Raw genomic sequence first — 143719 nt, 5'->3', positions numbered from 1 at the left:
AGGAAGACTGTTTTTTTGTGAGTAAGGCACTAGACTTACACTCAGGTCAACATTTTCAAAAATAGCTCCTGATTTTTGATGTCTAAGATGCTTATACCATGGGATGGCCTTTCTGGGGTGCTGAGCCCTTGTTATGGGTGCTGAGCCCCCCTGAATATCAGGCCCCACAGCCCCGATCCTGGGTGTTAGACCCCTCAATACCATTGAGGCGAAGGTGTCCTGGGTTGGGCACCCAGAATCAGAGGCCACTTTTGGAAACAGTGGCCAGAATGTTTGAGACGCAGTTTCCCTGTTTGTACTGTGGGGCTCACCCTACTCCCACACCTCACCGGGGGGCCCCCAAGGCTTAACTCATTAATGTCTGTGATCGTGAAACGAAATATGCTGCGTTAAACATACTACAAGCTGTGTTTAGCCTTACCCAGAAACTGCCCCCGCTGCACCTTCCCTGCCCTCTGCTGAAGAGTTGCCCCTCAGAAGGGATTCTTAATGGGTCCCATTGTGTATCTGCATCGGTGCCATAGTCCGAACGAAACTAGATCAATGTAATGGTCTGTGTGCTGCTAACTTTGGACAGGGTCAGCTAGAGCATCCAGGAAAGGATGGGCCATTTCTAGTCCCAATGGGGACTAACCCCAGCAAACCTTTTCTCCAAATTAACAGCAAGAAGCTGAGAGCAACCCAGACAAGCGGAGGGGAACTAAGACAGACAGAGGGAGGCAGAAACGGAACCCGCTGCCCTTTAATTATAATTCAAGGCAGTTATTTTTCCTCTGCTGCATTGGGGACTAATTCCTTCCCAAAGTCTCCCAGTAAATATTTTCCCAGTGCTATCAAATTTGCTACACAAAGGAGAGCCAGGGCTGCGGCTTATCTCAGTGAGTATTATTCCCCTATCTTCCACTGTGTAAACCTACTCGCCTGCCGATAAGAGGCGTCGCACAAAAGATCAAAGAAAGCAAGACTCTTATGGGGGGGGGGGAGATCTTTTTTTTTTTTTTTTTTTTGTGTTAATATAAATTTGCAGTCACAGAAAGAGCCGCTTTTCATCCCAATCACCCAGATTAAAATAATTACCCTAGGCCAGTTTCATTAGCAAAATCTCTATCAGCTGGCATGCTGGGGAACCCCAAGTTACAGGTATGGCTTAGAGGGACCCTGCTTCACAGCACCTTAATTGTCCCAGCCATCTTTGTCCTCCCTTGATGGGGAGGGATGTCTCAAGACCTGAAAGGGAAGGGCTTAGCAGGCTAAGTAAGAGCGGGGCAGTACACAGTTTCTCTTGTACTCCTGGTTCAAATTCCAGTGTAACCTGCACGAAGGATGGATTCAGGAAGATATTTAATCATGGGAGATTTTCTATTGCAGTCAATGGGAGTTAGGTGCCTGAATACCCTTTGAGGATCTATGCCCATGTGCTTAAAAACTAGGTGGGTGGTTAAATGACTTAGGATCCAAGACAGTATGGGTCTATGTCCCCCTCTAGTGGCTGATCCAGATACTAGTCTACTATTGTTACCTGTGAGAGGAGTTATTCTTTTAGCTCAGGTAGTGGAGGCTCATGCTGAGGATCCTAGGTTCAAAGCCTCCAGCCACCCAGGGATGGGCATTGATGGGGAAATATGGCCCCGCTCTGCCCCAGGAGTTGTCTCTTAGATGCATGCTCCGCTGGCATGAGAGGCTATGAATGGAGATACCCTGCAGATAGTTCCATGCAGGAAAACAAACAGCTCCCTGGCGCCACGTAATGCTGCAGGATTTGTCTGTGTGCCCAGGTAAGGGCAAGGAGAGGGATGGAGCAATAACACATCCACCAAGCTGCTGGCATTGATTTTCCTCCCTCTCTTCCTGCTGGGTCCACTCACCAAATGCTGGTGCCAAGACTGGAGTCACGAGACACAGGGAGAGGGAGCGATACAGGGGAAGGAACTTCGTGCAGGAAAGGACGAGGGAATTGATCTTCGTCTCTCTTGCTCTAGTGCTAGGGGGCCTCCTTCCAGATTCCAAGGGACATAGTCTGCTGGCTCGCACGCCGCTTTTCTCCTGGCAAACCTCCCCTGACTTCAGTGCAGATGCTTTTGATTTACACAAGGAGAATCATGCACCAGGTGTAACACTGTGGCATCCACACATATGCCAGACCCTCAGCTGGTGTAAATCAGTGTAGCTGACCTGGCTGGGGGTGTGGGTTAAAGCTCATGTACCAGCTGGACTTGGGCTGGTAACCTGCCCGCTATCCAGTGTGGGTGCAGGCTCAGTCACTTGAGTGCTGACAGTCCTCCAGTGTCTTCCCAGTTCCCCCAGTTCACCCCAGAAGGACAGAGAGGGTCACTCACAAAGAATCCTAGAAAAGCTCAACTTATTGCAACACACAGAACCAGGGGATGTGCCCCCAGAAGTCCTAGCGATACACATGGGAGAGACAGCACCGGTGCGGACGCAGTTACTCCAGAGGGGCTTTGCAGTGTGGCTGCTCACACCCAGGCTAAGCGAACCCAGGGACCGATCACCCAAGTTAACTCAAGCACTGAAGACGGACCCTCAGTAAGTTCTTCACCCCCCACTCCTGCTCCTATATGCTGTGGCAAATTGCCGGCACTACCTTGATGGGTCTCGCACTTTCTCTTCTTGAGGAGGGTTCAGGGCACCATTTCTTGCCCTTGAACAGGGGTATTAACTGCCCCACTAGTGTCCTAGAAGAGGGGAGTGGAGAGGGAGGGACCCAGGCCCGTCCTCTACTCCGGGTCCCAGCCCAGGGCCCTAAGGATAGCGGTAAACCGTTTGAACTAGTGGTTCCTTCTGCTGGGCTACTTCCCTCTCCTGCCCTTCAGCTTGTGGGGCTTCCTGCTCTCCCTCTGCACAAACCAGATGTCCCTTTACCTAGGGTCTTGGTCATCTTAGTGCCCCACAGCACTTCTCCAGACTCTCCTCTGCTTCCCTCCAAACTGCTCTCTGCTCCAGCACCAATCCACTCTGCTTCAACTCCTTCCCTTGTCTGATTGAAGCAGGAGGGTTTTTTCAGGTGCTTTAATTAATCTACAGCAAACTTTCTTCCCTCTACAGGGAATAAGGCTCCCTTCGAACCCTCTCCTGCTGTCCTCTGGCCATGCTGTATCACAACACACAATTCACCTACTCATGCATATAAAACGAATCACACACAGACAAACTAGCAAACAAAACTCCTACCGCCCGATTCTCATCCACACTCAGTCCCTTTGACGCCAGTACAGATGGGACTTAAAGTGAGCGTAGTTGACATCCAGCTTAAGGCCTTTTTTTTTTTTTAAACACTTCATTTTTTTAAATGAGAATCAGGCCTCTCAAAACTAATCACATGCTTTCTCTTCTCCGTGCTGTGAAAAAAGATAGATTGTCATTGTTCTTTCTAGTTAGAAATTGTGGGCTCAGATCTGACGCTGGTGCCGTGCCCAGACAGGGACATACATAGAAAGATAGTTCTGAATTCACACCCTAGTTACGAATTCACATCCTCATACCGTGGGAAGTAATGCTAGAATTCATATTCCCAGTGTCCGAGTGCACTTGCAGCGCTCCCCTCTCCTCCCGGCACAGGTTCCTATGCTAAAATCCCCTCACCCCCTCACACCTACAAACAGGCCAGACCCCCACTCCTTCTACCTCTAGCTCCCCCATCCTCCCCCAGCAATGTCGGCCAGAATCTCCATTGGTACAAACAGTTCCACAGAGAGATGCTGATTTGCAGCCAGATCTCAAGAAGATCTTTCCATCCTAGCCATGGCCTGTCTGCACAGATGGCAAAACCTAAATGTTATGATAAGGTATTTCTCCCAAATTTCCATCTTAATAGAATTTTGTGCCTGTAATTACCCTACAAGCTTGAAAAAGTGCCGGAATCCCAATTAGGAATCTGACAACATAATTAGCCCTAATTGGAAAGATTTGTCAAATGTGAACAATTTTTCTCAGCTCCTTTCCCCCCACCCCCAGTGAAAAATCTGAATTATTTTCTTTCTCCTCCCCACTTCTTTCTTCAGAAACAGGGAGCTGCATTCCCCCAGCTGCACCATATACCAGAGCTACATTCTTTCAGGTCCTCATGAAAGCCAAACCCCACAGCAGGTGTTAAGCCATTTTTATATTTCCTGGGAAACTGTGCTTAAAAAAGAGACAGCGAGAAAGAGACTTTCAAAACCGCTGCCTTGGGGTTTTGACTTTGCTTAGGTATCAAGGACAGGAGCTGCAGAACCAGCGGCGGGTTGAGGAAATGGAATCCACTTACGCAAAGGTTATTGGAGCAGGGGTTTTAAGCAGTCAGACGTGGAAGAGGCAAAAATGAGTCTGAAACTGGTCTGCTCCATACTGGGGAGATTGGCATGTATTCTACCAGCCAGGATCCATTTGGGGCACTAAGGGGTAACCGATCAGCTAGAAAAATACCATTGCTATGACATGTTAGGCACATATCTGGGGATCAGCAGCAGGGTGGCTGTAAATTCAGCGAGTGATGCAGCTTTTCTGTATCACATAACATTTACACAGTAGCGGGCATCCAGTCTGAAAAAATCATAAAATCCCAAAAAGGGCCATAACTCATAGAAACATCGTTTAATTTTGACCAAAATTGGCAGAAAGTTTCTAAACACAATTGATAATGCACCTATGTACTCAAAATAGTGCTGGTTTGGAAACTTTGGGAACTATTTTGCCCCAGGTGATATTTTAAGCGTTTTCCTGTATTTTTTGCAATTGGTTAAAGCAAAAGTCTGTCGTCACACGACATCTTGCCATTATCTATAGTATGAACTGCTTTGAGAGAAGTTTTTCTCTCTGCTATTTTTAGAAAGTTATGCAGATAAAAAGACCCTTACCCACCTAATTATAAAACATTTTTGATGTTTTCCACTTGATGAGAGATTTAAGTCTAAAGCACCCATGGTACAACTGTAATTATCTTCTTACTACCTCTGAATACAATGACAACACATGTAAACTACTTCTATAACAGCAGTGATTCTTAGTAGAATGTCTTGTATGAATATATCATGTGAATAACAAAATATAACTATGTACTTTTATGTAACCCCTACCTATAATTATGAGCTACTGAATGTCTAATGCAACACCACTTTGAGCTCTATTTACTCACAAAAATAGTCAGTAATTTGCAGATCATTGAAACATTTCCAGTCCCCCTCAGAATCTGTTTGACGTATTCAACATGCTACACTCGTCACTGTCACAGTTGCGTGCATGGAAGCCCTTCCTTGCGTATTTATATCTCCTTCTTGCACAGGTGCTCTCACTGCTACACTGCAGAAACGGGAGGATGGCTGCAGGAGGAACAAGATGTCCTGTGCTAGCTATCACGCATCCCTAGTTGACGGAGGACACTTGAAGAAACTGAACTGTTGCATGATTCCATCTGTATGACTGATAATTTGCACCTTTCAGGTGCTGCCTGACGGAGGCTATTCTTGGTGGCAGTTTCTCACTCATTTTGTTCTTAGCAAACAACTCGTAGTGCACGTTATCCAGAGATGCTTGCTGTTTAGGTACTAGTGATCCATAGGCTGCTGACTCTGAAAAAGCTGCGGTGGGCTTGGACGGCAGTTACCTACCTTCAAATTTTGCTAGTGATATTGAGCAAGGATTACTTGCTTCAGCTGTTGCTTGTTAATTCTCCAGTTTGGGCAGTTCTGTCCATTCCATGAATTCAAAGTAATGGTCCTAATTTATAAAGCTATCAATGGGCAGAGACACAGCTACCTCCTAGCCTGTCAGATCATCTCTGAAGGGTGACCATGCCTGAGAGTTTCGGCTCTTTGCCCTCAAAGCTGTTCAGACTGTATGTAATGGGAGCAGGCTTATAAATGACAATATGCAGTTAGGTTATTGACACAGCACAGCTGATATGTTGTGCTTTTTCTTGGCACGGGATGAAATCACTTTTCTTTTGCACAAAGCTAGAGCAGAGTTCACCTAGTATGTATCCAACTCGCCTTCCCCTGAGCTGACCAACACACAGCTCCAAAACCCAGTAAGTCCAGCATTAGTTGACTTTTACTTTGGGTCTGCAACGTGGTGCTGCTCTGAGCAAGACCTGGAATGCAAACTGGTGTCAGAGAAGCACAAAGCCTGGACTTGGGTATCATTGGTGGTGCAATTTGGGGTCATGGACAGAGGACTCCTGAGATATAGCTCCCTTCTCCTCCCAGCAAATGACCTGTGCTTAATTTTAAAGTGCTCTAAAATGCGAATGCAGAACCAGATTGGCTTGAGAATTGGTATCCTAGATGCAGACCCAGAATACTGTCCGAGTATGGTTTTAGGGTCAATTGGTGAACAGAGCCTCCCCTTCCCCTTGACCGTGAGAGCTCCAGCAGCATTTTAGTTAGAGATACAGAGAGCACTGAGGCAGCAGGCATGCAGTACTGAGCGGGGAAGTTAACTGAGTGAGTGAGCTCAGTTCATGCCACAGACACACAACCCAGCATTCAAGGCAGCTAAGAGTGGACACACACAGTCTACAATATAGGCACACAAAGGGTGGGTGGAGCCTAAGTACCAGGTTTCGGCACCGCTGTGATCCACAAAACTCCTGCTCGGCTGCCGCCTGACCCTGGCTGCACCTCAATTCACTTGGTGCTTGGTTTTTGCTCTAAAAGTTCCCTCCGTGTGTATGTGTCTGCCTCTGAGCACATACCCTGCTGCCATACTCTGGGCACCAGCTGCCCATATCATGCCTGAGCTCCAGCCCAATTCTCAAACCAGGGGCCAACAGACATCGCCCTGCCTGTCGTCCCTGCAGGACTGGAGCTGGGAGGCATGCTCAGCATCCGCCGAACTCCACACAAGCGGGGAGACAGCCTCCCTTGTAGCAGTTAGGTTGAGGTGCGCACCCAGGATAGGGGAGAACCTGAGGCAGTTTCCTCCCTCTACCCAATGCAGAGAGGGGATTGGGAACAGGGATCTGCCGCCTCCCAGATGAGTGTGGAACGAGCTTTCCCTCATAACCTTTAGCCCCAGTGGTTAGGGGCCTCACGTGGGCTGTAGTAGATGATGGTTTAATCCCTACACACACAAACATCCTATAAGAAGGGAGATGAATAGGGATCTGCCCTCTCTCAAGTGAGTGCCCTGAGCTAAGGATATTTTGATGTGGGGCTGCTCGTCACCTCTTGTTGAAACAGTTCCACTTTAATTATCATAGAATCATAGAATATCAGGGTTGGAAGGGACCTCAGGAGGTCATCTAGTCCAACCCCCTGCTCAAAAGCAGGACCAATCCCCAATTAAATCATCTCAGCCAGGGCTTTGTCAAGCCTGACCTTAAAAACTTCTAAGGAAGGAGATTCCACCACCTCCCTAGGCAACGCATTCCAGTGTTTCACCACCCTCCTAGTGAAAAAGCTTTTCCTAATATCCAACCTAAACCTCCCCCGCTGCAACTTGACTCTTAACTGGGCCACAGACGGCCTGAGAATAACGCTATCGTCCAGTGGTTTGGGTACTCTGGGGGAGCGTCTGATTCAAAGCCCCTGCTGCTTGATGAAAAGGAATTTGTACAGCAGCCACCTACCTCTCAAGTGGCAGTCCCAATGGCTGGGCTATAAGGTATTTTGACATGGGCCTCCCCCTTGGTCTTTCCTCTTGAAGCTGTTCCACTTTAATTAACCATTAACTGAGCCAAAGCTAGGTGCAGCTACCAGAAGCCCTCTAGCTCAAGGGATGGGGGTTTCCCTAGGATGTTGAAGACCCTGGTTCAACTCTTCCCTCTGCCTAGGCTGGGACAGGCCTTTGAAGCGGGAGCTCCTTTCCTCTTGTAGCTGTTCCACTTTAATTAACTATGAATTGGGCCAAACCAAGGCCTGACACCAAGCAGCTCGCTGTAGCACAGAGGTTAGCGTTGGTTCCTGGGATGCCGATGTTCCTGGTTCAGTTCCTCCCTCTGCCTGGGGAGGGACAGGCCTTTGAGGTGGGAGTGCCCTCAACCTTTCTGCTTGAAGCTGCTTCCACTTTAATGAACTATGAATTTCTCCAAAGCAAGTTCCTCTAAAGAGATGCCTTCTCTGGTGTAGAGGTTTGGGCACTCCCCCAGGATGCTGAGGGCCCTGGTTCAATCCCTGCCACGGGGAAGGGGTTTACAACATATATCAGCTGCCTCTGGGGCCTTTTACTTAAATATTTGTTGTGGGGCACGGCCTTAAAAAAGCAAGTCACTCTTTTGTCCCCCGTGGCTAGGCTACCAGCCCAGGCTGTGGGAGACCCCAGGCCCAACCCCTCCTCTGCAAGGGGTTGTGCCAAGGCTCTACCCACCTCCCAGGAGACCACCCGCCTCCCGCCTCCCGCTTACACCTCCCAGCCCCACCCCCCACCTGGCCCCCCAGCCACCGCCCCTCCCACCTCCCACCCCCCACCACACTTGTGAAATGAGTGATCTCTGTTCAAACCCCCTTCTGTTTCCAGAAAGACAAGGGCCTTCCGCAAGCGAAAGGGGACCTAAACAGGAACCTCCCACTTCTCTCCTGGGAGGTGGAACAGCCTTCTCCAAATCCTTTTAAATAGTCAGAGGAAGGATTTGAACCAGAATCTTCCACCTCCTAAGCAAGCAACTTAACCACTGGACTATAGAGTGACCCTAGACCCTGGCCCAGCCCAGTTCATAGTTGATTAAAATGGAGACAGCTCCAAGAAGAAAGATGGTCACAGCTCAAACCCCTTCTCTGCAGGAAGCAGGATCAGGATTTGAACCAGGGTCCCTAACACCACAGTGGGCGCCCAAACCACCAGGCTATAGCAGGCTTCTTACAAGGCACCTTTCACTTGGATCATTTAAAATTAATTAAAGTGGAACAGCTTCAAGAGGGGAGGCGGTTGCTGCTCAAACCCCTTCCCAATCCAAGGGAGGGGTCTGAGCCAGCACCCACAGCACGTACCCTAACCACCAGGCTACACAAGGGCTGCTGCGCTCGAGCCTTGCTTTGACCCAAGTAGTAGTTCATGCAAGTGGAACAGCAGCAAGAGTTAAAATAGACCACTTCAAACAGCAGGGGGGGAGCTTAGAACCAGCATCTCCAGCACCAGAGGCAAGGGCCCGGGCCACCAGGCTGTACAGGGCTGCTTACAACTTGCCTTTCATTTGGACCATTTCATAGTTCGTTAAAGTGGAACTGCGCCAAGAAGAAAGGCACTTGCTGCTCCTAGCCCGGAGGCAAGGGGAGTCAAACCAGCATCACCAGCACCCCACACGAGGCTTTTAACCACCAGCCTACAAAGGACTTTGTCTGGGCTGCTCTTCTTGTGGACCAATTAATAGCTGATTAAAGTGGAACAGCATCAGGCAGAAAGAAAAGCACAAATCCTCTCTTTTGACCCTGCCGAGGGTCCTAACCACCAGGCTACGGCAGGGCTACGGACAGAGCCGCTCTGCTTTGGCCCAATTAATAGCTTTTTAAAGTGGAACGGCAGCAAGAGGAAAGAGCCCTCTTTAAATGCCTGCTCCTCTACAGGCAGAGAAAAGAATTGAACCAGGTTCTCCACCAGCCCAGACCAAACCCTAACCTGGGAGCTACGCAGGGCTTCCTACTTTTGCTTGCTGCTCTGCCCCAATGAATAGTTCATTAAAGTGGAACAGCTTCAAGAGAAAAGACTAATGGTACCCCACAGCAGAATAACTTAGACACCAGCAGTCAGGACACTCACTCTGGGGATAGGAGCTCACTGCTCAAATCCCTTTTCATTAAGCGGAAGCGGGGAGTGAGCCAGACTCCCCAGCAGCCCCCTCAGAACAATGGGCTACACTGGGAATCTTGCAACCTCTCTGGCCCAATTAGTGGCCCTAACTCAGGCTTAGGAGGGTCCTGTTGTTGTCCCAATGCTATAGCAACACTGATCTCACCACACCTTGGTCCTTTTGTCAATCTAGGCCACAGGGGAACTGAAACTGGGACTACGTGGTCCCTATAACAGCAAACAGCACCGTGATTGTAAGGAAGCTGAGAATGGGCATGACTCAGGCATATAGTCCTGAGACCAAAGCAGAGGGGTTGCTCAATTCATACCACCGGCGCAGTGCTAAAATCTGGAGAGCATGCATACTTTGTGAATGCCACAAGCATTTAGCTCAGGGTGAGCAAAGCAGAACAGACACCATCAGGGCAGGCCCCTCACCTCACCCCCAAGACTAGGCTGGGGAGTTGAGAATCAGTCTCAATGCATGCCCTAGCCACAGAGCCCCAAGACTGGGGGCGTGAGTGCCAAATAGGCATGTGAGAGACATTCTGGAGCTCCCCTTCCACCACACCCCTGCTGCTGGGAGAGGGGGTGGGGGGAGATGAATGCTCAACCCCTTCGCTGCCCACTTTTCAGCTTACCATCGGCTTATAGAGCAATTCTGAGCCTTTTCCTGGCCCAGCTGGTAATTAATTAAAGTGGAACACCGTCAGGAAGCTGAGCACTCCCTGCTCAGTCGCATGTAGGGTGACCAGATAATAAGTGTAAAATATCAGGACAGGGCGGGGGGGGGGGGGTGGAAGAGTGGGGGGGAGTAAGAGGCGCCTATATAAGAAAAAGCCCCCAAAATCGGGACATCTGGTCATACAGGGGGGAAAAGAGGTAGCTGAAAAGTGGGCAGCGAAGTGGGGGGTGGGCCTGGGAGGCAGGAGGGGCGGAAGAGCAGCCCACATCAGAATACCCCTTACCTCAGGGATTAGGGCGCTCACTTGGCAGATAACCGGTGCCTATTGAAATCCATCCCACTAATTCTCGAGGGACACTAACCACCTCACTCAGGCTTTGGGGGTCTCACTCTTGTTCCAATGATTTTCTAGGCGTCTAAAAGTTAGGGTTGGCAATGCTGTGTATTGTGTCTGGGCCACAAGGCAGAGACAGAAAGGAGCTGAGACCAGGTAGACTTGGCCCATATGACAGGCAAACAGCACTGTGACTGTAAGGGTGCTGAGAATGGGCCCACTGTGGACATATGAACTCAGACCAGAGAAGAGGGATTTCTGGAAGTGGGCATGTTCAGTTCATACCACAGCCACCTCACTGAGACCCAGACAGCTGAGAAGGGACATGCTTTGTGAATGCCAGAAGCACTCAGATCAGGACGGAGAGTGTAGAATAGACGCCATCAGTGCAGGCTCCTGCCTCACACCCAAGACCAGAGTGGGGAATTGAGAACAAGCAGACTCAGTGCATGCCATAGCCCCTGAGCCTGGGGTGTTGGGGTGCCCAAATGGGTATGTGAGAGGCATTCTGGCACGCCCCTTCCCCCACACTCCTGCTGCTAGGGATGGGCAGACATTGGAAAAAGAGCTCTCAATTCTTTCTCCACGCACTTCTCTGGGTGCTCAGCTGCTATCTTCAGACATCTCTTTTTCCAGTGTCACTGAACCCTGAAGTAGAGCCACACACACTGAGAGCACGTTTGGCAGCCTCAGACACACGTCCATTCCCAGCTCCATAGCCACTCTGCGCATGGGGACGAATTTCTTCTTAGGGCCAACACCAGTTTTGAAACGGAATTCACGCACCCCACGAATAGAGCAATATCTTAGCCACACAGATGCCATATCTGAGTCAAAGCACCCTGCTTACTCTGGGTATTTGCTTTGCAGTGCACGAGGAACTTGCAAAATCATGGGTGAATCTGCTTCCTTGTGAACTGCCTCGAGTTCCGGTATTGCAGAATGGTGGCCAGGCACTACTTACACTGCACATTCGCTGCGGTGAAACCCACCGCCAAGGTGCACTTCACGACCCGGTGACGCTGTCTGCTCACACTTCACAATCCAGACATTGAGGAGAAAGTTTGCAATGTTAAATTTAGCCTTTGAAGTTGATACCATCTTCATGTGTTGCTTTGGCAATGGTGTTCACACCGTGGGGTTCCAAACTTCCTGCATTTGGACATTGCGCCTGCGGGCTCTCTCACCGGATTTGAATGATGCCTCATTTGGGTGATTGTGACCAAGAGCCGCCCTGTAGTCAAGTTTTAGTCCAACAACAATGTTCAGCAGCTGACCAGACAGCTCCCCAAAAATTTTTCACATGGCAGTACCAGTGGACACCACCTCCAGAAGCATCATGAGGTCAATAACAGCTAATGTTGACCATAAGAATGGCCATACTGGGTCAGACCTAGGATCCACCTAGAACACACTGCTTCTGACAGTGGCTAATTCAGATGTTTCAGAGAGAATGAACAGAACAAGGGAATTATCAAATGATCACTCCATCCCCTGTCATCCAGTTCCAACTTCCAGCAGTCAGAGGCGAGGGACAGCCACAGCATGAGGCTGCATCCCTGACCATCCTGGCAAATAGCCATTGTTGGACCTATCCTCCATGAACTTATCTAGTTCTCTTTTGAACCCAGTTATAGTTTTGGCCTTCTATTGGGTTATGTATAAGACCTCAACAGCTGAGCAGCTGGATGAAGCAGGATCACCTCTCAATGGCTGCGAAGGCAGATGAAGGCTTCAACAGAGGAGAAACCTTTAGTTGTCTCGGACCTCCTTGCCACCAGACTGCAGGTGCCTCCTCCACCAAGATTTGTGTGGCTGCTGGTGCGCAGTGACTCTCCCCACATTAAACTACTCATGCACAGGCTTCTTTCTCAGGAAGAACTTTCTCTCCAACCCCGCCCATAAAAGTCCTGCGGCGATGGGCGAGTGGCGATGGGGACAGTGATCACAAGGAGTCCCTAGTCACAGACCCATACACAGGCAGTGACTCCAAGAGGGTCATCATTTGCCCCTGAACTGGGATAGGGGGGCATTTTTAGCAGCAGCGGTCACAACTGAGCAGGGCTTTTTAGGAACCCCTCTGCTCACCCCATACAGGGAAGGGGATAACCTTGTCCAGAGGGTCACTCCCAATGCGGTCGAAAAACAAAAATGTTTCTTGCAACTTGGAATGTCAGTACCCTGCTAGATGACTCAAGAAGTGAAAGACCCAAATGCTGAACAGCAGTTGCCACCTGAGAACTCTCAAGGTACAACATTGACATCGCTGCTCTCAGCGAAACAAGACGTGCAGATGAAGGCCACTTGAGGGAAGAGGGTGGTGGCTACACTTTCTTCTGGAAAGGAAAACCAGCAAGCGACAGGCAAATCCACAGTGTTAGCTTTGCACTCAAGACCCTTCTAGTCAACAACCTGACTGAGCGCCCCATCAGCATCAACAAGCACCTTATGATCCTCCTCATACAATTGGTCAATAAGTAATTTGCCACCATCATCAGTGCATATGCACCAACACTTGATGCTGAAGAAGAACAGAAAGAATCCTTCTATACGGACCTTGATAAAATTGTGTCATCCATTCTAAAAACAGATAAAATAATCGTCTTAGGGGACTTTAACGCAAGAGTTGGCAGAGATTCTAATGTATGGAGTAGCACCATTGGGAAGGAAAGAGTGGGCAAAACCAATTCCAATGGCATCCTTCTACTCAGCAAATGTACAGAGCACGACTTTGTGATCACAAACCCAATCTTCAGACAAAGCAACAAGTACAAAACAACTTGGCAGCACCCCCCATTCAAAACAGTGGTACCTCCTAGACTATGTCATTGTAAGAACACAGGATCGAAGAGATGTCCAACTCACCCATGTCATGAGAGGAGCCAACAATTGCTGGACCTTCGCCTGGTGAGGTCAGTCATGTTCATCAGAATTGCATCAAAACATAGAAAGCAATCCAAATCACACAGACGGCAATACAACATGCAAAGACTTCAATCCTCAGTGCACCAAGAGAACTTTCAAGCACTCCTCAGTGAAAAGCTAGCCATATGCACACCTGGAAACAACAGCACAAGTGTCAAAGAAGACTGGGAAGCCCTAAAACAGACTATCCATGAGGCTTGTGAGGAATCCATCAGCCTTGCTACTCGCTGCCATCAGGACTGGTTTAACGACAACAACATTGAGATCAGAGGAGAAAATCTTTCTGTGACTGGCAGAACCATCCATCACCCAGTCAGAAGCAGAGCTCTTTCCATCAGCTCAAAGCTGAGCTTCAAAGGAGGATCTGAGAAATCAAAAACAAATGATGGAAGGACAAAGTAAAAGAAATCCAAATGTTCGCTGACAGACATGATATGCAGAGCTTTTTTTGTGAGGAGAAAAAGACCCTGTACGGACCAAGCTCATGTGGCCTCACACTGCTGAGATCCGAAGATGGTAGTGCCTTTCTTAAAGGTAACGAATCCATCAAAGAGCGCTGGAAGGAACACGACCAAAAGCTTCTAAATCGAGAACCGACTGTGACTGACGACACCATCGACTCCATCCCTCAGCACCCAATCTGGGAAACTCTTGCCAACCCACCAACACCTGAGGAGGTCTGCAAAGCAATTAAGCACATGAAGAACAATAAAGCTCCAGGTCCTGATGGCGAACCAGCTGAAGTACTGAAAGTGGGGGGAGAAACGCTGACTAACAAGCTTCATTTGCTGCTTCTAAAAATCTGGCGCATCGAAGAAATCCTGGCTGACTTACATAACGCTAACACCGTCGCCATTTTCAAAAAGGGAGATGGGGACAACTGTGGCAACTATCGAGGCATTGTCCTCCTCTCCATTGCTAGAATCTTACTGAATCGCCTGCTCCCTCTTGCAGAGGAAGTACTTCCAGAGTCCCAGTGTGGTTTCACACCATCACGAGGCACAACTGACATGATTTCTGCAGCCAGGCAGATCCAGGAAAAATGTCAAGAACAACATCAGGAGCTGAATATGGCCTTTATCGATCTGACCAAAGCCTTCGACTCTGTCAACCATGAGGCTCTGTGGAAAATCATGTCAAAGTTTGGCTGCCCAAGCAAATTTATCACCATTGTAAGACTCCTCCACGACCAGATGACTGCCTCCACCCTGTGCCGTGGCTCTGCCTCTGAGCCCTTTGTCATCTGAACAGGTGTAAAACAAGGCTGTGTACCGGCACCCACCCTTTTGTCCATTTTCTTAGCAGCTATGGAAACGCTAATGTGAGACTGTCTGCCCCAGGGCATCGGCATCCAATATCAGACTGACAGCAATCTCTTCAACCTTTCTCGTCTCTGTGCCAGAACTAAAGTAATATCGGAAACAATAACCAAACTCTAGTACACGGATGATTGTGTTGTAGTTGCACACTTAAAGGTGAATCTACAAACAGCCTTTGGCTGCTACTCTGAAGCTTACAAAAGCCTAGGACTAACTCTGAACATCGGCAAAACAAAAGATCTCCACTAGCCAGCTCCTGGTCAGTCATCAGACCCAGCAAGGAAGATCTACATTGACAGAGAAGAACTGGAAAATGTAGAATACTCTGCCTATCTTGGCAATCGTCTCTCACAGAGGGCAGACACAGACGTCGAGATTCAGCACAGAATTCGTTGTGCCAGCCTTGCCTTTGGCAGACTGTCTCGCCAAGTCTTCAACAATCACAACATCAGAACACACACTAGACTTTTAGTTTAGTTGATAAGGTGGTGGTAACCCCAACTCTTCTCTTTGGACGTGAGACTTGGGTGAGCTATAAAACCAGGAATGCCATAACCAGCACTTTCTTTGGAAGATCCTCAACATAAAGTGGGAGGATCACCGCACTAACGTCAGTGTCCTCACGAGGCCAACATCTTCAGTGTTGAGGGCCTGATTATCCAGCACCAGCTGAAGTGGAGCGGGCACTGTGTGTGCATGCCTGATGTACGTCCACCAAGACAACTGCTGTATGCCCAACTCACCAAAGGAGAAAGGAAAGGGGAAGCCAAAAGACACCCTCAAGATAAACGTCAAGAGATGTGGCATCAACACCACACGCTGGGAGACAGCAGGCCAGGATAGGGGTAACTGGCGAAGACTTGTCAGAGAGGAAACGTCCACCTTTGAGGAAAATCGCCTTGCCCTGGTCGCAGAAAAACACCAGAAAAGAAAGGACAGATAACTGTCACGCAGCAATCATGGCCCAACCCTGTCTTCCAACACCACCTGTAATGTCTGCCAACGAGCCTGTGGCTCAAGGATCGGACTCCTCAGTCACCAAAGGACCCATGAAAAATAAAACCTGTGATAGAGATCATCCTCGACCAATCGCCGACAACTTTTGGCCATCACAACATCCCCTGGCAAGCAGTTCCACTGGTTGACTGCATTGTGTGAAGAAAATACTTCCTTTTGCTTGTTTTAAACCTGCGCCTATTAATTTCATTGGGTGACTCCTGGTTCTTGTATTATGTGAAGAGGTAAATAGTCCTTATTTCACTTTTTTGACTACTGCTGCAGATGGAGCAGCTGTTTTCAGGAAAACTATACACAGTGATTCCAAGATCTCCTTCTTGAGTGGCAACAGGTAATTTACACCCCATCATTTTGTATGGATCATTGGAATTATGTTTTCCAATGTGCATTACTTTGCATTTATCAACATTGAATTTCATCTACCATTTTGTTGCCCAGTCCCCCTCTTTTGTGAGATCCCTTTGTAACATTTCACAGTCAGCTTTGGACTTAACTATCTTGAGTACTTTTGTATCGTCTGCAAACTTTGCCACCTCACTGCTTACCCCTTTTTCCAGATCATTTATGAATATGTTGAATAGCACTGATCCCAGTGCAAATCCTTGGGGGAAACCCCTATTTACCTCTTTCCACTGTGAAAAGTGACCATTGATTCCTATCTATGAGAGGACCTTCCCTCTTATCCCATGACTACTTACTTTGCCTAAGAGCCTGTGGTGAGGGACCTTGTCAAAGGCTTTCTGAAAGTCCAAGTAAATTATATCCACTGAATCACTGTTGTCCATATGTTTGCAACCCCCTCAAAGAATTCTAATACACTGGTGAGGCATGATTTTCCTTTACAAAACCCATGTTGGCTCTTCCCCAACGTACTGAATTCATCTACGTGTCTGATAATTCTGTTCTTTACTAGAGTTGCAACCAGTTTGCCTGGTACTGAAGTTGGGCTTCCTGGCCTTTAATTGCCAGGATCAGCTCTGGAGCCTTTTTTCAAAATCAGCATTACATTAGCTATCTGCCAGTCATCTGGTACAGAGGCTGATTTAAGCAGTAGGTTACATACTACAGTTAGTCGTGTTGCAATTTCATATTTGAATTCCTTCAGAACTCTTCGGTGAATGCCATCTGATCCTGGGCACTTCTTACTCTTTAATTTATCATTTTGTTCCAAAACCTCTTCTACTGACACTTCAACCTGGGACAGTTCCTCAGATTTGACCTAAAAAGAATGGCTCAGGGGTGGGAGTCTCCCTCACATCCTCGGCAGTGAAAACCGATGCAAAGAATTCATTTAGTTTCTCCGCTACTGTTTTTTCTTCCTTGAGTGCTCCTTTAGCACCTCGATCGTCCACTGGCCCCACTGATTGTTTGGCAGGCTTCCTGCTTCTGATGCACTTAAAAAAAAATTCCCATTTGTTTCTGTCTTTTGCTAGTTGCTCTTCAAATTCTTTTTCAGCCTGCCTAATTATACTTCACACTTGACTTGCCAGAGTCTGTGTTCCTTTCTATTTTCCTCAGTAGGATTTGACTTCCAATCTTTACAAAGTGTCTTTTTGTCTCTGACTGTGTCTTTTGGCTCCTGGGGCTCTTGTAGCTCAACCATTGACAGATTTTTCTCCAGCCAAGACAGTGTGTTGCTCTTTTGGGTCTTTCTTAGAGATCCATCTAAGTTGAAGAGGGAAAATGGGACAGGTGCCAGCACATACTTCATCAGTCCCTGGATATCAACAAGTCTGGTCAATAACTGTCAGCTTGCTGGATATCTGGTGGACAGTAGTTATTGCTTGTGTTGTCTGTGTCTTCTTTTGTTCGACTGGTTTGTTGAGATTACCAAATGATTTCAGATTGTGCCTTTTTATGGGGTAAAAGAGGTCTAGCTCCCCCCTTTGTAACCTACTGGTTACAAACGGCTTTATTTCTTGTGTGCCAATCTCTCCGATCATGCACAAACTTTCTGCAGTTTCAGGTGGGGGCATAGTAGATGTTGCTGTTGGTTGTATGGGTTTGTTCCAGGGTCAGTGCTCAAAGGATTTGTCATTCTTACAGTCACGGCTTTTATTATATCTTGGACAGCAGTTTCAGCGGCAGCCATGCGATTTACGTTAGCTTCTTGGTGGAGCTGAAGGCTGCATTCCACACATTTGTTTGTCATAGCAGCTACCGCTGCTGTAAAATGTGCAGTCAGATAATACTGGGTCAGAGCCTTATCCTTTGGGCAAAGATCCTGATGCATCCCACAGTCCTTGCTGAGAGATTGCTTGATGGCCACATGGTGCCATACACCAGAGAGCTTCTCCCGCCGGTGTAACTTACATTGCTCATGGGGGTGGCTTTTCCACCAGAGTGAGCGCTAGTGTGTACAAGCCCTAAAACACCAGCACAATTCAGCATAGGCACGTGTCAATACATGTGCACAATCTAACACACCAGCACAGGGCCACAAGCTAACCTAGCGGCATATGGACACAATTCAGCATAAGCACTTAGGCACACATCAGTACACAAACACACAGGCATCGGGACACATCAAAACAAGGTAACAGCTGTTTAGCACAGACACACACCTCCACAATCCACAAACATACCAACACAGGGGTAAACCCCAACGTATGGGCCTATACACCCACAAAAAACCAACGTGTGCGTATCATGCCAACACATGCAAAATCCACCCCATATATGTACACACCAACACATGGGCAAAATACCACCACTGAGAAACACAGGCGCAAAACCAACAAAAGGGAAAAAAAAAACCCACAATGCACGGACATATGCACACAGTGGCACACAATGCTCTACCCCAGAGGTTTTCAACCTCTTTTCATTTGCAGACCCGAAACAATTTCGAATGCAAGTGCAGACCCCTGTGGAAATCTTAGACATAGTCTGCAGGGAGTCCACGGACCACAGGTTGACAACCAAACTGTTCTAGGGTAACAACAACCCTGAGCGGACCCCTTAGACATAGTCTGCGGACCCCAGGTGGAAAACCACTGCTCTATCAAACAGCACATGCAGAGATGTACAGATCAACTTATGGTGTCATGCGTACTGATGAAAATATTAAGAGCCAGATCCTCAGCTGGGGTAAATTGGCATAGCTTTGTGGACTTCGATGGAGCTCTGCTGATTTCTGCCAGCTGAGAACCTGGCACCAGCCGTGCAGCGTATGCTGGTATAAATGCACCCAGGCAACACCAGTCGCATGCTTCAGGTGTAACATTCCTATGCAGCAACAAACTCAGAGGATCACTTAATACTGTCTGTGTACTTACGCAGGGCTCTCCTACCTTGCATTAGCTCTAACACCGTACAGGCCAGTGTACACAGGATGATTAAAAGGCACACCCATGTGAATGCCACATGCAACTACACACATTGTGCGAAAGAGTGCAGCTAGCACACGCATATCTTGATGTGAGCACCCCTTCCCCATGCAGACACACACCCCAGTGTGTACATCTGGCTGTAAGCACGCTCCTGCTCTTGCAATGCTGAGAAGCAAACACGCAAACTACAATGTCCCATGTGGCTTAGACCTCAGAGACTTACCATTTAAGAAAACACATTAATGCACCGGCAGCAGAAAGAGGATTCAAGGTCAACAGTTTGGCTGAAAGAGGGAGAGAGGGCAGCTGGGTGAGAGGGAGCAAGAAAGAAGGGGATGAGGAAGAGAGGGAAATCAGCACTGAAATAAAGGGAAGAAGCAGAATGAAAAGAGAGGCTGGAAGGAAGAGAAAGGCGTATTTAAAACGGAAGGAGTGGACAAGTCAGAAATAGAAGGAGAAACAGTGTAAAGAGAGAGGGAGAGAATTATGCTCTGACTATAGCGGAGGTGGGGTTGCACTGGTGTAAATATAACCAGTGCAAACCCACCGGTGTTGCTGGAATCCCCATCAATGGAGGATTTTAAGAACACGGACAAACATCTGTCAGGGATGGCCTAGGTTTACTTAATCCTGCCTTGGCATGGGAAGCTGGACTAGATGATGCCTTGAGGTCCCTTCCAGCCTACATTGCTAGGATTCTCTGACAATCCTGGTGTATGACAGGACTTTCCACGCTGGCCCAAGCTTCATTTGCCACTGCTACAGTGTGTCTACATTAGGGGTTTGCATTACTGTAGCGACATCAGTGCAAGTTCCCCTTCTCTGGACAAGCCCCAGAACACAATGCGCACCGGAAAAAAGGGTTCAACCAACCTGAATCACGGCTGAAAAACTGCAACTCCTGTGTTTTTTCACACCTGGAAACTCGGCGGGATGCCCACTCTGGGCTAACGCCTCCAAACGAGACTGAATGCAGATGTGCAACATGAGCCAGCTGGGAGTCTGCAATGGAACGGGAATAAAAAACGAATCAGAAAAACGAGGCAGGGTGAGGCAGCCCGTGTCACTCGAAAATGACTTGGCTGAGTTGCATCGAACTTTTTTAGAAAAACTCCCCTCCCATGACTAAGCACTAGACAGTTGAAAGCAAAAGGGTATTTTTCGAGGGGAAGGTCAGAAGCAGAATCAATAGCAGGGCCTGGTACACTGTAAATACAGGGCTTGTGCATTTGCGACTCCCTGCTAGCAGAGTTGCAATGAGCTGCACAAAAGGTGCTGCTTTTACTCCACGAGATCATGAGCCCAGTTCCTCAGCTGGTGGAGCTACAGCAGATTACAAACCACTGCCCCAGCTACAGACCTGGCCTGGCAATTTAAAGGGAGTAATCATCGAACCGGGTAAACATCTCCTGGGGTGTGCGGGGAAAGCTGAATATTCCAGCCTGGCACAGAGGGGGTTAAGGCAGGAGTGATAGGGCGCATCACTGGCTTTTTGCGGGAGTATTAAATTGCCTGCCATGGGGCACAGCTATGCAGCCCAGCACGGAAAGGGTTAGCACTCAGGGAAGGTCTGTATGGCTATGGCACAGTGCCATTTAACAGCTCGTCATGGGGAGTGAAAACTGCCCAGCATTAGATGGGCAAGAACAGTCAACAGCCTGGGATGCATGGGGTTAATCAGCCATGTCCTGGTAGAGCTTGAGAGCAGAGACTGGCACAGACGGGGTTGAGCCGCTGGGCACAAGAAGGGTTGAATGATCTGGTGCCCACTAGTTCATTCGTAAGCTTTCCAGACCGGGGATTCCTTTGCTTTGCTGAATACGAATAATTAATCATCATGAACGAACACTTTGCGCTTAGATCCAGAATACCTTTCACCCTAGGGTCTCATTAAACATCACCCATTCCTGCCCCTGCCTATCTTTTGATGGGGGGTTACCCTTTGCGACCCCCTCCCAAAAGCCTCCACACCTGGAGCCCACACATCCACAGCCCCTGTGTGCAGAATGAGCAGCCACTCTCTCCTGGGGCAGCAGGCCCTTCTGAAGGGGGATTTACCAGCTCTGTTGTTCCCATCTCCTCTCTATTCAAGAGGCTCTTTAGTTAAAAGAGACAAGGGGAGGCAGGGGGGCTGGTTTTCCTAATTAACAATTAGCGCAGAGTGTGCTGCTAATTATGTGGTTCCATGTAATTAAGAAGCTAATTAGTGCAGTGTCAATTAAGATTTAATTAGTACCCTTGTCAAAAAAAACTTGAAAGAGCAGTTTCTATGCAAGTACTTCAATATTTCAGTGGTCATGATCTCTCCGGCAATCTGCTTGCCAGCCCCAGTCTGAGCACGCAAAGAGCTCTTTGCAGATTATTGATATTGTCCTTTAAAACACTGCTGCTTATGTCTCTGTAATAGACACTTTCACTGATTCCGTGGGAAGTTCTTTTGGAGGTGGCTGATCTCTGGGGGCTTCCCTTGACGGCGGTTTTTCCCCACGGCAGGTGGAATTAGCAGGCTGATTTTGACGCTCGTCATCAGCCCAGTAAGATCTCGGCTTGTTGAATGTAGATCCAGGGGAGGTGAGGGTGACTAGACACTGCCTGGCCAAGATGACACGTTGGCTACTCGCCAAGGGCAGTACTTAATTGGCATAACCCAGAGCACAGCTGCCCAGGGATGCTAGCACCCAGCCAAAGGACGTCATGGGCAATTTAGTAACACGGAAAGGAGGGAAAGAGGGTTGTCCAAACTTTACCCATGGCAACTTGCCAGGAGAACAAGTGGGTTCCACATAAATCAGCATAAAGTAGATCATAGCTGCCCGGAGGTGTTAGCACCCAAGAGAAGAAAGTCATAGGTCCGGCACGTGCAAGAGAGGATTTCCATGCATCGATGGAGCTTCCTTGGTCTTAGAAGTGCCAGGTGATGGTCCAACTTGAGCTGAGCAGTACCCAGGGTCTATCGTGAACTGTTCTGTCTTGGTCTAATTGCAGCCCTCAGTCCTGGAGCACTGCAAGCTACAACTCTGCACGCCTTTGCAGAATCGCACGGGGGAGGTCTGTGAGCCACGGTCAGGCTATCAGTCAATCTCAGGTACTTGTCTGACCCTCATCAGCACAGTATCTGAGCATCTCACTCTTTTCATTGTATTTAACCTCACAGCCCCTGTGTGGTAGGGCAGTGCTACTATCCCCGTTGTACAGATGGGAAACTGAGGCAAAGAGATGTGAAATCAATGGGAGTGAGGCACCTAAAAGCCTTTGAGGAACTGGGCCTAAAGGAGTTGCCCGAGACAGTCTGTGGTGTATCTGGTAATTAAACCCAGGCCTCTTCAATCTTAACCTAGTGCCCGTCACTGGACCACTCAGTCTGCTATGGGGGGTGTTAGTGGTTTTCCCTACAGGCACTCTTGAATGATTTTCTGAACTATTGCACACTGGACGCCACATTTCAGCACTGGGTGGGGCATAAAACCATGGTACTCTCTCGTAAAACGGGGAACGCTGGCTTCCGTCTCCAAAGCGCAGGGATGTACAGGGAAGAGAGCGTAACAGGTGCCTAAAGGGAACACTGCAACAAAGAGACATGTCCTTGGGAAAAAGAGGCGAAGGTCTGAGCAAAATTTCTGTGTCACAGGATTCCCTTGCCCCCAGATGCACAAAATTCATGGTACAATAGCATAAGACACAGAGCCAAGGAAAACTGCCCCAGGCCACTCTGAGCTGGGCCTTTGCAGAAGGCACTGCATTAGGCCTGGTCTGGTCTATGCTGCGATCATCAAGGAGCGCACCCAAAGAAGGTGCAGGAGTCAGTGAATAGGACTTCCTTCCATCTTTAACCTCAGAGCCAGTCCTGGGGATGGTCTCACGGTGAAGGCCCTAGACTGGGACTTGGGAGATCTGAATCCTGGCTCTGTCACACCTTCCTGGTGTAACCCCTGGGTTACCATGTGTCATCTCTCCCCCTCTGTGACTGATCCACGGAGGATGGGAGCCACTTATAGCTCCCAGCTCCAGGGCCTGGCTTGGCAGCACAGGCTGGGAAGACTCACATTTGCCAGTCTCTGGCACGTTGGCCCCGATGGCAGCTGTCACACACAGGCATGCGATCGCTCTGTGACTCCGTTTCCCATTTGTAAAACGGGGATAATCGTACTTCCCATCTCTCCCCCTTTATGGGCTTGTTTGGTTTGTAAGCTCTTCAGGGCAGGGGCTGTCTCGCACTCTGTGTTTGTGCCGGGCCCAGCACAATGGGGCCCTCAAGCTCTTACCTGCAGCATCTAAATAATAAGGAAGTTGAAAGCCACCACAAAATCCACTAAGAGATGCAGGGAGAGAAAGATAAGGGCACCCAAACATGGCAGGATGAGCGAACGTTAACTTGAGGGGTAAAGACGAATAATAAGGCCTCTTACAAACTTATCCGGGCGGGCGTCACACTGGAGAGAATGTAGGTCCATTCATTAACAATAAGAAGAAAATTAATGGGCCCAATTCTGCTCTGTTTTGCACCCTGTAGAGTCATGTGCAAGTGGGTGTAAAACACAACAGACCAAATCTTCAAAGGCTAGAGCAAAGACTAGCCCCAACTCCATTTGTTAGTCTTTTACAGAGGTGCTGGAACTAGGGGTGCTGCTGCACCCCCTGGCTTGAAGTGGTTTCCATCACATGCAGGGTTTACAGTTTGTTTCAATGGCTCTCAGCCCCCCCACTATAAAACCTGTTCTTGCACCCGTTTGAATACCTGATTTTTTATTGCATTTGTGGCCCATTTCTCAACTTTGATGCACAATTTGCATGCATGATTTATCCCTGTCGCATAAGATGGTAAATTTGCACACTAGGATCTGTAAATTTGTGTTTTTATCTCACTGATGGACTGGTGATGCCCCACCCCTTATCCACCCACGAGGGCTTAACTAACAACTTTCTAGGAGCTTTGAGGAAAATGTAGTTCTCAGAAAGTCTGGAAGGGTCCACGAGATTCCAAAAAGGTCCTGAACATTCGAGGAGGTTCATGAAAAATGACCCCACATACCTGAAACATGTCACTTCAAATGTTCTCTTTTCCCTTTTGTAGCTAACAGAAAAAAAAAAACAGCCCACCGAGCCCAGCGCCCCCCCCCCCCCAAGCCTGGCACCCCAAGCGATCACCTGGGTGGCCTACCCCTAAATCTGGCCCTTCTCAAAGGTATTTAGGTTCCTAAAGAGCAGGCTACACAGCCATGACTCAGCATTGCCCTGCAGGCCCAAATCACAATGCCTCTGCTCAGCCCACCATGTGAGGTGGATTTACGCAGACTGTGGACTTTTTACATTCCTCTCATAAGAGGCACTCCAGGGGAAACCTCTGAGCCAAGTGGGAATGGTCTATTGAGGTTACTGTCAGCTGGGGCTTCCCTAACCTGCACTGGCTCCTGATGCCTTCATTCTGTACCTGCTCTGGACAGGACTAGACCCCAACACAATGCTGCCAACTCTAATGCTTTTATAGCGAGTCTCAGAATATTTGGTAGTTTGGTTAAAGCCCCAGCTCCTGGAGTCAGTTGAGAATTTCAGCTTTTGTTAAAAGGGGAAAAGGTAAGTTTCTAGCCCTCACCACAGCAGAGAAGAGCTTGAAAATAGCACCCGAGTGCAGCTCAAAGGCTCAGAAAACAGGAGGCAAAGGAAAAGAACCCAACATTCATTTTTTTTTTAATTTCATGATTCTGGGGGAGCCCGGCTCATGGGTTTTGAATACTTGGCATTGGCAATACTGTGAGACTGAGAGAAAACGTCCTAACAGTGAGATGCACCAGGCCAGGGCTTCATAGGCACGGGAATGGATGGGAGCTGCTCAGGAAATCTAAAATCAGGCTGCACAAACCCTAAGGGAGCAATCTTGGATTGACATGGACGAGGTGGGACCTGATTGCTTTTCCATGTCTGTGCTGGTTTCTATCATGCCTGCTTTGTGGTATTGTATTCCCTGGGACCCTGGCAGGGTAATGCAAAAAAAAAAAAAAAAAAACACTGGCACCCCCCCCACCCCCGACAAGGCAAGCCAGCCACAACCCCAACTCCCAACCACAAGGCAACTCTGCAACACCCCCTTCAACAGCCACTTATAGTATCTGGAGAGATAACATACAGATAAGATTGATAACATCATTTTCTTACCTTGGGCGTGTTCTCCAAGCGGCTTCGTTTGTGTCCGTCTTCACTGAGATTATTTCCCCCCCAGACTGCATTGAATCTATATTTTAACTATATACATGAATGTGAGCATTTTGGAACTTTATATATTAAAAAAAGCCATTGAGTCTATTTCTTGAATTTGTATTTGCCGTTTGATTTTGTCATTTCTAGCAATTTCTTATTTTTAACGGCAACATCATAGAATTCCAGACAGGAATAGCTGAGGTTGCATCTAATGCAAAGCTCACATTTGACCACTTCAATACTGAGGCCATTCCTCCAGTCATTCCAAAGGTTTGGTGGGGGGCAGACAGCTGCTGTGTTTTCAACAGTTTTGATCTGTTATCGCTTAAAACTACGGAAGTGGGAACACTGCAGTATCTTTATCTTGGACACCGAAACTTTTAACATTAGATATCCCAGTGGATTGTGCTAATAATGCAAATCTTTAGACTCACATAAAACAAAAAACAGACGATTAAATTATTTTTCTGGCAACTGGCAAATCCATAAAAAAAAACCCAGCCAGGTTGGTCAAATACTAGTGTAAATGGTGGATTCTCTGTAACTTGAAGTCTTTAAATCAAGATTTGAGGACTTCAGTAACTCAGCCAGAGGTTAGGGGTCTATTACAGGATGGGTGGATGAGATTCTGTGGCTTGCAACGTGCAGGAGGTCAGACTAGATGATCACAATGGTCCCTTCTGACCTTAAAGCCTGTGAGTCTCACTATATATCACTTGACTTTGTGTAAATACAATTCTGTGTAATACACTCCACACAGCAAAGGGATTGCAAATCCCTCCCATGCTGGACGCCCTTCTATGCCAAACTCCTGACTGCCTGGAGAGCCAACTAAAACTGAGTCAATTCCTGTGTGTTCTAGCTACTTGGGCCTGACCTGTTAATTAATTTTGTGTTTTGCAGTAGTGCTTCGGAGCCACAGCCGTGGACCTATCGTGCTGGGTGCTGTACAAACACGGAACAAAGAGACAGCCCCTGCCCCAAAAGAGTTTGTAGTCCGCACTAGTGCTTCCCCAGTGTGGGTCTAGCAGAGTTGCTACGGACAGTAGAGGCAACCGTGTCCGGCATTTTAATCATGTCATCTAACCCTGCTCTGAATTGCCACCCCTGGCAAAGCTGGGCTCCCCAGACTAGTGGCTTGTCTACACATGAAACTGTTCTGGAATAAATGAGGGTGTGAATTTGAAGCAGATTATTCCTGATGAACTCCCTGCGTAGACACACCCTGAGCCACAGATTTTCTACCGAGCTCAGCACATAGGGATTGAGGTCTGTTGAAAATCGAGCCTTACATGGTGGGAGTAGTGACGGTAACGCTGAGTCTGCATGTGCCCTTAGAACTAGGGTGACCAGATGTCCCGATTTTATAGGGACAGTCCCGATTTTTGGGTCTTTTTCTTATATAGGCTCCTATTACCCCCCCACCCCCACCCCCACCCCCGTCCCGATTTTTCACATTTGCTGTCTGGTCGCCCTACTTAGTACTCATGCTCGGCTTTGTGAACAGGCACAAGGGCCAAGGAGCTGGGTGGAAGGAATCGGTGGGAGTTGAAATGCACTGGCAGACACCTCCTGCCCCGGTCACACTCACCTGTTCCGTATGTCGGGGAGTAAACAGGGCAGATTTCTCCCCTTTACCACAGTTGCCTCCCTGTGAAATGTTTCAGTAGCACAACAAATAACTCAAGAATCCCAGGGGTAAATTCAGGGCTTTTCCGGCTGAGATCAAGGGTCAGACGTTTCCCTGGTGAAACCCCGTCGGTCATCGGAATCAATCCGGGAATGAACTCAACCGCCCAGCCAGCATCAATTCACGTGGCTGATACCTCCTGTCCCGTGGGTTAAAGTAGACTGAACAGCAGGGAAGCAGTTGCTGCATCAGTAATCGAGAGGAAGCTGTGGGGCAAAACCCAGGCCAGGGAGAGAAGGGGGCATGTGCTGCTTACCCAAGCCAAGTGGGGATGGACATCTCCCGCTCTGTTTTGAGCAGCGATGGGGAAGCTGTGCTCATTCTGGGCTCTCCATTACTTCATCCCTGGCCCCCACACCTGGAGATTGTTTCCTGCCCGGCACTCACTGAACTGACAGGTCTTTGCCATCTCCTGCCTCTACTGTGTGGCAAACAGTGCCAGCCTGAGCTATGATGAAGCAGGGGGTGGAGGGACCTTGTGAAAAAACAAACCAACCAATCTTCAGCCAGCTTGCGCTTTAGAAGAGACGCAAGGGGGCATTTCCACGCTGCCAGCCAAGCCCAGAAAGCCTGCTGCATCAAAGAGACGCAAGGACCGAGGGACGGACCCAGAGACCAGGGAGAAGCACAGGGGTCTCTGGGATTTCTCTCTCTCCCCTTCCCCCTTCTCCCTTGTATGTGACTGAGCCGCCTGTTCTCCCACCACGGCTGCCAAAATACAGCGAGACAGGGTATAATTACAGACACTTACCGCGGCCATTACACCACCGGCGCGGGCTGTGCAAAGTGACACACGACCCGTCAACTCCTTATTCACGCCATTAAGGGGACTCATTAGCATCTTCGCTAAGAAGCAAAATTACCCTCACTGCTCATTTCAAGATGTCATAAATTTTAATTTAGGACCCAAAGATAGCACAATGGGAGCAAGCCAGCTCTCTCCGGCAGAGCCGCGCTGGCTGAGGGCGGTGGAGGGGACATGAAAGGGCTGGTTTGATAAAAGATGGTGGGTTTCTAAGGGGCAGAGATGGGGAAGGAGGGAGAGAGATGCCCATGGGTCTGGCAAGCAATTTCTCGCAGACATATCCAAGCCCAGTGGGAAGTTGCTGAAGGCATCGGTGCTGCCCTCAGGTTCCCCATAGAATGGTCTCTCCAGGCCTCAGTGGTATGGATTCCCCCTTGAATATCAACAGGCCAACACTGAACCCCCTTTGGAGAGGTTTTGGGTCAGCTTGGGCAGGGTGCCTCTCTCTCCCCTCAGAGCTCGCCAGGGACTGTGCCAAGCTCTGCTCCCCTGAACATGTTGCCGGGGTGCAGGGACATTAGTAGCGGGGGAGATGGAAGCGTGGTAAATAAAGGACAAGTTCCCCCTCCAACATTTCACTGGTAGGACCACAGGGCCTCCGCCAAAGGCAGGAAACCCCGAGTCTGGGCTGTCAAAGCAGCCACTCCTCACGCAGCTGTCGTTCAGAGGAGAAGGGCAAGGGGGTGAGTTAAGGACGCAGCGCAGGGACATGTCTTTGGACCGATGAGGATTTGGCAGGGTCCTGTGTTGGCTTTCCTTATGCTGCGGTACATACCCAGTCAATGTACAGCCTACCTTTTAATGATACGCATGCCGGGGTGCAGTCTGTCAGGTCCTTTCATCCTGGGGGCTCTCAAAACACTTCACAAACAGAAAGCAAGGAACGGGGGAGTGATGTGTGGGCTGGGAGACAGGGGGTCCTGAGTCCTTATCCCAGCTCTGCCCCCAACTTGCTGCGTAACCCTAGGCAAATCACTTCCTCTTACTTGGTGCCCTCAGTTTCCCTATCTGTAAAATGGGGATAATAATAATGACACACACACACCCCCCACTGTAGCTGGGCAGTTACCCTGCTCCTGGGGGAAAAGGTAGGCTGGTTGGGGAAGGGGTCACAGCTAGGGCCACACCCAATCAGGCCACAGCTGGCCCTGATATAAGGGCTCAGGGAGTAGCTGGGTCACTCTTACTCCAGCCTTGGAGTGGGAAGGACCTGGCTGCCTGGGAGCACAGGGTGCCTGGGGCAGAGCAGTGCTGGGGAAGGGCAAGAGGAGCTGGGGCACTCCAGCCTGGCAACTCCCCAGGCTGAGGCCTTGTTAAAGGCCTAAGCAGGTACTGGAGCTGCAGAGGTGCAGCCCAGGGATAGGCAGAGGCAGCTGGTCCAACCCCCTTGCCAGTGATGAATGGCCATGACAGACTGCAGTCTGCGCCAGAGAAAGGGGGGCTAGATGATGACTGGCAGTAGCCACTGAGGCAAGGTGGGCATAGGGGGAGGGGGTTCCCCTGGAAAGGGAGCCCCAGCGTGTGGGGGCACTGCTGGGGGGCAGCACCCCAAGGTAAGGGGCACTGGGGTCCAGGAGGGACATGGGGCCTGTGGCAGGTGAGACACCGGCCAGCAGAGGGCGCTCTGAGGCTGAGGGGCTAATTTCCGAGGCAACCAGCAGGAGGCACTGTGACAGTGCGTCCACACTGTTACACACACAGGGATTTGTGAGGGTTAATTACATGCAGCCACATGGCCAAAAGCAGAAACAATAAATAAATACAAATCAGTAGCCACTAGTGAAAATGCTGAGTTAGATGCTCCCCTGGTGTGAGTTGGTGTAGCTCCATCAATTTCAGTGGAGTGACTCCAGGATGTGGCCCCTAACCTTGAAGGTCTGTCGTGTGCTTCAAATGTATGGACATGCTGCATAAGTGCCAAGGTGGGCCAGATGGCATCTAGAGTCGCTTGGGGAGCACTGACGTGCATAATCAATCTGAGGGGTCACTAAGGTCCCTCCTGGCCTGAGGCTGAACGGGCTCTCGCCATAGCTCTCCAAACTCCTGCCAGCCAGGGGCTGGGCTGGGAAAAATCAAACCTAGGCCTTCCACAGGGCACTGCTCATCGGGATGGTTGAGGAGCCCCCTTCTTACTCTTTAATAGCTTGGCCTTTTTTAATGCCCTTTCCCGCATGACTCCCCCTCGGGGGGCTAATCTCTCAGCCACCACAAAGGTGCCTGTGGGCAAGAGTTTCTCAAGCCTGGTTTTCAAGTACTCGGCATTCAGATCAGGGGCCTGTTTTTTCCCAAGGTTTCAGCATGTTGATCAAAGCCACTGCTGAGCCCAGCAGCCACAATACTGCAACAGCCCCAGTATGGCACCTACTGTCTTGGTTTCTACGCCCACCAGGCCAGGGTATCTAAAAATGATGAAGCCTTCAATTCTGAGGCCTTCATCTGCCACCTTTCAACCCAATGGAACATCTACAAGGTAGTTATGAAGCTCCATAGCCCAGCCAACACCGTGAAATACTGGGGGGAAGGTCCTGGAAGGTACCAAAGACCCACAAATAGCTTTGAGAGGGCCAAGTGGGCTACTAAATTACCTCTTCTCTGTGACTTAAAGCTAGTGCAGGAATGGAAGAGAGAAATGGATACGTGCAAAGAACCAGATAAGGAAAGGATGGGAGTGGAGAGTGGGCTGGGGAAGGAGCAAAGAGAAATGGAAGGGGATGTGAAAAGAGAACGGCCTGGGGGCAGGGGTGGACACGGAGATGGAAAGGAGGAGAGGGGATGAGGAGGGATAGCGGGAGGTGGGGGTGTTTAATCTATCTATAACTGTGCAGCCATCAAGATCTAAGACTGCAGAACAAAATGCTCCTTCCAGGCCCAGATTGGTTTGGGGGCTTGTCTCCAGGAGGAAATGGACTGCAGGGGCTATTCCAGCTTAGTTCCCTGTGTGGCGACAACGTTCCAGAATAGAGGTGATTTTATTCCAGAATAATGACATCGCTTTGCAAGTGCACTCATTTTTCCAGAAGAGCGTCCATACGGGGAGCTATTTTGGAGTAGCTCTTGCCGAACAGCTTAGTCCGCAAGGGCTATTCCAGTCCATTTCCCCTGTAGACAAGCTCTTAATAACAGGTTCCAAAAACCAAAAGAACCTCTAAGCATTCTCCCAGCCTATACTTTGAGGTCACACCCACTCAGACACACACAGGCGCACTCCCACACATGACATTCTGCACGTCACCCATGCCAAGAGGAACTGCAGTTTCCCAGAGAGAAGGCAGATTAATTCCCGGCTTCTCCCCCCACACCCCATCCTTCTCACTCTCTTTGGCCCTACACATGCCAACTTGAATATTCATGACATATAAGACACACCTACCGTTTCTCCCCCATAGACCGACACTGCCAGGACAGAACGCAATTACAGGCCTCTTAAACTTTTTACCAGCTACCAGGATCCATGATTAAGGAGTTGAAATGTCCACATCTTTTTAAAAAAAAACAAGAAGGAAAGGGTTTAGAAAAAAGCAACTCCAATTACAGGCCGCTGAGGGAATTTGCCCCCCTCCTGCACTATAAGAACATATATCCAGAAAGGTTATGGTAATTTCTAATGGACAAGGCTATAATTAATTTCAGGGGCTGGGTGGATTAGCAGAGAGTGTAAATTTCAGCCTCAGCTTGGACTGCAGATAAGCTAACACAGGGGAAGGCTATGGAGCAAGGGGCTCTGGTCTGAAGCTATTGCTGGGCTCCCAGGGGCCAATCGGCGTTAGAGCCAGCGAGAGAGAATAAAAATCTTTTGGGCATCTGGCTGCGGGTTCAAAGCGCTTCACAGCTGCAAGTACCATTGTCCCCACTTGACAGAAGGGGAAACTGAGGCACAGAGGGGCAACGCCTTGCCCAAGGTCACATCGTGCAGGACAGAACCCATGCTGCCTCCTCACTAAACATGCTGGGGAGGAGGGATGGTGTTCAAGAAGGTGTTTAGAGAAGTCTTAAAGCACTTTAAAAAGGTAAGTTTCATTAACCCTGATTTACAGATTGGGGGGGGGGAAACTGAGGCAAGGGAAGGGAAGAAACTCCCCACAAGGTTGCACAGCATGCCAGTGGCAGCACCAAGAATCCCGGAGTCCCAATTCCCAGGTCTATGTCCAGTGAGCCATGTTACCAATTGGGAAGGGCAGTGGGGAGCTGAGCTGGGGAGGGCGGGTGTTTGAAGATGCACCCAAGGCTGATGAGAGTTTATCTAGAGGCCCCCAGAGAACATCCTAACAGGGACCCGCACACCCTTTGCAATGTCTTGAGCACCGCTTCTACTTGAAGGGCACTTGCAAAGCTGGGGCCACCAACATCACGGCTGCCTGCACAGTCACCTGCAGCGAGGAGAAATGCTCCCCGCAGCGCAGGATGTCCTGGCAGAGACGCCTGGGCAGGGGTCAGAGAACGATGCGAGGAGGAGTTAGCTGCTCGGGTCCCCCTGCTGTACCTGCACGTCAGGGGCAGGGCAGCCAGGAGGACGTCCAGGGCAGATGCCCACGCTGCAGCCTCAAGCAGGAGCATCGCCGTGAGTGGGCCACAGCCTACCCAAGCCCATGTGAAGTTCACCCACTCCTGCCCGCTGCCCAGTCCACATGCCCACTGCCCGGCAGAGTGGGAGGAGGCACACCTGGCCCGCTTCCTTCTGCAGCCAAAGCCGGGTCATCAGGGCTCCTGGCCCATCCCAACTCCCTCCCCTTGGCAGACACACCTGGCCAGGCGTGGGGCTGGGTGGGGAAGATAGCCTGTCCGACTCCAGGGATCTGGACGAATCGTACAACCGGCTCCCAGGCGGGTCCTGCCCAGGGGTGGAGGGAAAAGCTACAACATCTGCTGAGCAGCCACTCCGCACACAGCAGCGTGTCCCTTCCCCACTGCCGCTCTGCTCCCAATACCCTCTTCCTCCCTCTCCCCCGCCACTGCCTCCCCAAGCTCACCCATGCCTCTGCCCCGGGACAAACACACAGACCCTCCTTCCCCCATACAGGAATAGGGAAGTTTGGTCGCTCACCCCCCTGGACTTGCCCCGGGGACAGTTTGTCGCCTGTGCGTCGCAAGCTGGGAGTTCACCAAATTTCCACTCCTGGCCATGCCGCTGCTCAAGCCCACAGCAGGGCAGCGTGCAGAGCTTTCAGCACAGCCTATGCTCTCCCTCTAGGTCACGGGCAAGGGCAGTGTCGGGAGATCGCAGCACAGATCCCTGCGCTGTAACCAGGGTGGGAGAGGTGAGCTGGATTACAAGTGGTGCTGATCACAATGGAGATGCCGTGGCAGAGATGGGGGCGAGGGGAGTGGTGCTGGAATAACAGGTCTGATGGAGGTCAGGACAGAGCTGCCAGGGGGTCGGGCAGGATTGGAGGAGTAGTGGGGGCTACCGGTCAAGATTACGGGTGCATTGGTAGAGCTGGAGCCAGAACTGAGACAGCTGTGGGAGGGGGCTGCAGGTCAGGCTTGAGGAGCATCCACAGAGCTGGGGCAGGAGTGGAATAGATGGGGGTGCGGCAGGTTAGGATTCAGGTGCAACGGCAAAGCTGGGTTGGGGGGAACAGGACGTGAGTAACAGGATCTTGCAAAGGGCAGGACTGAGCTGCCTGGGGTGGGACGGGACACATGCATGCCCCCTGCTTCCAGCATGCTTTTCCCTCGCTGCTGCTTTCTCTGCCACTTGCAGAGACATACACACATTTTTATTCTATATAAACCCTCCAAATTCACTTCCTAAAAGATGAAAATAAGGATGGCCTCTACCTTCTATGGCTTCGGTGGGACCATAACGAAAGGGTCTGAGCCCAGCAAGGCAGGAATGTGCGGCCTTGAAATACAGTAAGTTTTGAAAGGAAAGAAAAGGCTTCATTATTCTTGCATTAAACTCTCTCTCTCTCTGTCAGTCTTTCGTTCGCTCGCTGCCTTCCCCCAACCTCTCGGAAGACAGATCGTTCCCTTAATCACTCTGGAAAAGAACCCCAAGCCGATATAATATTATAATTAATTAATTCACTAAAAAGGTATTAAATTTCTTTTCCCCCCTGTGGATATTATCTGAATTCATTGACCTTTAGAAAAATCACCCTCTAATTGTAACCAGGTTCAAGTGCATTTCCAGCCTGTCCCTTTTACATTAATAATATCTTCCAGGACTCCGCTATGCTGCTTAAATATTGTATAAATTTCACTGGCCCCTCAAAAAGGAGAAAGGCATGAAATGAAAACTACAGGCTGATTAAACTGGCTCTGGAATGTGGGGGAAGAGAAGGAAAGAATTCCAGTTCGGACTGTGGGATAGACAGACACCCTCCCCCATGGACCTTAGGCCAAGGAATCCACTGGATCTTATGCCCCAAGCCCCCAATTTCCCAAGAGTTGGTGGGTCAGAGATCCTGGGACCCCAAGACCCATCTTTCCAGTGCAAATTCAAGAACAAGGTTCCTAGAATTCCAGCTTTCCTATGGGCCAAGGATACGGGGGCCAGTGACCCAGCTTGGTAGGGGGACAAATGTCCTGGGACCTCAATGGTTGTCTCTGCTACCTTTGCACAGCACCCAGCACAATGGGGACCCAATCTCAGTAGGAGCCTCTAGGTGCTACCATAATCTAGAAACAACTGATTTTGAGACCTTGTTTCCCCAGGAGTCAAGGATCCTGGATCTTGGGATCTCAGCTTGCCCGAGAGCCGAGGATACCAAGCTTCCATTTTCCAAGACTCCAAGCCGAAGTCCAGTGTCTGGATTTTCTGGTTCTGCAGCCAGAAAATGACTGTAAAGACGGAATCATTGGGTCCTCTGTTCATTCTCTCTCAGTAATTCCAGAGCCATTTTGCTCAACTGACAAGCCAACAAGTGATTTCTCCAGAGGCCAGTGTGGTAAGCCCCCAGCCCAGGCTCCGAAAATCCAGCTGGGTTCTTTCTGCCTATCATCAAATATAATCCCTGGGCCAGATCCTCCGTTGGCGTTCATCAGCATTGCTCCACTGACCCCAATGGAGCTGTGCTGTTTTCGCCAGCTGTCAATCTGGCTTTGTATGTCTCTCTTACTACACCCATCACTGTAGTATCTGAGCCCAGCCTCTTGCAGCATCACCAGCTCTTCAGGAGTCCCCAGTCTGAGTTTAGCACTCAGCTCTGCTCATAATGCATGAGGCAAGGCAGAGCAAGGTTGGCTGAGGTCTGATGGTTTTGGCACTGCAGGGCCCTTTTCTAATTGTCACTAGACTCAGCCCCAGAAGTCACACAGAGGAGCTGATAGATTAAGCAGGATCAGGACATTCCGAATGTTAACACTCTACAATTCTACAGCCTCTTCCACCTGAGGAGCTCCAGGTGCTAATCAGTCAAATAGCAATTAATTTACCCTCCCTGTCAGTAGTATCATCATAATCCTCATTTTGTGGATGGGAAAACTGAGGCACGGATTGATTAAGGGATTTGCCCAAAATCGCACAGTGAGTCAGTGGCAGAGCTGAGGGCCCGGGGAAGAGAGCGGTCCTGATTCCCAGGCCAATGTCTTTTCCACCAGGTCATCCTTACTCTCTGTCTTGACGTGTTCTTAACTGCACTGTTAAGCCTGAGCCTTCCTTGGTTTACATGCTGCTCCCTCTTTTTAGTGCCCTCTGAAGTGTGTATATATAGGCATCTCCGTAAGAGAGCAGCATTAACTGCTTAGCTACAGGCAGACTTTCCAGAGACGTTGCTTGAAGGCAGCTGCTCTGTTTCAGAAGGCATCAGGCATGTGGCAAGGGTTGCAATGGAAGGTACAGGAGTGACTGGTGGACAGCGAGCAGAGCAATGGTTAACTAGAGTCTCGGGGCAGTAGTTGGGGCTCCTTTGGGCTGCTGAACCAGACTGTGGGTGCCAGAATAGGCCCAGAGCTGTCACTGAGCCCCCATGCAGCACTGGCTGGTTTTTGCATCTGCTGCTTTCCTCAGCACTGAAAATCAGGTCTGGTTTGACGTCATGGCGGGGTGGATGGGCCCATTCAAAGTTACCCTCCTGCCCCGGGAGGGAATCCAGAGCACACAGCAGGAGGCAATTCTCTTCACATCTCCACTGGTGTAATTCCAGGCTCCGAGGGAACTGAATCGTCCAGCACCTCAGAACTGATGAGCTTGTCGGCCTGAGATGGGGTTTTTCCTCATGGCCTGCAGAGGGTTGCTAGCCGTCCAGGTTTTCCCAAGACCATCCCTTTTTGGAGGTAGCTATCCTGGGAAACCCATCAGGGTGCTCAGGACACATTGCCAGGCATCCAATTTTAGGGGCTCAGGATCATCCAGGTATCCTGCTTTTTTTTTGTACCACAGAGGTGGCATCCCTAGGCCTCCTTGCGCTGCAGTAAGAAACAGACCCAAGCCAGAGAGCTCTGATCTAGGTCTAAACAATTCCTACCAAAAGACAGCTGGCCTCTGTGATGGCAGGCTCAGCAAAGGGGCCAAAGACTGAATGTGCTATAGACGATATCCCACCTACCCAGAGGAGATGTCTTCAGGTCAAGGTCGAGGTGCATTGGCAGGACCATGGGGGAAAGGGGGAAGCTTGCCCTACCACCAGCCACACCGTACGGCTCTGTGGACGGACAGATGCCTACACTCTCCAGGGGCGTCAAGCTGGCACCTCCACCGGTGGTACATTCCCTGCTCTCCAAGTCTCGGCCAGACGTAGTGCCGGAAGCAGTCTCAGACGGATGCTCGTCCATCTCTGGCTTCATCCGTTTCTGCTCCAGAGAGGTTCACGTGAGTTGCTGTTCCAGTGGGCTAGCAGCCCTGGCTTCCTTACCTGGGCCTCATTTTCTGCCCGTGCCAATTCTACTGCAGCCTTCACGGCCCTTTGCCTGATGAGTCAGAATCCTTTAGTCTCCGGCTCTGTCGGTGTCACAGGCTGGTGACAAGTTGCTAGTGGAACTCTGCATGCTATTCCTAGCTCTTCAATAATCCTGGCTGTAATTAAGCTGTCTACAAGGGCTCCATGGTCGCTAGCAGAATCCTAATGCCTTAAAAAGCTACATATGGTAAAACACTGGGCCAAATGCCTCTGAAGCATAACTCCACTGGACTCACCCAGAGAATCAACCTGACTCCTTCTCTTTGGAAGCAATTCTGGACTGAGATCAGATATTTTCTCGTCTCTCTCTCTCTTTATTACCCACGGAGATTTACAGGCAAAGAGCTACTCTTGTTTCTTCAAAGCCAGGCCGGCTTTGCTGCCTATTCCCCACCTGAAAATGTAATCCCCAGTTTGTGACCTCATTGCAACCGTTTCCACAACAACCCCCAGTGATGTCACCAACGGAGGATTATGACTTCAGGCAGGGAAGGAGCAGCCCTTGCAGATTTACTCGGCAGCTAATGGCGCTCATCTTTAGCCAGAAAGAAAGGAGGGTGAAGGGGGGCGAAATACAGAAATACCGCAGGACCTAGAAGCAGAATGGCTTCCCAAAGGCATATCTGGCCCTTCAAACCCAGGTCCTAAGATCCATCAGCTCTCAGCGAGATAGCCCCTTCTAAAACCAGCCCCCAACCATGTCACCAGTGGATTGGCCAACTCCACAGTGACTTTTTCTCGGGATAATATTGGTCTTCCCTAAATACAAGATCATTGCAGAGCCATGCAGCCCACACCTGAGGTCCTGTCTCTCAGTCCTTACTCAGGCATGACTTCAAAGACCTCAGTGTTTGGCCCACAGAATCAGAGATTTGAAGTGCCTCTTAGTCATGTCCATGTCCCCTGGCTGTGGGATTGCTGCCACCAGGATACTATCCTTTGCTTTGTTCACTCCAGTTTCCTGAGCATGATTTTATTAGATTTTGAGGGGGCTGATTCTAGAGGTAAAGCCCCTAGAATGACCAGATACTGACCAGGGGTAGAGAGTAATAGGCACCTGTTTAAGGAAAAGCCTGGAATATCGGGACAGTCCCTATAAAATCAGGACATCTGATCACCCTACCCTTCTCTTACCCTAGCATAAATCAAGAGTCACTTCACTGAAACTGATGGAGTTACACTGATGCAGAGCTGACATCAGTGATCTCACAATCGGGCCCCTTATACTACACCTTCCTGTGTAGTGTGAGGCACAAGCAGACCCTGGGATCTCAGAAACAAAAACGAAGGAAAACTTTCTAGCCCATCACCTGTTGCCAGTTTACAGAAGAGATCCCATCAAAGCTAGGGAGAGGTCCTAGAGCGTACAAATAGTTGTATGCTTTAGACTCTGTCTTCCCCAGGCTATTAGGCAAGATAGTCAGGGATGCAACTCCGTGCTCTGGGTGTCCCTAGCCTCTGTTTGCTGGAAGCTGGGAGTGGACGACAGGGGATGGATCACTGGATGATGGTCTGTTCTGTTCATTCCCTCTGGGGCACCTGGCATTGGCCACTGTCGAAAGACTGGATAGTGGGCTAGATGGACCTTTGGTCTGACCCAGTATGGCCGGTCTTATGTTCCTAAAAGCAGATCATAACCCCTTGTGTGCCAGGAGGAAGAGGAGGCTCCCCTTAGGCTAAACATGCCCAAGGGCAAACAGCATAACTTCCTGGCAGAGTAAAGAGTTTAAGGGAGTGCTGTGCCATGTGATTTACACACTTGTGCCTTGAAGAAGTGTGGTGGGGAGGGGGAGATAGGGTAGGGATTCAGCCACCAGAACTCAAGGAGAGAGGAGTGCTTTTGCCGTAGATCCTAGTGCAGGCCTAGCAACCCAAGGATATATCCAGGGATGGCTTTGTACAATCTGCCCTAAAACCCATACTGCTGGACCTTCACTGCTATTCTTTAGCCATGCTAACTAGCTTAAATCTAGTACAGGTGTGCCTAGCCAAGCAGCATATCATGCTGGATTGCAGGAGGAGTGCCGCCTCCTTGGGTTTCCTTCCTGGGCCCCATTTGGGTGGCATCCCAGCCCTGGAGGAGTGACATTGTCATCCAACAATAACGTAGCCCAGGGAGCATTTCATTTCCACCCCTCGTTCAAAGGAAGGTCGGCTGAGCTCGTACTCCCAGCTTCTAGGGCTCCTGTCCTCGGCTCCCTTCTGGCCTGTTTCAGAACCAGGTATCTTTCAGGAGCAGTGCTTTCCTGCCTAGCTGTGCTGGCGGCTTACACATGTCAATTTTTAAACTTATCCAAGCCTGATACTTCAGAGGTGCCAAGTACCCACACTCCAAAAGGAGCTGCAGCTGCTCAGCGCCTCTGGGGAAAAAAAATTCAGACTCTTCGTCTTCTGTCGTCTCCAGTCAGGTTTATTTTTAACCCTCCCATCTTTACAATAGATGGCTCCCATCCTAACACCTCCTCTGGCCTTGGGAGGGGAAGGGGCAGCACATAGGAATTAGCTGCAGAAATAGGGGTGTTTGGGACAGTCTCAACAGAAACCGCTCTGCTCTTTCCTGGACCATGTGTCCCTGCCTCTAATACAGTTCCTACCTGTGCTTCTCACAGCTCTCTGGGAAAGGGCCTGGCCTGGCACAGAGACCTGGCTTTCCAAATCTCCACCAGCAAGGACCTCAATCTCTCTTCTCACTGCCTGCACCCCACCACTACTGTTCCTTCTCCCCTCCACGGCTCCTGCCTGGGAAGTTATGGTCGAGCCCTTTGTCTCAAACCCTCAGCAATCCTGTGTCCATTCAAGGTTGAGCTGGTGACCCGTGACTCGGAGCTAAACTTGGGAGCTGCTCTCCCCGTGTACCAGCCCAGAGCTGAGACATCCTTCTTGAGAGACTTCGACCTCATATTGTGACGTCCTCCTCCTCCCCATGACTACCTGTGGTGACCTCAGACCCATCTCGGGGACAACAGGCTGACACTGAACTTGGGTGAGTGGCCAAGGAGAAGGGCTTTTGCTGGGGGGTGGTGCAGGGAATGTATGTGACGGAAGAGAACTTAAGGATCTCAGTACAGCATGGTTTGAAGTGCTTGCAGGGCTCATGTCAGGACTGTTCCTTTGACATGCTGCCCCCTGGTGTACCTGGTGGGCATAGCATCCATGTCATCACCAAACCCACAATCCCTGAAGCAGGGAAAGATGGGGCAAGCTGCCTTGCACCAAGGAACAAAGCATTTGTCTACACTACAGAGTTGGATGGGCAGGATGTAGATACACTGCTAGCTGAACCCTTCAGTGCAAACACCTACCATGGACGTGTTGCACCCGTACAAGTCATTTTCGATACCAGGGGTTCGTAACAGTGCCGCGATTTCAGTTCAAGAGAATCCAAGTGCAGGAAAGTCCTTTGACAGCGAGCAGGTTTGGTGGCAGGGCCCAGAGAGATGCCCCATCTGGGATGCCCCCCATGGTCCTTGTCCCAGCACTAAGAGGGCTAGCTCAGAATTCAATAGGCCTAATCCAGCTCCTACCAGGGTAACAGTCCCACCTGCTCTAGAGAGTACAGCACTGTGAGAGAAGGGCTAAGCCTAAAGGGAACAGAGGAATAGGAGATACAGGAGAAAATGTGCCCTTGATCGACCAGGGCTAGGCTGGTCACTAACTGAGCGGTGACTGACCTTATAGATCCAGCCAGGATAATGGGCCAAATCATAGCTTCTTTTCTCTGGTTTTATTCCACTTCTCAGCACTTATTTGGGGATAGTCATGCACCTTCTTGCTCCCACTGCCTTCCAGTGGGATTTGTGAATTTTTCTCTCTCTCTCTCACACACACACACAGAGTGGGATAGCTAAAGTAACCTGGTGTAGACCAGGTCTAACGATTCTTACCTAAGTAGGGGCAGATTAGGAACTGCATGGAGGGGCTCTGGTGCTGGGCCAGTGTGCATTTCCCTCGGCAAAGTCAATGCACTACGGTCATGCAAACTACCAGGGTCTATCCTGTTTCCCCACCTAAGCATTACCATTGTTTTGTCCACACGCTCTCTCCAAGAAGGGGTGCAAACCAGATCGGCCCTGTGACACCGGGCAAGTCACTTCCCCTCTCAGTGCCTCTTTCCTCTCCTGGGTTTCGTCTCTCTTCTCTAATTAGACTGCGAGTTTTTCGGGGCAGGGACAATCTTTTACTAAGTGTAGGCACATCACCTTGCACAGTGGGGCCCTGACCTTGGTTGGGGCCTCCAGGTGCTACCCTACTAGTGCCAATAATACACTAGGAGAGTTATGACAAAGCTTGATTTTGTAACATATCATTCAAGCAGTCTGAACCCCCAGCGCAGAGCTAGTCCTAGATATCAACAGGACAGTGTTCGCTCCATGGCCAGCTCTCTGCCACCTCCCGTCATTGTGACCCTTCCATTTGGTGGTGGGTGCGATATCGCAGAACGCACGATCCCACCCTGAAAGAGAGCGGCCGAGGATGTCGTTAACAAAAAGTCTCTCAACTACCCTTAAAAAGAACAGGAGGACTTGTGGCACCTTAGAGACTAACAAATTGATTAGAGCATAAGCTTTCGTGGGCTACAGGCCACTTCATCGGTTGCAAGAATGGAACATATAATAATAAGATATATATATATATACACACACACACACAGGTAAGTTGGAAGTTGCCATACAAACTGTCAGGTTTCAGAGTAGCAGCCGTGTTAGCCTGTATCCTCAAAAAGAAAAGGAGGACTTGTGGCACCTTAGAGACTAACCAATTTATTTGAGCATGAGCTTTCGTGAGCTACAGCTCACTTCATCGGATGCATTCCAATGCTCACGAAAGCTTATGCTCAAATAAATTGGTTAGTCTCTAAGGTGCCACAAGTCCTCCTTTTCTTTTTGCAGACTCAGACTAACATGGCTGCTGCTCTGAAACCTGCCAACTGTCCTTGCAAGACAAGTACTATTAGTCTCATTTTACAGACGGGGAAATTGAGGCACAGAACCATCGAGTAACTTGCCCCAGGTCTCACAGCAAGCCAGTAGCAGAGCAGGGAATAGAAACCAGAAATCTTGACTTTGAGTCCTATTCTCCAACTGCTAGCCTATGATCCCCCCCACCCCCACCCCAGCAGGTAAGTGCTGTATCAGTTTCCCCTCATGTATATCACTCAGACCATATCAGTCCAAACCTAACACCCCAGCTATTCTAGTCCTGTGCCCCTCCTTAGTTCTGCCAATGCACCTCAATTCTGTCCTGCATGAGCCAGCTGTGATTCCGGACCTCCCACACCCAGCTCTGTGTGTGCACCACAACGGTATCTTTCAGCCGAGCCGATCGTTCCAGGTCTGGGACCCCGTAAAATTTTGATGCTGCCCCATCACCCTTACCTGCAGCACCCCTCTGCATTCATTGCAGGGTGTTACTGCGATCTGGAGACACAGCTTCTAGGACAGGAGTTCTCACAATATTTTTTGGTGGCCTCAGAGTACGGCCACCAGCTTTTGCTGGTGGCCACTCTGAGAATTTTTTCTAAAATACTTAATTAACTTTAAGAAAAACAAATAAATGTGCACAGATACACGTCCAGATTGTTATGTAGGGTTGTTGTTTTTTTGCAGACTCAATAATAAAAATAATGTACAGTTGATCTATTTAGACTGTAAGCTCTTTGGGGGCAGGGATTGTATTACTCTGTATGTATAGAGCGCATAGCACAGTGGGGCCCTAATCTCAGCTGGGATGTGTCATACGGGGGCGGACTGTCCCGTTTTCCCCACACTGCACCTTCAACAAAGGGCTAGAGCAGCCATGGTTTTGGAGGGCACTAAGAAGTCTGGGATCTGGTTGGCTAAACTCGGTTCTCCGTACCACAGGGCGGACGCTGGTGGGGCCTGGGATCCAAATTTCTTAACGTAAGGTCAATATGTCATGTGGATGCTCAAGCCCTGGGCTTGGAAAACCCAGGGTCCACAGGCTCAAGTCCCATTAACCCTGGGCATACATTGCCGTGTAACTATATTCACAGATCAGGGTGCTATTTCACAAAGCCCAGACCACCTCCAGTTCAGCTCATCACATCTGGCCTCAGCATGCAGCTGTCGCCGTGCGACACTGCCCAGCACAAGAACAAGGGGCCAAGAAAGCATTACAAGGTGTGTCCTTGCAGTCACTACCCATTCAGTACCCAACAGCTTCCACTGCCCTCAATGGGGATGGGAGGGAGGGGATTCCCCATGGTTCTCAGTGGGGAGTGGAGGGGTGTTCCCCGTTGTTTTCAGTGTGGGGCAGGGAGGGGATTCCCCATGGTTCTGGGGAGGGTGTTCCCCATTGTTCTCAGTGGGGGTAGGGAGGGGATTCCCCATGGTTCTCAGTGGGGGGTGGAGGGGTGTTCCCCATTGTTTTCAGTGTGGGGTAGGGAGGGGATTCCCCATGGTTCTGGGGAGGGTGTTCCCCATTGTTCTCAGCGGGGGTAGGGAGGGGATTCCCCATGGTTCTCAGTGGGAGCTTTGGGATGCTGTTATAGCCCTTTGGAAACTGACCTATTTATTCACATGCCTATGTGGGTTCTTTTGAGACTCTGTCCCTAGTTGTCCAAAGGAGCTGAGTAACTAAGGGAAGTTTATAGCCAGGTGACATGCATCCAGCTCATAGAGATGGCTGGGGGTCCCCAACCCCAGAGTCAGAGCCAAACGTCAGCTTTCGGGTCCCCCTTCTCTTTCTATCGATTACTGGATTGCAGTCCCTCCCTGAGGCCTCAGCCACGACCATCAAAGAGCTTCAATGAGCTAGGCTCCACCGACAGACAAAATACGGGAAATGGGGCTGACATCATTCAAAAGACATATTGGGTTGATTCTCCCTGGCCGGTGCCTTGCATGGGCATTTACCCCTGTACCCAGTGGAGGTAAAACACCCCCAAATCATAGCACCCACAGGCACACCCACTTTGCACTGGTGCAAGAGACTGCTGGAAATGAACCATCGGGCAGGATCAGGGAGCCCTGCTCCCCATTGCCCCATGCAGTCATACACACCTGTGCAAAAGGGGACTATTGTGATTCGCACACACTTTGCACGGGTGCAAAGAGCTTACACAAGCTACAGGAGCAACTGTGGATCTGGCTTAAAGCCCCACCACCACCACCACCCCCCTCATCCTGTCAGCATTGCTTCCTGGTCCCAGAGTCCCCCCCACCAAGGAAGAGAACAGCAACATGACTCCAACCCAGCACACCAGCCATGTGCTTGTTATCCCTGCAGGGGAGTTAATAAGAATTGCAACCCCACCTAGCACGCTCCTGCCTTTTTATATCCTAGCTGGAGCCTTGACACCGATTTTTTTTTTCCTTTGGATGGCTCGTATGCTGTAATTAAGAGCCCTTCTCTCCCGCCTGCCCAAGTTCCCCATCTTTGGCAGCTGTTGTTTAACTGAAGGAAACCCCCTTTCGTCCTCTCCCCCCCTCCCCCCAACCTTCCTGAACGTAAAGGGATGACAGCGCTCCAAGCCAGGGTCTTTTGCATTTCTGAGTTGGTTCTATTAATTGGAAGGAGGGTTAAGAATCTGCAAGGTCGTTTCAATCTACATGTGACCTTCAGAGTAATCCTCTATGCCAACACCAGAGCATGTCATTAAAATGAGGCCCTCTACCATATCCCGGCATCCCTTTATTCTCTCCTTGTGCACATTAATTGCTCATAAGTTGATTTGATCTCCCTATTCTGCAAGAAGTAAATTGCCCTCTTATTTCGCCATTTTCATCCTGTTTTCTTAATTAGGCCCTTAAAAATCTCTAGGGCCTCAGCCAGGCCGCAGGCCTCATCCTGGGAATAAATTTTGATCTCAGTCTGATAAAGAGTGAGCAAACCCAGAGATTGAACAATGTCATTCACCCCCCCTTCTTCCCTCCCCGCCTCGCTATTCTCTTGACATGAAAAGGCTATCAGTTTTTCTCTGTGTTAATATAGGAAATAATTCACACTTCAGGCGCTGTTCTCTATTTAGTGTTCACACTCCCCAGATAAATCAAATCAGGGTTTTTTTTTTGTAAGTGTCTGAAACTACTTTCTCTCTCTCCTCACCCCCCCCCCCTTTAACAAAGTTTCCAAGATTAGCCTGTGTGATTTTTCCATCCCAGAAGTCTATTTTAAAGTATTCTTTTTTTATTTTATTTTTAAAATTCTGGCGTCTGTGGGGAGCTGACCCACAGCTGGAACTTTTCACGAGTGACAGACAAAAATGCTGCAGCTCCACATGAGCGGAGGGGCCTGGGCTAGTAGCTTTTCCCTAAAATATCTCACTGGCAAGGACGCTTGAAGCTTTAGACACGTGAGGAGTTTTGGTGAGCAGATGCTCAACCCCTGGATTGTATGGTGCAGCAGGTTGATATTGAGGGATTTGATTCTGGTTTGATTTTTGGGGTAGTTCATGATTAAACAGAACTTGTCTCCCTCGGGTACTTAGCTGCCACCTTTACTGTAGTATCTGAGTGCCTCACGGTCCTTGAATGGATTTATCCTCACAATGCACCTGGGAAAAGCTGTTATCTGCGTTTTATAGATCGTGAACAGAGTATAAGTTGCCCAAGTCACACAAAAAGCCTAGAGCAGAGCAAGGAATTGTACCTAGGTTTTTTGAGTTCCGGACCAGCACCCTAATCCCTGGGCCATCCTCTATCTCCAGCCTCAAAAACCAGGGGATAACATTTTCAAAAGCAAAGTGACGGAGGAGACGAATTCCAGTTTCAAAAGTGATTGAGGAACTCAAATCCTCAGGGAGACTTCGGGCTTGTCTACACGACACCTCACTACAGACTATGCGGGTGCGAGTTGTGCTAACTACCCAACTTAGACCATGCTGGTGCAAACTATGAGGTAGCTCATGCACATTACCGTAGTCGTGTTTGAAACAGGACTACATCACCACCTTTTAGTTCACACCAGCAAGGTCACACCCCTGGAGTCTGCACTGCGGCACCGCACAGACAAGACCGTTGGCCCCTAAATCACTTAGGCACTTGTGAAAATGTCAACCTGCAGGAATATGGAAAAGGCAGATTACATCAGCAAGCTTGTCTCCCTGCTCTGGCAGCTAATCACCTAACAGAGGGCAAATGAGATATTACATCAATATTGCACTTGAGATCTGGCCCATTGATTGCAATGGGTATTGGATCAGGCCCTCAGTTTTAACCAAAAAGCCTGGAGAAAAAGATCCAATAAGCTAGTTTCCTCACTTCCCTCTGCCGATAAATGGGCTCAGATCCAACTCTCTTGAACTTTAGAGCACGAGACATCTGCACCCAGATCCAGATGAAAATTTTGTAAAACGGCCCATCTTGTTGGAACCAAACGCCCGGCTCTGAACCATTCCTGTGAACTTCCAGCTGTTCAGATCACCCGATCAGAACGAGGCAGCTTCATCTCACCTGTGCTCCTAAACTTTGCAGCCTGGTTGGAAGGGCTGGCATGTTCCCCAGCTATAGACCCGTTCCCCCAGCCATGGAAGCAAAGGGACTACGGCACTCTTGGCAAGAGCCTCACTAAAGGAGGCTGCTGGGTCAACTCAGGGGAGGCCCTTGAATCCATCTCCAGCGCATGCAGGAGTTCGAGGAGTTTTAAGGGAACCTGACTGAGGGAAGCTGGCTGGGTGGGGAGAGGCAAACTCGAACTCTGTGCCCCTGCATGATAACATAGGACTAAAAAATACCTGCTCCTCCGTGGAAGTCAAAGGCAGCCCTCTCTGCAGGCTCTAAAAGGTGCAGGCACTGCTCCTCAGGTAGGATCGGGCTTGTTTGTGAGACATGCACCCACCTTCCCAGAGGGTTTAATTAGCCAGCTGGACTGCTAATCAGAGGCCTGCAGCGGCAAGGTGTCACCATGGTTGCCGGGCCCAGGCACACAGCCCCTCAGACACAGGGCAGGACGTCAGAATGGGCCCAGTGGGCTGGTTGGTGGGAGGGGGGGTTGGAGGGGCTGGGGAAATTCTGCTTTTCCACCCACGGCAGCCCTGTGGGCCAAGCTGGATTTCTCACAGCCATGGGGGAGCTTCATTTGCACTTAGCACTAAGTTGGCCAAATTCTGATCTTCAACCAGTGTCAAGCTGATGAGAGCCATTAGCGCTCAGCACCTCTGAAAACCAGGCCATTTGCTTAGGGGCCGAGCCTTCGCTACCCAGTATGAACATTGTTGGTCTTATTGACTGGTCCAAGACCACACAGCGGCATAGCTGGACAGAGAACCCTGACTGCGAGCTCCTCACTGTAATGGCTAGACCATGCTCCAGCCAGGAGCTGTCTGCAGCACCCTGGAGTCCTGACTCCCAACCCCTCTGCTGCAACCACTAAAAGCTCCACCCAGCTCTTCCGTAACACATTCCATCAGTCGACCTCAAAACCTTTGACAAAGGAGGTCAGCATCATCCCCACTTTACAGATAGGGGAAACTGAGGCACACAGCAGAACCAGGACTAGAACCCAGGGCCCCTAAAGCCAAGGCCAGCAGGCTATCCACTAAACCACATTCCCTTCCACAGGCAGCCATAAAAAAGTGTGTTTCAAGCTCTAGTCCCTCCCCAGCGCTCAGAGTGGAGCCCAGGAGTCCTGCCTCCGCAACCTCACCTTTAACCACGACAGAGGCCCCTTTGGGTCATGGCTCCAGGGCATGAGCACCAAGGCTACACTGACCCAACAAGGGAGGGGCGAGAGTGCCCTGCTCGGGTCTGCCTACGTTAGCTCCCATCAAGCTTGTGTGAGCATCAATAGCAGCACAGTACAGCCGCGGAGAGACAGCTGAGGGTGTGGACATACGCAGGGGAACCGCACGTTGGTTTTAGTGTCGACATAGCCCGAGAGATTCAAGGGAAATGTTGGCATTGCTGTCTCTCTCCCTTCATCCTTAATTTCTCAGACACCCCCAACCCCCAGGGAAACCTGACCACACTGCGGGAGAACCCCTGAATGTATTCAGAGGCCAGTCCCTGCATCCCACTTGCAGAGCGTAAAAGTTCAGATTGAGAGCTGCAACCAGCGAATTACAGCGAGGCTGAAGGTGGGACTCACACCTCCCCCCAAGAGCACTAGAAAGGGTCCCTTGCTCAACAGCTACTTGAAGTGCTTTAGGTAGAGAGAGATGATTATCTTCCATCTCTGGCAGGCTGGCAGTATGCCACTTACTCAGGCCCTACACCACAGCAGGGACAGCGCATGGCATGCGTCCATCACCCAGAGGAGTACATTGCCAGCGTGCCGCAGAACAGAGTCCAGCCAGACTTGTCACGTTCATTGTGCCAGAGTCTGGACACACCGTGGATTCAGGGTTCCTTTCTCAGTTAGCACGCCACCCCCACTGCACGTGCGTATCGGAGATCTTCCCAAACTGACCCACTGAGGATGGGTGGCAGCTGATAACACCACAGAGCCAGTGTACTTTAGAGAGTGGGACACAAACAACTACAGAGGGAGAATGGCTACCTCGTGAGGGCACTGGCCTCAGACACAAGGCCTGGGTCTCTGCTGCAGACTCCCTGACCTGAGGCAAGTCAGAGCCTGCCTCAGTTTCCCCATCTGCACACTGGATATAATAGCCCTGCCCCCCAGGCGGGTTGGTCAGCATGGCTGGAAAGCTTGTCTCTTTCGCCAGCAATGTTGGCCCAATACAAAGATATTACTTCACCCACCTTGTCTTTCTACTATCCTGGGACCAGCATGGCTGCAACACCACTGCAAACAAAATTCTACAACATTTAAAAATAAATCAAAATAGTCTGAATTCCCCCCAAAAATTGGGTGTTTTGCTGTGTCTTTACAGGGCTTCTGACAGTCACTATTCAGCACCCGTGACAAAGGGCAATAATTATAGTCCAGTTCCTCTCGTTGATTTCTTTGCAGAAGGCTAGCGAGCTCCAGCTTCAAAATCAAAACCTGCAGAGGAATGTAAAGCTCTGGAACAGCTGTGCCAACAGCACCATCTTGTGCTCCTAAGTCACAAGTGCAGTATGTTTCAAATGCAATAATCGTGCACCTGTATAAATAAGGATCCGGTTTTTCTCAGTGACAAGCATCAAGGGGCAAAAATTACATCCTGGAAATGATCCTGAATTATAGATACGGATACAGATTTCTCTACCACCAGGCATATTTGGATGTCAGGGTTACATGCGTGCATAAAGACTATAGCATCATTTGAGAAAACATGCATGGGAGGAGAGGTGTGTAAAAAAGCATCTGACAAATGGAAGGACAAATTGAAGGGGATGATCCTGATCCCATTGAACTCAAAAGTACCTGTGGCTGATGGCAGTCAGGATTCGAACACTAAGTCCACCGGTCACATAAAGTGTCCCAGAACTACTGACTCCTGGGACCGGCTTTCAGCAGAGCTCACCTCTCATTCGGGCACCCAATTAAAAAACAGACTTTTAGCCCACAGCAGCTCCCCCTTGTGACACTCATGGCCAGATTTTCAAAAACTCAGCACATGCAGGGCTCTTCCAAAAACCTGGCTACATATCTAGGCATCTAAATAGTTTCACAGAATATTATAGAGTTTAAGGCCAAACAATTTAGTCTGACCCTCCTACATATCCCAGGCCATTCAGTTTCCCCTTAATACCCCTATGCTGAGCCCTAAGACTTCAAGTAAACTAAAGCATTTTAGTCCTCAGGCAACTGTACTGTTGGGCACTGGTGGCACCTTGGTCTCTCGTCTCTGCCTGGTGCACCCAAGACCCCTGCAATGTCAGGGAACTGACTAGGTGAAAAATGCCCAGGTGATCCCAGCAGACAAGTCACACCCTGTGCCACAGGGAAAGGTGAAAAAAAATCTGATTCTTGCTAATCTGACTTGGGGGGAAAATTCCTTCCTGACTCCAAATCTGGTGACCAGAACTCTCTGGAAAAATCTGTCCCGGATTACGGGATATGAACCCTTCTGAAAATTCTGGCCCACATGACCTTGGACAAGTCACTTCCCTACTCTGTGCCTCAGTTTCCCCCTCTGTAAAATGAGGATAAGTGATACTGATTTGCTTTCATAAACCACTGAGATCTCTGGGATGACAGCCACTGTGGAAATGCATGGGATCATCATGGTTGCTGTCCTTCGCCCCACACAAATAAACCCCTACACACGGATACGCTGTAAATAAATATATTTTAATGATTTTTTCCCATTCCAGTTCATTCTTTTGTACATTTATTTATAAAACAGTAGTAAAATTTTTGAATCAGAGCACAGTGCATTAAAAAACAAAACACAAAAGATAAAAAAATCCACGACTGTTCTCTCATGGCATGGGGAGCACCCCACTTCTCACGCTGGCTGGAGCAGGGGATAATGATGAGGCATGTTCTGCATCCCATAGCCATGAGCCGAGCGCAGTATATACTGTATCTGACAGACATTGACCCCATTCTGCATACAGCACACACCGCAACTCACAGTCCATGAAGCATGCCGCACTACGGTATATACTATTGAGGAGGAGCACTTCAAGAAATGTCTGGCTAAGATGTTCCAAAGTGACCAGTGATTCTGGGTACCCAACTCAAGGCATCTTAAAGGGGCCTGATTTTCAGAGGGTGGGGTGCTCAGCACTGTCTGAAAATACAGCACCCAAAGTCACTAGTCTCTTTTGCAAAACATGGCTTCCAAGCTTTGCCCTCCCAAATTCACATGCTTTTCTGAGATGGTTGGGCCCGCATCCTATCAGAAATCTTATGATGTCAGATCTTCCCACACAAATCTTGGTTTCGGTCAGATTGCAGATGCTGCAACAGACCAGGAAAATCTTTCCACTAGATGACATCACTTCCTGTCCCACCCACCAACAGACAGGAAGCGTAAAGGCATGCCACAGTTTCAGACCTCAAGAACAAAAAAGCCAAGTGATTCAAGCTGACATCTTAAGTGAAGGTTACATATGTGCCCATCCCTAGTACATACCGTGTCCTGAAGCCACTCAAGCACACGGCATAATGCACACGATATACTGCATCCTGTGTTTGCTGAAGCATGCCGCGAATAGTGCACAGTTATAACAGAATCAACCTGCTGTGGGTTCAGAAAGAGCTTTGGATTCAAACCAGGCAGTTTTATTTTCCTCTAAGGGACTCTCCTTATGAGAACGTCTGAGCAACAAAGCACACTAGGCCTATCTAGGTACGTTCCTCTCAGCCCACTGGCTATGGTTCCACCAGGACTTCCAAGAATCTGACTCTCATCCCACTGGGCACAGCTTCCCACCTGCCTTTCCTGGAACCTTACCCTAGCTCACTGGCGAGAACGTCACCAGCTCTTCCTAGACTGGCTCGGACCATGCACCAATTCCAGTATCTGCTGGATTTTTAGCCTACATCCTGCAGGTCTACATGTGTGAGACTGCAGACAAGCCATGTATCCATAGGCACTTAACATGGATCTATAAGGTTCTACAAGTTCTGCTGCAGAGGATGCATGCTGCCTGCCTGCAGGCACTTAGCACAAGTCCCCAAGACTCTCCGGGTGACTGCTCAAATGTGTACAGGGACACAGTGCGTCCACACAGACACTTGTGTTGTGTAACGGAGTCTATAATGGCTGTATTGGAGGATGAATATCCACAGGCACTTAACACAAGTCTATAGGGCTCCAGGGGCCCTGCTCTGAAGGACTATTCCTGTTCATAGGCACATAATAATGGTTACTTGGAGGCAGCCCTCGCCTTGGTTTAACATGGCAAAACGGACACTCCCATCGCTCGTCCTGCAGCCCCCACTCACTGAAAGAGCCACAGAAAATCCTGGCTGCTCACCTCCCCCCGAGACCCTGCATTTATGCCACTGACATTTGCAAGAGCTCCCCTTGCTGGACGGCTATCTCGGGGCAGTGGTTAGTCGTTCCCTCTCCTGCTACCAAATATACGGGAAAGGGAACATAGGCTAGGGACATCCCTTTCCCCTGTTCTTCACTGACTCTCCTGACTGCCAGGGGCTGGGGATCGCCCATCTCAAAAGGGGAAAGAGGTGCTGCCCTCTCTCCCCCACTTTCTCTCACTCGCTTTCTTTACCATCACATGCAAATGTCACTTCCTACTGGCACTTCTCATTGTCAGCTGGGGAGCTGCCTACACCCTGGAGATCATCTCACTCCCATCACAGACTCGCGCTTGCCCCAGAGCTGTACCCTGTGGTCACGTTCACACTCAGCACCCTATGATCCAATTCACGAGCTCTTTCCTTCTCAGGGAGTTGGCAGGTTGAGTTTTCCCTTGTGATTTTAGGTCCTGGCCCAGCACCAGTCCCCAGGGTTTGAAGTCAAGGGGGCTGCGTGCGCGCGCGCAGGGGTCCCACGTGCGCAGCTCTCAGTGCAGAATCAGGGCTGGAGATGGGGCCTGATCTATACAGCCTGGATCTCAGCACTCCTGAACTTTGAGGATTGGGATCCAGACATTACTAATAAAGGAAAGATATTACATCATTCTCCAGTAATGGCCCCAAACACTACCATTTGCTGTAGCCTTCCTGCAACACTTAGGGCAGTTACTGGGGTATAATGTGGTATCCTTACTAGAGCTGTCAATTAATTGCCGTTAACTCATGCAATTAACTCAAAAAAATTAATCGCACTGTTAAACAATAGAATACTAATTGAAATGTATTAAGTATTTTTGGATGTTTTTCTACATTTTCAAATATATCGATTTCCATTACAATGCAAAATGTAAAATGTACAGCGATCATTTTATATTATTTGTATTACAAATATTTGCACTGTAAGAATGATAAAAGAAATAGTATTTTTCAATTCATCTCATACAAATACTGTAGTGCAATCTCTATCGTGGAAGTGCAACTTTTAAATGTAGTTTTTTTGATTACATAACTGCACTCAAAAACAACAGTGTAAAACTTTAGAGCCTACAAGTCCACTCAGTCCTACTTCTCGTTCAGCCAATCGCTAAGCGAAACAAGTTTGTTAACATGTATGGGAGATATTGCTGCCCACAACACTTTCATTGCAAATTTGACAAAATGCAAAGACAATACCCAATGTAAAATTTCTAAAGATAGCTAGCACTTGATCCTAGATTAAAGAATCTGAAGTGCCTTCTAAAATCTGAGAGGGATGGAGGTGTGGAGCATGTTTTCAGAAGTCTTAAAAGAGCAACACTCTGATGCAGAAACTACAGAACCCAAAACACCAAAAAAGAAAATCAACCTTCTGCTAGTGGCATCTGACTCAGATGATGAAAATGAACATGTGTCGGTCCGCACTGCTTTGGATCGTTATCGAGCAGAACCCGTCATCAGCATGGACACATGTCCTCTGGAACGGTGGCTGAAGCATCAAGGGACATGTGAATCTTTAGCACATCTGGCACGTAAATATCTTGCGACGCCGGCTACAACAGTGCCATGCAAATGCGTGTTCTCACTTTCAGGTGACATTGTAAACAAGAAGCAGGCAGCATTATCTTCTGCAAATGTAAACAAACTTGTTTGTCTGAACCACTGGCTGAACAAGAAATAGGACTGATTGGACTTGTAGGCTCTAAACCAGGGGCGGCAAACTTTTTGGCCTGAGGGCCACATCGGGTTTCTGAAATTGTATGGACGGCCAGTTAGGGGAGACTGTGGCTCCCCAAACAGCCAGGTGTGGCCCGGCCCCTGCCCCCTATCCAACCCCCCTTTCCCTGATGGCCCCACTCCAGGACCCTTGGCCCCATCCAACCCTCCCTGACCCCTGACTGCCCTCCACAGCCCCATCCAACCCCTCCTCTCATTCCTGACTGACCCCCCGGGACTCCTGCCCCCGTTCAACCCCACTGTTCCCCACCCTCTGACCGCCCCGACCTCCCCTGCCCTTTATCCAACCCCCTCTGCTCCCTGCCCCCGATCGCGCTGCCTGGAGCGCCGATGGCTGGCAGCGCTTCAGCCGCACCACCCAGAGCACCAGGACAAGCAGCTGCGCCACCCGACTGGAGCCAGCCACGCCACCGTGCAGCACAAAGCACCAGGTCAGCCCGCAGCTCTGCAGCTGCGCTACCCGGAAAGACCTCGCAGTCCCGCCGCCCTGAGCATTGCACCGGCAGCGCAGTGAGCTGAGGCTGCGGGTGAGGGGGAACAGCAGGGGAGGGGTTGGGGGCCAGCCTCCTGGGCCAGGATCTCAGGGGCTGGGCAGGAGGGTCCCGCGGGCCGGTTGTGGCCCGCGGGCCGTAGTTTGCCCACCTCTGCTCTAAACTAAAGTTTCACATTGTTTTATTTTTGAATGCAGGGTATTTTTTGTGCATAATTATATATTTGTAAGTTCAACTTTCATGCTAAAGAGATTGCACTACAGTACTTGTATTAGGTGAACTGAAAAATACTATTTGTTTTTTACAGTGCAAACATCTGTAATCAAAAATAAATATCAAGTGAGCACTGTACACTTTGTATTCTGTGTGGTAATCCAAATCAATATATTTGAAAATGTTGAAAACATCCACAAATATTTAAAGAAATGGTATTCTGTTATTGTTTAACAGTGCAATTAATTGCATGATTAATTATGCGGTTAAATTTTTTAATTGCTTGACAACCCTAATCATTATTAAAGATTTCCCCATCTTCCCCACATGCCCCTTAGGCTCTTACTGTAGAATACTGTTGTCTATTCTTTTAAATAGAAGTGATCCCCCCCCACCTCCTCCTCTTCCCCACCCCAATTCCCCTTGCGGCTGTGCCGACATCAACAGCACTGAGAAAGCAGAAAACAATTCAGCTACAAAGCTGTGCAAAGAAACTCTTCGGGGGGGCGGGGGGGGAGGGATGGACTCTTAGAAGCCAAAGAGCCCTGGCTAAGATTCTGGCAATCATTACCAATGTACAATCATCCTCCTGCTTCACACCAGGGTGGCTGCCCTGTTACCCAGTCTCTACGCGTGGGCCCAGATACAGGTTTATATTAAGGATCCAAAAGACACGGTATAAAGACCGATTTGCCTTCTGTCTGAAAAGCCCCAGCTCTGAATCATGACGACACGAATGGGGTCAGGAGCCAGTGCTGGTCATTTTGAAGGAGTTCTTGATTCCATTCTCTTAATGGACCAAACCTTGTTTTGGTCAGGGATGGAAATATCCTCTTCCAATCAGCGAGAACATGGCTTGTGTTGCCAGAAACTTGGAAGCAGACATGGAAGCAACTGGGGGCGAGGGGGAAGACGGAGCCACAATGAGGACACAGAACAGCCCTTTGCCGAAACAGTATAACTCCTCACTGTTTCCTTTTGAGCTCAGCAGGGTTAATTTCCGTGGTTTCTAGGACACCACGCCCAGCAAGAGAGATTCCAACCTGAATATGAAGACACAGGAAGTCGAAGAGGGACTTGTTGGAGGGAAGAAGTTGTTTTTAATGTTCCCTGGCAGTTCCTCGTCAAATGGATATTGGTTCTGGGATCAACCTCAAGACAGGGTGGCATGGGTTGGAGGAGCACCTACACGAGAGATTTAGAACACCAGTTTCCCCATATCACTGAGCTCCTCAGTGCTGCCGGAGAACCCTGTAGAACAGAGACCTTGTTCTCCTCCTCTTCAGAGCCAAGCTCACTGAGCCGTGAACTCAGATTCCCCCTCCATCCCTCCCCCCACACCCCACGTAACTTTTCCCAGCTTCTATCCATGGCTGGGTTTGTGCTCTTTAAAGGGCAGAAAAATTCCCTCCCATGGATGTTTCAGCAGAAAGCGTTTGGATCCAGATCACTTGACCTCGTGTGGCCATCTTCCACGCATTCGTGATGACACTGAACACGCTGAGCCAAACCCAGAGGCCCCTTAACTCAGGCAAAGCCTCCCACTGGCCCCAATGGGTGGCTTGCCTGAGTAAAGACTGAGAAAGAAAACAACTCAGTCAGGTCTTTCACTTATTTCACTGGGAGCAGAGGGCACTCAAAGCCTGCCAGGATTTGGCCCACTGAGTGTTTTAACGGAAGACGGGCTCTAAGCTCACCCTGACGATAACTGAATCAGTTATTTAGGGTGCCTTCCATGAGCTTGATTTGCTAGGTTCAGGCACTGGGGATGCTGGGTGTGAGGGTCCCAACTTGGAGGTTTCAGTGTACAGAGGCGCATTCAAACCCCCTTTCCAGGTGTGGTTCATAGTAGAGGTTCCCACACACACATGCCTCCAGGTCTCAGGTTCAGATTTAGCCCAACGCGATACTTGGTAGTCACAAGTCACTCAGGGCACGTCTAGGGTGCAGATGGGAGTGCGCCTGCCAGCCTGGGCAGGCGAACATGTGCTCGCTCTGCTTCAGCTAGTGCACTAAAAATCAGTGTAAATGGCACGGTAAAGCAGCAATGAGTACAAGCTCGTCTCAACCCCTGGGTCGCGATGCAACCAGCACACTACTGTTCTTAGCTCCTGCTAGTGTGAGCCCAGCTAGCACGTCTGCCTCGGCTGGGAGGCTCGCTCCGGCGAGGTTGACCAGATGTCCTGATTTTACAGGGACAGTCCTGATATTCGGGGCTCTGTCTTATACAGGCGCCCATTACCCCCCACCCCGATTTTTCACACTCGCTCTCTGGTCACCCTCAGGAGCATTTGAAAAAGCCGCCCAAGTGCTTAATAGTGCAAAATGGCCAGCACCAAAAAGTGAGGGTGCAAAGCCAGAAGCTGGTGTCCAGAAACACCAGTGTGGGTTTAGTTGCACACTGATGGTTTTGACTGAATATCACTTGGAAGTTTTGGGATTCATCTGAACAGAGTGGGAGGAAGCAGAGATGGGCCCCAAAACGGCATCCCAACCCCCTCCACGCTTTCGAGGGTTAGGAACCCACTTCTGAAGTTGGAGGCTCGGTCCCATCTCTCACGGGGCGGAAGTTGAGTGGGACTCAGTAGGTCCACTCTCAAAGCCGGTGCCTTTACAAACCCCGGTGATAAATAAATGAGGCTGTTGCATCCCACTCCTGCTCCCAGCTTTGAAAGTGTCCCTCTGGTATCACTAAATAATTTGTTCAGATTGCCCTCCTCCTCCTCCTCTTCCCCCCTGCAGCCTTCTTACCCAATGAGCCTTGAGAAACACACCTCCCCTACTCCATGATGACTAGGGACACCACACCCTCCCTTGGGAAAGCTGCACATCCCTGCCCGAAAAGGGAAGGGGAAGCCTAATGCGGGAACATGGTACAAGGCAGCCTCTGCCGACGTCTTCAGAGCAATAGCGCCAGGGCTGGGGAAGACTTTGAGGGAACATGGGTCACGTGGTGAAGCTTGGCTGGATGCACATTTGCAGCAAGGCGCTCTGAGCGACAAGCCCCCTGTTAGCCTCCGCTGGGACTTGAAGGTTCCTTCTCATACCTGATGGCCTGGCTTCCAGCCTCCACTTCTGCACTGCGTGCGGCTTGTGGGAAGCTTAGCTGAAAGGCAAGGCAGCTGGGCTGTAAATCTAGGGTCATTCCAAGCCAGGGAGCTCCGCTCAGTTCATGGCAAAGCAAGAAAGTTTGCAGATCAAGTTGTAGCAACAAGGGTCTGACTTTCCCAGTGACTGTGACAACGCTTGCATAGAGAAATGTATTTATTTCTACGTAGGCTCAAGTGTGGGTTGGGGTCCTCGTGAGTGGGTGGGGGGGGATGTGTGTCTTCACAGACAAGCCTCACTCCTCGTCCTTTCCCCCAGGCTGCGAACGGCTCGTTGTCACAGCATGTCAGCATCCTCCATGCTGAAGCTGCTCCTGCGACTGCTGGCCTTGGAGGCCTCAGGGGACATGGCGGAGAACAAGGGGTCAGAAGCCAGAGGTAACATGGTGTCCTCCATCAGCATCAAGTCCAGCTCCTTCTTGGATAAAGAGGGGAAAGAGACATTCTGGCTGGGGTCCAGCTGGTCGCGGAACCCTCTGGAGCCATCGTCAAAGCTCAGGCCGTGGGTAAAGTCCAGCTGGTAGGGAGACGGAGGTAGCAACGGCAGCTGCTGCTGCGTCTCCTGGTCTGGAGGTAGCTGGGGCTGCTGAGGCTCCATCGACCCGTCCTCTCCAGTCGCTTCTTGCTTCACGACCTGCTGAACTAGTTCTGCCATGTTCACGCCGGAGGGCGAGGCGGCAGGCAGCCCATGGAGGCGCGCCTGCATCTCCAGCTCCTGTAGGACAGAGCACACAAACCAGGAGTCCTTACGAGGGGCACCAACACCACCGTAACAGGGAGCAGGAGGGAGCCAAGATGGTCTCGCCCCACTAACTGCTCTGTGGGGAACCCTCCCCCAGCCTGAAAGCTGAACTGACACAATCCAGCAGCCAGAAACAATGGGTGAAAGGCACCATGGTCATGTTAAGGACCAGAGGGTTGACAAAGTGCAGACGCTACAGGCCAAGACTGTCCGAAGCGACGGGTTATTTTGGGCCCCCAACTTGAGATGCCTTCAAGGGGCCTGATTTTCAGACAGGGCTGAGCACCTGCCCCTCTGAAAATCAGGACCGTTTCAGATGTCTTAAGTCAGGCACTTTTGACCACCTTGGCCCTGGCCGCCACCCACTCCAAGAAGGCAAATAAGAACCACGGCTCCCAGAAGCCCTAACAGCATTTTTGTGGTTACTCCCACCTCTCCCCATGGCCACTAAGCATGGTTCATTTCAAATCCTCGAGCAGCTCCACCCCTTTCGAACATTCTTCTCAGGGGACTGAACTGGTGACAAGGCCAGATGGAAAAGGCAGACAGACAGACAGGGGCCTTGGGAGAGGGGTGAAGAGATTCCAAGAGAGACAGCGGAAGAGAAAGATAGCAAACTACACAAAGACAGGGGATGCCCAGGGAAATAAAGAAGGAGGAAGAGGCAAAGAAGAAAACAGCAATTCAAACTTTAATCCATAAAGTCCCCAGTCCCTGCCAGGTTTTCTATTTCGTAGGCTGAATTCCAGTGATCAGCGACCCAAGGATAAGGTGAGGCAGACATTGCAGGCTCAGTGCTTTAGTGCAAGCAGGCTGCTCGCTAACCTACATGAAATCCCTGGCTAAAGCTGGCGTCAGCATCCCTATCCAGGTAGCACCAGGTACCATAAACCCTAGGTCAATCTTTCCAAACCTGGCGGCCTAGTGAGCCTCCTAAATCCACACTGAGGCTCCTATAAACCTCTCTTTAGGTGCCCAGAGATGGATTTGGAGCCTGCCATTAGCAAATAGGTTTGAAAGTGTTAGCCCAAGTGCCACAGCCTGGGAAGCACAGGCCTCCCCACGGCAGGGACAGCTACAAACACAGCAAGCCTGGCTCCCACGCGAACGCCAAGAGTTGCAAGTGTTCCTTGTTTTGAATGGAAGCGCTCCCAAACTAGCTCGTCCCTGCCACTGGTGGGAACCGGTCAGCTGCAAGCGGAGGGCCTGATCTGCAAAGCAGCACTCACAAGACAATGGAAATGGCCCAGGCGAGGAAGAGGGTAGGCAGGAGCAGGCCCCTAAAGGACCTGCATGTCTGCAATAAGTCAGCTGTGCAAACAGCATTGCTAGGGGCCCGATGCAAAGCCCACTGAAGTCAATGGGAACCTAGCCAGAGACTTCACTAGTTTTGGCCCAGTGTGTGCATGGAGCATCTCAAAGGGGCAGAAATGAATCTCAGGTGATGCCAGTGTGAGTCTGGACGGACTCCATTTAGGTCAAGGAAGATGCTCTAATTTCACAGCCTTAAGGGAGAACAGAATCTTGCCCAGACCCCCTGTGAAGGGGCAGGAACAAAATTTGAGCCCCTGAAGGTGTTTTAAGGTACGTCTACACCAAGAAAAAAACCCAAAACCTGTGGCACCTAGTCTCAGAGTCCGGGTCAACGGCATCAGACTCGCGGAGCTAAAGATAGCAGTGTAGGTCAGGCTGGAGCCTGCCCTCCAATGCCCTTTCCTGCACAGGGTTTCAGAGCCCAAGACTGCATGGCTACACTGCAATTTTTAGCATGCAGCTCTAGCCACGTGAGCCCAAGTCAACTGACCCAGGTGACCCACGGCCGTGTCGTGGGTCTCTTATTACAGTGTGGATGCATCCTCAGGCTGCGTTAGAATGGAGGGACAGGGGGAAGATGGGAACACACCTGGATACGGATCAATAACTGCTTATTCGTCATTTCCAGACGCCGAGAGTGATTCTCCAGATCCCGTGACCTCTGCAGGTCCTTCTGCATCCTCCTGATGTAATCAACCGAGGCCTTCAGGATCGTCCCTTTGTTCCAGCGAACATCTCTAGGGTACCACATGGGAGAAGTCATTACAATCTGTGCTGTTAGCTCCTTCTAACCAACTCCAAGGCCCGGACAAGTTCTAACAAGCTGCTGTACTGAAATGCCTCTCTGCAAATGTAATGCCCTGAATTACCTCCTGGACACACTCATGTAGGGAATGGCACTGGCCCGGGTCAATACACACACGCCATTATCCCAGCCTCTGAAAACACCAAGCACCAGACTCCTAGGGAATCCGATGTGGGACCAGACACTGACACCCGACCGACCAGTATCAAAGCAGTTGCCCAGCTGGAAGATCAGATGAAGGAATGAAAATTCTCAATGTGTGAAACAGAATCTGGCTCAGCACTGGAACAACCCATTACTAGGAAATGGCAGACAATCATCTACATCTAGTCCATCCCTGGCCAGAGCAGGCTTGATCTCCACAGTAAATTTTCAGGTGCCTTGTCCAGTCAAGTTTTACAGGTCAAACAACGGGACTCCCACTGTTTCTCTGGGACGAACACTCAACAGTTGCAATTAGAAAGTTTTCTCCTGATCTACAGAATAAGGTTCATCCCCCAGGGCCACGCCATTTGGACTATCCTTAACAATTCCTCTGCCACGCACCATCAAATCCACGTGGGATATCTAAGACAAGGCGACTTGTACCGCTTGCAGTGGTACTTACAGATCATTGGCTTTTGGGATCAGCATTCCAAGTTCTTTGATGCGATCGTTGATGTTAAACCTTCGTCTTCTCTCAACTAAAGAGAGGGAAGGGAAAGAGAGAGTTGGAAACTGACCCATGTTTAGGAATTTGGGACCAGCCTCAACTCTCTGCAGCCTGTACCACTCTCAGCCCCCACTGTCCCCAACCTGGATTATGGAAATCAGCAAGTTCCCCAGAGAGATTCTCGTCCCTTGTTCTCCTTACCCAGCTTTGGACCGAGGGACTAGGAGAGCCATTCAGAAGCTGGCCTGTCCTCATCACCCAAACATGCATCCTTCAATTCTGGAGGACTGCAGTTTACATGTGATCGACTTCACAGGCACAGGGCAGTCGGAGGTGGGGTGGCAAAGGTCTAGATGGGGAAACATTCAGTGGGCGAGGGACAGTTTAGAGAGGAGGGTGGGTTGCAAGAGCTGTTGGGAGAGATGGGGTAGTGTAGAGCCATATTGGATGGGAGAGAAGTGGTTGAAGGTAACATGCGGTGTCATAGGAGGTACTGGGTATGACAAGGGGGCTTGGAGGTGGGGTGGGAGAGACTTAGGATGCTATTTAGCATAGGAAGTTATTGAGACCAAGAGCTTAGCACTATTCAAACAAACAAAGGATGAGACATTTTGATGGAGAAAGAGAACATTAGAGTTACATTAGACATGGTACCAATATCTATGGGATACAAACCCTCATATTTCAGGCCGCAAGCTAGCGGTGAGGGCCTGACAGTGCTCATGAAGAAACTTCCCTCTGAACAGGTTATCCCATAACTGTCCAGAAGATACTGTCTGATCTTACTTCGATTGTAAGACCTTTGTGGCAAGAACTGTCTCTTTGTTCTATATGGACAGCCCCTAGCGCAGTGGGGGCTTGGTCCATGGCTAGGGACCTGAGGCACTACTGCAATAAAAATAAAATAATCACAATAATGAGGTTTCTTTTACTTTCCTCTGAAGCATCTGGGACTGGCCATTGTCAGCCAGGATACCGGGTTAGGTGGAGCTCTGCTCGGAGATGCTGTGGGGATCCCTGTAGGCCATGCACAAGAGGTGCGAGGTGGAACGGGCTGTTCAGACAGATGAGCAGGATGAAGGCAGAGTGAAAGGGAAACCAGCGATACAGACAGAGGTGCCTCCAGGAAAAGAATGGGGGTTGGGCTGAAGGGAACTAGGGCAGGAGACCCAGCCATACAGCTAGAATGAACCAACCACTCACTCAGGTTGTGATTGTCCTTCTTCTGACGCTCTTTAGCCAAGGCACGACTCTCGGCATCTACAAGAAAGACCCAAGAGGTCACACCACGCTTGTTACAAAGCTGTGTTTTCTCCCCACCTCTCCCAGCATCACTCAGTACGTAACGTCAAACAGAGTGGGCAGGATTCTGTTTGACCCGCACCCCGCGTAACCCTCGCTACCATCAGTGGCACGAGCATTGAGGCAGGATTTGGCCCGACCTGACAGACACGGACACACACATAAGCTGCAGTCAGAACTCACATGCGTTACCTGTCAGGTCTCTCTTCTGAGTGAGGTCGGCAGGGCAGGAACTGCTGGTGACAGCCACCAGGGAGGCCGTCAGCTGGGGGTCACCACTATATACATTCATGTGACTGCTGGACATTGGAAGCTGAAAAACAAGGGAGCACATGATTAGTATGGTTCTCATCCAGCAGGAGGAGGAGCGGGAGATGGGATCAGGGAGCTAGAAAGCTGGCTCAGGGCTGGCTCTCCAGTAAGATTCCAAATCACAAGGCCTGGCATGAAGGGCACCACAATCTAGGGGCTGAGCATGCAACTGGGAGCTGGAAACTGCTGGTTTCTACTCCCCTGCTCTGCCACTGACTCTCTGTGGGACCTTAGGTGAGTCACTTCACCCCTCTGTGCCTCGGTTTCCCTATGTGCAAAATGAGGACAAGGCTACTGACCTAATTCACGAGGGGCAGGGCAGTGATGGCTTGGACACTGAATCCATCAAGCTGAGATTTTCTAAGGGAGGAATTGACTTTCACTGGGCACTAGGCTCTAACTCCTAGCTCTAACTCTAAGCCCCACTGAAAATCCCAGCTATAAACATTGACAAAGCGCTAAGTAGCCTCATTGCCGCATTATACGTTCTCACGGTGGGACGCTAAGTGATGGAAAGGGAGGAGGGTGTTAAAAATCAATCAATCAATCTTCACCTTGCTATGGTGCCTTCCATCCAGTGACAGAATCTCAAAGCACAATCAAGAAAGCCTCACCATGCACCCTGGGAGTTAGATATCCTTAGCCCTACTTTACAGATGGCAACACTGAAAGGTAAATGGACTCGCTCGTGGACGTGCAGTGGCTGAATCAAGAACTGAAACCAAGACTCCCAATTCCCCTGCTCTAATCACCAGACTGCAATCCTCACAGTCAGGCCAAAAGTTCAAGTGATAGCAGCCTGTGCTGGGAGTTCAGGCCTCAAACCCTGCCGAGTTTGCACAATGGGGGACAGTCACGGATCTCTTACGCCCTCCCAGCCCTTTGGGGCTCATTTAAAAGCAGAAGCTTAAGGAAAGGACTCGTGGAGTCTCATAGCAGTCAGTCATGCTATTGCACTGCTTTCCCCTCCCCCAGTCCACACACAGCAATGCCAACCCGATGTTTACAGTCTCTAGGTCAGGCTGCAGCCAGCTCAGACTAGCACTGGCTGCTGACTTACTAGGCAATAATAATCACTACAACTCTAGGGGCTGGGCAGGGGGAAAGAGGCTCAGCCAGTTTGTACACACCATGACGCATGATTTCCCACTGCCTGCCGGGTGCTGGGCTGACATACGGAGAGCGTGCAGCAAAATCCCAGGTTGCGGCCTTGACAGTCAGTAGCAACAATCAATGCAGGGACACCCCAGTTGCCAGCTTCTCAGTTCCAGCCGAACTCCGCTCAGGGCAGGAAGTGAGGGGGCAGGTGGTAAAGGTGGCTTCATGCCTCCAGTGAGCCTCCCTATATTTTGAGACCAGCCAAAAGCCTGTCTGACCCCCAGTGTGAGTTAGAGCAGCCTCAGTAGCTGCTCTAGCTTACACTCTGCTCCCCACAGCCCCGAGGCTAGACCGCACTAGCGTACAGCGGTTACCCTGGCTCTCGGCCATCAATGGAAGGGGCGGAGAGCCACGGACAATCCAGCCCAGAGGGTATGGGTAGCACAGTCACCCTCTCCCTGCAGCTACCCTTTGCTGGAAGAGCTCAGTTTCCCCATACCCTCGAGCACATATACTCTAACAGTTCCCTGGCCAGCACATGTCAAATGCAGACTCCTCCCCTCCCTCCACAGTCAGGATAACAGGCCAGAAGTCAATCAGAGACACTCACGGTGTTGGGCATGTGCATTTCCGGGTTAATATAGCCCAAAACATCATCCAGACGCATGATGTCATCAATGACCTCGTCTATCTGGAAGAGAAAGTTGCATTCTGACAAAGCACATGGCTGGAGATGCAGGGTCACTGGGCAAAAACAAGACAGCTGAGGGTTTCCTCAGTTCCATGGTTTCATTTTTGATGCTATGAGCTGCCTTGTCCATGAAATGCGCTACATCTAGCTAAATATTTACATCCTATGTCCCACCGTGCCTCCTGCTGGGAAATCCCAGCTCTCCGCTCTGCTCCTTATAGCGCCTCCTGCTGAGAGAAGCCAGGACTGGAGAGATCCTGATCACATGCCACTTTTAAATCCTTCACTTCCTCTCCCCTATTCCATCCTGCTGCTCTATAAAGCCAAGCAATTTCCTTACCTCCCTCTCCGGGTTGGAGCTGATGTTGAGCATAGCCATGGGGCTGTTGGGAGCGCTGTTGCCAGCTGAAGAGGACATGACATGGCCGGGCCGGACGCCCGGGGAGGCAGCTGGGGGAGGCTTTGGAGAGTGCCGGACGGGGCTGATGTGAGAAGCGAACTTATTCCCGTAGGTTTCAGAGATATACTCCTGGACCTTCTTGTCCCGTGACTTCTGCAGATGGTACGTGGTGGGGTTCTCCAGGTACGACTGAACCTAAAAATCCACACACCCCCCAGGCAGGGAAAAACTATTAGAGCTCTCAACACGACCAAGACTCCCCCCTGCCCCCCACCCCCCCCAAGGAGAGAAGAAAACAAACTAATCTGCACTGTACCTTTAAGACCTCTCCCGGCACGGACGGCGCGGACTGGAATTGGACTGGAGTGTTGATGGCAGGCGTGGGGGCCAGCGGCATCTGCTGCTGCATGTAATGCATCACCGCTTGCTGCTGCAGCCGCTCCCTCTGCTCCTCCTGCTGCGCTTGCTCCCGCATAAGCTGCATCCGCAGGCCGATACGCGACGCCATGGCGCTCGCGTGGGGCGGGTCACAGCTTCTCCTGAGAGACATGGGATGGGTTGGACCATAGCAAAGGCTGCAACAGGATTAAGTCAAGCCCGAGGGCCCTGGATCTAATGGCAGCACTGTTGGGGAGTGCCCGCCACCTCGCTATCTCAACATGCTTCATGTGGGGAGGGTCAGTAACGTTATCCCCATTTTACAGATGGGGAAACGGAGGCACAGGGTGGCAAAAGGGGCTTGCCCGGGGCCACACAGAGTATTTTCTCTGTATGACAGCTGCATCCACAGCCAAGTGACCTCTACCACCAGTGGCCTCCCAGCCAATATCAGGGCCCCAGCATGCCGTAAGGATGGCAAGACCAGTCCTACCAAGGCAGCACCAGCCTGTGATTATTTCCTGGGCGATCACTCTGAAAAGCATGATATAAGGGTTAACTATGAGGCGATTAGGTGCCGTACGTACATGTAATGAAGTCCCTGCCCGGAAGAGCTTACAATCGAAATACAGGAGGCAAAGAAAGGATTATTATCCCTGCTTTATACCTGGGGAACTGCAGCACAGAAAGGCTGAGTGACCTGCAGCCAGCCTGTGGTCGTGCAGAGAACTGAAGCGTGGGAAGTCAGTTCTCTAACCAGTAAGTCAAACTGCCTCCCCGAGTCAGGGAAAGACCCTCTGACTCCCAGTCAACACCGAGCAGAACAGGGCTTTGATCTTTGGGCCCCACCACAAAAACAGCCACAGCAATAAACCAACCCCCAAAAGAAAGGATACACAAAAAAGCTATCAACTGTTTCCCATGACAGCTTCAAAGACTTCATCTTTCCACCTTCGGCCACTGATCTGGAATGATCCACTGCAGGCACTTGGAAAAAATAATCATCCCTAGCTCTTATCTGGCACTTTTCATCGAGAGCGCTCAAAGCACTTTATAAAGGAGGTCACTGAACAGATGGGAAAACCAAGGCACTGGGCAAGGATGAGACTTTGCCCAAACTCACCCAGCAGGCCAGTGGTAGAGTTGGAAATAGAACCAAGTCTCCTGAGTCCTCGTCCAGTCCTCTAACCACTAGGCCATGCTGCACACTCCCCATTCATTGAGCCAAACCCCTTTCCCAGGCATGCTGCCATATCAAGGGACTAAAGGCACAACCCTCTGTTAGGGAAGGGGGCAAGATGAGTTTCCAGTGATTCAGGCCTGATGTTCTCCACCCCACAGACCTCAGTAGGCCATCTTCTGCTGAGGGACTGGAAATTCAGCCAAGATTTTCAAAAATAGGGGGTCTAAAATGGGGTGCCCTGGTCGATGTTTTGGCACCTAGATAAGCAAGGCCTGATTTTCAGAAATGCCAGGTACCAGAAGGTCCTGTGGGTATAGCAGTTGCACACAGCCATGTATCTAATTGGAGCCAAGGAGCCTCAGTTCAGGCCCCTCCATTTCTTTTCAATCTTCGCCTTCATCTCTCTGGTCCTGCTGTGCCTGGACTAGCTGCTGTCCCTGCTCTGGGAGAGGAAATGATTCAGGTCTGGACCCTGCCTGTACTCGGATGCCAGGCTCTTTCATGACAAACTTGCTCTGCCTTGCTGTCAAACCAGGGCCAGTTGGCAGAAGGAGAGAGAGCTCCTAAATCAGTGCCAGAGCCCGATAAGAGGGAGAGAAAGCAGGTGGGTGAGGAAAACCAGCAATGCATGGAATCTGTGCAGTGAGGCGAATCCAGACCCCAGCGCTCACTGACCTTTATGTGCTGGTTTCTCCTGGAAGCTGGAAATCGATGCCCTGGATTGAGGCACTTCCCAGCTCTGAGACAAGGGACCAGTCAGGGTTCCAGACATTCTGCCACCCACCCAGACCCAAGACTGCCTCTTATTTCCATGGAGAGCTTCCAGGTGATGTCTCTATTGCTACAAGAGAAACCCAAGGGCCAGGAACCCAGCTGTGGACAGAGATGGGAGCACAAAGGGAAAGACAAGAGAATAGGCCAGATAGAGAAGAAAGAGGGTAATAGCCAGTTAGTTATTCCTGGATTTCAAGGGAAATCCCACTGATGTGCTGCTGGTGGGAGCCAAAAGAAAGATCTGTGAAGAGAAAGAACACGTTAAAAAAAAAAAAAATAAGAGACAGCCAGAGAGAGAAAGAGGAAGAAAGAAAAGAGCCTTGCACAGGAAGTGGAATGACACGGTTTAACTGTCTCTTAACTTACCTAGCATGACCCACACCCAGTCTCCCTTGTCCCCTAAACCTATAGGTGCTCCCCATAGCCTGGTGGTGGGGAGACTGTCAGGAGTCATTAAACCCAAAGCCAGAGTGAAACCTTAACTCTCGAACAATGCAAACAATGCCCCTTCTGTCCCACGAGCCTGCATGCAAGAGTCTGGAGGCGAGAGAAGCAGCACGAGGTGACGGAGAGCGACGCAGCCAGACACAGACAGGGCTCTTGTTTGTCCATACAAAGGGGATGGGAGCCCATTCAGGTGCAGTGAAGCAGCGCTAAAGAAGCCTGCAGAGACAAGGGGGCTCCAGAGGGAGCCGCCCTACCTGGGACATACTGTTTCTAAAGTACTGAGTGTTACGGACTCATCCATCCTGCGAGGCAGGTACAGCTCAGTGTCATGATGCCCCTTTTTACAGATGGGGACAGGGAGTCAGTGCGAATAGAACCCAGGAGTCCTGACTTGTGACCATCTGCTCTATCCCCTGGACAAGTGTTGCCCAAATAATGGGTCGCAGGAAGGTTCTAAGTGGGTCACCACATCTAGGGCCAGATTAACCCATCACGGGTCCTTTGCCTAAGCAAACACACACTTCCCCTGGCCCGAGGCAGAAGGGAGTTCCTGCAGGGGTGGGGTGAGCCCACCATGAGCCCAGAGCTGGGCCCAGCCCTGCGGGATAGGAGCTGCTTGGTCAGTACAGGCAAGGCTCACGGGGGTTAGGGTTGCAGTGCCGGGGCAGAGGGTGCATATACATAATGGTGGGTCGCAAAAATAAATAAGACAAAATGCAGTTGGCGATTCACCTTAGGAAAAGGTTTGGGAACCACCCGCCCATGCAGACTGTGGAACTGAACCCAGGGGTCTTGGCTCCCGGTCCACTACTCTAATTGCTAGCTCACACTGGGATAGCCCGTCATCCGTAACTTGGGGAAGATGGCAGGTGGTTCAAAGCAGAATTTTTTCTCCAGACTGCTGTGTCTGAAGACATGTGGGGGGGAAGGAGAGATATTCGAGATGAAGAAGGCAGGAGGTACACAATTGAGCAGCAGGAGCAGTGAATCTGGCAATGCAGGGAAGGGATGTTTCCTTGTATATTTAGGGAACTGAGAGTGATCAGGGGGACCGGGTTACCTTTCCCACTCAGTCAAGACATGCCACTCCCATGAATTGTGACACTACAAAGTGTCCTACAGAGGTCAATCCAGAGCAGAAAAGTGCAGCAGAGGGAGAGGACTTGTCTAACTCCCATCCCGCACAGTCCTGTTAGCAATTCACTTCTGACCCTTGGCCTCTCTCTCTTCTCCAAGGTTTGCACACTCAAACACCTGGGAACCCATGATGTTGATAAACAAGGAAGCAAGAGGAAGGATGATCTTGTGTTTAAGGCACAGGCCTCAGAACCAGGACTCCTGAGCTCCATCCGTGGCTTTCGGACCATGAGCAAGTCCCCTAAGTTCTCTGCGTCTCGTCTCCCTGTTTGCAAAGCGAGGCTATTGTTACCTATCTGATGTGGAAGGTGTGGGGTACATGGAGACACTGTCTGAACAGATGTATTGTTTTTAAATACCATACCATTACTCCCCAATACATACACACACACAGACACAAACCAGTCAACAGCTCTGGATAATAATCCAGTCTAGAGGCCCAGACAATGACTTACATTTACTGAGTGTTTTTTCATTCAGAAAGTCCCAAAGCATTTTAATATTCTAGTGGGTGGGATCACCTCAAAACTGGGCTCAGGATGGAAACTGCCTCATCCCTCTCACTACAGAGTTGCTGCTGTATTAGCAATCAATTCTCACACCACTAAAATGCAGTCACCTCTGAGGCAAAATACAGGGTGCTGTTTAAGTATGCCCAATAACAGCACTGCATTTGGGAGAAAATGGGTCCAGTGAAAACTGCAAAGAGTATTCGTGGAGGCAGGATGCAACTAGCTCAAAGGGAATTTGTCCAGGAGACCTGCGCTAACATCACAACACTTGCAAAAAGAGCCATACATGCCCCAGGGGCGATAGGGCACTGGACTACAAATCAAGAGACAGTGGGACATTCTCAGCGACGTCAAGGCCCTTCTGTGCTACTCTGCCAGCATAAAGGGGCTTCAAGTGTGTGGAAAGGGCCCCTGAGAAAAGACACTGCACGCCCAAGTGTGAGTTAGTGAAAGGGGCTCCATAGGGTGGACGCTGCTCCCAGCCCCTGGCATGGGGGTCAGAGGCATGGGCCGAGTGTACTGTGCTATAATTATTCTTTGCTTCCCGTGATCTGTATGGGACTGGGCAGGTCCGTGCACGGTTCCAGAATCCAGGCAGCGCAGAAGTGGCTTAAACCCCACTTCCCTCCAGCATGAAAATGGAGTAACTGAGAATCAAGCTCTAGGGCCTGGGCCTGGCACAGCCACTGACTTATGGTGTGACCTCAGCCAGGCAAGTCACAGCCCCACTTCGTGCCTCAGTGTCTCCCACTGGTAAAATAGGAACAATGATATTGACCCACTGTTATAAGAAACCCGAGATCTATGGGGGAAGAGAGAGATGCATCATCATCAATCCTTGGCTCTTATATGGCCCTCAGCGGGGCAGTATCTGAGCACCTCAGAATCTTTTTTTTAAAGCATTTCTCCTCACAACCCTCCGTGAGGCAGGGCAGTGCAGATGGGTAAACTGAAGCACAGAGATGCTAGGTGACTTGCCCAAACTCTCACAGGAGTTTCCTGTGGCAGAGGAGAAAACAGAACCCGGGTCTCCCAAGTCCCGGTTCAGTACCCTAACCACTGGGCCATCCTCCCTCTCTCATGACCTACAGGTGGGCAGGGCCTGAGTCTTACATATCAGGCAAAAGACACAGGCCAAGAGTTTCAGAAGCGCAATGGCTCTCAACCTTTCCATACTACTATAATCATTTCAGAAGTCTGCTTGGTCTTGCCTACCCCCAAGTTTCACCCCACTTAAAAATTACGTGCTTACAAAATCAGACATAAAAATACAAAAAGGGTCACAGCACGCTAGTGCTGAAAAATTACTTATTCTTATTTTTACCATGTAGTTATAAAACAAATCGACTGGAATATAAATATTGTACTTACATTGCAGTGTATAGTATACAGAGCAGTATAAACAAGTCATTGTCTGTAGGAAATTTTAGCGTGTACTGACTTCGCTAGTGCTTTTTATGTAGCCTGTTGTAAAACCAGGCAAATATCTAGATGAATTGGTGTACCCCCTGGAAGACCTCTGCCTACCTCTGGTTGAGAACCAGCACTAGAGCTTTGGGGGGGCCCAACTTGAGACCTCTTAAAGGGGCCTGATTATCAGACAGCGCTGAACCCCCTCTGCCCCTTTACGGTGTCTCTAACTAGGCATCCAAAAGCACAACTCAGTTTGAAAAAATCGAGGCCAAGGTCCATAGGGAAAAAAAATCGCACCAGCTAGTAGCTTATTTGGTCTTTTTTCCATTCATTCCAGGGCACAACCTGTGCCAGCTTGATACCAATTTTTAAAGAGGGAACAAAGAACAATGAGGGTAAAGACCCTCTTTGTAAGTTAACTCACATCCTCTACCAAAATGAATGAGGAAATATTTAAAGGGGAAACATAGAAGCCAAACAACCCGGGTTTACTTAGGAATAAATGTAGCCAGACAAATCTGAAGGGTTTTTCCTATTTAAACAAAATACATAACGTTAGACAGAAGAGATGTGGTGGATACAATATATCTGGATTTCAGTGAGGCATCTGATGCACAGTGCCACACGATATCCTAAGGGGGAAATTAAATCAAGCTGGCTTGGACAGAAATACGATTACATGGATCAAAAGCTGGCTATTGAACGGCAAGAGGAAGGTAATTAATTATACGTGGTGGCTCATCTCACTGGGAGGGGGAGTGGTGAGAGGTGCCCATGGGGTCCCACTGGGAGGGGTATTAAGTGTCATTTTGGTTAGATGACTTTTGCAAACTAGCTAGAAGACACAGCAGAGGACATGGTGAAATGTGTAAGATGATGCTAAGCCTTGAGGAGAAGGAGAGTCAAGGGAAGTGCAGAAATAAACGCCACAGGGATGGAGAGATGATAGAGTGGCCTGGAACTAATAAAATGAGGCTGACTGTGGACACGTCCCAGCTAATGCAAGTGACGAGTAATAATCATAAACATCAAGTGTCCAGTGAGAGGAAAAGCCTTATAAAGCAGCAATGACAACAAATCGTATGTGCCCATATTGGAGGCACCCAAAAGCACTTTGTAAACGGTCTTGAAATTGCTTCTCTATTAAACAGCAGCTGTTTAAAAGCCACTCCGCAACTCTACACAGCCAGGAGACCAAGTGAAAATGAAACCCTGAACTGGAGGAGCACATTTCATGAATATACCCGGGGCACGCTTTGGCAGTGAAGTGGTTAATAATCCCTTCCACTGAGGACAGGGTGGCTTGGGGAGGCTGAGTGGAGAACAGCTGTGCAGGTGCGGGATTTCAAATCCAGCCCTTGTGAAGCTGCTTGCTCAACTTTGTGATGAGAGTAGGCCTCGGTCCATTTCCTTGCAAACCGGTATCCGCAGCACAGAACCCACCAGCACTCGCTAGCAGCAACCAGGCCAAGGACTGCCTGGACCAGAGAGGCCCAACTCCCTTCTCACATGCACAGGTGGTCCCCTTGTGTCAGGGAATAGGAGGAGTTAGAGCTGCCATTGGAGGCTCTGAATTTGCAACCCCAGCTCATGTCCAAGGCCAGCAGGGGCTGGAAGTGCCCAAAGAGGGGGAAGCTGTAGGGACAAACCTAGAGATGAGCAGGATGGGAGAGGGAGGAGTAGGAAATGAAAGCACAGAACGGCTCTCAGCCTAGGGCATTGAGTAAGCTCTGCTTCCGCTCCAGGATGAGTCTGCCTCTCTCTGCCGAAACAGAGGCCCGGTCCTACAGGATGCCGGTAGCCCACTCTGGGCCCTTCAGAGTCAGAACAGGCTATCTGCTGGGGAGGAGGGGGTCACGTGATGTGCGCCAAGCCATGACCACCCATCTCAAATTACAACACAGGCTTGTCCCTGACAGTCACTGTAAACCAGAACCTGCTTCCCTTCCTGCCCCAGGCAGAGGCTGTATGTCGCTGCAGCCCAAAGTCCACACTCCCACGGGAGCAGATCCAGGCAGTGCAGACAGAATGATGGCATCCATCCCCCATGCCCAGCAACGTGGCCATCCATCCAGTCCAGACCCTGCTTTCAGCGATGCTGATGTAAATGTGGAACAGCTGCGCTGACTTCAGTGGAAAGAAAAGGAGTACTTGTGGCACCTTAGAGACTAACCAATTTATTTGAGCATGAGCTTTCGTGAGCTACAGCTCACTTCATCAGATACATACCTAACTCCTTCAGTGGAGTTACTCCAGATTCATGGCATCGCAACAGAGCACAATGCGGCCCCTCTCCATCCAGGGTCTCACATGGCCCCTTCGTCGCCATAGTATCAGAGCCCCCAGCAACGTTTGCCTCCTCACACTGCCACGTGATGCCCAAGGGAGCCGCTCTTCCTGACTCCAGGTTTCTGGTCAGGTTTGCATTTCTCCCTCCTTGCTGACGCAACCAAGAGATGAAAGAGAGAGAGGACAAGGGGCGGGGGAAATGAACTCTGTCAGGTGCCGAGTGCCTTTACATCCCTTTGGGGGGCTGATGGTACTCCGTGCCTTTCAGGATCCAGCTTGGGATTGCCATGAAAGCATCTGAAATATCGGCAGATCAAAGACAACTGGAAGCACTGGGGAGTCTACACAGAAACATGCACGGGCACAGGCGATCAATGCACAGATTAGCAGGTCGCACGGCGGTTACCTCACACCACTGTAAAATATGCTAGGGGACAGGAAAACCATCCATTGCGTATCTTGACTGAGAACCTTATTTACATGCTGGAATAGCCCGGAGTCAGCCATCAATGCCTAGCAGTCGGTGTAGTTGGGCCAGGGCTGACCCCTATGCTTAGGCAAGTCGTGCCTTGAACGATGTTGATAAGAATGCTGTAGCTTGGCATGACTGGATTGCACACGCCAAGTAAATAAACAGAGTTTAAGCCCAGAAGAGACCACCAGATCCACCAGTCTGACCTCCTGCATATCACAGGCCATCCACCCTTCCCACCCCCCAAGTGCAAGCTGGGGTTTGCATCTAGTGAGCTAACCAGGTATGGATCTTGATTAGCTCAGTGGGTGCAAACTCCTGCATATCCGCCTTGACACCCAAGAGGTCACCATCACTGTTCATTATTTCTCCGCCAGCAGCGCCTAGAGGCCCTATACTAAGGTCAGAGCCGCATTGTGCTGGGGGCTGTACTTCCGCAGAGCAAACAGGCAGCCCCGGCCCCAAAGAGCTAATAAAATGAGGCTGACTGTGGACACTTCAGAGCTTGCACTCTACATACAAGATAAGAGACAACAAGCAAGAGTCAAACAATGATGATTTAGTTGGGGTTGGTCCTGCTTTGAGCAGGGGATTGGACTAGATGACCTACTGAGGTCTCCTCCAACCCTAATCTTCTATGATTCTATGACTGTGATCGCTGGCCACTGGTCTCTCAGTGGGGCTGTCTGTGAGCACAGAGACGGCCTAGGACAACCAAGAAATCTGCACCACACAGTGCCTCCCTCCTTCCCCTAACTGTGAACTTGCTTTACAAGAAACAGGGGGTGGCGGTGAGCAGAGAATTCTGCTATTTCCCCTTAGGAAATTCCTCAGCCAATCACCTGAAGAGAGGGAGAGGTGAGGGTGAGGGGAAAAGGGAAGCCAAAGTGAGGGCAGGCCCCTGATGCGAAATGGGGAGGGGGAAATTAGGCCTGTTTTAAAATAGCCCAGCCGGTTCTGCTTGGCTTCACCCTCGGTAATGCTCAGCAGCTTCTGCTTTCGCTCTGACTCACCCGCAGTGTGGGGGGAGGCTAACAGGTCTGACAGAAGGAGAATGAAAACCACTGGAGTCACAAGGGCCATGAAAACTGAAGGCAGCAAGCTCAGCCTGGAGAACGGCCACCACAGACTGGGCTCTCATGAACAATCCTGAACTAAGCAGGGGGAAAGGGGGGGGGTCTTTCCCAGGGTGCTGCAGGATGTGGTGCTGGTGATTCACTAGGGGGCGTTCTTCCCTCCGAGAGTGAACCAAACCACTGGCCCATAGCAGTGCTTTCTTTCAGGCCAGACGCACAAGTGAGGTCCCCGCGAGCTGTGGACCATTAAAGATTCTTGTGATTCTTTGCAAGATGAGAGGCATTAGCCTCAGGGTCATCCAGTAACATCCAGAGCAAGTACCGTCTGGCTCCCTACATTCCTCAGAGAGAGACCTGTAAATCTGGCACAAAACCAGTCTATGTAACCTCTGCTACACCTTGCATCTTGTACCGCCCTCGATCATGAGATCTCAGCCCCTGAGGATCATGAATAGGTGCTAGGGTAATGCAACATGCGGCTAAATGGGAACGGGATCCCAGGGAGATGGAAAAGCAGGCCCCATTAGGGAACCCACTAACTTAGAACAGAAAGTCTCCTGGCAGGGACACTGCGTGCATAGAGCACCCAGCACAATGGGGTCCCGATCCTGACTGGGGACTTGGAGTGCTATCGTAATCCAAATGGTATTGGTCAGATCCTCTGATGGAGTCAGTTGGCATAGTCCCATTGGCTTTGCCATTTATGCCAGCTGGGGGCCTGGCCCAGACGGATGCAGGATACAGAGATAAGAGAGAGATTAGATCTAGAGACAAATAGCCATGGACAAACTAGATCGAAGTATAGAGAGACAAGGTAGATTACAGCTCAGACCATTCTCAGGTGCCAGCTCTCACCCAGCCACCTTGCCCCATTCACTCCACCACTCCAGCCAAGTTCCCCACTTCTGTAACCCCTTCCCTATCTCTATTAGCTCCACCTCTCCCTGCAGCTACCATGTGATACCAGAGGGCAGAGCCCATGCCCATCTCATTGACTGGCTCCTACCCCGGAGCAGGAAACAAGTGACTCGCAGAGGTGCAGGCCCCTGGCAAGGCGGAGAGAAAAAGGGCCCTTCCTCGTGCAAGGTCTCACCTGCACTAGAGTAACCGCATCCTAGTCTAAATCCAGATTAAACCTGGACAAGGGCCAGGGGGAGGGCCCATCCCGGTTAGACAGGGCCTGACATGACTCTAAGCAAATGCGCCTCCCAACCAAGCCAAGTCCCCAACAGAAAGGCACCACTTGGCTGCTCTGTCTCGGGCAGGAGCCCCCAGGCCCGTCCTCGGGGCTTGTAAGGTGCATCAGCAGTCAGCCAGCAAGGCAGCCCTGCCAATGGGATTGGGTTTCCTTCCAGCCCTGCGACCGGAGCACCTGTTCCCACTGGCCCCACTTGGAACAGTGCCTCCTGTCAGTCACAGGGAGGTAAGGGCAGAGGACTCGCAAAACAAAAGAGGGGAATGGGGGGAGGGGGGAATGCAGGCAGGAAGGAGAGAGTGAGTGTCTAGGCAACGGAGGAGAGAAAGGAATGGAAGAAGAAAATAGAGAGAAGGGAGAGAGGGAAGGGAGGGGACAAAAGAGAACAAATGGGGAGTGGAGAAGGAAAGAAAGGAAGAGAAAAAGGAGGAAGAGAACAGAATTTCTTTGCCCTTTGCCCCAGAATCCAGGACAGGATCATCTGAAACAGAGCTCTGGACACCCACCCCAGAAGCCACCCTCCCTGCTGGAAGCTCAGGGCAGGAGGCTCCAGCAAGCTGGGCAGTTTCTCCACCACCCTGGCAAGGATCATGTTCTCAGATTACACTGGGTCTCAGTGACCCCGGGCTGGTGCTGCTGACCTGGGGCTGAGAAACGGAGAGGAAGGAACTCAGAGGGGTCAGCCTCCAGGAGTCCTGTGGCTGCCCCAGAGTGGGAGAGCTGGGGAAGCTCTAAAGGCTGTGGGCTCCAGGGGCAGAGAAGAGAGTGGAGGAGGAGAGGCAGGGACCCACCATGCTTCTGGGAGAGATGCTTTCTCCCTGCAGCAGCATCTGCCACTGCACTGCTGGAGCCCGAATGGCACAAATGGGGAGCTGCGACCAAAGCAAACAGCCCAGGTGCCTTCTATAAATCACTCGGCTCGTGCTGTGCCCCTGGATGACCCTTCCCTGGGTTCCAGGCTTCTATTTAGGAAGACATTGGATTTCATGTCAACAGTGGGGCGAGGGAGAGGCAGCCAGGGCTGGAAGGAGGTCATATGAGGGCCCCCAAGAACACTCACCCACACAGTGGTAGAGGTACCTGGGGCTGGATCAACCAGTACCACTCCCCTCCCCATTATCAGGTACCTCTGGCCCCAGGATGGGAGACCACTTTAAAGGGAGGGGAAGGCTGACAATGCTGCTTACAAGGAAACATTCTTCCTGGTGCCTTTAACTTACCACCAAACACATTCTTGGTTACACGGCAGGCACTAAGGGGTTAACACCCTATTCCTGTCCTGTTAGGGTCACTACCTGTGGGTTGGTCCTTACAGTCACTGATCTGTCCCATACTGGCAGGGCAATTCTATTACCGGACATACACCCACACCCATGCGGTCTGTGAACTTTTCTAGATAGCATGTGTTGCTATGTCTGGTCTGACCCCACGCCAGACACAGGATAACTTCCCCTTTCCCCTAGCTTCACTGCATCTCTTGCACCACGATGAATTATTATTTATTGTGGGTATTACAACAGCACCTAGGAATGGAAGAAGAAAATAGAGAGAAGGGAGAGAGTCAGGGGCCAGGAGCCCATCATGCAGGTGTACGGTCTGTGTTTCACAGAAGACCAGATCCTCAGCGGATGTAGATTCTAGTCAATCGAGCAATGCCGATTTACACCTGGTGATGAGACAGCACAAGCAGCTTTCAATAGGGGTGGGGGATTTGCATCAGATTCTGCAGATTACCTCACAGCTGTCCCAGCCAGACTGCATTCGAGCTGTTTCACAGGGCTCAGCCTCACAGGGGTCCGGTAGGTAGCCTATGCCTCAGGGAAGCATGGAGTCATGCAGAGGGCAAGCAGTAGAGACGGGGAGACTGAGAGGTCTGGTCAGCTGTGGGGCTGGAATACCTGCACTGGAGTCCTGTTGGGATCTCGAAAGCTGGAGTCTTGTTCACTCACCCCTACAGACACTGTACAGCCTGCGAACGGTGACCAGAGGGTGGATCCTAAACTCAGATGGATTAGGGAACAGCAGGGAGGCAGAGGGTCCAGAGCAGCATGGGCAGTGGAGGATGACGGGAAGCAGGCGCAGAGCGGTAAGGGAGACGGAGGAGGAAAAGAGTCCTGACCAGCAGGAGTGGGCCAAATGTGCACTAGGAACTCGACACCCAGGGCCTGGTCCCTAACTACGCTGCTGAGGGCTGGTATCTTAACCCCTTGCATCAGGGTGCTAGATGTCCCTGAGCTAAAGGGCTGCTCACTCCCCTACGCAGTCTCCAATGGCATCCATGAATTTGCTCCCTGCCTGGGGGATGGAATGGCCCACTCAGAAGCGATGCTCTGCAGTTGACGTGCTCTGCGTCCCAACCCCACTGGCTAGAGCTCAGGCTAACAAAGGCACTGTGTGTGCAGCCTTGAGCTACAAACGGGAGCCTTGCAGAGCCACAGCTGGGGGTCAAGCCAGGAATTCGACAGAGCAGAGAGCTGCTCCTCCCCGGCATGCAGGGCCTGTATCGGCCACATCGGGGTGGGGACTGGCTGATTCATACCTCACGCTAACAGAGTGCTGATCACCCACTGGGTGCCAGCCACGGACCAAGAGAGGAAGATTAGTTCCCTGCAGAATCTGGGGTATATTCCTTGCCTGAGCCAAGGTGCAGGGAGGTTGCTGTTATCACCTGTTGGGGAATTTCCACGTTGATACCATGATGGCATTTACCCTCTGGCAGGTGTGACTCTAGGAACACCACATTGGGCCAACAGAGTTATGGCAGGAGAGAATCTGACTTATTTCTCCGATTCTCCTCACTTACCCCGATACTAATGTGGTTACTCCAGATTTACACAGGGATAATTTAAAGGACAATCAGACTCAGGCCCATTGCATTTAAAATCCATTAATCCAAAAGGATCCCAGTGAGCTGAACAAGTTGATCTTTAAATTCTACAAGGGGTATCCTCACTTACCACTCGAATGCAGCTGTCTCTGGGGTGGAAGGCTGCAACTCTTAAACAGCGCACACAAGGGAAGGTTTATATAATATCTGTATGGTTCTGAATTTGGATTCAGATCCAAATTTAGCACTTTAGGACCTATTTCCAGAGTAAAGAGAAAAGAAAACACACAAAAAGCAACAGCTTGGATTTATATAGCATGGATCACAGTTGGAGATCAGCTACACTAAGGGTCAGTTTTTCTAAAGAGCTGTGCTCCCATTTAGGTAGCATAATAAATGACCATATTTTCCAAAAGACACAGCATATTTAGGTGCTAAGCCCTTTGGAAAACCTGGCCCCAATCCTGGGTGCTGAGCACTTGTAAATCTGGCCTTCAGCTCTTTGGAAAACCTAGGGTATACGGACGCTAGAAACACGACAGCAGCACAGCTGCAACATAGATACTTACTACAGCGATGGAAGGGATTCGTCCACGGATGTAGTAAATCCACCTCTCCTAGCAACGTCCACACTGGGTTCTATGGCGGCTTAATTATATCGCACAGGGCGTGAAATTTTTCGCAGCCCTGAGCAATGTAGCTAAGCCAACCTAACTTTGTAGTGTAGACCAGCCCCTAGTCTTACAGGTTTGCAGGACCATGCCTTAAGTTTGTGAAGTGCTCTGGGATCCTTTGGGGGAAAGTTGCTGTGTAGACATAAACTACTAGACTTAATTCCAATCTCATCCATTTTATACCAGAGTAAATGAGACAATCACGCCCACTATGATTTGTGGGGAGAGGAAGTTTGTAGCATGGGAGCTCACAGCTTATTTCGGATATCCACAGTAAATTAAATTAATGGACTGAAATACAACGGCTGGTGCCAGAATGAAGAATTAAGCTTCCTTAAAAGTATCTCACTGTTATTTACTGACGCACATTTTGTTGATGGATCTTTTTCATTTTCACTGGGGTCGTAATCTTATTGTTCTCTCATTTGCACCAGTGTCCATCTGGAGTAATTCCGCCAAGAACAGAACTGGTGTAACCAAGGACAGAACTGGAACCCGTCTATGATCGGTTTTATCCAGTGCACATCACCATGGGACGAAAGCCCACAGGGTCTGATTCCCCACCTGAGCTGTCACTTGCACCTGTGCAAAGTGAATATAAAGTAGGTACAAAAACGTTACCAGTGGTGAGAGTGGAAGGCTGTGCTTTGGGAGGACTTTGCACTCCTTACGCACAGGTGCAAATGACACTTGTTGTGAAAGCACCAGAGAATCAGACCCCTGGAGTCGTTTTTACTGACTGTTCACGTATCTACCAACGGACAGCAACTCCCAGGGCATCAGGGCAGTTGCTTGGCAACAAGTTGTATTTTCCAAAGTTGCACACAGCCATAGCTCAGCGACTGACCGGGTTCGTGGAGCTGCCTGTTACCAGGCACCGCTGCGCTTGCCCAGAAGCTAATTATCGCTCAGTTGGCTCAGTACGCCCCATGCCATTATAAAATATGCCCCGCAGTTATTTATACAGAAGGAATGGCAGCCTAACACTCAGCGCTACTTATGGCTCAGCTTCTCCTTCACAAAGCAAGGTGCTGCCGTTTTGATCTACCCACGCCCCCAGTCTCCTACCATCCAGATCTCCCATGCATTGGGACCCTCCTTGCCACTGAATGACTCTGAAGAAAGTCTAAGCCACAGTCAGTGGAAGCAAACAAAATAAAAATCAGGGCTAAAAATAAAGCTCGTAATGAGCCAGGTTCCAGATATAGCACATGCAAAGCACACAGGATGGCTCAGGTTACAGGCCGCCACCCTAGCCAAGGGGAACCAACTGCCAGCCTTATCGTGGTACTCAAAGGAGGCTGAAAAGGAGGTATGACAGGCACCCCTGTAGGCCTCATGCAGGGTTTCCCTGCATGGGGGTGAATTTCAAGGCTTATATGAGACTTCAGCAGTTCTTCGTGCTGGCCCCTCTGCTCTGAATTTCACTCTGTGTGCACGGTGTTCCAGACAGATGGGAGAGAAGGAGGGGATGATGCCTCTCTAAACCCAATCTACGCTTCTGGTGAGTGACTGACAGAGATGTACACAGGCAGGAACACCGTCCTGCACAGCAGAGGAGAAACTGGGCCTCACCATACAAGACACATTTAATGCACTGTAAATAATATATGCATAGAAGGACCACCGAAAAAAGCTGTAAGGCAGATGGGCCAAGCAGTCACTTGGTGACAGGGCCCCTGGATGCAATATCCTGGGCACGGCTGCCTGTCCCTGCCATGGATAATATATGTCCAGCTGCCAAGGCAGACGCTCAGCATCATTCTTTCAGTGCACAGTCTGAGTGCCCAGGGCATAGCGGCTGCACCGTTACAAGGAGGTGAGGCTGTGTGATCTGGTATCACTGATACATCAGCTTTATAAGGAGTCTCTCTGACCTACATCCCTTGGCATCGGGCACTGGATGCTACGCAGAGGCGGACAGGATCCCCTATGGAGTAACCGATTTGCCTGGAGTGTCCCACAGTCCTAGAGCACAGGCGCGGGAACTAGGGGTGCTGTTGCACCCCCTGGCTTGAAGTGGTTTCCATCATATGCAAGGTTTACAGTTTGGTTCAATGGTTCTCAGCCCCCACACTATACAAACCTGTTCCAGCATTACAGAGCACAGGGAGCCAGAGTACCCGCCCCACAGACTGATCCACAGCGCCATGTACAGCAGGGCAAGCTTCCTACATACTGCCCCACAAACCTGCTCTCAAAGGATCTCTAGGGAGCAGAGGGAAGCCTCTCTGCTCAGACCCCCAACCCAAGGGACTAACTGGTGCCTTCGACACCTTTCAGCTGAACTACAAGCCACAAAACTCATTCCACACAGGCCCATTAAACAGATATGAACTGGAGGCCAAGAAGGAGGAGGCTCAATGGCCCATTGCTAATCCCCTGAGCTACCCAGCTGTGACTGATCATGGCGTTTCAGGAATGGAAAGATCAATTAGAATATTGACTCCCCAAGCAGTGGAAAGGTTGTTACCGGGAGCCAACGGGGAGTGGGGAAGGCCCAGTGGGTGGGGGGGAGATCGGACCTTTGACACTCAGTTTATGCTGCTTCACTGATAAACACAAGTGTTTAGGAAAGGAAACAGAAAAAGAAAGAAATGAAAATAACTGTTTCTTTATACTACCAAAAAAAAAAAAAAAGCAATCTTCCTTCCTTGTTTCTCTTTTCTGAATGCCACTAAGGGAAGGAAAGGGCAGTGCCCACCAAGAGGTGGCCTGGCTCAGCTCGGCACCAAAAGCTTCACACGATTTTGGCAGAGGCCCAGGAAGCAGACCCAAGAGACATACAGACATGCCTGAAAAACAGGGGCACCCAAACTCAGCCCAACCAAGCAGCTGCTGCTACTGGCTCAGAGCCACACCCTGTTTGCAGGGCCCTAAAAAAAGCAAAGCACAGGCGATCACCACCATCCTCGAGTTTAAAACATAGGGATGGCCCATGGAGACTCCGGGGCCCAGTGACACAGGCCCCAGCTCAAGGTTTAAAAGTTGGGGGGGGGGGTCACGTCACAGGCTGACGGGGTGGGAGAGGGCAATCCGAGCGTCCCTGCTCTAGGTTTGTGCCACCAGCGATGGGCGCCTGGGATCCCGGAGCCAGGAGGAGTCAAGGAGGGGGCTCCACCCACAGCGGGCACAGACGTTACTGCACCGCTGCATCTCTCAGCTGGTTATTCCAAACCGAGCTCACCGCCATGCTGCAGAGCTGTAACAAACGGGCCCTGCACCGCCTCCCAGCTGACGCTCTCCAGCCAGCCCAGACCCAGCGCCGCAGGTGGCATGGCGCGTTCTATCCCAGGGAGGCGCTCACGCTGCGCTCGTCACACGGCGAAGGCCGCACTGCACAGCAGGTGTAGGCAGGGCTCCCAGCTGCACCCCCGCACCACCCAGCGGGTGCCCAGGGGGCACTGCAGTGGTGCTGGGGGGCACTGCAGTGGTGCTGGGGGGCACCACGGGGATGGACGGGGAGCAGCAACGAGGGAGGCACGCAGACGTGGGTGTGACAAAATTGCCCCTGTTCCCTTCTGAATCGAATGCCTGCCTGTCTGGTTCAGAACGCAGAGCAGCTAAGAACCCGCAACTGAGACAGGGCGCAGAGCAGAGATGCTTACTCTGTGTTGAGATTTGCTCCGACAGGTGCCAGGCCTTTCCTGTCCTCACCCCTCCGTGACCAGTGGCTTTGGTTTGTTCTGGTTTTCCCCACTATGAAGTTGTAATGACAATATATAGCCGAAAGCTCGGACATCCAGCTTCCTCCGGACAGCTCCCCCTGCCCTCTGAACCCCAGTCCCACAATCACAGTGCTCTCTGGGGGCATCACCAAGTTGCAGAGCCTTTTCCCTCCCCATCCAGAGCTGGCTACTCTCCTACAAGGCATCCCAGGAACGGAGCCCCCTGGCACTTTAAATACAGCCCAGAACACCACACCCGCTTCCAGCCCTGCTTCCAGCATGGGAGAACCAACAAGCTCTGTCATAACATAGCCCCACAGCTGCCCTCTTCACCCACGCCCCCCCTCCTGTCCTGCAAGGACAGCCACTTGCTTTGCTCTATCTGGTACCCACTGGGCGTGGGGACGGAGGAACGTGCAACACGCACGCTGCTCACAATTCTCATTACCTGAATGCCGAGCGTGGCTCCCCGTAGCCAGGAATAGTAGAGAGATGAGATCAGATCCTCACTAGGACGGGGACACACAGCAGCATCCCCCCCTCACTGTCCGGGTAAATCTGTCTGACTCTTACACCGCTCCTGCATTTCCTCATTTCCCCAGGGCCCCGCTTTTAATGTAGCGCCCGGCAGCAGCGGGGGAGAGGAAGTTGCAAAAAGCCCCCGGGACTGCTTGTCTCATTCCCTTAACGTGACGAAGAAATTACTAAGCCAAGCTAAAATAAATAAATAAATAGCCCCAACGGCCACGAGGCGTCACCACATCTCCAGTCCCCCTACCGCACGGTCCGTGACCTCTCCAAGAAGATACGCACATTTCCAGCACCTCCTAACTGCTGCCCGCTAGCTGGAGGGGAGGTGAGCAGCCACCTGTGATGTGTAGGAAGGGGCAGAGCTTCTGCAGTCACACTCAGATGACCCTTGCATGGGAACAGGAGTTTGAGGGCGCATGTCTATAGTTCCTCTCTGCCAACACGTAAGGTTTCAGCAGCTCTGTTCAACCCGGGCATAGTCTTATCACGGCACTTGTAACGGCCAGGAACTATTACACTGTATTATCCAAGGATCTCTCAGTGCTTTGCAGTCATAAAATCAATTAATTAAGCTTCACAACCCAGCCCACAAGACGGGTCCTTTTCCTCCTTTTACAGATATGCAAACCAAGACATGAAGCAAAGCTATAGAAATTGCCCAAGGCCACACAAGAAGTCAGTGGCAGAGCCAAGAATAGACCCAAGGCCTGATGCCCAGTCCTCTGCTCTAACCACTAGGCCCACACACCTCCCCTAGAGGCTAAAGAGCCTTCAGTGAATAATATTCCGCGCTTCCTTTGCAACTTCTACCCACTGATATCAAAGCACTGCACAGACATTTATTAACCCAGGCATGCAACACCCATGCGTGGCAGGAATTATCAGCTACATTTTACTGACAGGGAAACTGAGGCAAAGACACGTGATGTGACTTACCCAAGGCCAGGGGGAGTCTGTGGGATACCGGCCCGTACACCTGTACTTTTGGCACTAGACTTGCCCTTTGTCCAAACGGCACACAAAGCGCTTTATGAATTTGGAGTTCCCACAGCTGAAATGCAGCTGCCTCTGGGGAAGGAGAGACTTGTTTAACAGCTGCATAGCAATTCCGAGCAGCAACAGGAAGAATCGTGGCTCTAACCGAAACTGCAGGGGAGAGGGTGGAATTTTAATAGGAAGGATCCAGTCTCCCAAGTTGGAATTTGCCCAGGACTCTGAGACTAACACCTTTATTCTTGCGAAAAATGCCATGTGATCCTTATCGACCACGAGGGTCAGGGCCTTGATTTCACAGCTCACCCCAAAGATGGCACTTCTGGCAGCAGAGAAGCCTCTGATATGATGCAATCACGTGTTGTTACTCTGGGTAGAGTAGGTCAGTGACAGGGTTAATGAAACGGAGGCTGCTGGTTTCAGCTCACATGGCAACAACCGGTAAAAAGCCATGGGACCAACTCCTCTCTCACACAGACCTTGCTTACGCTACCTTCTCGGGTAAAACTCCCCTGATTTCCCCCTACAACTCCCCCTTGCTATCACCAGCGGGGCCCTATAGTAGACACGGTGACAGCATTTTAACGCTTGCGTCACCTAGACCTGCTCTGAGCAGGGCTAGACATCCCGATGGCCAGACCCTGAGCTGCCAACCAGAGTCCTGTCTACCCTTGATTGTCCTACCACCAGTGGGAGCAATGATGGGGAAGCAGTAGGGAAAGACAGCTAATATGCACACAGTCATAGCGATGCTCCTGGCAGACCTGCTGGGGAATTCAAAGGGAAACAAGGTACATTTCAGAGATGAGTGAGCTCTGCTATTTGCGTCTGCCCTTGCAAATTAATCGCATTCTAGTTCAGTGGCTGGGCATATTTGGTCAGATCCTGAGCAAGTGTAAGTCAGCATAGTTCCACTACTTTCAAGGGAGCAGTGCTTATTTACACCAGCTGAGGATCAGGACATGAGCTGGGTCCCCGGCGAGGTGGTTAGGAGCTAACATAGAGCCAAGCCAACACCCCGAGCCAAGCCCTGCTTTGCAGCTTTCAGACTCAACGCCACTTGCGCAAAGAGGACATTGACTGTTGCTCAGATATGCTAGAGTTTTACGCTCACCTTGCACAGGTGTCAGTGACCACACCAGGGGCCTGATTCTCCCTACACCTTGGGGAGTCATTTCTACCAGGACAGAGCAGGTGTAAATCCTTGCCACTCCCACTCAGTAGTGTTTTACGCTCCCTTTTGCACTGGAGTGACTGAGTGCACAAGGTGCTGGGATCACGGAGAATCAGATCCTAGAATTTACAGTGGCACGGCTGTCAGCTCCCAACCTGACAGGTACAATGTCCGGATTCGGGTCCAAACTGGCCCCCAAGTTCAGGGTGCCGTGACGTGGGAGGGCGTTGGCTTGGCCTCATCTCTGCTCCTAACAATCCAAGCCCCTGTCCATTCTGAACACACAAGCCTATAGGTTGTCTCTGATGTTTTGGTCTCCCTGGGCCTGGTGTTCTCCTACCCACCCACCATTTGTGATTTGCAGCATTTCCCCTGCCCCTTGGCACATCCACAGCTGACAGTGACCAGGTAATGGTGCAGGACATTCACAGCTGGCTCCCATACTCAGGAAGAGGGATGATGGCTCTTGCACGCACACAGCCAGCTGTTCCTTCCCCTTTTCCCCCAACCCCCCGCTACACTCTCACTAATATCTGCCACCACCCAGGCTTCAGTAGCAGGAGCCTCCCGCTCCCTGTGGCCATCGGTGCCTTTGGAACACTCCAGACACACAACGGTAGCTCAGACAGATGCGGCATTGACTCGAGGAGCCTCTCACTCCGAGCTGGCACTGGCGGGAACCCCCGGAGCGAGAGTCCGATTCAGAGGGGGACAGCGACAAGGACTCTGTGTGAAGGCTCACACAGCTGGCTCCACTGCCCGGGGCTCCAGTACACACCCTCCCTTGTGGAGAGTCTATTTACCACCTCCCCCCTTTGTGTTTGGGGCCAGAGAGGCCCCTACGGCAGGGTTCCGGCTGCCAGTATTCCCAGGCCAGCTGAACTGAAGGGCCTATCTTTATCTTTTCACTTGTCTGTGGATTTAAATAGCTAGGAGGGACACGGAAGGCCTCTGTTTATTTACCAGTTAATGCGTACAGACCTTGTCTACACACTGCTGGAGGGGGGTGCGGAGCTGAGCACCCTTCTCACCAGCACTCCTCCTAGGCCCCGTTCAAACAGATCAGAACTGGGCACGTACAACCACATGCCAGGGGCTAGCTCTCTCCCCGTGCGTATGGGGCACAGATCTCCCAGGCATCCTATGCCCCCCTCGGCTGGGGGGCCTCCTAGGGTTTAGCTGGGTGATGGCAGCAGCCCCAAAGTCGCCTGCAGGGTCAGGGAAATCAGATACACCTTATTGATTTGAAGTTGGTTTAGTGCTGGTGAAAGGCGCCAGATTGACGGTTCTGGAGAATGGAGTCCCCCACTGTGCACACAGAGCAAGGACAGCACCAGCAGCCTCAAGGCAAGCTTCCCGCACTGGCCCCAGCCTTCCCCTGGTGGGACCCTGTGGGGCAAGAGTGAGGAGTTCAGTGTCCACAGCCCTTGCAGTCCTTGCCCCTCCTGTTAGACTGACGCAAGGGGCGACACTTCCCCCTCCCTGCCCCCAGCCACATGATGGTGACCTATGTGACCTGGGCACCTGTCTGCTACCCAACAGACTGACTCCCACCTCAGTCACGTTGAATGGCCAGACAGGAACAACTCCGGTCCCTACTGACCCAGGTGGGATTAGAACCAGTGTCAAGCTTTGTAGCTCATCCCCAAGCCAGTTGGTTTGCAGCAACACACATCTCTCAGTGCACCTGGCAATGAAGGGGCTGGTCCAGCTAATCCTGCCACCTCTCCAAAAGCCTGATCCTGACTGATTCCCAACAGCCATGCCCTGCAATTCCCAGGATCAGACACAAAATGAGCAGAGAGAAGAGACCAAAATCTGCCGAAAGCCTCCTCGCCCAAGGCCTCCGAAACAGAAGGGTCAAAGTAGATAGCACCAGAGCTATGTCCCACCCCAGGCAGGCACGAAAGGGGCACTATGAAGAAGAGGCTAGTGTCCCCGAAGGACTGGAAGTCTTGTTTTATGTAGGGGCGCATAGGGCAAACCTGAGGAGACATATCCCATGAGCCCACACTGAGATGATGGCTAGCTGCTGACGCTCGGGTTATTTACAGCCCTTGGCAGGCCTTGGGAGGCTGTATCATCAGAAAGCCATCTCTGTGGTTCAGGCAGCTTCCCGCGAGGCTATGTCTCTTCACACATTGAACACTGAAGGGAGGGCTGCCTGTGAGACACAGGAGGTGAGATTAGATGATCTAACGGTCCCTTCTGGCCTTAAACTCTAGGACTGATCCTTAGTATCTTCTCCATAGCGCCTGCCATCTTTATGGTGCTTCTCAGTCACGGGAAAGCCCTCCACAACCCCAGAAAGGCCAGGGGTTTGCACTCGCACATCGCTGGGGTCCCTCTCGCGAGCTAGTGGCATGCTGGGGAGCCAGCAGCGTAGTTTGGGCATACTAATAGTGAAAGAGACGACTGCTGGTGCACTGGAGGAGCAGCGGCGGCATATTTCTGGAATACAGGTTGTGAATTGGCAGGGTAGCCTTAGCATGCTATTTATGTACCACCAGTTCACTACTGGCTCACTAGCTGTGCACCGCAGAGGTACTAGCCGTGTACTGGCAAACCAGTTGTGCACTGGTAGTATATTACTGTTGTCCGAGCTCTGCACCACTTGCACACTCACTGTGCATTCCTGGTTCACCACCAACATATTATTGTCACACTCGTGACATTTTATGGTGGGCACTACCGGACGGTTCAATCCAATCCCATCTAGTGCAGGCCCCAAGACTACGCGATGTGGGCACGGTATGGGCGACACACCTATGTGGAAACAAGGCCCTGCTGCTCGCCCGTAGATGGAACAGGCACGAAACCTGCCAACCATCCACTTGGCTTTGTGAAGGGGGTGAGACGCAGGGGGACGGAGACCAAGGGGGAGAGCTAATTGACGTCGTCTTTTCCAAACATCCTTGGCACCTGGCTGCGTAAGCCCGGTGGAAAACTGTGAAATTCTGCCCTCGCTACCTCACAGCTGAAGCAGGCAGGGGCGGACAGATCGATTAGGCAGATGGACGGAAGACAACCACCCACAGCCGCATGGACGGCATCCTGGGCTGGGCCCCCTTCATGTCACCGGGGACATGCAGCCTTGAAAGGGAGAAGAGGTCCTTTAATAGGCATGGCAGACCCCCCCCCCCGAAGCCCCCCAGGAGGGGAAACCTTAGCAAATAAGGGCAGGAGGCCAATGAGAGACTGAGTCACAGGGCCTGTTTTTAGCTCTGGCATCTCAGCAACGTGGACCGCTGTGTTGTTAACAGGCACTTGGGTCAGAGGCCAAATGTTTTCCCTTCCTTACTTTAAATACCACAGTCAGAAGCAGCCCAGACATTTAGCACAGTGAAAACATTACCCCTCCAGGCAGGCGGGCAGCAAAACCTGTGCAACAGCAGGACCTGGGCTGAGGGGGACACGCAAGCCCCCCATTTATCCCGGGTGCCCTTCCGCTTGTGTCAGGGTTACCGGAGCATCTGTAACCATCTGAACTGGACTGGTGCTGCCAAGCACACAGTAGGATCTGGTTCTGACCCACGGTGCCAGGTACATCCATCCCCTTGGACAAACCGCCATGCCCCTGGCTGCCGTCCGTGGCAGCAGTGACAGGGTTAATAAAAGCAGCTCTCTAAACCTGCCAGTGCCCTCACCCTCATCCTAGGTGAGGGAAAGCAAACCCCGGGTAGAGAGATCAATGATCAACCACACTTCAAAGCATGGCCCCCAGCCCAGCTGGAGGTCGTGGCCTCTAAGGTACAGGTATGTGGGAGGGGGAAGGAGTATGATCAGCTTGGTCCCAGGCCTGTCCGTGGCATCTGGTCCTCCTCAAACACTGGGTGCCTTTGCACTCAGTCCCCTCACCCCTTGACTTAGAAACCTTGCAATTGCTGCAAAGGATTTTGGGTACACACTCAAGGCAAATCAGACAAAAGTTGCTGGGAGCAGGAAGGGGGTATGGAAAAGACAGACAGGGATCACCGTAGGAGATCAACCCAGCATTCTGCGCTGACTGGGGATCCGGCCACCGACAGACAATGCTTCAGAGCAAAGAGAGAACTGCTCCCTAGTGCAACTGGCCCGCGGTGCGCTCACAAGGAGGGGAGGCAATCCCCCACCAGAATTAAACATCACAAGCCAGGCAGCAAGGGAGGGGGAGGGAAGGGGACAAGTGAGCAAAGCTCACTAAAACTCTGTCCTAACCAAGTCACAAGACCACACACTCTGGAGACAGCAAGAGATCAATCCTTCATTTAAGATAAATCAACTCGAGCTCAGTGACCCAGGAAACGAGGCAAAGGGAACCCAGCAACACCCAGGGACTGAGTGTTTAAAAACACTCCCACCCACCCCCATCCTTTTTACCCTTGAGCAAAGGGGCAAAGGGAAAATCAGAATGACCTTGGCCAAACCCTTGGGAAAGACTCTCCCCACATACATGGGGGAAATGGCAGCTCTTCAGATTAATTTCAGCAAGGGCCGCACTTTCTAATGGCTACCCCTGTAGGGATGATCCCCATATAGATCATGAGAGCTGGGGGGTGGGGGCAGCGGAACTTAAAAAAAAAGAAAAAGAAGAAGGATCATGGTCCAGTAGTTAGCACAGAAGACCAGTACTCAAGCAAAATCTGATGCTGCTCCGACTCAGACAGGTTAAAGGAGATACAGCAATGTAAACTAGGGGTAATGGGGATCAGAATCAGATCAATACACTAGTTCTGAGCTCACATTATGACTCCTTGCGCTGGGAATTACAGCTCCAGCTCAAAGTGTAGATATACCTGTAAGCTCCTGGTGATCTCAAACGAAAGGGACAAAGCATCCAGTCATTGAAGGGACCCTGAACCCCTTCCTAAGGGAGGTGGGGCTACATGAAACCTCCATCCATCCCCCTCGTCTCCCCTCACCTTGGCTGTTTTGGAAGATGCACCGCAGTGCTGGGAAGCAGGTAGTATTTATAAACGTGCATCAGTCAGCCCCCACTGGGCCACCGGTGGATTGCACGTAATTGTACCGTGCCTGCGTCGCCCCATGAGTTCTCGGCCTCTCTGGACACAGCAGCTGCAGCTGTTGCTCAGACCCAATAATAAACAAGTCAAAGGGACAGAGTGTGATTTGACTTCCCAAATAGCCCTCACAACTGTCCCTGCTTTCACACCCGGATCTACCTTTGTCCCAGCCCCGAGCCCACTTCTCAGGCGTGTTCATTTCTGAGCTGTAAAAATGTAACTGACAATGGAGAAATCAGCAACACCAGCTTTGCTGCTTCCCCCTCCCCTGAACTCGGTGCGAGCCCCACATTTCAGAGTTTATTGAAGGTTACGTTTGAGTCTGACCTCAGAGTAATCCCATGGAAAACTATGGAGTGATGCTGGCACAACCAAGATTGGGATCTAGCCCTAACGGGGCACCCTCTCGGCCAGGTTCTCAACGGTGGGGTTGGGAACTACCACAAGGCTCCGACCATCAGGTGCCAACTCAAATCACTAGCGAGCTGAGCGATTCTGGCCCAAGCACCTGTGTCTGATCGTCAGCACATTGTGTCGCTTAGCTTCCTCAAGGAGCGTATGGCGAGGAGAGGGTTGGGGGATGAAGGGACGGAGCCAATGAAAGGGACAATCCAGAGGAACAGAAGGCCACAGGTTGGAGTCCTGAAAGACAATGGAGAAGGGCCTTTGCACGGAGGAGATGGATCAGGCCCGTGCCCTGAACCTGTTTCAGACGAGGAAAGAGATGAGGTGACAGGGCTGTATTTCCCACATTAGTGGCTATTAAATACATTTAGTGGCTTGGAGAAATATCTGGCAATTTGACTGACCCAGGGTGGCTCGCACCATTCTTCCCACGTCCCTCTGGCCTGAGCTAGAGCTCTGCAGGGCAATAGCATGGGACACCTCCCTCCGCACTAGGTTACACAACTCTGCGGTCCCGATTCATTGGGCATCTTCTGAGAGCCTCACCCCATGGATAGGGTGTGGGTCTCCTCTCACTGCACCCCGCGCCGCCCCCCCCCCCCCAAGGCACTCCATGCTGACACCAAACCTCACCCATCATACACCCAATCTCTTCCCTCAAAGGACGGCGGAAAGCAGCCTTCATGCTAGGAGGAAATGCTCTAAAGCTAGTGCTGTTCTCAGTGACTCAGGAAACTAGAGGAATCTCTTCTCATTCCCTCCCACTTTTCCGAAAAGTCCTCTCTCTGTTCTCTGGCTGTAAACATGTCCTTCCAGCCACAGGAGGGGAGCATATCAGTTCCTTTTCCCTCCCTCCCACCCCGCCCTTTGGCTTGCCTGTGGTTTTGCATCATCATCTGCTAATATTGCAACACACTGTTTACCTCAGTCTTGTTGCAGCTTTGAGGCCTTTCTGAGAGTTCCCACCAGGCTGCTAGGGAATCTGACAAATCAGTCAGGTGACTGGCTGCTCTGATTCCAGCAGGCACCAGCGAGGCACCCTGCTCTCAGAAGTACAAAGGATGAATCAGCAATTCCCTCCCCAAGCGAAAACTCACCCACATTAAACACTTGATTGGCTCACTTTTCACCACCGATGGCACAAGTACTGGCAGTAAAATCTATGGAGCTAGCCCCAGGTACAATGGTGAAGCCAGCCTGGTCAGTTTCACTTTCTGTTTCTGCTAAGTTTCCCTTCCTGGTTCTCATGCAACAACTGCACCCTTGTTTCAGCTTTCAGCACTCTCGGGGGGCAATTTAAATCCAAAACAGAGCTCCCTACACATCACAGTGATGGGGGAGGACGACGGATAGATTAGATGCATGCAATACAATAAAATCTTTGTTTAGGAATCCTTAAATAGTCTGGGATTCCTTCCTTTAGCATAAATGACTACCTATAACTTCAGTTTCAGGATTCTTTATAACTGAAGCAAATTTTCAATAATAAAAGTGGGAAGACACTTAATCTGCATGAAACATTAGTGACCCTGGGTCTTGGGATTTATCTAGACAAGAAAGTTGCATCAGCTTAATTTAAGGTATGAACTTAAACAGATTAGACTGTAAGATCTTTGGGGCAGGGGCGGTCTTTTTGTTCTGTGTCCGTGCAGTGCCTAGAACAATGGGAGCTGGGTCCCAGACTCAGACTCCCAGCTGCTCCCGCAATACAAAAAATAATAATTTAGTTCAATTGGTCACACCCCTGTGTGAATACGCTTATTCCGATAAAAAAGTGACATTTTTCAGTTTCACTTCCATCAACTGGGAATAGGTTTCAGACAAATCAGGCTCAGCCACTCAAACCAAAACAAGACCATCAACCAGGGCATTCACACGAGTTTAATTATAGTAGTTTAAAAAACGATTTAAGTTAAACCAGTGCAATGTTCCCATGTAGACAAGACCCAAGAGGAGGGACATTTGAAAGGCATGGATGCAGAGAAATGCAATGAAATCCATTTCATGAGCATTTCCATTAGGTTTGAGCCCACCTTTCTTCTTCTATTGGACACGCTACCCTGGCAAAGTCTTTTTAAATCCTGGGCGCCTACATGCAGTTCTCCATTACAACCGTGGGACCACAGCAATGTCCGTAGGCACTGCACCAGCACTGCATTTGGCCCTAAATTGTTCGAATTTCTTAAGTATATATTTTAAAAAAAAGCTTTCAAAAAAGGGGAAAACCACCACAAATCACTGAATTACTACACCAGGTGTTTTGCTTCCAAAATTAAAACAGAATAAAATTACTCCAAAGCCTCGTGCCAAGTTTGCTACACCATTTAAGTCCATAAAAGTAAGGCTTTATACTACATAACCTGAGTTAAAGCGCAAGCATATCTAATAACCCCCCAAAACCTGCTGGATTTTGCCCTTGTTAATCATATATATGATGAAAGCTGATAATAAATAATAATACCTCGAGAGTAACTTTTAGCCAAGATCCTCAAGTCACTTTAAAAATAGTAATGAAATCTCACACGTTCCCTGGGATGCAGTTACGTATTACCATCCTTATTTAGATGGTATTATTATCCCACTTAAGAAAACCGAGGCAATGACAGAACAGAGAAGGAGGAGCACTATCCTGGAGTTAACCGACCCAGCCTATGAAGGTCTCCCCAAAATATATTTCAAGGCTGGACTATGGTCTAGATTCACAGATTTTTTTTTTTTAAATCAGAAGGCATTTGTGATCACCTAATCTGACCTCCAGTATAACACAGGCCACAGAATTACACTTATGTAACACAGACTCATAGACTTTAAGGTCAGAAGGGACCATCATGATCATCCATCTGACTTCCTGCACATTGCAGGCCACAAAACTTTGCCCACTCACTCCTGTAGTAGACCCATAATCTCTGGCTGGCTTCAAAGAATGTGTGTCTGACTAAAGCATATCTTCCAGAAAAGCATCCGGTCTGGATCTGAAGACACCAAAAAATGGAGACTCACCACTAATTTGTTCCAATTGTGAATCATCACCATCATTAAAAATGCATGCCTTATTTCTAATGGTCTTGTAGTTAGAAACAGAGCAAGTTAATGACAGAATCTGGAAAAGAATTCAGGAGTCAATTCAGCACCTTTCAGAGTAACAGCCGTGTTAGTCTGTCTTTGCAAAAAGAAAAGGAGTACTTGTGGCACCTTAGAGACTAACCAATTTATTTGAGCATGAGCTTTCGTGAGCAGCTCACGAAAGCTCATGCTCAAATAAATTGGTTAGTCTCTAAGGTGCCACAAGTACTCCTTTTCTTTTTGCAAAGACAGCACCTGTGGCCAATGCTAAATTCTCTTAAACTTTTCTGAAGTTACATTCTACTGAACTTCTTGTATGGGCAGTCATCGCCATAATAAGAGCACTTAATTAACATAATTATCACCACCATAATACAAGTGCTTCCCAGACATGCACTAAGCAATATGACTAACATCTATCACATGTGGTTCTTTCTCTCTCTCTCTTCCTCTATTCACGGGGAAACTGTGTGGCATTTTTCTTTCTTTATAATGTACTATCTATAGGTGCATTACTTGTTTACATCAGCAAAAGCAATGTTGAAATGCAAAAAATTCAAAGAAGTTTGTAAAGAACTTTGGCATTTTTCAAGGAGACGGGCGGTATATAAACATGAGATATCGTTGCTATGGGGCACTCAGCAGATGGCAATGTAAAACTGTGTAACGTGGGGTGGGGGGTTCTTAGTGTGGGTGCAGTGTCTTTGAAGATATGCTATATTTGTACTAGCTTTTTGAGGCAAATTACCTGGAGGGAGCTGTTGCAAACAGCAAGGAGGATTGGTCTCTGCCTTGATCTCTCTCTTTCTAGAGTTAATTCTCAGTGCAGGGTTACTTCTGGAGAACAGGACATAGGTGTTTGGTCTGAGATTTCTGAAAGAAGGGATTGCCTTTATGCCGTTTGTGACCACCTGGGTTCCCAGACTAGTGTGTGTGTATATGTAAATAAACAAGTCACATTATGAAAACGTGCTGTCTCTGTCTCACTGATTTCTCCTCCAAAAGGAAACCTGCAAGGCCTCAAAATCTGTCAGGAGGCAGAGGCATGACATTATTATAAATCACAGGGGATCTTCCGGAGATCTTACTGAAGAAGATACATGGAGAAAAAAAAGCTAACTCATACTTCTTGTCACTGTGATACATCAGGAAAAAAAATCCCTTTGTCTTCCAGCGCATTAAAGCCCAAACCTCTCTTTCTACACTTCAGAAAGCATGTCCTGCTATTAAAATAAGAACAGCAAATTTGGACTCTCTAGCATGGCCCCCCTCCAGCTTTCATCTTCCTCTCAGTCACTACATGGCTCACCAGAAACATTTCCTGGGAAACAGCCCTCAGCCAACTGGGAAGTGGGACAAGGCAGTGGGAATCGCCTTCTGGTGATTTCCAAAAGTGGGAAGAAGTGCTAACAAGCTTGTCCATGCTGATGCAACACAATCCTAACCTAGAAGGTGCTAATACGGTATGGTTGCGGTACCGTGGTTTCCCATGCTGGCACAGAGCCCTGTAGGCATCAGTTGCCTTCCAGAGGCTGGTGTGCCATTCAGAGAGGCCCCAACTGCAACAGAGCCATCTCTTGTTGTCATCATGGGGAAATGCAGTCTCCATATTCATCCAGTCTTGGGCTTCCACTGAAACCATGTTGTTTCCCCCAACATGACACCAGGCTTAAACTATGACCTGAGCGGACCGTCCACACCTGGCGCAAGAGAAATCCAGTTGCTCATGCAAGCCTAGGTTCTCCCCTCCCCGACATAGTGTACTTTACCAATAGTGTGCTTTATCGACCATGAGTACAGGGACAATTGTGTTGTCTAACTACACCATCCACAGCTTCAAGAGCTGGTACCCCGGCACGTCTGCTTGCCTGCTGTATAGCCCAGCAGCAATGCAGTGCTATGCTAGATGTGCTCCAATCCTCAAACCAGGCACTCTTTTACAATACCGTAAAACACGGAGTATATCAGCTTCTGCAGCTATAAATTTCCTTGTAAATTTCCAAAAGCAAATACAGCGCCATGGCAGGCCCTGACCGGAAACAGTGACCCTGAGCCAACATGAATCAGACCCAGGAAAACACAATCCCATGCTTTCTCCAGCCAGCCTTGCCTTTTTGCACTGGGGAGTGCAACAAAGAGAGGCGTCCTGCCATGGAAAAAAAAATATCACAGTTCCTGACACCTTGCCAGACTTGAAATAATGAAGTAACCAGTATCATTGACAGGCAGCATCGGCTAGTGGCTCAGGCACCAAACTGGGACTGAGGAGAGCGAGGCTCTACCCCCAATTCTGCCAATAACCTGCTGTCTGATCTCCGGCAGGTCACTTCCCCTCTGTTTCCTCTCCCACCCTTTTCCCTCTAGGTGCTGCCACAATAGATATGTGTAACAATAACAAACATTACAGTAGATCTCTGCCCCCTGGATACAGCTAGATTACCCCACCCACAGAAAACTTACCCTTGGGGCTCATATACCCGTGGCAAGGAAGCCTCTGCATTAAGAATAGGCCAGGATACCCTAGAGTCTTCACTCCCACTGACATGACTTCCAATTGCCCACATTCTCTCCTACCAGTATAATCCAGATCCTCCTCAGGATCAATGCCAGCAAGTGCCCTCAACAGACTCTTTCTGCCAACTGGTACTGCCTCCTTTCTCGAATATGAGAAAGCATTATTGGTTAAGTGAGGAAACAAAGGGATGGATGCTCCAGTCCCTGATGCCTCCTGTCTGGGAAACACACTTATCCAGGACAGGGGGTTTGTTAAAGACTAAGGACTTGGCCCTTCAATATCAAAACTCCCATTGATTTTTAATTTCTGGGGGAGCAGCCGTAGGTTCTCGAGGGGGAATTTCTGTGGGAACCCTTTGATGAATTATCAGCAGCATGTTGCAGGGTATCAAAAGCCTGAGAGCTGTTATGTCTAAGAGGCCAAAAAAATTACTGGTGGAGAACTCCAGCTGGATTGGTCCTGAGTACCTGAGAGGTCATCTCTTTCTCTCTGGAACCCCCACTGCCCAGAATGGCTACATCCCATCAGAACAATGCAACGATTGACCCACAGGCTCATGAACGCAGGAGACAGAACTTTCACAAGAGATTAACCTAGACTGTGGAACTCACTGCCTCATTCCTTGCACTCCCCCAATCTCTCTGTCGGTCTGTATCCACCTGTCGTCTCTTGCCTTATACTTTACTGTAAGCTCTTTGAGGCAGGGACCATCTTCTTGTTGCATCTGGACAGCGCCTAGTATAACTGGGTCCTGAGCAATGACTCAGGCTCCTAGGTACTACCACAGTATATAGATAATATAGAACAGTGAGATTAGACACACAGGCCTCACCGTGCTCAGAACTAAATGCAAAACTCGGCTCTAAGACTCAGCTTCCTCTTAGTAATCATCTCATGCACATATCTCACACACACGCAAAGACAGACACAACACAACCACATGAACATGCAACACACCCACTTTCAGACACACAATTAATCAGGCTATTTCTCCCACAGGCCAGGAGGGAAGAAGGAAGATTTTCAGTATTATTTCTAAACACACTTGGGGAGCACTCAGATGCTATCCAAACGTTGGCCATATAAGCACCAAGATAGACCAAAATCGGGATTGTCAGTGTTGCTGAAGGAAATCTATATGAAGAAAGTCAGACTCACCCTAGTTTTCTGTGTTTAATGGAGGCCTTTGCCCCTCAGCTAATCTCGGGGGGTGGGGGGGAGGGTTTACAAATAAGCCGTATCTCTGGACGGAAACAAGGAGAAAGTGACCAAGAGCTAGCAACACAGACACTGATGGAAAGGGGGAGCTGGATGGCCCTGAGAGGGAATGAGTTTGGTGGTGTCAGTCCAGTGCCTTGCGGGCCCCCTTCCAATTCTATTCCAAACAGGTTCCTTTATTGCCCTCCTCACAGCAGTGTGTGGGCGCCTTCCAGCTGGGCATTAAATGACATGACTAACAGGTGTGGTTCGCTCACTCTCTTATCCTTACCCAATGGGGAGAACTGTGCCTAGAGTGGAGAGTTTTGTTTTGGGGAAGGATTAGCTTTTTTAAACCTCTGCCCTGCTTTGTGTTCACATCAGAGAAGGCAGGCTGAAGAAACGCATCTTGCAGTGGAAGAGGAAGATGGTGAGGTCTGTGACCGTCCTTTGTTCCTGTGGGAGTTTGTTCCACCCCTGTACCTGGCCTCGTCAGCAGGGAAAACAACAAAATAGGCCGTGCTCTCTAGGGGCCCCCTTAAAAGCCAGTTGATGCATCATGATGGAGAAGCTTGCCCTGCCACGGCCCGGGCCGTACTCTGAACTAGAAGTGGTTGTTCTCCAGGGCTGTCATTCTAGCAACTTTCACTAGGACTAAATTAGCTTACAAGAGATCACATCAGTCTGCAGTTCACCACCTAGGCTCCTCTCCAGAGCCTCCCTGTCGGCTACAGGTACTGAGAGACGCTATAAACCTCAGCTAATCATGTCATTAAAGCAATAACAAAACCCCTGGGAAAGCCATGCTGAGCCAGCGCTCCAGAGAGCCGCAAAGAGCTGAATGCATCTTAACTGTCAGGGCACCCCCAGCACCACGCACAGCCCAGGGCTGGCATCACACCACATGACTCAACGAGCCAGGCCAAGGCACCACAACGCTGCACAGAGCTTCCCAGCACACCACACACAGTCATGCCACGAGACAAGAGGTCAACCAACACATGCCACAGCCAAAGCCATGACAGGAGAGCACCGGGTTTCCCAGGCTGAGCCCCAGCAGGGTACTTCTCGGCAGGTGGGGAAAGGTTGCAAGGGAAGCAGAAGGGCATTTACAGGAGTGGCCCTTCAACCCGCTGGGGAAGTCCCTTGCATTGCCTCCACAGCCTCTCGGTGTTAAATTATACAATAGGTTTTGCTGCCAGTGCAGGTCAGGCTTTACCATTACATCCTCCAAGCACTGCGGCTGACCTCCACCCCCAAACACACACGCTATGACTAATCACTTCAGTTCCTAGGAAATGCAGGGCTCTCTCTTCCCTTTCCAGACAGCGTTTCAGAGAGTTTGCTGTCTCCCCTGGCCAGCTTTGCAAAGCTCATTGCAGGGTCGGAGACGGAGCCAGATTTCAATCGCTGGGACACGTGCGCAGTGGACCTGCTGCTCTGGATCGAAAAACGGAGGCTTCAAACAAAGCACCCGGAAACCGGACTCACGCTGTCCCACAAGCCACACCTTGGTGCAATTTCCTACTGATAAGGGCAAACCCTGGAATCAGGCAAGCCCAGTGTCCCTTTGAAAACATCCCTGACCTCCTCTGCAAATACCCCTGATGTTAGAGTGTGCGCTTTGCAGTTGTGTGTCTATAGACATGCAAGCTGACCTGCTGCCCTTTTGCTCACCCTCTCAAAAGGTGACTGGCCCACAGCACACACACTGATCCCTAATACAGCAGAAGCCTCTACAGGAAGAGCTCAAGCAGCAGTGACAATGTTCAGATACCACAGCAATCATCATGGGATGATTGGAGAGGAGGAACTCTCTGGGGCAGAGAATGTCTTTTCTGTACTATAATTAAATAATAATAAAGTAGAAAGATCCACACGTACATTTCTGCGTGCGAATACAGAGACAGGTATAAATGCAACAAGTTCCTTGAGTACATGCACTAGAGATGGGCAAGCCATTTGTAGTGAACAATCAGACACATGAATGAACCCAATATGTTGGGGAAGAGTCAACATGGCTTTTGTAAAGGGAAATCATGCCTCGATCAAGCTTATGCTCAAATAAATTGGTTAGTCTCTAAGGTGCCACAAGTACTCCTTTTCTTCATGCCTCACCAATCTATCAGAATTCTTTGAGGTGGTCAACAACCATGTGGAGGAGGGTGATTAAGTGGATATAGTGTACTTTGGCTTTCCGAAAGCCTTTGACAAAGTCCCTCACCAAAGGCTCTTAAGCTAAGAGAGCAGTCATGGGATAAGAGGGAAGGTCCTTACAGACAGGAAACAAAGGGTAGGAATAAATGGTCAGTTTTCACAGTGGAGTGAGGTAAATAACAGAGTCCCCAAAGGATCTGTACTGGGACCAGTGCTGTTCAACATAATCATAAAATGATCCGGAAAAAGTGGTGAACAGTGAGATGACAAAGTGTGCAGATAATACAAAATTACCCAGGATAAGTTCAAAAAGCTGACTGTGAAGAGTGACAAAGGGATCTCACAAAAGAGGAGGACTGGACAACAAAATGGCAGATAAAATGCAATGTCGATAAATGCAAAGTGATGCACATTGGAAAACACAATCCCAGCTATCCATACAAAATGATGGGGTGTAAATTAGCTGTTATCACTCAAGAAAGATTTTGGAGTCAATGTGGATAGTTCTCTGAAAAACATTCGCTCAGTGTGCAGCAGAACCCAAAAATGCTAACAGAATATTAGGAACCATTAGGAAAGGGAGAGATAAAACAGAAAATATCATAATGCCTCTATATAAATCCATGGCATGCCCACAGTTTGAATACAGCATGCAGATCTGGTGACCCCATCTCAAAAAAAGATATGTTAGAATTGGAAAAAGCACAGAAAAGGGCAACAAAAGCGATTAGGTCTATGGGCCAACTTCCATACGATGAGAGATTAAAAAGGACTGGGACTCTCCATCTTACAAAAGAGATGACTAAGGGGGAACGGGACAGAGATCTATAAAACCATGAATGGCATGGAGTGTTATTTACCCCTTCACGTAACACGAGAACTAGGGGTCACTCAGTGAAATTAATAGGCAGCAGATTTAAAACAAACAAAGAAATAGTTATTCACACAGCACACAACCTGCGGAACTCATTACCAGAGGATGTTGTGAAAGCTAAAAGTATAACCGGGTTCAAAAGAGAATTAGATAAGTTTATGGAGGATAGGTCTATCAATGGCTATTAGCCAAGATGGTCAGGGGTGCAACCCCATGCTCTGGTTGTCTCTGCTCCGACTGCCTGAAGCTGGGACTGGACGATGGGATGGATCACTCGACAAATTGTCCTGTTCTGTTCATTCCCTCTACGCATCTGGCACTGGCCACTGTCAGAAGACAGACTATGGGCTTGATGGACCATTGGTCTGACCCAGTCTCATCGTTCTTATGTTCTTAACAATTCATTGCAAGAGCTCAGCCCCTTTTTGCGTTTGCAGATTATTCACCACTAAACACGTCACTGAACTGCTTGCTAAGGATTGCGCCCTGACTACTGCTTCAAGCACTTGGGATTCATCGCTTACTTTTGGTCCTGCACGATTGGTCACCTAAGTCACATGGTTTCTGCTGTCAAATTGGATTATTCCCAAAACCTAAAGCGCTTTCAACAATGGTCACTCCATAGCCCTACAAGTATAGGGCTTTCCCCTGCTGCCTGCTCTGTGGTTAGCCTGCAGGGCTGTCAATCCAGCCCCTTTCACCGACATGAACTCTACATACATACAAGTAATCAGTTGACCAGTAAGTCCCTGATCCTGCAGTTGGATCCACTCAGCCAGAGCCCTAAGCATGGAAGTCCAGCCCACATGGATCTGATTGCAGGATCCGGGCCTTAGTGGTCCTGTTCTAAATGTCTTTGAATCTGAGAGGCAAATGCTCTGGAAATAAAGCAAGCCACTACTGCTATTTCCTAGATTCACCCACCTGAGAGAGAGAGAGCACGCACGCGCGTCATGTTTAGGTGTAGATCCAGCAACCATAAACAAGAAGTGCAAAGAGAAGCACTGAGCAGGGATCTTTCCACGTATCCCCATTCCAAGCCCCCACGCACAGGAGCCTTGTGGCATGAACTCAAATAAACAAGGCAGAGGAAATTAAAAGGCAAAAAAGCTAACCATCTACCATCTGTTCAACTCTCTTCAATAAAGTCTCCAGGCCCTCAGAGAGGCAAGAAGCAACCCAAAATCACTGCAAACAATTCAAGGAGAAGCCCCCTGGTCACATGAAGAATCTGTTGCATTTTAAAAGAAACAGTAATAAAAAAAACCACATTTTTTTAAAAGGGAAATTTCCCCATCATCTGACTTGCTGAGGTTCAGTGGAATCAGGAAACATGCCGGAGGGTTGTTGCAATCCTTCCTGCTTCACAATGAATTAATCAGAGGCTGTAGTTGCACCCAATCTGAATTTGGCACAGTGCGTTCTCACCACTAAGAGCGCAAGACTGGAAGCCAGGCATCCCTGCGTTTTATCCCTGACACTAACACAATGAATTGCTTATCGAGTGACCTGGGCCCAACTCACGGCTGACCTGTACTTTGTGGAGTCATTTACACCAGCGCATCATGGATATGAAAACCACACCAAATCAAAAGGGCAGCATTTTACATCCACTCTACACTGGTGTAAACAGCAAGATGCAGCAACAGCAAATATGGATTCCCTGCCTCAGTTTCCCCACCAATAAAATGGGGATTAACAACCCTTGAAGTCAATGACAATCAGTACAAGCAAAGGTTTCAGAGTAGCAGCCATGTTAGTCTGTATTCTCAAAAAGAAAAGGAGTACTTGTGGCACCTTAGAGACGAACAAATTTATCTGAGCATAAACTTTCGCGAGCTACAGCTCACTTCATCGGATGCATCGGAAGCTTATAAATTTGTTAAGTCTCTAAGGTGCCACAAGTACTCCTTTTCTTAGTACAAACATAGGGGCTCACACTAATGGATCCCAAAGCAGGACTGGGGCCTTCTACTTCAGAAGGGCTTGGTGAGTACTAGCTAGTTAAGGTTCGCAACATGTTTTGAAAACATGTTAATACTGCAGGCAGATTAAGGCTGACAGCGTATCTTCCTTTGTGCCCGGAAAGTGTCTGCAGCTACCACAATGTGAATAAAACAGTAGTGTAATAGCAGTGCTAAATTAGGATTATGAATGCTATTAATAATGAACTCACGGGTTTAAAAAACAGCTCTAACAGCCCCTTGGCTCTGGTTCGGGGCGTGTGTTCAAGGTTCTAATCTTGAAATGGGATCTGCACGGGCACCGCTCACCTCCCAGATACAAGGGCAGGATCAGGGCCTCAGTTTATAAACATCTGGTGTCGAGCCTGCAGCACCAAACGCCCGCGCTCGGTCCTTAGATCGTAAATAACAAAGCACAGGCCGTGGTTGCAGAGTGCGTTCAAGGCACGCCGTGCTGTTGCACCCATCCTGCGCCCGCTGCCAGCCGGGCTCTCCGATGAGCACTGAGTCTTGAGTCATGATTCAGTCTAAACGCCCCACTTGCCATCACACGCCAACCCCCCCCCCCCCCCCCAGGGAGTTGGCCACCCAATATGCCCCAAACACTGGCCAGGATCAATCACAGCTGGAAGCTCCTCCCTGCAGGGCTTCGCCAGCTGGTTTCAAGCACCGGGCAGGACTTTCCAAAGTTGAGTCCGTCTTTAAAGAAAGCCCCGGGGAGTTATTTCCAGAGGGCGAAAGGAACAAGCACAAAGCTCGGCTCGGCTGGCCTGGCCCGGCCCGGCCCGGCGCGCGCGCACCAGCGCTGGCTTCCCACCGTAACCAGTTACATAAGATGCAGGAGGCTCACTTTTAATCGGCTTTGTGCGCGGCTGCGAAAGCAGACACCCCCCCCGCCCACACACACACACCCCTCTCCTGCTTTCCCCGCTCCCACAGCCATGGGGTGTGTTTTGGGGGAAAGGGGCAACGCCCCCCCCCGGCTGCGCTCAGCTCCCAGCCCCTGGTTCTGGTACCGGGTCCAGTGTGTGCGCGCCCCCCCCCCCGCCCCCCATCTGCCCATTCGTGCCTGGGGCTGGCCCCGGAGTCCAGCCTGCCCCCTCTCTCCCTGAGCGGCTACAGACCCATGCGCCCCCCCCCCCCGCCGGCTGCGCCCCCTCCCCGAGCAGGGAGCCCCCCTGCCGGTTGTGGGTCCGCCACTAGCTCCAGGGCCGCTCTCCAGCCCCACTCGGGGGGGGGGGGACAGTGTCCCCCCATGCCCCCCCGCCCCAGCTGCGTTCGCCCCCCAGGGCTGTGTTGCTCCCGCAGCCGCCCCCCCCCCGCCCCGGCACTTACCCTCCCGTGAAGGTCAGCGCCCGCCGCAGACTTTCCCCAACTTGCTCCAAGTCCCGGCGGCCCCGCGCGCCTGGCCGGGCACCCGGCCGCTCCCCCGGGGGGGCCCGCTCCGGCCGCTGCCGCCCGCCCCGCGCCGCCCGCGCTGCGCCTCCGGCCGGGCTCGTCACCCCTGGGACCCCGGGCGGGCAGCGCTCCCCCCTCCCGCTGTCAGGCACCTTCTCGCCCGCTTCCTCGCGGCTCCCAAAAGAGGGCAGCACTCCGCGGCCGCGGGGCATGCCGGGGCGTGTAGTTTTCCCCCCCACCCCGCGGCCGCGGGGCATGCCGGGGCGTGTAGTTTTCCCCCCACCCCGCGGCCGCGGGGCATGCCGGGGCGTGTAGTTCCCCCCCGCGGGGCCGGCGGGGGTGGGGTTGGCCCTCCCAGAGCAAACCCCCCGCGCCCGTTGCATGCTGGGACTTGTAGTTTTGTCCTTGTCCCCTGGCATTTTTTTTCTTCCCTCCCACCCCGCAGCATAGAGGCCTGACTTGTTAATTATTTATTTCATTCCACACACACCCACACCCACACCCACACCTCGCTTTTCTTTTAAATGTTTCATTGTTACTATATTTCCCCCCCACCTCAGATTGATTTATACAGGGAAAGTTTAAAGAGGTATTTAGGCCTCTTGTTGTTCAGGGTTCGTACAGCACCGAGCACAGTGGGGGGGAGGGGGTCGGATCTGAGACCGGGGCTCCTAGGTGTGACCGCAGTATGAAATAAAATAATAATAATAACACTTAATAACAACAACGAGGAGTCTGGTGGCAACTTAAAGGCTGTTTCCACAGTATGCATCCGGCAGTGAGGGCAGCCTGTCACCCAGAGCAGGAGGGACCTGGTGGGGGGGCAGCCTGGCAGTGGGCGGCCAGAAGCCGGGTGCACACACTGAGCGAGCCTGGGCAGAGCACGGTGGCCGCTAAGACTGGGACAGTAGCAGTGGGAACTGTGCTGGAAAAGCCCTCCCTGTCCAGCTCCTTGCTGCCTGTGACCTTCCTGGGGCTCCCCACTGCCTCCCAGCCAGGGCAGGGCCTCCTCTCCCCGTAGAGCTTGTCTGCAGCCCCCGGGAAGGCGTCAGGAGGCCGGACTGGAGCCCCCGCTCCTGGGTACAACCAGCAGCAGCGTGCCTTGGGGGGCAGAGACACACGCTGGAGGCTGCTCTTATATTGATATAGGTCTGTAGTGTAGCCCTGGCCTGAGTATTTTATTAGGTGTCTAAGTGGGTGCTGAGCTCTTTCGAATCATTTCCCTGCCGTTGCAGAGCCTCGGACATGGGCGCACCTCAGTCCCTCCTGTTCCCTACCTGCAGCACGTGTGGTCTAATTTCAGTGGGTGGGTGGTGTTGGTGGCCTAGGGCAGGGATTCTCAAACTGTGGGTCAGGACCCCATTTTAATGGGATCACCAAGGCTGGTGTTGGCCCTGGGCCCCAGCAAGTCTCGAGCCCAAGTTCCAATGCCCAGGGCTAAGGGTTACATGCCCCCTTGGGCTTCAGCTTTACCCCCGCTCCATGCCCGGAGTGGTGGGGCTCGGGCGGACTCGGTCTTTGGTCCCCGCTCCTGGGGGTCATGTAGTAATCTTATTGTCAGAAGGGGGGGTCACGATGCAATGAAGTTTGAGAACCGCTAGCCTAGGGTGAGCAGCTTGCAAGTGTGAAAAATTGGGCAGGGGGTAACAGGGTCCTATATAAGACAAAGCACCTAATAGCGGGGCATCTGGTCACCCAATGGTGGCCTGTGCTATCTAGGAGGTCAAACAACATGAACTGATGGTTCCTTCCCAGACTTTTGATTCTTTGACTATGAAATCTGGTCTATAGTGTGTAGTTGGCCTCTGGAACTCCATGCCATAGGAGGTAATAGAGTCAAATACCAGTGGTTAGATTTTTTTTTAAAGGCTGGGCTACTTTTATGACCAATATTAATGTGTATCATTATGCAGATAAGATCTCATTTTAAACTGATCACTGCAGGGCGCTGGAAGGATGTTCCTCCTCCCACGTGTAACCCTGGCCAAGAGCAGTTTGGGAGAGTTCCCCATCATGTGAAGCATCAGGTGTTGGATTTCTGGTCACCTGATTCAGTTTGTGTCATACCCCAGTGAAATTAAAGGAATTTTTGTCTTATCTTTCCCCTAAATATTGCTATGACTATAGGGCCAGATCTCACTGCAACTGTCTGCAGCTTCCCCAGGTTGGTATTGCAGTCTTTGCTGTCCGGATTACTTCTCATCAGCCACTAGGTTGTATGCGGTGTTGTTGCAGCCTTGTTGGTCCCAGGACATTACAATGACAAGGAGCGGGGGGATATTTTTTACTCTCTCATCAACAGAAGTTGGCCCAATAAAAAGATAATTCCTCACCCACCTTGTCTCTCTTACTTCTAGAGTATCAGTTAGACCGCTAGATGGCAATATAGCAGCACTGATGTCACCTTACATAAGGCATTGCCTACAACTATCACCATCTCCATTTGTTCTATAGGACAAAATCTGGACATTGCAACATCTAGATGTGGGGTTGCAGGTTGGGATGGATTCCAATACCTCCAAACTTTGGGGAACGTTCGAATCCAGAGTCAAGTCATGAAGCTCTGCCCCGCTCTGCTCTCCAATTTATTTGCAAATATACACGAATGATTCATGAAAACATTCATGCGTGCGCTCGACTATTTGGGCACAGTTAGTGAAATGTTCAGGAACAGCTCGTGATTATTCCTGTGTATTTGTGAAAAAGCAACAGACACTCCCGTAGGCTAGTGAACAATCAGCGACTGCTCAGGTATTCGAGGAGGCTGTGCAAGCTGTTTGCAGCTCAATTCTGCATTGAGGTCCCAATTCTGCTATGTATTTAAGCCCAGGCGTGAACATGGACCTCAGTGGGACTTTAGCATGGGCTTAAACACTTTGCTGTTTGCAGGGGGTCTTAAAGCAATTCTGTGCGTCATACTGCTGCCTCAGCGAAGTGATCACTGATCTGTGATAGCAAAGCAAAGGTTTCTGTACTCTTCACTGGCCTCCTGATGAGACCCTGGCAGCAGAGTCTCCTTCCTCCAGACAACAGGGTGGCAAAGATCCATGGGGTGGGGAGAAGATGGTACACTGAGGCAGAGCATGAAAGGGAAAGGAAGGGGAGCTTGCAGCATGGAGAGACTGAAGCTATAGAGACCCCAATAACCTCCCCAAAACTCTTTGTGGCAGATGCAGGGTGTCAGCTTGGTTGCTGTTATCTGACCTTGCAGGACCATTACAGGTAGACCCTGAGCATTGTAGCAATAGGTGTTGCTCTCTCGCAGCCCCTGGGCAGGAACATCAAGACAGACTTCGAGGTATACATTGATTTTAACAATTTATTGCAGCAAAGGTTATTATTACTGATTGAAAGAAAGAAAAAGAGAGCCCAGAGGAAGGTTAGTTCAGAAGAATCCGTCCACAGGAACTGAAAGGAACAGAAGCATGTGGAAAAAGCAGACAAGCTGCCCAGCCCAGCTCTAGTGATGGTCAGGGTGTCTAAGCAACGGTGGCAAAACCGATCCTGTTGTTGCCCATGTCGTAGACGGAGCAGTACTGCCTGAGGAAGACGTCTCCCAGGATCCAGAGGGGCTGCCCGTTCTGGGAGGGCAGGTATGTGGGCATAACCCCAGCGGAGCAGTAGCCATTATTCTGTGAACCAAGGAGGTAGGACATGATGAGTGAGGCTCAGAAGGGTTGGGGCATCATGAGCACAAGGTGGATGGGAAACTGAACAAATTACATCCAACCCGTGTAAACACACCCCTACTTCAGCGCCCTCTGTGGGGATTGTGAGAATGCAAGTGACAGGCTGGGCCGTTACACAATGGGTAAGGAGAAGAAAAACAGGACTGCAGCGTCCCCAGGCCCATACAGCTCTGCTGACACCCCCTTCGTTGCAGGAGCCAGCTCAAAGCTGCCCCCCTCATCTGTAAAATGCGCCACAGGCTTGTTACTGCCAGCCTGACAAGTTATTTATTTATTATATTGCCACAGCACCTACAAGGGGCTTCACATACTCCAAACACACAAGGGGAGAAGATCTCAAACTTCTGCCTTCTTTATAACCACTGTTTGCGTAGCATCAGCCTCCTCTCTAGCTATTCATACAACCTGGCCGCTCGTATCCATCCTTCCAGCCATCTAGCACCGTAACTAACTAACTCTCTCAATATGGGTGGGGGATTTTAAAGCCCCAGCTGCTGGAATCTGGAGAAAGCATGAGAGTCTAAGCTTTTTTTTTCTAAAGTACATTTCTAGTTCTCCTGGTTGCAAAGAAAAGCTTGAAAAAGTGAAGCAAATGTGTCTTAAAGGCTCAGAATTCAAAGGCAAATAAAAAGCACCCAAAATGTATTGGTTTAAAGATCTCAGGATTTGTAAGTGCATTTCATTATATTTACAGCCTCACACATGATCTTTATATGCTTGCGGTTGGCAAAAGTGCAAGTATCTCTCCATCTAGGTATTTATACCTCACTCACCATTGCTTTATCTGAACTGCCCACAAATGTCTATTTTATATAAACAAGGAGTCAGAGTCTCTACTGCAGTCCATGCAACTATACCAGTTTACACCAGCGGAGGATCGGGTGCAAAGAAATCTGTTATTCTTACTCTTCTGTTCCACCTGTCATGATTCTTTGCAGCCCCGAGTCCTGTAGTCTGGAACTAACTCTTTGTGCCCGCTCTTCACTGATTCTCCATCTCAAGCCCAGTCTCAACTGGAAACATCCCTTTTCTCTTTTGCCTGTGTCTGCTCACTTTTCTCCCTCTCCTAGTGATTAGCTATGTGGCACTGCAGTGCACTGCACTGTATGATATCATATCATCAGAAATATTTCCACACAGTCCCACTACTGGCTAAGAATCCTGGCTCTCCTCTCTGCCGATCAGATTATAAAGAGACGTCAGAAGAGCTCATCCCTTCCAAACCCATAATACGTACGCTGAGGATGTAGGCCGTGGGAGGCAGAGGAAATGAAACTCCATTGATGGTGAAGGAAATGGTGGGCAACCTCTGGACACGGCTGCAGTCAACCACATACTGTGAAAGGAAAGGCAGGGTCACATGAACTTCCTGTACCAGCAGAGAGCTGGGACTCTGGGAGGGATGCTGTAGCACTGACCATGAGGAGGTTCCCCGGCCTCCGCAGTGCACTCGGCACTTTCAGCAGATAGAAAAGCTGATTATCAGCCTCATTCCTTCCTCCACCCAGGCTCTCATAAGCCCTAGGGGGCCGTACTCAGCCTCACCAGGCCCACTGTGCCGTGCTTCTCAATTCCTGGCATTCCATGAGCATAGAGCAGTGGTTCTCAACCTCTTTACCATTGTGGGCCGCATACGCAGCTCTCTGTGTGTTATGTGGGTATCATCCACACAATATATATACTACCTCTATGACCCAGAGGACGTCACAAGGGCCACAGTTGTGTGCTGATTGAGCTGCCAGCAGCCCGTGGACCACGGGTTGAAAACCACTGGCATAGAGATATCATCAGCGACTCTGTAGTGCAGCTGCTCCACCTACCTCGCCGTACTCATTTTCCTGAGCACCTACACCCTGCAGGAAGTAGTTCATGAACTGCTGTGGGATGGTGAGGAGGGAGGTTCCGGTGTCCACGATGGCCTGACAGCCCTGGCTGCACCAGCCTGTTGCCTGTCCACCGATAACGAACCTAAGGAGGAGATAAATGCAGCAGGGCTCACGGTGAAAACGTGGTATGCACTCTCTTTGCTGCACATTGAGCCAAGGGTCCGAGGCTCCCCGTATAAACGAATGGCTTAAGGATCCTTACTCAGCATTGCCTACCTGCGAGGAAGCCAGGCTTCAGTGCTAGCTCTTGGGCCAAGTTATGCCTTGTGTTGCACCCCTGCAATCCCACTGAGCTCTGTGAGGGAAGTATGAGTCAAAACAAGGGCAGAATTCAGGGCCTTACTTTGAACCCCTAGAGCCATGAGTTTTCCTTGCTCATGGGGGCATCAATGCATTTTATAGTGAGGATGATAAAGCCCCCTCCTGAGCTGTGTGCAAGGGTCAGACCCAGCGATATGGCCCCACATGTTCAATTGCAGAAGCCCACTACAGACAATGAATGATTTCGAAATCAGGGATCGAAAACTCAACTCACTCATCAATGCCGATCTGCCAGTACAGCTCTTGAGTGACAGGAGCCCAGTGGATCTGTCCGGAATAAAATCTGCTGTCTACTCCTCCAAAAACGACCTCCCCACCGTACTGAGAGCTTGGCTGGCTGTGAGCACAAAGGGAAAGTATCAGCTACACACAGTAATCTCTAAATGATCTACCAAAGACATTGTATATCCGGCAGGATTAGAGACTTTCAGTAGCTCTCCAGACTTAAAAAGTCAAGAACATCATTCCCTGCCTTGTGATGAGGATTTGTCAGCATACAGAAAAGCCCCTTCTTGATTGTCTTTGGTTTCTCAACAAAGCACATGGGTCTGAGACAGATGGACAGTTAACACAGGGTGAGGGTTGGGGTTTTAACTCAAGGTAAATTAAATGTAAACACGCAAACAAAGGAAGCGTGTCCCTCTGGCTCTTGACATTACCTACATTCACAACACAATACAGCCAAGACCAGTGGAGTGCAAGGAAGGGAGCACCACACGGGCCATCACAACCGACAGTGGTTACATCAAAAGTGATTTTCCACTGAATGCATTCGATGAAGTGAGCTGTAGCTCATGAAAGCTTATGCTCAAATAAATTGGTTAGTCTCTAAGGTGCCACAAGTCCTCCTTTTCTTTTTGCGAATACAGACTAACGTGGCTGCTACTCTGAAACCTATCAAAGGTGATGGCGTCCTCAGCTAGAATTTCTACAGCTGATTATGTTACCAGTGAGAAGAGAAAGGAGACACACAGAGAGTGTGGATAGTTGAGGCAGAGAGAAAAAGAGGGGGAAAGAAAGATAAAGAAAAGCAAAGATAAAGCAGGGAGAGAGACGTGAGAAAACAGAGAGAGAGGAGCCAGTGTGAGCTCTTTGGGGCCTGGACTGCCTTTATTGCGTGGCACTGAAATAAATAATAGGATCGATGGATGGATCCATTGCTCCATTACCTGCTCAGATAGAAACTGAAGATTGGCTGAGAAAGCAGGTTTTTCTGCAGCATCCCTTGCAAAGCCGTGGTAACGCCTCCTACCGCCAGGCTAGGGTAAGCCATACCCAGAATGCCATCAAAATGAGCATAAATGAAGTTGGTGCCAGGCTCGTTTTCACTCAGACCGAACTCCTGGTTGGTGACGGCGATGTTCTGGAGCTAAAGAGAGGGCAGGAAAGTGTCACTAAGCCTGTTTGCAGCGGTGGTGTAGCCGTGTCAGTCCCAGAATATGAGAGAGACCTGGTAGGGGAGGGAATAGCTTTTACTGGACCAACTTCTGTTGGTGAGAGAGACACGCTTCCGAGCTACACAAGAGCCTTGGGTAGGCTGAAAGCTTGCCTCTCTCACCAACAGAAGTTGATCTAACACCAGATCTCACCTCACCCACCTTGTCCCACTGATACAACCTCTGAGGCATGGAGAGGTAGAATGCTTCATGGCTGTCATATGGCCGAGTGGCATCACTTATGCCATTCAAGGGTCTCCTTGTCACCCTTTCCACGAGTGGGGGGCGGGGGCACAGGGAACTGAGCAGCTACCACAGCCCTAAAGGTGAAGGGAAGCTTCCTCAGCGGTGACTCACACTAGTATTAAGGGACCGTGAAAGGCCTCGGATTAGTAGCCACAATCTGCTCCAGGGCCTGGTTCTCCTCTCACTCAGAACAACTCCATTGTGAGAGGGGAGGCAGGGCTTAGGGATTTGTGGCAGAGTGTCGCCCCAGGGCTCTGTGTCAGTAGGTTTTGGCCAGAAAGATCCTAATGATTGTTAGTTATCATTAGACTGACAACACCTACTGTCATGGTGTCATAGCCGAAAACCCGGTGAGACTGCCACTGCCGTACTGCAACGAGAAGGTCTGCCCGTTGGATGAGTAGGTGGAGGAATGGCTGGGGTTGAATCTTGCGTGGTTGCCTAGAAATACAATGCAATTTTACCACTAGTTGTCCCCCCATCTTGCTTTCCATATACATATGTATTCACATATTCTGTGGTCTCAGAGTTAGCGGATGGGAGTGGGAAACCAGAGTCCTGGGTTTGAGTCTCAGCTCTGAAGGGCCGAAGTTAGGGTTGCCAACTTTCTAATCGCACAAAACCAAACAGCCTGGCCCCGCCCCTGCTCAGAGGCCCCGCCCCTGCTCAGAGGCCCCACCCCCACTCACTACATTCCCCTTCCCTTGATGGCTCGCTCTCCTCCACCCTCACTCACTTTCACTGGGCTGGGGCAGAGGGTTGGGGTGCAGGATGGGGTGAGGGCTCTAACTGGAGGTGCAGGCTCTGGGGTGGGGCCAGAAATGAGGGGTTCAGGGTGTGGGAGGGGGCTCCGGGCTGGGGCAGGGAGTTAGGGTGCAGGAGGGGATGAGGGCTCCGGCTGGGGTGTGGGCTCTGGGAATGAGGGTTTGGGATGCAGGAGGGGGCTCCAAGCGGGGAGTGGGGCTGAGGGATTTTGACATGCAGGTGGGTGCTGCAGGTTGAGGCAGGGGGTTGGGGTATGTGGCGGGGAGGGCTTTGGGATGGGGGGTGCAGTCTCTGTGATGGGGCCATGGATGAGGGATTTGGGGTACAGGAGGGGGTTCCGGGTTTGGGAGGAGGGCTCAGGGCTGGAACAGGAGGTTAGGGCAGGGGTTGGGACTCGGGGTTGGGGCACAGGCTTACCTCGGGGGACTCCCAGTCAGCAACACAGCTCCCTGCCTGTCCTGGCTCCATGCTGCATCCCGGAAGCAGCCAGCAGGTCCAGCTCCTAGGCGGGGGAGCCAGGAGGCTCCGACTGCTGCTCTCGCCCACAGGCACTGCCTCCCCCAGCTCCCATTGTCCGTGGTTCCCAGCCAATGGGAGTGTGGAGCCAGTGGTCGGGTCGGGGCGCAGTGGGTGCCAGGACACATAGGGATTAGCCTGCCTTAGACCCACAGCACCGCCAACCAGACTTTTAATGGCCCGGTTGGCAGTGCTGACTGGAGCCACAAGGGTCCCTTTTCGAGCGAAAACCAGACACCTGGAAACCCTAGCTGAAGTCGGGGAGCTAGGATCCCTGACTCCTGGGTTCTATTTCTGGCTCCATCCCTCCGGTTACCCATCTGTAAATTGGAGGCAGTAACACTTCCTGAATAACCACGGAGTTTGTGAGGCCTAAATGATGCCTGGAAAGTGAGTTGCAGTCATCTGGTGAAAGGCTCAACAGAAGGGCCAGGTATTCATGATTCATTATAGGGGCTATTTTATATGTAGATCGGCCTTCAGAATCCAGTTGGCTGTGGCTTCTTGACTGATGAAAATTCGGTATGAATTCAGTTTCTTAGGAATCGAGCTGTCCTGAGGACGTATCTCTGTGCATTAGCTGCAGGCTCTAATCACCTAGAAGCAAAATTCTTTATCAGCCAGCCGGGGTGGAATACTTACTGCAGGCCTGGCTCTGGCAGTACGTAGAGGGCACCCACAGGTTGGAGGAGCCGGTGTCAAAGAGAACCAGGAAGTTCTGGGGCGGGGTTCCAATACCGATCTCCCTGTAGTAGGATGCCTAGAAAGGGCATATTGCAATATGGATTCCAACAGAGGTTCTGACAGTGAGCCAGTCTGAGCTGTGGTGTAACTCCCCATGCAGCCTGAGAGTTACACCAGGAATAACGCTGGCCCCTTGTACACTCTGGAGAACAGACAGTAATCCCCAAATCAGATCAATTTCCTAATTCTTCAGGATGGTCACTGATGGCTGGGCGCTCACAAAGGCAATGGGACATTTGAGTTCCAGACGCACCCCTTGGCCAAATGAACATGAAATGTGATGAGAAGCCCGTCAAAGATCTTGCAAGTTGGGGGCATCTCCTTTGGCACATGGGATAAGCCATGTCCCTTAAAGATAATGTATCCTGTGGTGACAGGGTCCATGGAAGAGAGATGAACAGAGAGTGATTTGTGTTGGTAGAAAGAAAGAAAGAAAGAAAGAAAGAAAGAAAGAAAGAAAGAAAGAAAGAAAGAAAGACCATTACTCACATCCATATACGCCATTGGTTCAAAAGCAACATTTTACTCATTGAAACGGTACTTGCTGGCTGGATCGGGTTTGTAGTGCTTCAGATAGTCCACCAGCACTCCCTTCTCCTTCATTACCTCTCGGATAGTCTTGCCTTTCTTGAGAGTCAGTCTGCACAGAATGAAGAGAAGAAGCCAGGGACTCAGCAGGGAAATTGCTCATCCTTCAAGCATTTGCTCATCTAAGGACCCAACCATGATGCTGTTCCCTAAACTTAGGTCCCCCCACAGCTAATTATGTTGCCACTCACTGGGCTTGAGAAGCTGTGGCAATTAAAGGTTAGCCCTGAACTAGCACTCACTATAGACAGGGACTGTTGTGTTTAGCAGCATGTCAGCTGCTGATGGTTAATTGTAGAGTTTGCCCTAGGGTTAAGCATGACTAGCTGTTGGAATGTCCTTGACTTCACTGAGCGTTTAACATAGTATTAGTTACCGCGGCTCTTCGAGGGTGAGTTCTAACACGACCTACTCTGCTAGTGATAAAGCCAGGTATGGCCTTGCCGCATACTTGTGCATTGCTCCAGCTATCTAGCTGGCTAGTGAGCTACTCTGATCACAATCACCACCGTAGCCTCTAAGCTGAGATACTCACCTCACCAGCCCCTCTGAGAGCTGGAGGAAAGCCAGGGCCAGGATGAGCCACTTCATAGTTCCTGGTTTCTCCACCAACCAGCTCCTATACACGTTGGGCACTGCAGCAGAAGTGAGTTGAAGTCTAGCATCCCTACTTTTATACCCGGGGCACTGCCCCATGGTGCCCTATCTGTTTATACTTCAGTTTCCCATATCACTGCACTCACCCAAGGTCAAAACTTTCTGTGTGTTTTCTTGCCTTAAGTATGCTAAGAAAGTCCTTACAGCTCCACTGACCTTTTAGTAAAAGCAAGTATAGTCAGTTACAGTAGCATGAGGTGATTAGGATCTGATAAGGAGGAACAAACTTGCGGATAGATTAGGAAGAAAATTGGGGTGATCAAGAAGTCAAAAGACTCAGTTATTTTAGTCACCTCAGTCTAAAGTTTCTTTCAGAAAATAAAACGTCCATTAGATGTTGGGTATGTTTATAAAATTAAGCAAAATGGATTTCATTTATGAGACACTTCACCAGAGTTTAAATATTTCAGTCCTTGTCCATGCTGTGAGGTGAATTCTGCTCTGATTTAAACCAAACTGAGTCTGGAATAACACCACTGAAGTCAACGGCATTACAGCCAGATTTACAACCTCAATCAGAGCATTCAGCTCCTGTGGCTTTTAAACCATGTAAATGAAAATAACATGTTTTTTAACGTGTTAATGTAAAATTTTTGTAAAGTATGGGTTATGCCCTCTTCTAGTGGCTGGTTTACGTATAGGATAACAGCCTACTTCTGTCATTTGCTCACGAAGTTACTCCTTTAGCTCAAGTAGTGGTCGGGGTATGTACTTTGGTGCTGAAGTTTCCAGATTCTAAATACTGTTAAAGAAACATCTCTGACCTCTGCTGGTCTTGATCTTGATTTGACTGAACAAGGTTAAAATAGGGTTAGAAACAACATGGTCTAGGCTTTACAGGACTGTCTTAGTCAGTCCTCCAAGGCAATCCCACAATGCCATACAGAGCATGCGTTTCTAAACTAGAAAGTCAACCCAACGCCTGTCATCTGATTTCACATACAAATAAGGTGACAGACATATTCATTTGAATGTCCAATGCTTTACATGTATATATGGTTTTGTAATTTGAATGCACAAGCATTCAATTCAATTGTATTTGGGTGCATTGCTGTGTCCAGGCCGATATACCAGGGTCCACGCATTGTTAATCCCATCTGGGCCGGTATAGTTGAGTTTGCATGCTCTCAGCATGGAGAAGGGTTATCCTAATGTAACCCGCACACCTTCTGGGTGTGGTGTTCTGACTGACCTAGTGGCACCAAGACCACTTAAGAGAGAGCGGTAAAATGAGTCTACTCTATAACCTTAGCTAACAGACTTTAGCTTATGCTGTAGACTCATGCACTAAGCTCCAGAGGCCCCAGGTTCAATCCTGCCCGCTGATGACCAGGGTTTGTCAGCATTCTACTAACACATTTTAATCCACACTAAGTTTTTAAAGGCAGTTTTGGAAATTGTGTTTATCAGTCCCCTGCTATTCAGTGGGAGCGGACAGATAAGATTTGTCCTCTTACTCACTCCAAGGAAAGTTATCAGTCACAAACTGAATAAACAGTGGCAAAGGTTCACCTCGATTTACCAGGTATGTTTTGCTTAAGAAAAATCCAAGAAGGCTTTTTAAGAGCTCATGAAACAGAAAACAGCAGGTATGGAGTCTACAGGGCCCAATAAACCCGTGTGTCCTGAGGCACAGAAAAGTGGTAACTTGCTATTTTCATTTCAGCCTCCCCTCTTGCTTCTTCATGTCCCCTTTCATTCACCCTCTCAGCCTGCCTGCCTACCTGCATTACTGCTTCATGGTCAGATTTTTAAGGCTAGAAGGGATCACGATGAGCATCTAGTTTGACCTCCGCCATAACCCAAGCCATAGACTGTACGTCTTTTAGAAAGACATCCAGGCTTGATTTAAACCCTTCAGGCAATGGAGCGCCCACCATGTCCCTAGATAAATTAGCCCAGTGGTTCATTTAACACTCATTTAAACAAGTGCACCTTATTGCTAATCTAAATTCATCTAGTTCCAGTCCACCAATTGAATTTCATTATGTTTATGTTAAAGAGCTGGCTTGCAAGTCTTCCCCCAACATGGTCTCCGACGCTATAGTACCTGACCAATCCCCAAATATTGAAAAATAGAAATGTCTTAAGTTATTTCCATGGGCCTATGATGATTGCCAAGGCAGGTGCTCCAGGGACAGACTGAGGACTTGCAGGTTCCCCTGCCCAGTGTTGGTGACAAGTGATAGATTAAATCACCTGAAGGGAATTCAGTCTTCAGGCTCCCCACTTCTAACACACTTCTTCAGTATAAAAGTTTGGTCAAGAGAAGAGAAGGTGAGAGAAAAGAAAGAAGTACAATGTTTGCTCACCTCAGCAGTTCACGAACCAGCTCCATTCCTGAAACAGGTTTGCCCTATTGGCTGCAACTGGGTCCTGCTCAGACCTCAAAAGCATCTCTTAAACCATCTTTCCCTGATACCCCAGCTACCTCCATTGATTAGGCATGGGAACCAGTTCAAAGGATTCTGGGAACACATCCAGAAAGGGTTGGCGAGTGGCTGAATGTGGAAGGGGTCAGGGGAATGACAAATACTGAATTTGTCTGTAATTGCATCACATGGGAAATCCCCCTATAGTAATGTGAGATGAAACCTTCCGGTACATGGTAATAACAATCACAAGTTATGCATAATAAACAGTTAGGTTGTTCCTGGTGCCTTGAGCACGATATGTCTCTCGAAGGAGCGTGCTCAGTGAGCCAAAGCCAGCTTTCAGTTACACTCACGTAACACGCTGAAGTAGCAGAAGGGATAGGAGGACACCTGGGCGCTGTTCCCCATTTTGTCACTGATTCACAGTGTAATCTCAGGCAGGGATCGTAAAGCCCTGCACCCCACCCTGTGATTCTATGTTAGTAATAAAGAGATAGACTATGAGGGCTGAAGATGAGTCATGGAGTGAGGCTAGCAGTTCATAAGCAAAGCCAACTTATCCCAAAGTCTGGGTGGGTTAGAACTTTCCACTCCACACCCCTTCCCGCAATTCAGGCTCATCTTGAACTGAGAGCAACTGTTCAGGATGAAGTTTTTCAAAAGACCTTCAGACAACCCCTAAAATTGTATCCGTACATTTTCACCTCTACGTTTTTGTGTGTGCGCATGCAAACACCTGGACTTGTGTGTGCAGACTGCATTTACACATGAAAATCAAACAGTTCTGTATGTTGCACCCAGATCGGAGCAGTCACATCATAACAGTTGACATTTTTTCAGCCGCCTTCTAGCTGATCATCTCAATGCACTCTACAAACATTGACAGGTTTCAGAGTAACAGCCGTGTTAGTCTGTATTCGCAAAAAGAAAAGGAGGACTTGTGGCACCTTAGAGACTAACCAATTTATTGGAACATAAGCTTTCGTGAGCTACAGCTCACTTCATCACTTCATCATAAGCTCACGAAAGCTTATGCTCCAATAAATTGGTTAGTCTCTAAGGTGCCACAAGTACTCCTTTTCTTTCTACAAACTTTAACTCATTTAAGTCTCTCAATCCCCCCATGAGGTCAGTCAGTGTTATCCCTGTTTTACAGGAGGGAAAATGAAGCCCTGATAAGTAATGGGTCAAATCCTGAAAGGAGCTGAGCACCTGCAACTCCCATTGAATTCAATGTGAATTCAAGGTATTCAACAGGTTTAAGATCTGATCTCAAGTGACTTCCTAAAGGTCACACAGGGAGTCTGCAGCAGATCAGGGAACTATAGCCCAATTGTCCCGAGCCCCAACCTTGTGCCTCAACCATAAGGTTTCCCTTTCCCCAATCCAGTTTGTGTGCAAAGATCCAAGGGCCAGATCCTCAGCTGATGTAAAGTGGCACAGCTCCACTGAAGTCAATGCAGTTAGGTTGATTTACACTAGCTGAAGCTCCAACCCGATATCTGTACATGTAGAAACATAGACCTGAAATCTGTTAGTGCCATTTCAGAGGCTGCTTTGGCAAGTGTGGCCCTTAATTAAAAGTCGACTAGAAAGGACCATATTTTCCATAAAGCTCAGTTCCTATTTAAGCATTTAAATGAAATGGCAGGAGTTTTACAAGTGCTCAGCACAGACTAGTACCCATTATTCCCAACAGGATTATAGTGGGGATTTTCCATTGTTCTCTCTGGGAAGCTACTGAGGTCTCTGCTATTTTGAAAGCCTGTCCAGAAACGTATGACAGAGGGATTAACTTGCTGCTTTATACCCACTTACTAGTTTGTATGTGACAAGAAGGCTGCAAGACCCACAAATAAACAGCTGTGCTAAATCTTTACTCAACAAATGCCAAAGAAGACAAGAGACAATTTGACTCATTGCTGTTTTCTTGCAACGATAGATGTAGAGAGCACTGATAAACATACAAAAGCAGAAGGCAGGTTCACACAGTGCCCATGGTACATTTAGAATGATAGAGTCTGTCCATATCAACTTAGTTTGATTCCATCAGCATCCAGGAGAGAAGATTTAGACAGGAGAGGGAATGGCGTGGTTTTGTCCAGCTGACTCCTTGTTTGACTAGGCTGATGGGGCAAAGCCCGCTCTGTTGATGGCCATGTCATAGACAGAATAGTATTCCTTGAGGAGGACATCACCCAGGATCCAAAGGGGTCGTCTGTTCTGTAAAGGCAAGTAAGTGATCTCAACCTCAGCCATGTTTCTGTAAAAGAGAAAACAGACAGAGGCAGCTTCAATGCTATTGTTTGACTACATAGCCTAAATCCTGAAGCACAGGGAGATTTCAGTGGCTTTGATGGGAGCAGGAGCAGGTACCTAGAAAGTCACATTGCTAGAAAACTAACCCCATCATTTAGCGTGCTGTTAGAAAGGACAGTCTAGCAGAGCTGCAGTGTTGGGGAAAGGTCTCTGAATCTGCAGAGAAACTCTGACACCCATGCTTGGTTCACTGTCTCAGTAAGATAAAAGTTGGTTATGTCATTAAGTCAAAAATTAAAGACATAGGCACAGGTGGGCAGAGGGAACTGGGATCCATTAATGATGAAGGTGATGGTCGGCACATTTTGGACATTGCTGCAGTCAGCCATGTTCTCTGGAAGCAAAGAAACAGAGAGGTTAAGTCTGTAACAAACGAGAGCAGAGGATGCCCTTGCAGTGCCTACCAACAGAGAATGGCACTGCCAGGTATCGACCCTTCTGTCCAACAAAGGGGAGAAACCACGCTGCTGCACTCTGCCATCACACGGGCAGCAGCTTCTTCAGTCTCACACCTGCTCCCCTGTCCCCTGCCTTGCATGGGAACAGCAGCAAGGTTACATTCACCATGCCTGCTTCAGATCTGCTGCTGATTTTACACTGGGCCAGCTGAGGTTAGTCAACATAACTCCTCTGACTTCAGCAGAGCTATATCGATGTATACCAGTCAGTGATAGGGCCCTCTGGCTTCAGCAGATTTATTTTTGATTTATAGTGATGTAAGGGAGGTCAGGATCTCTCTCTCCAAAGTTAAACTCAGGGAAGGACTTGCTGCACTTACTTGCAAATGTAGTTAATGCTGTCACCAGCTTTAAGCCTCCAGCCCCTGAGCTCCTCTAGGAATCTTTGTCTGAACACACCACAGCCCACTTTATGGTCTTGGAGTCCTTGTATTATGCATTGCAAAAATCCTCACAGGATATCTTCAGCATCTGTGCAAAGCCTGTGTAGCACCTACATCCTGGTTGTTCTGCTGAGCACTCACAGTCTCCAGGAAGTCCCCCATGTACTGCTCTGGGACGGTGAGCAGAAACGTCCCAGTGTCCACAATGCCCTGGCAGCCTTGGCTGCTGTCCAATAGCAAACCTAAGGAGGGAAGCCCAAGAGACTTCACTGTGTACGTCTCTCAGCCAAGAGAATGCCTCCGATGCAGGCTGAGCCAAGAGCACAAGGCTTCTGATACTCGATAACCTGCAGTTCAGAGACCCTTATTCTATAGAGCCAGCACTGTCACTGGCCCCGATTCAGCAAAGGACAGAAGGACTCGCTTAACTTTCAATGCATGCTCAGCTCCCTCTCCGTTCATCAAAGCATGCAGCTAACTTTAAGGGCTTTCATGTATCTAAAGTCTAGGACATGCTGAAGAACTTTGTTGAACTGGGGCCTAGGATAGAAGCCTTTATCATTACTTGAATGAAAACCCTGGCTCCAAGTGCCTTTTGAGAGTGTCTGAAATCCAGATCCAGACGCCAAGCTCACCTGGGCCAAATTCAGACCTCTCTTTAAGCAGTAATCCCTCCATCTTATCTTGAGGACAGCACAGAGGTTTCTTCCTTTGTTCTGCCTCCTGCCCAGAGAGGATGAGTTAAACAGGGCAGCTGACTCCACTGATGACATCTGGAGAGGCTCCCTACGGACAATAAGAAGGAAAAGTTCATGCCCACATTGATAACAGAGGTTTGCCTACAGGACTTACTCCTCAATACTGAACTGCCAGTAATGGATGTCCATGTAATCTGACTAGGGAACAGCTGAGGGTCAACACATCCAAACATGATGTCCCCTCCATAATTATATGTTGGCTGGCAGGAAACACGAATGGTAACAAATATCAGACAAGGATCAGATAGATTCATAGATATAAAGGTCAGAAGGGACCATCATGATCATCTAGTCTGACCTCCTGCACAATGCAGCCACAGAATTTCACCCACCCACTCCTGCGATAAACCTCTCACCTATGTCTGAGCTATTGAAGTCCTCAGATCATGGTTTAAAGACTTCAAGGTGCAGAGAATCCTCCAGCAAGTAACTCATGCCCCATGCTACAGAGGAAGGCGAAAAACCTCCAGGGCCTCTTCCAATCTGCCCTGAAGGAAAATTCCTTCCCAACCCAGCTACCCTCCTGTGAGGCAGGGAGCATAAAATACATGGGGATGGAGGGTTAGTTGATGGATGTGTGTGAGGAATGGACAGACACAGACAAGACAGGAAAACAACATTTGGTGATATAGAGAATTATAGAAAGAGAGACAGAGATCTTACCGGGAGAAATGGAATCTCTAGATGGGTTCAGTAAGCTGGCCCTGCTTTGTACCATCTCCTGCAGAACTGTGTTGTGTCCTGTCATCACTAAACCAGGATAAACCATTCCCCAAATCCCACTGAAATAAGAATAGCAGAAGGGGCTGGTAGGCTCATCCTCATTCAGGCCAAATGCCTGGTGTTTGAGGACAATGTTCTGGATCTAGAGGGGAAGAAAATAATTGCTCCACACTCAAATTTTACACAAAATGATGGTAATTTAATCAAATGACTGGTTTCAGAGTAACAGCCGTGTTAGTCTGTATTCGCAAATGACTGTATCATTATTAAGGGTAAGCAATGCTCAAAAAATTGAGATAAAGCACCTCACAAAGGTTAGATGCTGATCTGATGCCTTTCTTAATAGCGGCATATACTTGATCTGGGGCTGGAGTTAGTGGAGAAAACACTGCCTCAGAGAAGAAAATTCAAGGCCACTATATAGATGAAAAACAGCAAATAAATATCTATAATCTATCTATCTATCTATATAAATATAGCCGTGGAACTTATGCCTAGTAATGGTCAGTGTAGCCAACATTATTCCTAACCGACCCACACCCTGGTTAATTCAGAGCTTGTCTACATGAAAAGGTTGCATTAGTTTAACTTATAAAGCTTTTAAAACTTATTTAATTAAACCACTGCAAACCCCTCTGTGAATGCTCTTGTTTTGATTTACAGTGAGTTTTATTTCAATGTAGTTTAAGCAAATTAAGCCAGGCTTATGGTTCTAAGATAGCGAGGTCAAATGATTACGATACAAACTGCTGCTTACAACAAAGCAAGCTGCTATCAAAATGTCAGACCACTGGAGTGTTATCTCTTTGCTTCAGAGGGGCTAAATTGCTGCTCTGTACCTTATATATGTGTACAGCACCTAGCACAATAAGCCTCAGCTTCAATTCAGGCCTCTAAGTGCTTCTGTAAAATCAATATTAAGTAACGATAATGTCAACAAGGTCTCTAGGACAAATCCTTCACCTTATGAAAGTTCCCTGGAATCAAACCACCCTGATTTTTGGGTCTCTTCCAAAGGACATTGAATGGAACAGAATACCAGAAAAGCCACATTGCACCTTCTAGGAATTTCTTTTCTATAGAGGTTCTTATCCCATGTTCATTGTTACAGTGTCTGAACACCTTCTAGTAGTGCAATAAGTGATGACAGGCTTTGGACACAGACTGAACCATGTTGTATACTCTGGTATCTAATCTCTCTCACGTTCTCCAGCTCAGATGCCCCTTTTCACTGGTGCTCAAAGGCCAATTAACTAATGCAGCATTCATGGCTGATGGAGTTTTTTCGCCCATCCACTGGTTTTAGTAGCCAGCTCCCCCGCACCAGCTTCATCACATAACGGAACCCTCCTCTGTCCTGAATCCTCAGCCACCGGAGCTGTCTGCTTCTGTCTGTCCGCGTTGCACCCCCAAATCCCGAGTACATTAAAGTCAATGGCAGAATTCACACAGATTTCAGTGGGCACAGGGTTTGCACAGCTGCTGCTCATGAGTTCTTCTAGTCCAGGGGTGGACAAACTTTTTGGCCCAAGGGCCACACTGGGGTTCCGAAACTGTATGGAGGGCAGGGTAGGGAAGGCCGTGCCTCCCCCAAACAGCCTGGCCCCGCACCCCCTATCTGCCCCCTCCCACTGACTGCCCCCCTTAGAACTCCTGACCCATCCAACCGCCCCCCCCCACTCCTTGTCCCCTGACTGCCCCCTCCCGGGACCCCCCACCCCTAACAGGCCCCCCCGTCCCATGACTGCCCAGACACCTATCCACACCCCCACTGCCTGACAGGCCCCCCAGGACTCCCACACCTATCCAAACTCCCCGTTCCCCATTACCTGACTGCCCCCCCAGAACCCTCGACCCATCCAACCCCCCCTGTACCCTGTCCCCTGACTGCCACGACCCCTATCCACAACCCTGCCCCCTGAGAGGCCCCCCCCAGGACTCCCACACCTATCCAACCGCTCCCTGTCCCCTGACTGCTCCCCAGGACTCCCTGCCCCTTATCCAACTCCTCCCCACCCCCTTACCATGCTGCTCAGAGCACTAGGACTGGCAGCAGGGCTAGATTACTCAATAGGCAGACTAAGCACGTGCTTAGGGCATTAGCAAAGCAGGGGGCACCAAAAAAAATTTGATTTTTTTTTAAAAAATTTTTATATTTGATATTTCAAAAAAAACATCGAAGTAGTCATCATGGGAAAAATCTTTTCTCAGCTGAAAAGAATAAAAAACCCTCAGAGAACAACGTGTCAAGACAGACTTGATTCACTTTCCCTATTGTGTATGGAAGCGGACATGCTTCGTCGAATCAGCTTCGATGAACTTAACCAGAATTTTGCAATCAGCAAATCTAGAAAGCAGCTATTTTAAGTTCAGTATACATGTAAATTTTGTGTCATTTTGAAAAATAAAATTTTATTTTAAGTTATAGTATTGTTTTTATTTTGAATTACCTATGGGGGCGCACCATAATCTGTTCAGTGCTTAGGGCCCCTAAAGGTCTTAATCTGGCCCTGGGCGTAAGTAAGTAGCACATTCCTCCAGGGAGCTATTTAATACACTACACCAGGGGCTCTCGCAGCTGCTCTGCCCAGCAGGGGCTCGCAGCCCCCCCGCCCAGAGCTCTGGTGGCACTGCGGCTGCAGGGGAGAGGCCGGGGGCTTGCCTCCCTGGCCGGGAGCTCAAGGGCCAGGCAGGACAGTCCCGAGGGCCAAATGTGGCCCACGGGCTGTAGTTTGCCCACCTCTGTTCTAGTCCATCACCTCTAAGGCCGAGCATGTGTTTCCATATTAGGTTCTGCACTGGCAATGTGTGAAACAGTAATGAGTCTCAGGCAAAACCAAATCTGGTGCCGCGATGGGAAGGCAGGGGCACCACGTACCACTCCACTGGTTTGGCTAGTCTTGGCTAGGAACAGAACCGGAGCCTTGGGAGGTCCATGCAGTGTCACAGCATGTAAATATTGTATGTAGGTAAGGGGGTAAGGAACATAGTGGGTCCTTCCCTCCTTCACCGCAACCACATTTTGTCCTGTTACGCCCTCTCCCATCTGCGAATCTCAAAACATATCACAAATATCAGTGAATGAAGCTTCCTCAGCCCCCTGTGTAAGCGAGGTAACTATCAGCCTCTCCATCACAGCTGTGCAAAGAAAGAGAATTCGGAAATTTGGTTTCCAATAGGAATATAGGAAGAATTCTCCATTGTTCTCAATGGGAGCCACTAAGGGTCTGTTTACACTGCAGTGTAAGCCCAAGGTTAGTGGACCTCAGCTCACCTTGGCTTAAAAACTCCAGGTCTTGAGCATCTACACTGATGGTTAACCCTACGTTAAGGATTTTCTAATCTGGGTGCAAACCTGGGGCTCTGGTGCCCACGCTGAGCACACAGATATGAGTCAAATCAACCATTCCCCGGACCCTTCAGCACCCTACTGAAATGTGCCTGCTCTAGCCCTTTGACCCTGGCGTAGAGTGGGAAATCTTGCCTGTCTGCCCAGCATGGTACAGGAAGTTTGAACAGCCCACCAAGACAGCCTGCTGAGCCACCATTTTGGTCTGTGCGGTGCCAGCAACATGGAGGAGGTGCCTTTTTCAAGAGCTTTTGTGGCTTGCGCTTTCACTCCTGTGTCAGGAAATAGGCAGAGCTTCCATGACTCACCTGTGGACATTTTGACTGCGTTTCCTGACCCACCAAAGGCACCTGGCAAACTTTATGGATGGATCAGGAGGAGGAGGACACAGACACAGCAGACATGAACTAGCTGATGCTGCTCAATACAGCCAGTATAGCCGCTGACGCCCCCTATGTAGACTGGTGCTTCTGGAGCAGGGCCACAAGCACAGTGCGGGGGGAATCACATCGTCATGCTGACCTAAGATGACCAGAAGTGGGTCCAGAACTTGCAATGAAGAAATCTACATTTCTGGAACTTTGTGAGCAGCTTGGCCTAACCCTCCAGTGTAACAATACATGCAAGGGGGCAGCCTTGCCAGTCCAGAAGCAGGTTGCTAGAACTGTCTGGAAGCAGGCCCTCATAGACCACCCAGGTTGATTTATAATAGGAAAGTTGATGATAGGACCCTAAGTCCAGGCCCGAGTTTGAGGGATTTGTGTGTAGACAGAAAGGGGTTTGGGCTCAAGTCTGGGACTGAGCCCAGGCTTGCATTGCAGTGTAGACATACCCTAAGTGCCCAGCTCTTTCAAAAGTCTGGCCCAGGGTGGATAATAGAGGCTGGAGCCCAGACTCTGAGACCGTATGAGTGGGGAGGGTCTCAGAGCCCAAGCCTGAACCTCGACACTGTGATTTGTAGCCCTGCAGCCCCAGCCCAAGTCAGCGGAGCTGGGCTCTGAAATTCGGTGCTGCAGGGTTTTTACGGCAGCGTAGATGGACCCAAAGAGGTTAACGTGCTGCTTTGTGCCCCAGGGAGTAGTTTGTGTGCCATCATAAGGTTGTGGGACCCACAAACAAACAGCTGGGCTCAATCTTCACTCCACAAACACCAAAGACGACATAAGACAATTTGATTCACTGCAGTGTATTTGTAACGATACATTTGGAGAGCACTGCTTGGTGCAAGCAAGCCAAAGAAAAGCTGCGGAAGGCAAATTAAGAAGGATGCAATCTGTCCATATGAACGTCGTCTGATTCCATCAGTGTCCAGCGGAAAAGAGGAATGGGAAAGGCTTTGTCTGGTTCAAGTCGATGAACTGCTTGTCTAGGCTGATGGGGCAAAGCCCACTCTGTTATTGGACATGTCAAAGACAGAATAATATTCCTTGAGGAAGACGTCTCCCAGGATCCAGAGCGGCTGCCCATTCTGGGAGGGCAGGTACGTGGGCTCAATCCCCACTGTGCAGTAGCCATTATTCTATCAGAGGGAGAAACAGAGAGAGGTCGCATCAGGGCTGTTGTTTGACGCGGCAGAGGGCTATGTAGGCTAGCCACAGGAACCCCAGCACAATTAATGGCAGCTTTGCAATGACTGATGGGAGCAGGAGCAGGCCCTACAAGAGGGGTGGGCAAACGTTTTGGCCCGAGGGCCACATCGGAGTGCAAAACTGTATGGAGGGCCGGGTAGGGAAGGCTGTGCCTCCCCAAATAGCCTGGCCCCTGCCCCATCTGCCCCCTCCCACTTCCCGCCCTCTGACTGCCCCCCTCATAACCCCCAACCCATCCAACCTCCCCCCCCCCCCCCGCTCCTTGTCCTCTGACCGCCCCTTCCCGGGACCCCACGCCCCAAACCGCCCCCCCAGACCCCACCCCCTATCCAAACCCCCCGCTCCCCGCCCCCTTACCGTGCTGCTCAGAGCGGCAGGAGCTCACAGCCACGCCACCGGTGGGCCAGAGTGCCGGCAGCGCAGCGAGGTGAGGCTGCGGGGAAGGGGGGACGGCAGGGGAGGGGCCGGGGGCTAGCCTCCCCGGCCAGAAACTCAGGGGCCAGGCCGGACGGTCCCACAGGCTGGATGTGGCCGTAGTTTGCCCACCTCTGCCCTACAAGCTCACACTGTTGGAATGCAAACACCCCACCATTTACAGCGATGGTAGGAACGACAGGAAAACAGAGGGGCAGTGCAGGAGAAAGGGCTCGGCATTTGCGCAGAAACTCTGACTCCCTGCTGGGCCACTGTCTGGGTGAGATAAAGGTGTTTTATGCTGTTAAAATAATACAGACGTTGAAGACATAGGCAGAGGGGGGCAGCGGGAACTGGGATCCGCTGATGACGAAGGTGACGGTCGGCATGTTCTGGACATTGTTGCAGTTCACTACGTACTGTGGAAACGAAAGACAAATGAGGGTTACGACTGTGACAACGGAGAGCAGAAGCTGCCCTTACAGGGCCTCCAGTAGAGGCGAGTAACTTTGCCAGGTATTGACCCTTCTATCCAACAGAGGGGAGAAACCACCCCGCTGCACTCCGCCCTCGCTTGGGCAGCAGCTTCACCAGCCCCACACACGCTCCCCTGCCTTGCATGGGAACACCAGCAAGGTTACGTTCACCAAGCCTGCTTCAGATCTCCTGCTGATTTGACACTGGGCCAGCTCCTCAATTGGTGTAAATCAGCGTAACTCCAGAGCTGTGCTGATTTACACCAGCCGGATCTGGCCCACAGACATCGGTAGAGTTACTTCTGATTTACACTGGGGAAAGAGAGATCAGAAGCTCTGCCCGCAAACTCAGGAGAGACTTTCTGTTCCCCAGATGGAGTTAGCGTTTAGCTTTAAGACTCCAGCCCCTGAGCTCCTCTCAGAACCCTTGTCTGATCACCGAAAAGCCCATCATTCTCATCTTCTTGTGTCTTAAATTCCTCGTGTCAGGCTTTGCAAAATCCCGCACAAACCTCCTCGGCAGCATGGCAAGGCACCTGTTGCTCCTACCTCTCCATTGGATTCCTGAGCACCCACAGCCTGCAGGAAGTACCCCATGTACTGCTGTGGGATGGTGAGCAGAAACGTCCCGGTGTCCACAATAGCCTGGCAGCCTTGGCTGCACCAGCCAGTCGCCTGCTGTCCGATAGCAAACCTAAGGAAGGAAATACAAGAAACATCATTATAGCAACTTGTCTGCAAAAAGAACTGCCTCTGATGCAGGATGAGACAAGGTTTTGGATACACGATAACCTGCAGCCCAGGGACCCTTATTCTATACAGCCAAGCATTGTCACTGACCCCGATTCAGCAAAGCACAGACACACATGCTTAACTCTTAGTACAAGCTTAAGCCCATCTCTTTCATCAAAGCACTTAAGCATACGCCTCACTTTAAGTAAACACTTAAGTCCCATTAACATGAATGGGATTTCCTCATGTGTTTAAAGTTCAAATTGGTTTGCAGAATAGAGGCCTAGGTTAGGAGCTTTTATTATTACTAGAATCAAAAACCTGGATCCAAACTCCTTTTGAGGGTGCCTGAAATCCAGATCCGATCCAAATTCATCCTCCTCCACAGAGAGCTTGAGTTGACACAGGACAACTGAATCCACTCATTATAGCCAGAAAGGCTTCCTACAGACCGTAAGGAGGAAAGGAAAGGGCGGGAGGAGGGGTTGCAAACGAAACTTACTCCTGAATACCAATCTGCCAGTAAACCTCTTGCGTCACAGGTGCCCATGTAATCTGGCCAGAGAACAGCTGGGTGTCAACGCCTCCAAAGATGATTTCTCCTCCATAACTATATGTTGGTTGGCTGGAAACACGCATGGTTACACATGTCAGACACATGTTACACAGAAACTACCCTCCTATGGAGCAGGAGCTGTAACATATATGTGGATGGGGAGTGAGATGGTATGTGTGGTGTGTGTGGGGGGGTCAATGGTTAGAGAGAAAATAAACAGAGGGGTACTTATGGTAGTAGACAGACAGACAGATAGGACATAAGAACGGCCATACTGGGTCATACCAAATATCCATCTAGCCCAGTATCCTGTCTCCCAACAGTGGCCAACGCCAGATGCTTCAGAGAGAACGAACAGAACAGGTAATCATCAAGGGATCCATCCCCTGTCACCCAGTGAGTGAAGAGACATAGCGGTGGATGGGTGAGTGTGCGAGCAGATGTATAGATAAATAGAGTCAGATAAAGAGTGGGTGGATAAGTTGGTATATGATATAGAGCGAGACAGCCAGACAGACCGATACAATGTGAAAGAGAAATGGAAAAATAGAGTGCTATATATGGTAATAGACTCAGAGAGATGGGTTTTGAGAGAGAGAGATCTTACCTGGAGAAATAGAAACTGAAGATGGGTTCAGTAAGCAGGCTCTGCTTCAACATCTCCTGCATAGGTGTATAGGACCCCCCTACTGCCATGGCAGGATAAGCCATTCCCAAAATCCCATCAAAATGAGCATAGTAGAAGGGGCTGGTAGGTTCATCTTCACTCAGACCAAATTCCTGATTGGTGATGGCAATGTTCTGGACCTAGCGGGAAGAAAATAATTGTTGTCACCTGGAATCTCACACAAAGTTACGGTAACGAAATCAGATGACTGTGCCATCTAATGTTTCTGATCAATTCAGCTACACCCAAATAAGCCACGCTTAAACAGACATAGGACGGTCGACACTGGGGTTTGCACGGATTTAACTAAATCGGTTTAAATTCACACCTTAAGTTAAAACTGGTGCAAGTTTCTCATGTACACAAGCCCTTATTATGTCCTGTATTAACAGGGCCCAATCAACAACTTAAAAATCAAATGTACAGGACCAATTTCATCTCTGGCGTCACAACACTGAAACCAATGGAATCCAATCATGGATTCATTTAGCTCATAAAGTGTCCTCAAATAAATGTCCCATGCAGTAAAACTAGAGCAACGTGTCACATATTCTAGAGAAAAGTTTTATCAATGACCTCTGCTGTTTTTAATACTAATGCAGTCTGATGATTTTAGAGATGCAGCTCAAATGAATTAAAAAACATGCCTTATAGCAATAGACTCAAAGAGATCCATCTGTTTAGCTTAACAAAGAGAAAGTTAAGGGGTGCCTTGATTACACCCTAAAAGTATCTCCACGGGAACAAATATTTAATGATGGACTCTTCAGGCTAACAGAGGAAGGTCTAACACGATCGAATGGCTGGAAATTGAAGATAGACAAATTCAGAGTGGAAATAAGACATACATTTTTAACCAGGAGGGTAATTAACCATTGTAATATATTACCAAGGGTTGTGGTGGATTCTGGCAATTTTGAAATCAAGACAGGACGTTTTTCTAAAAGATCTGCTCTGAGAAATATTTTGGGGACGTGCTAGGGGCTGTGTTATACAGGAAGTCAGACTCCATGATCGCGATGGTGCCTTCTGGTCTTGGACTGTGTGAATGACGACGCAGGATAGGGCAGTGCGTATTTCACTTACTGTCACTGTGTCGTAACCCAAACACACAGTCAGGCTGCCACTCCCGTAGCTCAGGGTGTAGGTCTGTCCGTTGTTGGAAAAGGTGGATGACTGGTTGGGGTTGAACCTGGCATGATTGGCTAGATTAAAAACAAGATCATGGTGACTCTCTTGGATTTGGCCGCCTCCCATCCAGCTGGTAACTGAGTAGCCTGACAGGGCAGCACCTCCCAACAGCTGACTTCCCGTGGGGTGGAAGCACAGATCCAAGAGTTAGCCCAGGAGGTTTTGCACAACAGAGAAGAGCACTAATACAAATTGCATCACCGCATTTTTTAAGGTCCGTCTTCTGTACTTACCTATCTGTCAGGAGCCAGGGCCTGTAGCAGAGCCAGCCTGCAGAGCGCAGCTGGCCTATGGTAGGTGGCCTGATTGCTGTAAAGAGGCAGCAAACTAACTCCTAAGGCAGCTAGCTCCTAAGAAGAGGCAGTAAACTAGCTCCTAAGACAGCAGACTAGCTCCTTGGTTCTTTCATGGGGCCTCTAACTCCGGTTCAGACCCTGACCTCCAATTCCTGACTACCACCTCCTCCTCTAACCTTTAGGCCTGACCCCCTGTGCTTGCGTCACCGACATTATCTATCTTATTATCTCTATTGCACCCATCACCAGAGTAGCTAAGAAATTTGGGCAAGATCCTCTGTTGTTGTAAATCAGAGTAGCTCTTTTGAAATCAACCCACCTATGTCAATTTACATCTGCTGAAGGCTGGCCAATAGTTACGCCATTCAAACCAGTTGTTGTCTACCAGTGTGACTCCTTGAACTTCAGAATACGCTGCAGCATCGCCACTGTACATTGTCGACCACGTCTTTAGAATGCCATAATACCTGTTCATAAGGAAAGGGCGATCCATATTGTCGCCATAGCTTAGTGAAGAGCTCCAGAAAGGGACTAGCAGATGTGGGTGGATGACATTCCCAAGCCTGTTTGAGAGGACGAGTTCTTCTTGCCTGGTTGGAATCTGACTATGCTTCTCAGGAACAATGCACCCAGGACATGCACCCACCGAACGCTAAGGAACTAAGCAGTACTCACTGCAGGCCTGGCTCTGGCAGTATGTAGAGGGCACCCACAGGTTGGAGGAGCCGGTGTCGAAGAGAACCAGGAAGTTCTGGGGCGGAGTTCCAATGCTGATCTGTCCAAAATAGAAGGACTGCAAAACAGAGAAGACGTGTGGCCAGGTGGATTCCTTTGCACTATTAATCATTTTTAAATAACATTTTGCACTTCTCTAACTACTTCCAGCTGAGGATCCAAAAGGTTTTTAGCGCCTTAATGAGCTAAGCTTCACAAGGGGTGAGAGAAGACGTTTACCATTATTCCCCTATTGCATACTGGACAAAGGAGTCATGGAGAGGGGAAGTGACTTGCCCAAGCTCACCCAGAATTCAGTAGCACAGCCAGGAACAGACCCCAGATTTCTTCACTCCCAGCCCTATACTGCAATCCTAACACCGTTCTCTGGAAAGGTCCCAGAGAACATACAGCAAATACTTGAGAGTAACAAAGCAGAAAATAAACAGCAGAAGCCAAGCGCCACTTTTTCCAGAAATACTTACAGTTTTCCAAGGTCCGAGAAGAGGGATCAAAACCTTCTATTGACTCATCACCATAAAGAAGAAGAAATAGGTACTACTCCAAGGGGACCAGACGAGTACGTAGGTTTATTAGGTAATTATGTGGGTAGGTAGGTAATAAGGAAGGAATAGCTAGTTAGAGCTATAGAATAGTGAAGGAAGAGAGATTTCAGAGTAACAGCCGTGTTAGTCTGTATCCGCAAAAAGAAAAGGAGGACTTGGGGCACCTGAGAGACTAACCAATTTATTTGAGCATGAGCTTTCGTGAGCTACAGCTCACTTCATCGGATGCATTCAGTGGAAAATACAGTGAGGAGATTTATATACACACAGAACATGAAAAAATGGGTGTTACCATACACACTGTGAGGAGAGTGATCACTTCAGGTGAGCTATTACTAGCAGGAGAGCTGGGGGGGGGGGCGGGGGAGAAAACCTTTTGTAGTGATAATCAAGGTGGGCCATTTCCAGCAGTTAACAGGAACGTCCAAGGAGCAGTGGAGGGGGGGGGGAATAAACACGGGGAAATAGTTGTACTTTGTGTAAGGACCCATCCATTCCCAGTCTCTATTCAAGCCTAAGTTAATTGTATCCAGTTTGCAAATTAATTCCAATTCAGCAGTCTCTCACTGGAGTCTGTTTTTGAAGTCTTTTTGTTTTAATATTGTGACCTTTAGGTCTGAGATCGAGTGACCAGAGAGATTGAAGTGTTCTCCGACTGGTTTTTGAATGTTATAATTCTTGACGTCTGATTTGTGTCCATTTATTCTTTTACGTAGGAGACTGTCCAGTTTGGCCAATGTACATGGCAGAGGGGCATTGCTGGCACATGATGGCATATATCACATTGGTAGATGTGCAGGTGAATGAGCCTCTGATAGGAAGAGAAGAGAGAGAGAGCCTTAATACTCACATCCAGGTAGTTAGCTATTGGTTCATCAGCAACATTGTAATTATTGAAGTGGTACTTTCTGGCTGGATCAACTTTGTGGTTCTTCAGGAAGTCCTCCAGCACTCCCTTCTCCTTCATCACCTCTCGAGCAGACTTGCCTTTCCTCAGTGTGACTCTGCACAGAGTGAAGAAGAGAACTCAGAAATCAGCAAGGAAAGCGTTCATCTTTCCATCACCTGTCATGTTGTCCCTACCATGATGCTGTTCCCTCATCTTGGTCAATGTTTTACCACCAAAGTGAGGAAGCCCTTGCAGAGGCATAAGTATATTTGCCCATATCACAGAAATAGTAGAAGGTTTAAAGAAAGATAAGGGCATGGCTTAACTGAATACAGAAATGCGGATGTCTGTCTATTACCTATCTAGGTACTTCTATGTCCTCATCACGCCAGTGCCGGCACTGGGATACTCACCTCACTAGCCCCTCTGAGAGATGGAGGCAAACCAAGGCCAGGATGAACCACTTCATGGTGCTTGATTTCTCCACCAGCTGGCTCCTGTACAGAAAGTGTCAGTCTCCGGAGCAGAAGTGGGCTGAAGTCTGTGATACGGCGTCGCTACTTTAATACCGTGGGCATTGTACCCAGGATACCGCCCCATGTTCCATTAATTACTGACACCCAATTTCCTATAGCACCGCACTAATCCAACGTCAACACCTTCTGTGTATTTAAAAATTCATTTCTTTTCTTGGGTGCTGAGATTATAGAGCAATTAATGCCTTCGATAACAAGATCAAATGACTGAGGTCCAATAAAAAGGAAACTTCTGCTTCTGACAAAGGAATGTCTTATCAAAAAATCAACACATTGGAATATTATCTGTTTGCTTCCAAAACCGGCTCATTCTTTTCAAAAACAAAGGAAAACGTTCTTTAGAATTAATGGAAATTGATAATACTAATGAAGGGGCAGTTATATAAAGTGTATACATTTATATAAAATTTATTTTTTCCTACAAAAAATGTTAATGAAAGGGAAAAATTTTAATTTGCATCAAAATTTCTTGACCTTCCATCAAAAAACAAAAACGTAAACGAAAATAGTGTAAAGCGTTTGCTTTTCTTTTCTTAATTGTTTTTTTAAAAAATTAAAAAATCTGAATTTTATTTGGAGCAAGCTTCAATTTTTGTGAAAAAACCATTTGCTCGTTAAAAAAAAAAAAACTTAAGACAAAAACTTTTCAACCAGCTCTAATCTGAAGTCACTCCAACCCACTTACCGCTGGAAGGCCTTGTCGCCACTAGGGAAAAGGTGTGTTCTTACCTCAGAAAACCTGACACGTGGGATTAAGGGCTTGTGTACATGGCAAATTACTGAGCAGCCAGCCAGGGTATGATGCTACAGGGCCCCAACTTGCTATGCACTAACATCCCATGTGGACGCTGCTCCAGCACACTGAAAGTGCGAGAGTGTGGTGTGGCGTTGCACTATTTGAAAGCATAGTACACCAAGCCTAACCCTGAGACTTTCTGCACACTGTAGCAGTGGCCATTACTGCGTGGCAGAAAGATTCACTGCAGATCAACACCCTCACTTGCTATGCAGTAATTTACCACGTAGATAAGCCCTAAATTCAGGTAAAATCTAGCCAAGAAAAGGTGGTGTGATTTTAACACATGACCAGGAAAAGGTAAACCATAGGCTCCACCCAAAAACCACAGTCTTAATCTTGAGCTGCTCCAACACGTGAAAACTCCTAACTGTCTTGTCATCGTGAGGATTTTACCACCTGTCAGCAAACACGAGGCAGGAAAACCCAGGCTTAGAATTCTGTGGAACTGTTTTCCCAGGACAGGATATGAGCTACTCCCACTGATTGCAGCTGAGGGCACCATGCCTGACAGCACAATCTGGCCCCAACTTCCTCAGGAGTTACTTCAACACAGGTAAGTGCCATTGATACCAACTCACCTTCTGTAACATGAACTCAGGGGCCAAGAAGTCCCACAGTCCTAGATCTGCACAGGATCTCAGGACAAAGCTCATTGTGAGAACGTAAGAACAGCTATACTGGGTCAGACCAAAGGTCCATCTAGCCCAGTATCCTGTCGTCTGACAGTGGCCAATGCCAGGTGCCCCAGAGGGAATGAACAGAACAGGTAAATCATCAAGGGATCCATCCCCTGTTGCCCATTCCCATCTTCTGGAAAACAGAGGCTAGAGATACCAGTCCTGTCCATCCTGGCTAATAACCATTGATGGACCTATCCTCCATGAACTTATCTAGTTCAAAGAGTTCCAGAGGTTGACTGTGTGTGGTGTAAGCTTTCCTCTTCTTGCCAATTGAAATAATAGGAAGGGTAAGGCTTCCAGGAACTCTCCAAGATATCGCTATTGGTCTACACTAGGAGTTGAGGTCGAATTTAGCAGTGTTAAATCGATTTAACCCTACACCCGTCCACACGACGAAGCCCTTTTTTTCGACTTAAAGGGCTCTTAAAATCGATTTCCTTACTCCACCCCCGACAAGGGGATTAGCGCTGAAATCGGCCTTGCTGGGTTGAATTTGGGGTACTGTGGAAGCAATTAGATGGTATTGGCCTCCAGGAGCTATCCCAGAGTGCTCCATTGTGACCGCTCTGGACAGCACTCTCAAGGTAGACAGATGCACTGGCCAGGTAGACAGGAAAAGGCCCGCAAACTTTTGAATTTCAATTTCCTGTTTGGCCAGTGTGGCAAGCTGCAGGTGACCATGCAGAGCTCATCAGCAGAGGTCACCATGATGGAGTCCCAGAATCGCAAAAGAGCTCCAGCATGGACCAAACGGGAGGTACAGGATCTGATCGCTGTATGGGGAGAGGAATCCATGCTATCAGAGCTACGTTACAGTTTTCAAAATGCCAAAACATTTGTCAAAATCTCCCAGGGCATGAAGGACAGAGGCCATAACAGGGACCCAAAGCAATGCGCGTGAAACTTAAGGAGCTGAGGCAAGCCTACCAGAAAACCAGAGAGGCGAACAGCTGCTCCGGGTCAGAGCCCAAAACATGCCGCTTCTATGATGAGCTGCATGCCATTTTAGGGGGTTCAGCCACCACTACCCCAGCCGTGTTGTTTGACTCCTTCAATGGAGATGGAGGCAACACGGAAGCAGGTTTTGGGGACGAGGAAGATGATGATGATGAAGTTGTAGCTCACAGCAAGCAAGCAGAGAAACCAGTTTTCCCGACAGCCAGGAACTGTTTCTCACCCTGGACCTGGAGCCAGTACCCCCCGAACCCACCCAAGGCTGCGTCCTGGACCCGCCAGGTGGAGAAGGGACCTCTGGTGAGTGTACCTTTTAAAATACTATACATGGTTTAAAAGCAAACATGTTTAATGATTAATTTGCCCTGGCATTCGTGGCTCTCCTGGATATACTCCCAAAGCCTTTGCAAAAGGTTTCTGGGGAGGGCAGCCTTATTCCATCCACCATGGTAGGATACTTTACCACTCCAGGCCAGTAGCACGTACTCGGGAATCATTGTAGAACAAAGCACTGCAGTGTATGTTTGCTGGCATTCAAACAACATCCGTTCTTTATCTCTCTGTGTTATCCTCAGGAGAGTGAGATATCATTCATGGTCACCTGGTTGAAATAAGGTGCCCGTTCCTGCTGGGCTGTTTGCCTGTGGCTGAACAGAAATGTTCCCCACTGTTAGCCACGGGAAAGGGGAAGGGGCTAGCCATGCGCTGGGGGGGAGGCAAAATGCGACCTTGGAACGAAAGCACATGTGATGTGTATGTAATGTTAACAGCAAGGTTTACCGTGAAAGAGTGCACCCATTGTTCTATAAAACGTGTCTTTTTAAATACCACTGTCCCTTTTTTTTTCTCCACCAGCTGCATGTGTTTCAAGGATCACAGGATTTTCTCCTTCGCAGAGGCTAGCAAAGATTAGAAGGCGGAAAAAACGCACTTGCGATGAAATGTTCTCTGAGCTCATGCTGTCCTCCCACACTGACAGAGCACAGACGAATGCGTGGAGGCAGACAATGTCAGAGTGCAGGAAAGCACAAAATGACTGAGCGGAGAGATGGCAGGCTGAAGAGAGTAAGTGGCGGGCTGAAGAGAGGGCTGAAGCTGAAAGGTGGCGGCAGCGTAATGAGAGGAGGCAGGATTCAATGCTGAGGCTGCTGGAGGATCAAACTAATATGCTCCAGCGTATGGTTAGGCTGCAGGAAAGACAGCAGGAGCACAGACCGTCACTACAGCCCCTATGTAACCAATCGCCCTCCTCCCCAAGTTCCATAGCCTCTTCACCCAGGTGCCCAAGAACGTAGTGGGGGGGCCTCCGGCCACCCAGCCACTCCACCCCAGAAGATTGCCCAAGCAACAGAAGGCTGGCATTCAATAAGTTTTAAACTTTTAAAGTGCTGTGTAGCCTTGTCCTTCCCTCCTCCACCACCCCTCCTGGTGCTTCTCTCCTCCACCACCCCTCCTGGGCTACCTTGGTAGTTATCCCCCTATTTGTGTGATGAATTAATAAAGAATTCATGAATGTGGAGCAACAATGACTTTATTGCCTCTACAAGCTGTGATCGAAGGGAGGAGGGGAGGATGGTTGGCTTAGAGGGAAGTAGAGTGAACCAAGGGACGGGGGGTTTCATCAAGGAGAAACAAACAGAACTTTCACACTGTAGCCTGGCCAGTCATGAAACTGGTTTTCAAAGCTTCTCTGATGCGCACCGCACCCTCCTGTGCTCTTCTAACCTCCCTGGTGTCTGGCTGTGTGTAACCAGCAGCCAGGCGATTTGCCTCAACCTCCCATCCCGCCATAAACGTCTCCCCCTTACTCTCACAGATATTATGGAGCACACAGCAAGCAGTAATAACAATGGGAATATTAGTTTCGCTGAGGTCTAACTGAGTCAGTAAAATGCGCCAGTGCGCTTTTAAACATCCAAATGCACATTCTACCACCATTCTGCACTTGCTCAGCCTGTAGTTGAACAGCTCCTGACTACTGTCCAGGCTGCCTGTGTATGGCTTCATGAGCCATGGCATTAAGGGGTAGGCTGGGTCCGCAAGGATAACTATAGGCATTTCAACATCCCCAATGGTTATTTTCTGGTCTGGAAATAAAGTCCCTTCCTGCAGCTTTTGAAACAGACCAGAGTTCCTGGAGATGCGAGCATCATGTACCTTTCCCGGCCATCCCACGTTGATGTTGGTGAAACGTCCCTTGTGATCCACCAGAGCTTGCAGCACTATTGAAAAGTACCCCTTGCGGTTTATGTACTCGCTGGCTTGGTGCTCCGGTGCCAAGATAGGGATATGGTTTCTGTCTATGGCCCCACCACAGTTAGGGAATCCCATTGCAGCAAACCCATCCACTATGACCTGCACATTTCCCAGGGTCACTAACCTTGATATCAGCAGATCTTTGATTGCGTTGGCTACTTGCATAACAGCAGCCCCCACAGTAGATTTGCCCACTCCAAATTGATTCCCGACTGACCGGTAGCGGTCTGGCATTGCAAGCTTCCACAGGGCTATTGCCACTCGCTTCTCCACTGTGAGGGCTGCTCTCATCTTGGTATTCTTGCGCCTCAGGGCAGGGGAAAGCAAGTCACAAAGTTCCATGAAAGTGCCCTTACGCATGCGAAAGTTTCGCAGGCACTGGGAATCGTCCCAGACCTGCAACACTATGCAGTCCCACCAGCCTGTGATTTTTTTCCGGGCCCAGAATTGGCGTTCCACCGTATGAGCCTGCCCCATTAGCACCATGATGCCCACATTGCCAGGGCCCGTGCTTTGAGAGAAGTCTGTGTCCATGTCCTCATCACTCTCGTCACCGCGCTGACGTCGCCTACTCGCCCAGTATCGCTTTGCCAGGTTCTGGTGCTGCATATACTGCTGGATAATGTGTGTGGTGTTTAATGTGCTCCTAATTGCCAAAGTGATCTGAGCGGGCTCCATGCTTGCCGTGGTACGGCGTCTGCATGGAAAAAAGGCGCGGAACGATTGTCTGCCGTTGCCCTGACGGAGGGAGGGGCGACTGACGACATGGCTTACAGGGTTGGCTTACAGGGAATTAAAATCAACAAAAGGGGTGGCTTTGCGAGAAATCGAATGGCCCCCTCAAGGATAGAACTCAAAACCTCAAGGATAGAACTCAAAACTGGGTTTAGCCAGCCGTTGATTTCACAGAGGGAGGAGAAAATGAATACAAAACAAATCTGGTCTATTTCTTGTTTTGAGCCACTTCATCTATCTTTATACATCTTGCCGGCAGCAGACTGTGCAGTACGACCGCTAGCCATCGTCATCTCCTGGGTGCTCTGCAGAAGACGGTGCAGTATGACGACTAGCCATCATCTTCTGCTAGCTGCTGATTAAAAGACAGTGCACTGCCGGTAGGACTCAATCTCCATGAGACGAAACAAGGGAAATGACCTGGCTGAGTCAACTCCCATATTTGCCCAGGCGCTCGGTTAAAAGAGCACCCAGGACTATGTCGATGACGGCTACCAGTCATACTGCACCGTCTGCTGCCAAAAGGCAATGAGCTGCTGCTGTGTAGCAATGCAGTACCACGTCTGCCCGCACCCAGGAGACGTACGGTGATGGTGAGCTGAGCGGGCTCCATGCTTGCCGTGGTATGGCGTCTGCACAGGTAACTCAAGAAAAAAGGCGCAAAACGATTGCCTGCCCTGGCTTTCATGGAGGGAGGGAGGGAACGGGGGCCTGACGATATGTACCCAGAACCAACTGCGACAATGTTTTAGCCCCATCAGGCACTGAGATTTCTACCCAGAATTCAAATGGGCGGCAGAGACTGTGGGAACTGTGGGATAGCTACCCACAGTGCAACGCTACCCGGAAGTTGACGGTTGCCTCGGTACCGTGGACACACTCCGCCGACTACATGCACTTAGAGCATTTTCTGTGGGGACACACACACTCGACTGTATAAAAACGCTTTCTACAAAACCGACTTCTATAAATTCGACCTAATTTTGTAGTGTAGACATACCCTCAGACTATCCTAGTGAGAGAAGGCCCATACACAGGCAGACTGTGATTTTGATTCTTTGTTTTTACACCCCTGTAACTAGCTAAGTGATAAAAATACACCTAAGTTTTTAAGGTATAGGCTTTCACAGGCAGGCCTAAATATCTATATTCTAACATGGTATTGAGTAATTTGCAGCAGGGCCACGATGGCCAGTTGCTTCCTCAGTGGGGAGTAAGGTGTCAGGAAAAAGTCTCTCAGGAGAGCTTCAGAGAACTGCTCCAAAGTACGGTCTATTATCTAGTCTTTTTATAACTTAACAAAATACAGTGACCCTCTACTGGATCATCACCTCTCCTAACTTCAGTAAACTACTTATCAACAAACATTCCCAACAATCTTAGTCATAATAAGCTTCTCTATCAAAGGCGCTCAAATTCAAGGTTTTCATCCACTTATTTTCTTTCAGGCTCAATTTGTTGACTCTTTTCTCCTCTCCTCCCATTCTAATTAGCAGCAACTGCAAACCTACAGGTAACTTTGACCTTGCTTCCAGGAGCTCTGCTTATTCAAATTAACCCTTAACTATGTGGTGTTCTGTTTTATTGATTCATGGTGGCTGAATGCACACAATACGGTTGCATGACCAAAATCTGGGGTACACTCCTCCCCCCGCCCTCAAATCCAGGGCAACATTAGCACTCTTTCTCAGTTTTGCTTTGGCACATTCATGCCCTCTGACTAGTTTATGAAGCACTTTCCTTTCCCAGCCTTCAGACAAGGGAGTTTCCAACTCTCTGCTCCCTATAGATACTGCCACAGCAACACATACTCCTCAGCATGCCAGCACAACGGGCCAAGTTGCTCCCTGGTGGCAAACGGTTGGATCTGAAATGAGGGGCATTGGGAATTGAAACAAAGAACCTCAGCTCACAGCTCTTGCCCTGGCACATTTCTACATCTAAAAGCTTTTCATTCCCTTCCTTGTGCCAAATATAGAGGCCCAGGGACATTTCTCAGTGGTAAAATGATGGGGCCAAATTGGGCTTTCTTGCATCTGTGAAAACTGTGAGTAAAGGAAGCCCACTAACATCAGTGGAATGTTGCTGGTTTTATGCTAGTGTAAATGAAAGCAGGATTTGACCCTTTGGGTCCTTTATGCTGATTGTTTGCATTCAAGCCCGCAGGCTTTGAGGTCACCATGTGCTTCCTTTCCCTCAGACAGAATGGGCTGAAGAAGAATGGGCTGGGAAAGCAACATTTATAGATAGACTCCCAAAGCACTACTAGAATGCAGATGCTTCTGGGTGGATGGCAGCAGCTAATTAGCACAGAACACAATACACAACTATAAGGAAAGAGGATACTTTGACCAAGAGGCAGTGGCTAGTGCACCGGGCTGGGACTCAGGAGACCTCTGCATCATTGTCCCAGCTCTGCTACTGATCTGCTGTAAAAATCACTGTGCCTCTGTTTCCCCTCCCCCACTTTGTGTATTTAGATGGTCAGCTCTTTGGGGCAGGGACTCTCTCTTCTATGTCCATACAGCACCTAGCACAATAAGACCTCAGTTTCAATTGAGGCCTCTAGATGCTACTGTAATATAAATATTAAATGATAATAAACAAGTGCTCCAGGGTAAATCCTTAACCTTACAAAAGTGCTCTGGAATCCAATAACTATGGATTATAAAGTCTTATCTAATGGACCCACAGACATAGTAAAACACACACACAATGCTGGAAGGGCTGCATTGCATCTTCCTGGAAATTCTAGTCTAGTCTAAACAGGTTCTTATACCATGCTCATCACCATAATATCAGAGCACCTTCCAGTAGCACACTAAGCGACAACATGGTTTAGACACGAACTGAACTATGCTGTGGACTGTAGTATCTAATCTCTCTCACGCTCTCCTGCCCAGATTCCCCTCCTCCAGTGGTAGACAAAGGCTGATTTGCAAACACAGCATTCGCGAGCAAGGCAACCTCTGGTGGACGATGGCATTTCAGTGGACAGTTCCCCACACCCATCAGCTTCATCACATGAGAGAACCCTCATCCGTCCTGAGTCCTCAGCCATCCTGGCAGCTCTTCTGCCCGCCTGGGCTGCACCTCCGAATCCTGATCCCACTGAAGACGATGGCGGAACTCCCACAGACTTCAGTGGGAGCAGGTTTCGCACAGCTGCTGTCTGTGTTTTTTTCCTAGTCCGTCACCTCTCTGAGGCTGAGTTTGTGTTTCCATATTAGGTTCTGCACTGGCAACATGTGAAACAGTAACCAGCCTTTGGCAGAACTAAAGCTACTTAAGTGCAGTCATGGGAAATCAGGAACTCCATGTACTAGGGCTGTTGATTAATCGCAGTTAACTCATGTGGTTAACTCAAAAAAATTAATTGCGGTTAATCGCAGTTTTAACCACATTGTTAAACAATAGAATACCATTTGAAATTTACTAAAAAAAAATGTGGATGTTTTTCTACATTTTCAAATATATTGGTTTCAATTTCAGCACAGAATACAAAGTGTACACTGCTCACATTATATTATTTTTATTACAAATATTTGCACTGTAAAAATGATAAAAGAAATAGTATTTTTCAATTCACCTCATACAAGTACTGTAGCGCAATCTCTTAATCATGAAAGTGCAACTTTCAAATGTAGGTTTTTTTCTTACATAACTGCACTCAAAAACAAAACAATGTAAAACTTTAGAGCCTACAAATCCACTCAGTCCTACTTCTCGTTCAGTCAATTGCTAAGACAAACAAGTTTGTTTATATTTGCAGGAGATAATGCTGCTCACTTCTTATTTAAAATGTTGCCAGAAAGCGAGAACAGGCATTTGCATGGAACTTTTGTAGACAGCATTGCAAAGTATTTACGTGCAAGATATGCTAAACATTCATATGTCCCTTCCTGCTTCGGCCACCATTCCAGAGGACATGCTTCCATGCTGATGAGGCTCATTAAAAAAATAATGCATTAATTAAATTTGTGAATGAACTCCTTTGGGGAAAATTGTATGTCTCCAGCTCTATTTTACCACACTCTGCCACGTATTTCATGTTATAGCAGTCTCAGATGATGATTCAGCACAAATTGTTCATTTTAAGAATACTTTCCCTGCAGATCTGACAAAACGCAAAGAAGGCACCAATGTGAGATAGCTACAGCACTCAACCCAAGCTTTAAGAATCTGAAGTGCCTTCCAAAATCTGAGAGGGATGAGGTGTGGAGCATGCTTTCAGAAGTCTTAAAAGAGCAACACTCTGATGCGGAAACTACAGAACCCGAACCACCAAAAAAGAAAATCAACCTCTGCAAGTGGCATCTGACTCAGATGATGAAAATGAACATGCATCAGTCCGCATTGCTTTGGATTGTTATCAAGCAGAACCCCGTCATCAGCATGGACGCATGTCCCCTGCAATGGTGGTTGAAGCATGAAGGGACATATGAATCTTTAGCACATCTGGCATGTAAATATCTTGTGACTCTGGCTACAACAGTGCCATGTGAATGCCTGTTCTTATTTTCAGGTGACATTGTAAACAAGAAATGGGCAGCATTAATCACAATTAATTTTTTAATTGCTTGAGAGCCTTACCATGTACTAT

At 49.6% G+C, this 143719-nt stretch overlaps 3 protein-coding genes across 8 annotated transcripts; all 3 read right to left on the bottom strand.

Annotated features, from left to right (window-relative positions):
• Window positions 1–31449: 31449 nt before the first annotated feature.
• On the bottom strand, window positions 31450–103935 carry TFEB (transcription factor EB). Of its 6 annotated transcripts, XR_013348526.1 has the most exons (10): window positions 103791–103911; window positions 64851–65073; window positions 64475–64729; window positions 64054–64134; window positions 62217–62346; window positions 61935–61991; window positions 60687–60762; window positions 59864–60011; window positions 57159–57933; window positions 31450–31494 (listed from the first exon to the last, which is right to left on the bottom strand). XR_013348526.1 is itself a non-coding variant. In XM_077839321.1 (9 exons), the coding sequence occupies exons 2-9, from the start codon at window positions 65040–65042 to the stop codon at window positions 57496–57498; spliced, it is 1368 nt and encodes a 455-aa protein (XP_077695447.1). In that variant the 5' UTR covers window positions 65043–65073; window positions 103791–103935; the 3' UTR covers window positions 54566–57495. The 6 variants fall into 6 exon arrangements, 5 of the variants coding, with proteins under 5 accessions (XP_077695447.1, XP_077695442.1, XP_077695443.1 ...); XM_077839321.1 differs by lacking the exon at window positions 31450–31494 and having other exon boundaries at window positions 54566–57933; window positions 62226–62346; window positions 103791–103935; XM_077839316.1 differs by lacking the exons at window positions 31450–31494; window positions 103791–103911 and adding an exon at window positions 91783–91801 and having other exon boundaries at window positions 54566–57933.
• A 3397-nt stretch (window positions 103936–107332) lies between these two features.
• Window positions 107333–114635, bottom strand: LOC144278058 (gastricsin-like). The gene is given in 10 exon segments (XM_077839198.1): window positions 107333–107485; window positions 108780–108878; window positions 109363–109510; window positions 109964–110086; window positions 110919–111118; window positions 111755–111777; window positions 111780–111872; window positions 113355–113472; window positions 113946–114096; window positions 114580–114635. Coding segments are annotated over 10 exon segments (1164 nt in total).
• An 11797-nt stretch (window positions 114636–126432) lies between these two features.
• Window positions 126433–133625, bottom strand: LOC144277998 (pepsin B-like). Its single transcript, XM_077839066.1, has 9 exons — window positions 133570–133625; window positions 133118–133271; window positions 131663–131780; window positions 130587–130705; window positions 129441–129640; window positions 128780–128902; window positions 128095–128239; window positions 127390–127488; window positions 126433–126585 (listed from the first exon to the last, which is right to left on the bottom strand). Exons 1-9 carry the CDS (start codon window positions 133623–133625, stop codon window positions 126433–126435), a joined length of 1167 nt encoding a protein of 388 aa, XP_077695192.1.
• Window positions 133626–143719: the final 10094 nt, after the last annotated feature.

This window comes from Eretmochelys imbricata, chromosome 21 (assembly GCF_965152235.1).
Source record: "Eretmochelys imbricata isolate rEreImb1 chromosome 21, rEreImb1.hap1, whole genome shotgun sequence".
Taxonomy (NCBI): Eukaryota; Metazoa; Chordata; order Testudines; family Cheloniidae; genus Eretmochelys; species Eretmochelys imbricata.
The sequence above is the reverse complement of the archived record's forward strand: the minus strand, read 5'-3'. Positions and strand labels throughout refer to the sequence as shown.

Bases quoted from the DNA above. Each gene is read 5' to 3' on its own strand.
- TFEB (XM_077839320.1), bottom strand. From the start codon at position 65,042: ATGGCGTCGCGTATCGGCCTGCGGATGCAGCTTATGCGGGAGCAAGCG. The intron at 62,347-64,053 runs GTGAGTGTCTCT...CTTGTTTTTCAG, and splicing joins AAATGCACATGCCCAACACC to CTTCCAATGTCCAGCAGTCA. The intron at 60,763-61,934 runs GTGAGTGGTTGG...CCCTCTCTTTAG, and splicing joins GAAGGACAATCACAACCTGA to TTGAGAGAAGACGAAGGTTT.
- LOC144277998 (XM_077839066.1), bottom strand. From the start codon at position 133,625: ATGAAGTGGTTCATCCTGGCCTTGGTTTGCCTCCATCTCTCAGAGGGG. The intron at 131,781-133,117 runs GTGAGTATTAAG...TCTGTTTTGCAG, and splicing joins CAATAGCTAACTACCTGGAT to TCCTTCTATTTTGGACAGAT. The intron at 130,706-131,662 runs GTGAGTACTGCT...TTTTTAATCTAG, and splicing joins CTGCCAGAGCCAGGCCTGCA to CCAATCATGCCAGGTTCAAC.